Source organism: Physella acuta, unplaced genomic scaffold (genome assembly GCF_028476545.2).
Source record: "Physella acuta isolate Inbredline_101_S28 unplaced genomic scaffold, ASM2847654v3 ptg001351l, whole genome shotgun sequence".
Classification (NCBI taxonomy): domain Eukaryota; kingdom Metazoa; phylum Mollusca; class Gastropoda; family Physidae; genus Physella; species Physella acuta.
Genome location: NW_026732866.1, coordinates 671 through 144,849, shown reverse-complemented (window position 1 = coordinate 144,849; position 144,179 = coordinate 671). Strand labels below are relative to the sequence as shown.

The 144,179-nt window shown below is 36.0% G+C and overlaps 5 protein-coding genes and 1 long non-coding RNA gene across 20 annotated transcripts; 2 read left to right on the top strand and 4 right to left on the bottom strand.

Moving 5' to 3' along the window:
- Positions 1–3,232: 3,232 nt before the first annotated feature.
- On the top strand, positions 3,233–4,517 carry LOC131926930 (uncharacterized). The gene is made up of 3 exons (XR_009383580.1): positions 3,233–3,380; positions 4,113–4,225; positions 4,311–4,517. It is a non-coding gene; the product is annotated as an uncharacterized LOC131926930 (long non-coding RNA).
- A 45,337-nt stretch (positions 4,518–49,854) lies between these two features.
- Positions 49,855–54,394, bottom strand: LOC131926919 (basic phospholipase A2 3-like). The gene is made up of 4 exons (XM_059282513.1): positions 54,313–54,394; positions 53,154–53,322; positions 51,210–51,310; positions 49,855–49,973 (listed from the first exon to the last, which is right to left on the bottom strand). The coding sequence occupies exons 1-4, from the start codon at positions 54,392–54,394 to the stop codon at positions 49,855–49,857; spliced, it is 471 nt and encodes a 156-aa protein (XP_059138496.1).
- A 15,897-nt stretch (positions 54,395–70,291) lies between these two features.
- Positions 70,292–105,754, bottom strand: LOC131926926 (uncharacterized). 10 transcript variants are annotated; one of them, XM_059282522.1, is made up of 52 exons: positions 105,607–105,748; positions 103,588–104,352; positions 103,367–103,486; positions 103,011–103,136; positions 102,595–102,659; positions 102,049–102,303; positions 101,756–101,911; positions 101,347–101,576; positions 101,018–101,107; positions 100,349–100,472; positions 99,930–100,052; positions 99,655–99,825; positions 99,094–99,277; positions 98,596–98,777; positions 97,986–98,117; positions 97,688–97,854; positions 97,387–97,586; positions 96,796–97,056; positions 96,412–96,512; positions 95,446–95,679; positions 94,854–95,040; positions 94,057–94,367; positions 93,336–93,492; positions 92,638–92,742; positions 92,338–92,488; positions 91,685–91,823; positions 91,055–91,186; positions 90,333–90,416; positions 90,145–90,217; positions 89,656–89,768; positions 89,316–89,475; positions 88,712–88,948; positions 88,315–88,414; positions 87,929–88,041; positions 87,586–87,767; positions 86,845–87,046; positions 86,503–86,654; positions 85,997–86,242; positions 85,181–85,408; positions 83,976–84,095; positions 82,487–82,714; positions 82,062–82,266; positions 80,685–80,915; positions 79,918–80,153; positions 78,987–79,177; positions 78,480–78,670; positions 77,978–78,091; positions 77,189–77,671; positions 74,731–74,831; positions 73,746–73,929; positions 71,579–71,868; positions 70,292–70,956 (listed from the first exon to the last, which is right to left on the bottom strand). In XM_059282522.1, exons 2-52 carry the CDS (start codon positions 104,243–104,245, stop codon positions 70,759–70,761), a joined length of 9,423 nt encoding a protein of 3,140 aa, XP_059138505.1. In that variant the 5' UTR covers positions 104,246–104,352; positions 105,607–105,748; the 3' UTR covers positions 70,292–70,758. The 10 variants fall into 10 exon arrangements, with proteins under 10 accessions (XP_059138505.1, XP_059138506.1, XP_059138508.1 ...); XM_059282523.1 differs by having other exon boundaries at positions 73,746–73,932; positions 77,198–77,671; XM_059282518.1 differs by having other exon boundaries at positions 70,293–70,956; positions 73,746–73,932.
- A 4,220-nt stretch (positions 105,755–109,974) lies between these two features.
- Positions 109,975–114,647, bottom strand: LOC131926929 (twisted gastrulation protein homolog 1-B). Of its 5 annotated transcripts, none has more exons than XM_059282532.1 (5): positions 114,564–114,647; positions 113,956–114,190; positions 113,380–113,595; positions 112,862–113,078; positions 109,975–112,550 (listed from the first exon to the last, which is right to left on the bottom strand). In XM_059282532.1, the coding sequence occupies exons 2-5, from the start codon at positions 114,173–114,175 to the stop codon at positions 112,451–112,453; spliced, it is 753 nt and encodes a 250-aa protein (XP_059138515.1). In that variant the 5' UTR covers positions 114,176–114,190; positions 114,564–114,647; the 3' UTR covers positions 109,975–112,450. The 5 variants fall into 5 exon arrangements, with proteins under 5 accessions (XP_059138515.1, XP_059138513.1, XP_059138514.1 ...); XM_059282530.1 differs by having other exon boundaries at positions 114,439–114,641; XM_059282531.1 differs by having other exon boundaries at positions 113,956–114,197; positions 114,509–114,641.
- A 318-nt stretch (positions 114,648–114,965) lies between these two features.
- LOC131926918 (E3 ubiquitin-protein ligase RNF166) lies at positions 114,966–119,386 on the top strand. Of its 2 annotated transcripts, none has more exons than XM_059282511.1 (7): positions 114,966–115,302; positions 116,353–116,498; positions 117,162–117,312; positions 117,504–117,607; positions 117,996–118,110; positions 118,598–118,705; positions 118,967–119,386. In XM_059282511.1, the coding sequence occupies exons 2-7, from the start codon at positions 116,368–116,370 to the stop codon at positions 119,027–119,029; spliced, it is 672 nt and encodes a 223-aa protein (XP_059138494.1). In that variant the 5' UTR covers positions 114,966–115,302; positions 116,353–116,367; the 3' UTR covers positions 119,030–119,386. The 2 variants fall into 2 exon arrangements, with proteins under 2 accessions (XP_059138494.1, XP_059138495.1); XM_059282512.1 differs by lacking the exon at positions 114,966–115,302 and adding an exon at positions 115,471–115,656.
- A 1,809-nt stretch (positions 119,387–121,195) lies between these two features.
- LOC131926928 (uncharacterized) lies at positions 121,196–138,269 on the bottom strand (the record flags this gene model as incomplete). The annotated part of the gene is made up of 21 exons (XM_059282529.1): positions 121,196–121,908; positions 122,443–122,650; positions 122,968–123,080; positions 123,422–123,572; positions 128,148–128,268; positions 128,463–128,557; positions 129,109–129,266; positions 129,497–129,635; positions 129,986–130,221; positions 130,531–130,658; positions 131,176–131,445; positions 131,619–131,714; positions 131,838–132,018; positions 132,100–132,253; positions 132,493–132,651; positions 133,061–133,367; positions 135,313–135,521; positions 136,058–136,299; positions 136,748–136,894; positions 137,724–137,827; positions 138,148–138,269. Coding segments are annotated over 21 exons (3,995 nt in total), but the record flags the coding sequence as incomplete, so codon positions are not given.
- Positions 138,270–144,179: the final 5,910 nt, after the last annotated feature.

The following is a 144,179-nucleotide window of genomic DNA, read 5'->3' as shown; positions in this document are numbered from 1 at the left end:
GATTCGACAACCACAGACGAAGATGACGGGTCAATGCTGTTTTGCGTGACGCATGACATAAACGTATTTCTTAAGCTGCATGAGATGTGGGAACGATGTAACAGTCTGTGTAAGACTGTGAGAGAAAAATTCAACAAGACTAGACATATACACAATCTGATTATAATAGTCTCACATCCCCATGGGAGCCCTAAGCAGGTCTCTGTAGGTCGTTGGTTGCTCCTCGAAGAGATATCTAAATTGAAGACCAGGTACACGTACACAAATAGTACCTGCCCTGGGAGCAGTGGGGCTCAGGTGTACAGACTGGGCTGTACCATGTCTCGTCATAATCATATGGGAGCAATCTCTAACAAGTTAAGTCACAGTGGGGTGAACTTCGAAGGTGACTTTTAATCGTCTGCATATCACTTTTGAAGCAAACGTAAACGCAGGCGAAAACGAAATTTAGCAATATGAATGGATTATTGACTATTTCATTACTTAACAATTAAAATTAAAATAATATTTTCAATGTGTTTAACTTCATTACTTCAACCCATTTTTCTCTCACACTCTCTCTCTCTCTCTCTCTTTATATATATATATATATATATATATATATATAAATTCCAATGGCTTTTTAAGGCACTTCATGGTGCAAAAGAAGGTTGAAGTTCGATGAAGAAAATAATACAAGGTTAAATACAGGTTGGCCTCAAAACGGTCAACGAGTGGTGAAAACTGACCACATTTAATGTAAGCCTCTAATTTAACTTAGATCTGCAATAGTGTACAGGCTAGTGATTAAGGTTAGATTTTACGCATCTATTTTTGAAAACCTGATGAAACCGGTCGACAGTAATTTGTACCAAAACGAATTCCGCTAGATAAAAGGGCCAGCACCCACAAGATTTGACGGCAGCTGCTATTCTATTACCCAGAGTGCGAGACAGTCGCGTCGCTAGGTCGGATGTCACCCAGTGCGGCACGTAATGGTGTCACCCCCCCCCCCCCCCCCCGAAAAAATTATACATATATATATATATATAGTGTGTGTGTATACAGATCTACATAGGAATATATATAGTTGCAATTGGTGTCACCCCACTCCCTTTTGCCTAATAGCGTCAATTTGTACGCACATTATATTAATCCAATTCAAGTGGAAAAATCATCGTTTTTATCGTAAATTATTAGATTTTGGTGTCACCCACTCCCCGGTCGTTGATTGTCTAAACAAAACCTTCAATCCTCTGTAAATTTACTATTATTTACTAAAACGATGTTGTCATTGATAACAGCGCCAAAGTTGTGACTGTATTACGAAGAAAATTCCGTGGGTGAAATCACACTCAATCTCTTATTTACTTGTATGATATCGGAACATAAAAGCATTAAGACAAATTATTATACGTGCTTATCTTTTAAAATAATCTATATACTTATCACTGCTTATTTTTCTTATGAAAACCTCAAAAAGGGTTTGGGGGAGGGGGGGGTCCACTTGTTTTATGTCAAGAGGGTGTTTGGTCATATTCCAGGGGATGTTGATTTTATCTGCATTTTATTTTTGTACTTTTCACCACCGGGTCAATTCTAAATAATTAAATTCAATGTAACTTCCCCCCCCCCCCCACACACACATATATTAATTAAACTAGCTTCTAAAAATATGTGCTTGTTGTTTTGCTGTTTTTTTAAATTTCTATAATTCACATTCAAAATTCTAGCTATTTTAACGTGTAAAATGTGTTGAATTATATTCGTAAATATTGCCGTGCAAAATACTGGCAGGAAAAATATTGCGGGGAAAATACTGAACAAGCGCATAACTAAAGAAGCCCGTATTTTAAAATGTATAGGGTCAACAATGCTGCTATGTAGACAGATGAACATCCTCTGGCTAACCACTCGGCCAACCGAACCCAACCACTGGAGAACCGAACCCAACCACTGGAGAACAGTTGTACGTGCTGTATTGCAGGCAACTTAGATGAAACCCGGGTCGTTTAGAAAAAAAAATCTCTTCCGTCAGCATTTTAACCTGGGACCAGCTGTAAATCTCATCAGCCAGTACCGCTAAATGTGAAAAATATAAATAAAAATAAATTTTAGTTGCTCGTAAAACTCTCATCTCAAGTTGTCGACGTAATTAAAACCAATAATTACAGACGCAGTCTTATTGGCGCAGCAAAATAACCGAACCAGCTGATGCCTCATTTTATGACATGCAACAAGCTAATAAATATCTGAAAGTTTGGTTATCATTTTGATCCTGTGCTACGTATTGTAAGTAGGATCAGCATTACATAACTTGCTCTAAATCTCTATCTTTTTAACTTGATTTACTTACATAACTTGCTCTAAATCTCTAGCTTTTTAACTTGATTTACTTACATAACTTGCTCTAAATCTATAGCTTTTTAACTTGATTTATTTATATTTTAACCTAATTTTCTATTTAAAAAAAATAAATTGTGTAAAGTTCATTAATTATATTATAAATTTCCATTCCAGAATAAAGAAGATAGGTATAGTAATCATCGATTTATGAGGAAGATAAAAATAATAATTAAGATCTCAAATACTATATTTTCAGACTTTTTTCCTTGTAATTGTTAAAATGGCCTGTTGTAATTAACCACAGAAATAATTTTACAAATGAACCTAACACAAAGTTATGGTCGACAATTCGTTAAATTGAAGTTTCCTTTTTCAGCCCACAAAAAAAAAATTCCGGCGTAGTACTTTTTAAAAAAAAATTTTGTTCTAACGAGATGGAGTGCCGATACTTACTTCTGATAAGTGCCGTAGCCGCAATTGGTATGTACATCTACTCAGTGGAAGAAGTGAACTTTATTTCTACATATATATATATATATATATATATATATATATATATATATATATATATATATATATATATATATATATATATATATATATATATATATATCCCAACTTTTTATTAATTTCTTTTCTTACATTCATCAAAATGTGAACACATACATGACTAAGTTGACAGAGAAAGAATACAATATCCTGAGACAACAAGGGTTCATTTATTTTCATTAATATAAAGCTGTGTTATGTGTGATGAGAGCTGTTGGCCATGAAGAATTATTTTTTTTAGCTACGAAAAACCTCAAATGTTATCGAGCTACAGGTAAAATACAACATGTTTTTAAATTGTATTTTAAACATGTTTTGTGGAATACATTTTTAGGAATTGCCGCAATAAGTAGCGAGGATGCCGGTCACAGAGAGAAGCGAAACGCAGCTCAACTGTGTCATGTTATCAATGCCTACACGCAAAGATGGTGCACAGACTACCTAGGGTACGGCTGTTTCTGTGGGCCCAGGAGTCAGGGCAGCAGGCCCGTGGACGGATCAGACCGGTGAGGTTTTAACTGTTGAAATCACACCCCCCCCCACACACACACACACAGAAACACACAGGTAGAACCGGGACGTCGTGGAGACAATGTATCTCGCACACAGTACTGGGCACAGTACTGACCACGCTATCTCATTCATATGATGAGGTCACAGAAACAGGTGAACTCTACTCCATCTGCCACATAGACCATCGGTTTCAAAAGGGTTACCTTAAACTCACTAACCCTGGCCCTAACCTAACATCTACCAACTAATCGCTGAGTTTCTTTTTGGATTTGCTTCCATAGCCTTTGTCCAACCAAGAACAAACTACAAGGCAGCAGTTGTTTAATTTTGGAGTTGTCTCTCTTAGAAGAGTGGCTGTCCGCAGCTAACGAGCCTCATCTGCCCGAGGGCTCGAACTCAGTGTTTCTTCCAGACTTTATTCTCCGGGGGGGCACTTGAAATTTTCGGGGGGGGGGGGCGGTAGACTTTCCTCGGGGGGGGGGGCGGACACTGTTAAAAGTATATATTTTCTATATAAATTATATAAATTTTATTTCGTTCGGGGGGGCGGTAAAAAAATTTCGGGGGGGGGGGCGAAGAGATGCCTGGAAGAAACTCTGCTCGAACTCGAGGCTTTTCGGTCCAGCAACCATGAGCTTTACCGACTTGACCTCACCGACCCCATTTTCTTTCTATTAAATCACGCTTGAAAGTCTGACCTAGGTCAATGTACCTATACTCTGCAGCTGTTGTCGGGCACATGACCAATGTTTCAGTCGTCTGGAGTCCCTGGGATGCAAGAACTTGATTTTCCTGTCATACAAGTACACGTGCGCAGGAGGCAGTTGCACGTGCTTAGGTGAGTAGTCAAACGTATACAGCGATGCTACAAGCACTGTAATTTTACTCACCCTCTGCTTCAATCATTCGCTCCTCTCCTGTAGACGCTGACCGCAACTCGTGTGCATATCGCTCGTGCGCGTGTGACGTCACGCTAGCTGCGTGCCTGCGATCAGCATCGTTCAGTCAACGGTACAGGAACTACAACCTCAGGAACTGTCAGTAGAGAGTAGCCTGCACCTGAGTCGGTGCCAGAGTTTTCACCCTTTGATGCCAATATCTAAAATATTAAGTCTTTAAATAAAAAAAATTAAATTTTGAATATACTGTGTTGTGGTAACGACGAATGAATAAGCGAGGTTTTTTTTTAAACCCGTGCACAACAGGGGGGGGGGGGGGGGCGGACACTGTTAAAAGTATATATTTTCTATATAAATTCCATTTTGTTCGGGGGGGGGGGGGAGGCGGTAGACTTTCTTCGGGGGAGCAACCCCTCCCCCCCCCCCCCCCCAGATGAGATGCCTGGTATAAACTCTGGTGCACAATGAGCTAATATCTGCAAGGGTGCGAAAAATACGATTACATACAATTAATATTTATACAAAAACATCCCTATTCAAAAGCTACTGACAGGAGGGCTCACAACAACAAGCCACATTCAGCATTTTGCTGATATGACTTTTTCATCGTTTCAACAACGCAGACGAGCATTAACCTAGAGCAATATGTCAAGGTCACAGTTCGCTCTGAATTATTAAAGCAACCATTTTAAAAGTGTATAGTTTTAAAAACTAACTTTGTTAAGGTCGAACTGACTAACCCCAACACCAAACTGCACAATGTTTCTCTGTTATACACATTTGATCAACACGCTTCCCCTAGTCCTCTCTAAACAAGATCCTCGTACCCATCATGCACACTCTTTACACAGCTGCGATCAACGCAGGACTGGCCACTACTCGCTGTTACGTCCCTTACATGTCCCCTGCTTGTGTGTGTGTGTGTGTGTTGTGTGCTGGAACGACAGGTACCCTCCCTTTGGTGTATAGTTGTATCCCTTGGTTGAGTGTGTTTACATGGCGCGAGAAGTGTTCACGTGAGGAGTGTCTGGTGTGTGAAGCAGTTAGTTGTAGTGTGGACGTGGCTGTGACTGGGGTTGTGTTAATATCATCATCTGTGTTAAAGCATATAGTATCTTTTATTGTTTTCATATTATTTATTCTTATATATATATATATATATATATATATATATATATATATATATATATATATATATATATATGTATTAAAGTTATTATTATTGCTTAGTATTGTTATCCAGTGAATTTACTGTGGTGTATGTTGTCAGTTGCTATAATATACCCCTAGACTTAGAGTGAAGAACCCAACACTCACACACTCGCTGTCCCAATGCTCCTAAGCTATTTCTAAGTTAGCCCTAAAAATGATACAACAAACATATTTGACCAACAAAATAACTCCTTACTTTAGCTTGTTACTACAGTTTAATTGAAGCAGGTAAAAAGAACGACGTAAGTAGGAGTTTTTATTTGATATGAGGAATTAATACTATTGGGAAATTACACGAAACACCCACACATAAATAAACAAGCTCATTAACAAGATTTGAATCCACGCTAAAGCCCACTTATAATCACATACACAGCAGGGCAAAAAAATGTCGTGCAAAATACACTACATGGATAATTGTCTTTACAACAAACCTTCAATACAAATGTGAATATAAGTGTGAATATATACATAAATACAAATTTGAATACATAATATGAATACAAACTTGAATTTATATGCGAATACAAATGTGAATATATGTGAATACTAATGTGAATACAAATTTAAATCATAATTTGAATACAAATGTGAATACAAATTTGAATACAAATGTAAATACATATGTGAATACTAATGTGAATACAAATTTACATCATAATGTAAATACAAAAGTGAATACTAATGTGTATACAAATGTGAGTACTAATGTGTTTACAAATGTGATTGATTTCATAATGTGAATACATATATGAATACAAATGTGAATACATACATATATATATATATATATGTATATATACATATATATATATATATATATATCTGTGTGTGTGTATGTGTGTAAACTATATCTTATACATAATCGATATCGAACACCACATAACCTATAAATGGATATCCTCCTTACCAGTAGTCTTTTGTTTGTATGCCACTGATTAGATGTGCTATCCGACACAAACTTACTTCAATGGAATAATAGAAAACACCCTCTGCTTTATTTCGAACGCCGTTAACAAAAACACTGCGCCTTGACAACATACATTAACACATTTGAAAAACAATAAGGTTCACATTTTCCTATAACGTTGTACGTTTTTTTAAATGGTTATTCAATGGTAGTGTCAACATTTGTAAAAAATCAGATTTTATTTCCCAAAGCTAGAACAAACATACATCAATCGTTTTAAATATAACATGGGCGGCCTTTGATTATTATGGTACTGCCTTGTATTTTAAAGTAAAATGATCTCTAAAAATTTTATTTTTTGTAGCGAAGAACGTTAAAACTACATTAATTTTTAGAAAGAGAAGTTAATAGACAAAATAATCTGCTATTAGTAAATCTTTAAAGCATTTTTAATACGAGTCTCCACGTTTTCGGAGGATAGGATCAGGCATCAAAAAATGCGATACGCGAGTACGTTTACGTGTGCGCGTATGTGTAAGTTAAGTGTAGTAGAACGCTCCGGCGATCCTTCGCTAAAATTTCATTGTTTCTACCTCGCTAACCAACAACTTTCTTTTTAAAATCGTTTTTCGGCGATTTTTGTTTTTCCTTATCTATATATATAATTCTCTTCTTGGAGACGATAGAAACACCAAGCTGTAAGCGCGCCTCCTAGCAGCCCCTTCTCTTCCTCTCTAGGCATATCGCTACCACACCCACCCCCACATGGTCTGGTGAGCTGTGGTTCACGCTAAATGTTTACAATCGTAGAGCCGGGTTTAGTGACGGCTATAAGGGGCATATAATTTAGTTTGAAACTATTTTAAACTTAGGGGAGGTAGGTAACTAAGAGGAGGCTGCTTTCACGGGGGGGGGAGGAGGGTTTTAGTGTCTTAAGCAAATATTTTCAGTGACAGCATTCAAATTATGAATTACTGAAAAGTAGAAAAGAAAACAACTAAATAGCGGCGTATTCTTACGTATTCAACTTTGACCTATTTCTGATGTCTAGACTTTCAGTGTTTCTTCCAGACTTCTTCCAGGGGGGGGGGGGGGCACTTGATGTTTCCTGGGCTTATCTGGACATGATCCGTAGTTTTTTTTTTTATTCTGGATCAATTTGTTTTCTTGATTCTGACAATGATTAAACTTGTTTTAAATTTTTAGTTCAATAAATTTACAAAAATTTGCTGAAAATAGGCGTAGTGAGAAGGTGCATGCTCGAATGCCCCTCCCCCTTGCTACTCCCATGCCCCCCCCCCCCCTTGCTACTTCGCGCTGTTCATGTAAAACATATTGTTCTATTCACGCTTGGTATCTTTCCTCCATTGCTGGAACTTGCCGTAGGCCGCGGGTAAGGTGTAGGCGATGGGGTTGGTCGCCGAGTTTAGGGGCAGGACTATGATGGCCAGCCAGCCATGGGTGTCAGGACTGAAGGTCTGACCGGCATACGACATGAGTCCCACCACACAGACCGGCAGCCAGCACAGGATGTTGGACACGACAACCAGCGAGAGATTCTGTGCGACCGTGATCTCACGTCTCCGCTGGAGGCTTGTGTTGATGATGGAGCTAGTCGGGAGTAAGATGCTTTTAAAGATCATAATCTGGCCGACAGTGATGAGCAAGATCAACACAAAGTTAACAATGATGTACAGAGTCAAGGAAAAAATGCGACCTAGTTCATTTTTTATACTGATAGGAAGTCCCAGACACACGGAACTTGATGAAAAAAACTGCCATTCTGGGAAGAGGATGGGAGTCATAGAAACAACTGAAGCACATGCCCATGTTGATGCTACTATCAGCTTCAAGACTTTTGGACGGAACCTGAACTGCTTTAAGGGGTTTCTAAAGATCAAATACCTCTCTAGTGTGATGAGCAGAACAAAAAAATTGGAGCTCTCACTTGAAAGAGTTGCGAGAAATCCAGCGATTGTACAAAGAGCACTGCCTCGCCATTTTGAGTCATACAGCACATAATTATCTTGGTAGAAAACATCCACTCCTGCTATGATCATTAAATAAATGCTCATCAATACATCAGAGAAGGCTAAGTTGATCACAAATAGCTTAAACCCATGTTTGAGAATATTTTTCTCAGAGAGCAGCGTATAGAATAGCACAACAACATTGCTCACGAATCCAACGAGCGCAACTCCCCATATCAGTGTACGTTTGAGCACGTCACCGAGAAGATTTTCACACGATGATATACCATCTTTCGGTGCGAAACAGCTGCCCTCTTCGATACCTGGTCCTCTAAACTTCTCGCAACATAGCTTGTAATTATCACCGTACACTTCCCAAAGTATCTCCAATTGTTTGAAATATTGTGAATTTTCAGGATCGAATGTTATCCGCGTATTTCTCAAGTCTAAAGTTGTAATAAACATTTTATCATTAGACCAGTTGGCTTGGTTAATTTTGGTGAAGCTGACATTTAAAAACAACAAGGCTATCTCTGAATCGTGTTTTATCCTAAGTGACTCTAGCGCCGTGAACGAAAAGTCAATATTGCATAAATCTGGCATCATGTACATCAGAAGGTTGATGCGCATTATAGAAGTATGAGATAAATTTATATACACCAAATGCCTTAAATAATGTGAAAATGATTCAAATCTATCAAATTTGATTTTATTGTAACTAAGATCTAGTACAGTTGTGTGGTAGAGGCTGTTTTTTAAAGACATTAATAGTTGCCAAAGAATCTTATCTTTAAGGTTGCATTTTGACAAAACCAGTTCTATTAGCCGTTTGATCTGCGTTTGATTTCTAACGGTCGCTTTTGACAAGTCTAGACCTGAGGCTATAATTACAGCTGTCCGCGCGTCGAAGGATTCGAACAGAACGCTGGTGTTCACTTCCCAGCGGTTGCTGACGTAGGCGACGCCCCACTGGCACGTGAACCCGGATGGACATGTTTCGTGACACACAGACTCGTCCTCTCCCTGCTCACACTGCTGCTGGCCATCGCACACGTGCACGGGGTGTACGTACTCACCATACTTGCGACACGGGACTAGCTCACTCAGGTCGGCTCTTGTGATAGCTAGAATATAATCGATCTCATCGTCGCCTAAAGGGCAGTCCTTTACGCCGTCATTTACCAGGTATACTGGTATACAGTATGAAAAAGTACACTTGTAGAAGCTCTCGTAACATTGAAAATGTTCACAATTTTCTAAGTGCGATAAATCTTCGCAACCTAAACTTTGTTTTGAAACACGCCCCTTTAGATAGACGCAACGAGCGGTCCAAATTGTTCCACCACTCTGGTGTTCACAAAGGGCTAGAGGCTTACCTGGGTCGTTGTCTAAAACATACATCTTGCCATCGAGACATGTCGCGTTGGTTGTAATCAGAGCGGAACGACTTCTGACCAAGGTGAAGTTTCCCTCATTTAGACCGGAACCGTTGAGGAACCAGATGTTGGGCAGGCAGGTCCCGTCTGTCGCCAGGCTCTCCATGCACTCCCGGCAGTTGTCCTCGTCACTGTTGTCCAGACAGTCCTGCACCCCGTCACACACCTGTTCTTCCTGCAAACACCTGTATCTGAGGTCATTAAACCACGGGGAAGCCTGACAGACATGACCTGTTGCACAACGGAACTGGTCTGCAAGTGGCCCTGTCACCTCGTCGCTAGAGTCCCAACAATCATTCACCTCATCAGACACATAGCTGTAAGGGATGAAGCGTGGTGGATTATCTGATGAAAATTGGTGACAGTCAAACAGTATCGCAAATGGTCGGCCACTATTTCGCATCACAAAAGGCTGTGATCTAGAATCATAAAAAAAGCAAATTATTGGCTCGTCGGCCCTGGTGTTCTCTATAAATGGAGGACTAATCCCAAATATCCTGGATTTTAGTGCATACATTTCACAAAGTCGTTAGTTAAATTCAATTTGATAATTAGCATATATTTTACAATAATAAAGTGCTTGAAAACTTTAGGAAGTTAGCTTATGTGTAGTAGTATCGTGGAAAGGGGGGGGGGGGGGGGGTGGACGTTCATAACAGAGCGTCCGTGTAGAAATATCGGGGGAGGGGGGGGGAGAGATAGGCGTTAAACTTACTTTTTATAACGTACTGTTTATGACTTAATGTTTATGCCTTAGTGTTTATAACTTACTGTTTATGACTTAGTGTTTATAACTTACTGTTTATGACTTAGTGTTTATAACTTACTGTTTATAACTTACTGTTTATGCCTTAGTGTTTATAACTTACTGTTTATGACTTAGTGTTTATAACTTACTGTTTATGACTTAGTGTTTATAACTTACTGTTTATAACTTACTGTTTATGACTTAGTGTGTGTGCCTTACCGTTTGCTTGTAAACGCTGTTGACTTAAAAACGTAAGTGACTTACCCTTTATGACTTGATCTTAATGACTTACCCTTTATGACTTGATCTTGATGACTTACCCTTTGAGACTTAACGTAAATGACGTACACTGTGTGAGTAAAAGTTGGGGACTTCTATAGGTGACTCATGGTTTACTATTACTACTTACTCTACCGTTTGTAACTTGGCGTTTATAACGTTCAACCCTGACTTACAGTTAAAGGAGTAATCTTTTTTTCAATACAAATGAAGCAAATAAAAGATCAGAGCTACCTGACTCTCCACTCCATGTCTGAGAACTTCTTGTAATTCGAGATTACAATTGTCATCTGACGCTCGCACAAAAAGAATTTCGGTTTTTCATCATCAAGAATCACCCAAGATGCGTTGTACTCGGATTCTCTGATTTTCTCGAAGCGTAAATTATACCAGCCCTCTTGTTTCGCCCGATCTAGATGCGGCAACTGAAAGATGTTCGGCCGGCCGTTTGTCCATTGGAATACGGAGGGTTCTTTCTGGCCAATGAACATGTTAGTGTAAACAGAAACCTCCTCAGGTTCGGCATAATATTCCAGCAAAAAATTCGAAATGAAGTGTTTCAAAAATTCGAATTCTCGCTCCGTTTGAACCACAGTTAGGGTAGATCGCATCCTTTCGCACGTCCGCTCTTCAATTTCGTGTGAGGTGGAGTTGGTTGTTAGCCCAATTTTGTAACATGAAGCAATATGTTCTTGCTTGAAGATTGTCCATCCCAAGTAACAACTGCCGCAAATCCCAAAGGAAATATAATGATTGTATGAAAGCGTATCTCTATCAGAGACTTCGTGATAAAGACACGACCATGCATCATAATATTCGTCTTTAGATATTTCTATGATGTACAATAAAAGGTAGCGGTATTCATATCTAAGATGTTTTCGTTTCAATCTATTGGTAACTGTTTTGTTTTTTGAAAACACAATAATCAATTTTGCTTTGTCGGCGACAGTTTTGCGATAGAGTTTGAAGTATGTGGCCGAATAATCCATGACAATATTCATGTCGTTTAACCCAGACTCAGAGTAACTGGACAATTGATCCACCAGATCGAACAGTTCCTTTTGGTTGCGGTAATCATTAAAATTGATCAAGTGTGTGAACGTGTTGTTTTTACTCACGCTGAGAATAACGGCGATGTTGGTTTTCATCGGTTCGTGTTTGGACGACGGCACGAAGAGTTGAACGATGTTCCTCAGCCTGTGCCGATCTTCCAAAGTTGATAAAATGGTGAACATGAGGATGTCCCTCTGTGTTGTTTGACACTCACTCATTGGAAACTTATCGATCGTCTTCATGGGGCCCACTAGATGTGTTCAGAAATGATTATTTGTTCACACATGCAGGTATAGAAATAACAAGTAATATATAAAACTATGTATAAATACCCTTAATATGCCGCTAAGTATAATTATTAGTGGTCTAGCGGTAGAGAGCTGGACTGCTAACCCGTAAGTCTCGAGTTCGAATCCGGGTTCGTCAGTAGACCGTCCCTGAGTTAGGGAAAGTAAAGGCGGCTATGTCTTCATATGCCGAGGTCACAGAAACAACTGAACTCTACTTCACTAGCCCCATAGACCATTAGGTTTGTAAGGGAAACTTTTTTTACTATATAGATATATATAGAGAGAGATACATAGCCTATACTTTTGGGGGGGGTGACACCTTGAGGTTCCGCACCGGGTGATACCCGACCTAGCGACGACACGGAGTAGAGCGTATATGTACAGCTGGCAGCCCCACAACTGTGCTGTGGCCAGCCCCGTAGCAATGGTTCCATGCTTTCATTAGGCCCAGCCCCACAACTGTGCTGTGGCCAGCCCCGTAGCAATGGTTCCATGCTTTCATTAGGCCCAGCCCCACAACTGTGCTGTGGCCAGCCCCGTAGCAATGGTTCCATGCTTTCATTAGGCCCAGCCCCACAACTGTGCTGTGGCCAGCCCCGTGGCAATGGTTCCATGCTTTCATTAGGCCCAGCACCACAACTGTGCTGTGGCCAGCCCCTTGGCAAAGGTTCCATACAAATGTTAATGACTCTAAAAATTTGGAAATTTTGTAGATTATGACTTTCGGCCCATCCGTCTCAAAAGGTTGCCGACCCCTGGGCTAGAACAATTTTCATTTCTGTAACTATTTCATAATAAATAACATTCCAAAAATTAGAGAGAGAGAGAGAATTATTTGTCGCTGATTAAATTGTTAGTTAACTTTTTAATTTGTTTGTGCCTTTAATAACATTGTTTTTGCCAAACGTTCTCGTATACCATCATATTTGTAATGAGTTTTCTTCATCCTGTTTGATTTTTACGGAGACAAAAAAATGGTTGTACCTACTTGTACAGCGTAGCCTTAATGGACGTGCATGAACTGAGCAAATCACTCCCACCACGAGTGCCACCCTCAACATCGTAGTTTTCTGTCAAAAACATACATTGTATAGCTAAGCCAAATATAAATTTAAAAAAAACAGGATTTTATTTTTAAATGTAAACCTTTCAGTGCACGACAATGGTGATTTAAAATATGGTAGTTCAATTAGTGGATTTTGTATATTAAATTGACTAATGCAAATAACTTAATGCAATTAAATTAAATTATATTTAAAATTAAAGCTATTCTCACTGATTGATTAATAAGTAGAAGTAATCAATCTTTGTGACATTTGCATATAACGTTGCACTCTTAGACATCCTCGGATAATAATTCTGGACGTGAACTCAACACTTTCACGTACATTTTTTATAATATAAACCGCCAGGTAGTGTGTCATTCCTTCACTCTGTCCTTCCGTCATTGGTATAGCCACTTTGTCTGAAGAAAGTGTTCGTGCATGGGGAGGGTTCTCTCTTAGCGCGGACCCCCGGGTAAGCATTTTTTTGTCAGTTGTTCTCATTAAACCACGGGTAAGGTTCTTGTCAGACCGAAGTTAATTTTTATTTTAAATACTGGGCACAGCATTTAGTCTGGCCCCTACCCACAGGACACAGCATTTAGTCTGGCCCCTACCCACAGGACACAGCATTTAGTCTGGCCCCTACCCCCAGGACACAGCATTTAGTCTGGCCCCTACCCACAGGACACATCATTTAGTCTGGCCCCTACCCCCAGGACACATCATTTAGTCTGGCCCCTACCCACAGGACACATCATTTAGTCTGGCCCCTACCCCCAGGACCAGGGCACAAGTCTGGCCCTTACCCACAGTACACATCATTTAGTCCGGCCCCTACCCCCAGGATACATCATTTAGTCTGGCCCCTACCCACGCATTGGTCAAACCTGACAGGAATACTAGACTCCAGCCCACTTAAATAGGAGGAGGGGGGGCACACAAGCCATCCCCCGACGCCAAGGTTCTTTGCCATTTCGATGTCCGGAGTGAATCCACTCCGATTTCTAGAGTCCAGCTGTCGATACTTACCACCACTAACAGCACCGATTAGAGAAACTATCCAAGTCCGTTCTACCTAATACAGAGGCAGCCCTAATGTAGTTCAACATTCTCTAAGACTCACACTCGGCAAAAAACTTTCCGTCGTCATGCTAGCACTTAGGGTGGGGGGGGGGGGATGTCGACCGACGAGCATTAAAATGGAATAACATAAAGTAAAACACAAGATGACAAGCAGTTTTATGAAGTTCTATAAGATCTAGTTTTCCGTTGAAAACTGTCGTCTGCAATGTACAAAACAAATCAATATTCCACGACACCAACCCCACCTCTTCACTCCTAATCACCCTTTCATCTCAGCCTCAACACATGTCCACGCCCCAGCCCCTCCCCTGGGTCAAACATTAGTGACGTTCAGGATGAAAAGGTGAATTCTAAAAATGTCTGATTTAGAGGATCTTTGGGGCGGTTACGACGCAGGGCTATTCAGGTATGTATACAAATGCCACTGTCTATAGTTTTATTTTACATCACGACTAAAACAAATGTGACGTCTATTTCCTGAGTCATTTTTACTTTCCCGTATATACGAAGTATAGAGAAAATCTTGTAATCGTGCAAAAAAAAAATCGAGATTTTTGCAAATCTCGACGTTTTACAGCTCACTGAGTCGGAAAAGCATAGTTTTGCAATCTTGTCCGTATGTCTGTGTGTCTGTGTGTGTGTGTAAACACGATAACTTGAGTACCGTTACAGCTAGGTTGATGACATTTCATATTCAAGTATAATATCAAATTTGTAGAACCGTATCAACTTTTCAGCGATTTCCGATAACCGGAAGTGGAACTCATTCTACTTTCAATTTTTCAAAAGCCTATAACTTGAGTACTGTTTCAGATAGATTAATGAAATTCCACATTTCTACGAGATTTTATTTTATTTTAAAAAGTTTAAGTATTTAAAATGGATTTAAAATCACGTCGATAGCCCGAGTTGCCATCCCCGGTTGTTTCATATAAGAATATTCGAGAAAGTTTATGGGAGATCACTCCCGGTTTATTATAGAAGTAAAAGCTTAAAAACTCACCATGGTAAAGTGTAATGTGTAGCTGTACTCACTATTTGAAAAATCACGTTACATCAAACTAGCATTGCAGCACCTGTAGTCAACTATCTCTGTCAAGACAAACGTAAACTTTGTCTTTACTCAAACAAGTCTACGCTGAGCATTTCAATTCGTCTATCTGAATCTGAAGTTATTCGTTGGTTATGTTCTTTACGATCATTGGGTAGACATAAATTATCTTAGCTTGCGATCCCTGTTGCCATATATGAGGGCTGACCACATATGACGTCAAGCGCTCAGCGACAGTGCGGACTGTCTTATTGCTTGAGGAATTCAAAGGGTCAACATTCAGTAACTTATCTTTAGTTGTTTGTTTATAATATATTTAATTACTAGATGTTTTGTTAATAATTTCTTTAATCACTAGATATTTGTTTATAATATCTTTAATCACTAGATGTTTTGTTAATAATCTCTTTAATCACTAGATATTTGTTTGTAATATCTTTAATCACTTGATGTTTTGTTTATAATCTCTTTACTCACCGGATGTTTGTTTGTAATCTTTTTAATCACCAGGTCTTTTTTTACTTTCCCGTATATACGAAGTATAGAGAAAGTCTTGTAATCGTGCAAAAAAAAAATCAAGATTTTTGCAAATCTCGACGTTTTACATCTCACTGATACGGAAAAACATAATTTTGCAATCTTGTCCGTATGTCTGTGTGTGTGTGTGTGTGTCCGTGTGTAAACACGATAACTTTAGTACCGTTACAGCTAGGTTGATGAAATTTCATATATAAGTATTTTATCAAAATCGTAGATCCGTATCAACTTTTGAGCGATTTTCGATAACCGGAAGTGGTACTTTTTTTACTTTGAATTTTTCAAAAGCCTATAACTTGAGTACTATTTCAGATAGATAAATGAAATTTGATATGTAAGTAAAAGATCTAATTCTCTACCATCTGTCACATTTTGAGTAATTTCCGTTGACCGGAAGTACTTTTTTACGCTATTTCCGATTTCTCAAAAAACGCATGTAAATTTATAAAGTACTAGCCGTCCCGGCCAGGCCCTGCTCTGGCTTCTATGAAAAACCTTTCTGTTAAAGACCATTACCTGTGTGTTTAGTAATCATCATAAACCCGGCATTGCCTACCCAAACCACAACCAACCAAAACCAAAACAACAAAACGCAAACATAACGCTAACACAATTACAAATACAAACGAAAACAAAAACTTACAACAAACCAACCACAACCACAAACACCAATACGAACACAAAGAAAAAAGCAAACGAAAACAAACCAAATCCAAACACAAAACCAACCACAAACACAAACCCAAAGAAAAAAACAAACGAAAAAGCAAACGAAAACAAACCAAATACAAACGCAAAACCAACCACAAACCCAAAGAAATAAAAACACAAAAGAAAAAACAAACGAAAACAAACCAAATCCAAACGCAAAACCAACCTCAAACACAAATACAAACACAAACCCAATGAAAATAAAACACAAACGAAAACGAAAAAAGAAAGAACAAAAACGAACCAAATCAAAACGCAACCACTAACGCAAACCCAACCTAAACACAAAGAAAACACTAACGCGAATATAAACGCAAAGTGCTCACGGGGCTGAATCGCCTACTTCAACTTAATAAACGACTATAGTACCCCAACTTATTCATAGTCTTTTGCACTCACTTTAATGAACGTAGGCGCGAAACCGAACACGGGAGGCCCGGGACCCCAAATAGCACCCTGTCTGGGCGCCAGAGGACGCACCATGACGTCACCGCCTGATTGAACTTAGTAAACGACTATAGTACATAACTTATTCATAGTCTTTTGAACTCACGCGAACGTATATACCATAGCGTACACCGGAAGGCCCGGGGCGCCAAATAGCACCCTGTCGGGGTGCCGGAGGACGCCCGGATTTGATTCACTTAAAGACTATAGTAACCTTTCTTACCCATAGTCTATCGCACTGTTAAAAACAAAACTATGCAGCATAGCGCTCACATGATAGCCCAGGGTGCCAAATCGAACCGTGCAAGGGCGCCGGCGGACGCGCCTGTTTCAATTTAGAGAACAAAAATGATAATACTCCAAGAAATAAACATATATGATTTGTAGGACCTGGCTTATTAAATGTTATTGATTTAAAAAAAAATATTGAACAGTATGTTCAGTGTATAGAATAAATAAAAGGCAGTGTTAAAAATACCTAACGACATTGCACTTAATCAATCCCCGCTAATTATGTAATTATTTTTTTTTTCTTAACACCAAAAACAAAGTAATAAAATGTAAATTCTTTCTTCTTAAGAATTTTTTTTTATTAAAGGGAAGTAACTGTGCAGTCAATACATTTCCGACACAATTTTAGAAATTTTATAAACGTCGATACACTTTTTAAAAATTTTATGTCGTGTTCATAATTAAAAATTATTCTTCTAAGTAAATAGAATGAAAATTGTTTTTAAAGACTTTCAATGGTAATTTTTTGACTCGTAAATTTAGACTATGAGCACGATAAAAAATCTAACACTTAAATCCATAGAACTGTCAACGACAAACTTTTTTGCCACGCGTTACAGAACTGAGCTTTATATAATAGACTAATAATATTTCGCACTATTATACACATCTTTATTTAGCGTTCACTTGGTGTGCATTTCTTTTTTCTACGAGATTATATTCTATTTTTTAAAATTTGAGCATTTAAAATGGATTAAAAATTATGTCTAGAAGTCTATATCCCGAGTTGCCATCCCCCGTAGTGTTATATTAGAATATTCGAGAAAATTTAGGGGAGATCACTCCCGGTTTATTTTATAATCTCTTTTATCACCAGATCTTTTGATTATAAGCTCCTTAATCACCAGATGCCTTGTTTATAATCTCTTTAATCACCAGGTCTTTGGATTATAATCTCTTTAATCACTAGATGTGTGTTTATACTCTTTTTAATCACCAGATGCTTTGTTTATAATCTCTTTAATCACGAGATATTATACTTTTTTTAGAATCGTATTTTTATTAGTTGCATAATATAATACTTTCATTCATTATTATTTATACTGCACTGGGCTTTAAAACTTATCATAACAAAATGACCATATCAATTTTTTTTTCAATCACTGATTATGTATGCACTAATGGAATAACTATCTTGATTATTTCGTGTATTTACATACATGCAGTTTTTATATTGTGTCAATCTATTAATATGATGGGAAGTGCTTATTTCCGCCAACAATAAAATAAATACGCAAGTTGCTTATATTCTCTCACGTCGTGTCGAGATTTTTTCTATATTTAGCTTTTATTTATGGGCATAAATATTTTTAGAAATCTTTCAAGCGCTATGTGACATCATCGATAGTAGGGCAACTATTAAGAAAAATTTTCGTTGCGCAACCTATCAGAATTATGGTTTTGTTTAGTTTAATAAAAATAATCTTCAGCGCGTTATTTCTTACTTAAGGTAAGCTTCCGGCGTTACGGTTAGGTTTAAGGATTAGGGTCCAGGGTTTGGTTTAGGGTTTTGTTACAACCCCTGCTTCCACCCCTTACCATGTTCAAGGTAAAGGGACAGTCTAAGAAAATAATGTTGTTTTTTTTTATAAGTAAAGATCCCCTTTAGCGATCAATAGTGTAGATAAGTAGAGTTCATGTTTGTTTAACCTCGGCGTATGAAGGGAAGGTGTAACCTTAACTTTCCCCAACGTGAGCCAGGTACCAATGAGACTCATGGACGCCCTGCAGTTTACTGTCGGAATCTAGATTCGAACTAGAACATTGGGCTAGCACTCGGGCACCCTATCTATCGCTCGACCAGGCTATCCCACCTGGGAAGAAGGTGATATAAATCTCGGCATGTGGTATGATGGGGGGTGTTGTCTTAAGTCTTACGGTCATAATAATAATAATGTATGTACTATCGTACCACTAGTTTCCAGGTCCAAAAGAACTTCGCAAGAAAGAAAATCCAAGCGTAACGCTGAGTGCGTGGATTGGGTTTAACACTCGAATTCTCAGTGGGAGAGAGCATGGGATGCTATAGTACCATCCTTCCTACGGCATGCGTGATGATGTTCACTATTTTATCATGTAAGTATTTAACGGATGTAGCACTGTCTTTTTGATAATTATACGGAGATAGCACTACTCCAACGTATGTAGCTCTACAGTACGCGGAGGTAGCACAACGCTATTTGGATGTAGCACTACAGTACACAAATGTAGCACTACTCCAGTAAATGTAGCACTACAGTACACGGAGGTAGCACTACTCCAGTAAATGTAGCACTACAGTACACGGAGGTAGCACAACTCCATTGGATGTAGCACTACAGTACACGGAGGTAGCACAACTCCATTGGATGTAGCACTACAGTACACGGAGGTAGCACAACGCTATTTGGATGTAGCACTACAGTACACGGAGGTAGCACAACTCCATTGGATGTAGCACTACAGTACACGGAGGTAGCACTACGCTATTTGCGTGTAGTACTGTGTTACTACACGGAAGGGGGGGGGGGGGGTAGGATTACGCTACCTACATATACTTAACACCAGTAAAATTACCATATTACAAGCCGCCAATACAGATCCATGAAATAAAACTATTATCTTATTATGTTGGCCCCTATATTTTTTTACTTTCTCGTATACAGTGTATACGTAATCGTGCAAAAAAAATCGTTTTACACCTCCCTGTGTCGGAAAAACATAATTTTGCAATCTTGTCCGTATGTCTGTGTGTGTGTATGAGTGTATGTGTCTGTGTGTCTGTAAACACGATAACTTGAGTACCGTTACAACTAGGTTGATTAAATTTCATATATAAGTATTAAATGAAATGTGCAGATCTGTATAAACTTTTCAGTGATTTCCGATAACCGGAAGTGGAACTTTTTCTACTTTCAATTTTTTCAAAAGCCTATTAAATGTGTACTATTTCAGATAGATAGATGAAAATTCACATGTAAGTAAAAAATATAATTTTCTGCCTTCTGTCGAATTTTGAGTTACTTCTGTTGACCGGAAGTAGTAATTTAAGCTAATTCCGATTTTTCAAAAAATGCATGTAAATTTATAAAGTACTATTAATATTCCGCACTACTATACACATTTTATTTGGTGTTCACTTGGTGTGCAATTCTTTTTTCTACGAGATTTTATTCTATTTTAAAAAGTTTAAGTAATTAATAATAATCATTAAAAAAGTTTTTAAAAACCCACGTTTTCTGATTGAACTAAAAAGTAGAAAATAAATGCTATACATCACAATAATGCAAGCGATCACTCTACTATAAGCGATCAAAAACGTGGGGCGCCGAAGTAAAAGTTATATTACTATTGATTAGATAATACTATTGACTTTTATTAGGGAGCTTGTAGAGAGTCAACAGTATTAGAAACTGTAAGAAAATCACGGCGCCCCACGTTTTTGATCGCTTATAGTAGAGTGATCGCTTGCATTATTGTGATGTATAGCATTTATTTTCTACTTTTTAGTTCAATCAGAAAACGTGGGTTTTTTAAAACTTTTTTAATGATTATTATTTTCTACTTTTTAGTCTTTGTCTGTTTGTTTGCATTCAAATCTTGCTATCGATGTTATCTTTTCACTTTTTTGTTGGGTAAACGAAGACAACTCGTAAAAAGACAACTCGTAAAAAGACAACTCGTAAAAAACACGTTGTGTGAAATTATCTGCCCCTAAGCCTGTCGCTACGTTGGATCGTTCGCTTCACTGCGCGCGAGGTACGCGTCGCTCGTTTTTTTTCTAATGACTCGCAGAGGAGAATTATATATATATAGATTATATAGCGGTCTAAAATGCTCAATAAAATGTTTCCATTGATCAATTTAGTAATAATAACAATTGAATATTCAATGGTCATCCAAAAGAAAGCTTCCCTGAAAAATTCAGCGCGCTAGCTAACTGGGAAGTGCCAGAAATTTCGATCGCAAGATTTGATTGGAAAGACAAACACAGAAACACAGAAACACACAGAGAAAGCAAGTTAAAGAAAACGTGGGAAAAATGGATTAAAAATATTATCTATTTCCCGAGTTGCCATCGCCCGTAGTGTTATAATAGAATATTCGAGAAAGTTTAGGGGAGATCACTCCCGGTTTATTTTTATCGTCCAACATGGTTTCCTGCTTGTAAAAACCAAGATTACGTAATTAATAAAGCTAGTTTTAATAATATTATGAAATTGTTATCTTGATTGAATTCCAGATCTTATGGCTGGTATGGCGTGTTGGGCCGCAGGATGTGAAAATGGTGAGAATTATGTTTTGATTCACGTACCCAACATAGACCCCACCCAAAAACTTCGACTAAAAGCTGTGGTTAGTCTGTTTATACCTGGCAACAACGATACCCAAATGAAGAGTAGAATTGCTCTGTTTCTAACGACTAACTTGAACAAGCCTTTAATTGCTTTTGATAACTACAACAGCTCAAGGGAATTGTTTAACATGATAGACCAACTCAACACATATAAGAAGGACGAAGTTGAAATATTTGATTGGATTCCTGAGACCTCTTTGAGAAACCTGAACCACATCGAGACTGCGGAAAACACGGTTATAATAATATTTTGTGAGTTGTGTATCATCTCCGTAGACCTGGACGCTATTTCTCACGCTAACTCAAGTTCTATGTATACCATGGTCTTCGCTTTCATCGAAGCTCCGGTCAATCATTGGTATAATTTTAAACAGCTTACGTTTTTATCTCCGAATGTGAAGAATATGATTAAGGAGTTATCTTCTCTGGACATTTGTACTGATGGTAAACCTAACTCAAGGTTTAAAATAGACGTGGCTGATGTACTGGCTAATGACGTCACCCCACACTGTGATGACGTAAATTCTCTACTGGACACTAAGGATGACCTGCTTGACTCGGTTCGTAAAAACTCTTATATTTTATTTCAACTATTGGGGAGATCCCGCCTAGCCTTCTACTTCCTTCATTTACAACTTTGCAATATACCATCCAGGCATATTCGAGTTGTCTACTTGCCCCGTTTTACAAGTGATAGTTCGGGTGTATGCACTGGTTTGGAATTAACTCTGACTCGGTCAAACAATACATTTTGGTTTCAACTATTTACATCGCCAAACGTGAAGAAAATAATATTGTGTGAGTTTGACAGTAATTTTCGTTATCTACGTACCCGCGAGGTAAATGAAAATAAAGTAGGAAAATCGAATATCAATAATATATTTCAAAAGATTAATCTGCAAACTAAAAATGTCAGGTCCTATCCTTGTAAGGACTATTTGAACAATAACCCTTACAAGTTTATTTATAGAACTGTTCCAGGTTGCAGTTCTAGAAGTTTCGAAATTGAAAGCACGACCAGACCAGTGTACTGGTGTTGGCCCCACATGATTTGTGTTTTTAACAGCTATGGATATTATAAGGACTTCAGTGACAGGCAGTGTACTCGGACGTTTTACGAGTTGAGTTCAAAAAAAATTTCAAAATATGCTACAGTATACCACTTTAGTAACGATAAAAGATGTGATGGACTGTCTGATTGCCCAAATGGAGAAGACGAATCAGATTGCAATGAATGTATGGAAACATCTCTGTCTGATGGTACGTGTCTACCCAGTCAGTGGTTTTATGACGAGTCGAGACGGAACTTTTCTTTCTCACGTCGCGATAGACCGCTCGACTCTGAGAAGATCGCATTTGTTGATAAAGTCTTGTCTACATGTAATACGATAGAATGTGTTCATGAGAACTTACCGACTATAGAACTTCTAAAGTGCGGCATGAAAGACGAGGTACAAAATGGTAGTGGGGTATCACCAAACCAAGGAGACAAACCCAGTCCCTGGGCAGCACGCTGTATTCACCTACGCGGACAATACAATAAACGTCACTTGGGTTGCGTGGACCATTCTCATTTGAAAGGATGCGGGATGTTTAACTGTGAAGCTGTTGGATTGTTTAAGTGTCCAAAGTCGTACTGCGTTCCATATTACATGGTCAACGACGGGGTCATCGACTGCCCCAGCGGTGGGGATGAAAATTATGAGCATGTAACCCCGATTTTATCGAACTACATTAGCTGCGGTGAACCTCCAAAAATAATTCACCGAGCGCATCTTTGTGATGGCCATGTCCATTGCCCGAGAGGTGAAGATGAGTTGCCCTGTGTTTCTTCCTGTCCCCGAGGGTTCCGCTGTAAGTGGAATGTAGCGGCAGTCACCCAGCCTGGAGAGGTCTCCTTCCAGGATATCTCAGAGAACATCGACGTGAACACCAAAGTCTTAGATCTCTCGGGCACCGATTTTAATAGGTTCACGTTCAGCTGGGAGCTGAAGTTAAATGAACTCTTAGAGCTTCACTTATCAAGCTGCGGCCTAACTTGTGAGATGTTGGTCGAGTTTATGGACACATTAAACATTTACTACAACAAGTTGATTTTAATTGATCTTAGCTACAATTTCTACATGATGTGTCCATTCGAAGAAATAAGTCACTATTTCAGATTTGTAACATTTCTGAATGTATCGTATACCGGCATTACATCGTTCCTACCGCCTAAAGGCCAGATGAGGTTTTTGGTCGTAGATTTATCCTTCTCGAGAGTCACTGACGTTCTTGTCGAGACTGAGTTCCCTTGGCTTAAGCTGAATGTAAGTAACACGCCTTTTTTTGGTGCATTCTGCGATTCGCGTGGGGATATTCTATCTCTAGATGTGAGAAATACCAAGCTGAAATACACCACTGAAGACCTGGAATGTCTAACAAAGTTTAAATCAACTCTTCGCTACGATCATATTTATACCGCGGAGGAAAAGAGAGCCTTATCGAGCTCTTCAAAGATATATGGGGACAGTTATAAGCTATGTTGTGCGTTTAAAGGCAATATTCCCGCTACATGTTTCGCTCCTACTGACCCTATTTCTTCGTGTTATGGACTATTAGGAGATGTAAACAAACGGTTGTATGTACGTGTTTCAATTCTTATGGGACTCACAGGAAATATTCCTGTAATAATATTCAATCTTTGCAAGAAGAGCCCTGAGTATAAATCACATCTTCGTTTTGTTACTGTGAGCCTCGCCTTGTCAGATACGCTAATGAGCTTTTATTTAATTAATGTGGCAGTTGCTGATTATTATTACGGCGACAAATATGCTTGGTACGATACACTATGGCGGCCCAGCGGTTGGTGTCAAATGGCAGGATTTTTGGCAACGCTCTCACACACAACAACAACAATGTTAATCTTTGTCCTGTCCTTACATCACATCCTTCAACTCTACTCCAAACACAGAATCCCCACTGTGATTTTAGTCAGTGTTTCCTGGCTCTTCAGTTACCTTCTCTCAACTCTACCGCTTCTAATGCCTAACTGGCAGATCTATTCGTCAAACTCCCTGTGTCTAGGACTACCTGGCTACGTCACCCACCTCACAGGATGGCTTGTTTCGGTTTTTATCTTTGTTTTCCTTACGATCCTCGACGTCCATTTTCTCGCCGCGGGAATAATTCTCGCGAGAAAGAAACGCACGGAGCCGAGGGAAATGAAAGACGTCAATGCTACACGCGCTGTGGTTCTGCTCCGTCTGCCGTTGCTGCTACCCCTCTGTGTCTCCGGTCTCCTACCAGACGACATGGACCAGTCCGTTAGCAACCACGTGCTTGGTGTCATTTCTGTCTATTTAATTCCATTGAAATGTATCTTAAGTCCTTTATATTTTTTACTGAATTGTGTAGTAAAGTAAAAATGGCACATGATTACGGGAATTAAATAGCAATAGTAGGAAATGTATAAGAATACAAGGATTTTACATTAAAAGTGAGAAATGTATAGAAGTTCTAGAAATAAATAGAAAAAGTTAAAAGACATCTTGATGCAATGGCCTGAGAAAAGATTCCCAAAAAGAATTCACCTAATTTACAACAACCAATCAAAGCTTTTTTTTAAACACATATTACAAGCACAAAGAAAAGTATGTTTAAAAGGTATTGTTTACAAAATGCTTACAAATATGTTTTTGTGATCAAGTTATACTACTTCGTTCTTTATTTTAATATTTGATGTAATTTACCCCATCACACTCAAAGTATTACATGTCAACTTGCTTTGCACCATCAAGACAATTGATTCCCTTTCAGCCTGCTATTCTTTCTAACAACTAAGATCAAAGAAATGAACTACCGACATTGTTCACATTTTATTAAACTTTCGGTAAAACATATATATATATATACAGAAAGAGAGAGTCCGAAAACAAATTGTGCAGAGGGGTTTTTTTTCTAGTTCCGCCACTGGCTTCACCAAGTGTTTGCCATTATGTAAATGTTTATTACCTTATCACCTGTGTGTACATTTTGTTGTAAAATTCCTGATTGCTTCTACACAATAAGACATTCACAAACATGTTGTTGTAATTTGTTATATTGAAAATAGAAGTGTTAAAATTAAAAAAGAAATGCACTCTACATAGCCAATTACCAGTTAATTAATAATTCTAATCTCAAATGTTTTTTTTTTTAAACATAAGCAAAGCTAGGCAGTATGCCTAGTGTACTACATATGTTTCCACAACGAATATACAACAAATGTACTAAGATGCTTTCCATAATAAATGTAGACGTATGTGTACGATTAACAAATATATTCATAAATAAACTTTTTTTAACGAGTGTATATTTGTGTATAGAGAAAATGTATTACCAGTAGTGTTTCTCCTCTGTATTAGGTATTGTTTCGGATATTTTTAATATTACAACTACACTAGTTTTTGGGGCTAACAAAATTTACAGCTAAACAAGTTTAGGGGTCGTCCATAAATGATGTCACACACGTAGGGGGGAGGGGGGTCCGTAATTTTGTGACGGTGTGTGATGAGGGGGAGGGGAGAGGATTCAGATGGTGTGACGTCACACTTTTGCATTATAAAAAAAGCAAAATTAGAAAACGAATTTTAGCCGTTATTTCGCTTTTTAGAAAACTGTTGTAATAAATTGTAATAGGAACTGATTAAAATACTCTATGTTGAGAGAGTTCAGACAAGATTTTGGAACAATATCGATGTTTTAAGAAAAATTCAACTGCAATTTTGAGGGGGGTCGTACGCTGAGGTGAGACATCATTTCAGGGGGGGGGGGTCTGGCTTTTTGTGACGAAATGTGACGGAGGGGAGGGGGGTGGTGAAAATCGTCAAAAGAGAGTGATATCATTTATGGATGACCCTTATGGGGTTAACATAATTTACAGTTAAACCAGTTTATGGGGCTAATAGAATTTTCTTATATATTTTTTTTTATTTACCTTATTAGTTCTATAAACATTTGAATAGACATTTCGTATGGACCCGCTTCAGTTATATATTTGTGTTGTCTGGAATTGGTTCATACAAATTCTTTTTTTTAATGCGTCGGTTCTGTGTATTTTATATGTGACATGTATATGGTTTGGTACAAAAATAATTCACCTGTTTGTCCTACGTAATATATGCATGGTAGTTTATTTGGGTAAGAAAATATATTGTGTAAGATTTCATTTTAATTATTCATTGATCAAGACAAACCTGAAACTGCTATGTCTGAACTGGCTGCATTTATTTGAAAGAGAGTCCTGTTCATGTTACTTAAAGCATAAAGAGAATTTCGAAAAACTGGAATTTCGATTACTTTAGTGAGCTTTAGAGGCTACATTCGGAACGGTAACTACTGAATTTGTATGGGCTAAATGGCAATTGTACTGAATTTGTTTGGGCTAAAAGGTAACTCTACTGAATTAGTATGGGCTAAATGGTAACTGTACTAAATTTGTATAGGCTAATTTATAGCTGTACTTGATTTGTATGGGCTAATTTATAACTGTACTTGATTTGTATGGGCTAATTTATAACTTTACTTGATTTGTATGGGCTAATTTATAACTGTACTTGATTTGTATGGGCTAATTTGTAACACTACTGAATTTGTATGGGTTGATTTGCAACTGTACTAAATTTGTATGGACTAATTTGTAACTACTGAATTTGTATGGGCTAAAAGGTAACTGTACTAAATTTGTATGGGCTAATTTGTAACACTACTGAATTTGTATGGGTTGATTTGCAACTGTACTAAATTTGTATGGACTAATTTGTAACTACTGAATTTGTATGGGCTTAAAGGTAACTGTACTAAATTTGTATGGGCTGATTTGTAACACTACTGAATTTGTATGGGTTGATTTGCAACTGTACTAAATTTGTATGGACTAATTTGGTAACTACTAAATTTGTATGGGCTAAAAGGTAACTGTACTAAATTTGTATGGGCTAATTTGTAACACTACTGAATTTGTATGGGTTGATTTGCAACTGTACTAAATTTGTATGGACTAATTTGTAACTACTAAATGTGTATGGGCTAAATGGTAAGACTAGAACAGATGATTTCTAACTTGCAATCGTCGGCGTATATGTTATTGAATAATTCAAAATTAAAAAAAAGACTTCACTTTCTGACAGAGTTTATTCCAGGCATCTCTTCGGGGGGGGGGGGGGGGCTTGAAATGGAATTTATATAGAAAACATATACTTTTACTAGTGTCCGCCCATCCCCCGGAGAAAAAAAGCTGGAAGAAACACTGCTTTCTGAATACGTATTTCTTTGTTATCATTATTTTCTCTTTGACGTCAAACGATGCATTGTCTCAGCTATCGCTTGCTGATGGTTTTCGCCCTAAATATTTAAGTGTGTCTTTAAGTTCTTGAAGATGATGTTTCAATACAGGACTCTTTACAATTATCTTTTGGCTGCTATGTAAAGTAGAACATAGCTAGAACAGTGTCACGTAGAACATAGCTAGAACTGGGTCAAGTAGAACATAGCTAAAACTGGGTCAAGTAGAACATAGCTAAAACTGGGTCAAGTAGAACATAGCTAGAACTGGGTCAAGTAGAACATAGTTAGAACTGGGTCAAGTAGAACATAGCTAAAACTGGGCCAAGTAGAACATAGCTAAAACTGGGTCAAGTAGAACATAGCTAGAACTGGGTCAAGTAGAACATTGCTAGAACTGGGTCAAGTAGACCATAGCTAGAACTGGATCAACTAGAACATAGCTAAAACTGGGTCAAGTAGAATATAGCTAAAACTGGGTCAAGTAGAACATAGCTAGAACTGGGTCAAGTAGAACATAGCTAAAACTGGGTCAAGTAGAACATAGCTAGAACTGGGTCAAGTAGAACATAGCTAGAATTGGATCAAATAGAACATAGCTATAACAGGGTCAAGTATAACATAGCTAGAACAGTGTCAAGTAGAACATAGCTAGAACTGGGTCAAAAAGAACATAGTTAGAACTGGATCAAGTAGAACATAGCTAGAACTGGGTCAAGTAGAACATAGTTAAAACTGGGTCAAGTAGAACATAGTTAGAACTGGGTCAAGTAGAACATAGCTAGAACTGGATCAACTAGAACATAGCTAAAACTGGGTCAAGTAGAACATAGCTAAAACTGGGTCAAGTAGAACATAGCTAGAACTGGGTCAAGTAGAACATAGCTAAAACTGGGTCAAGTAGAACATAGCTAGAACTGGGTCAAGTAGAACATAGCTAGAATTGGATCAAGTAGAACATAGCTAGAACTGGATCAAGTAGAACATAGCTAGAACTGGATCAAGTAGAACATAGCTAGAACTGGATCAAGTAGAACATAGCTAGAACTGGATCAAGCAGAACATAGCTACAACTGTGTTAAATATGATATCACGAGAATTGTGTGAATTAGAACACCACAAGAATTGTGTAAAATAGAACATCTTTTGAATTTCGTTAACTTTTTTAAAAACACGACAATAAATATATATTACATAACGGTAGTCGTTAAATATTCATGTTTAAAATGTTTGCATTGCATTTTCTTGGCGATATACATTACCCTTTGATAGGGCTGATCGATATCTTGACGATATTTACCTCCCCTCTCCCCTCCATCACACCTCGCCACAAAAAGCCAGACCCCCCCCCCCCTAAAATGACGTTACACTTCAGCCTACAACCCCTCCCCCCCCCCTCAAAATTGCAGTTGAATTTTTCTTAAAACATTGATATTGTTCCAAAATCTTGTCTGAACTCTCTCAACATGGAGTATTTTAATCAGTTCCTACTACAATTTATTAAAACCGTTTTCTAAAACGTAAAATATCGGCTAAAACTCGTTTTTTCTAACTTTTTTATAATGCAAAAAAGTGACGTCACACCATCTGAACACCCCCCTCCCCCCCTCATCACACATCGTCACAAATTAATGAACGACCCCAGAGACCCATGACATAGACTCCAATATAACCCCACGGACAGAGACCCATGACATAGACTCCAATATAACCCCACGGACAGAGACCCATGACATAGACCCCAATATAACCCCACGGACAGAGACCCATGACATAGACTCCAATATAACCCCACGGACAGAGACCCATGACATAGACCCCAATATAACCCCACGGACAGAGACCCATGACATAGACTCCAATATAACCCCACGGACAGAGACCCATGACATAGACTCCAATATAACCCCACGGACAGAGACCCATGACATAGACTCCAATATAACCCCACGGACAGAGACCCATGACATAGAACCCAATATAACCCCACGGACAGAGACCCATGACATAGACTCTAATTAACCCCACTGCATGCGACAGCTTACATCCCCCACCCCTCCCACTCACATCCCCGAACGAAATAAAAAAAATTCATAAAAAACGTTTTAATAACAAGCTTTTATGTAATGATGCACTAAAAAGTAGAAAATAAATTATAGACTACTATGTAAATAACTATAAAGAAAAGCATGGGTCACTTTAGTATCTATTGGATACCTTTACTAATGTTAAGGAAGACACCCACGCTTTTCTTTATAGTTATTTAAATAGTAGTCTATAATTTATTTTCTACTTTTTAGTGCATCATTACATAAAAGCTTGTTATTAAAACGTTTTTTAGGAATTTTTTTTCAGTACTTTACATGTTTTATCTACAATAGAGTTACATGACTAAAAACCATTGCGCGCCTACTGAATATCACGTTCAGTAGGCGCGCAATGGTTTTTGAACGCAGCCATTACGTGGTCGTGATGGCGCAGCTATTGATGACGCGTGTGGTGTGGTTGGCTAGACATGCCTACTAATTCGGTCCAAATTTTAATTAATTCATAAAAAATCAATTAGGCATCCAATTAAGTCAAATTTAGTTTCAGATTGCATTGTCTTCATGTCTTGACCCACGTGCCAACTGTGAATCGTGTCGGTCAAGTAGAACTGTCCGAATTTTCACTCCTGCGTTTCCGTCTAGACAGACTGACGACTGACGAGGAAGTGAGTTAAATAAAAGCTTGTAAAAAATAAACCGGGAGTGATCTCCAATAAACTTTCTTGGATATTCTTATATAAAACAACAAGGGGATTTGAACTCTATTTTAAATACTTAAAGTTTTTAAATAGAACTAGAATACCCGTCATCCGTTGGATAACTGTGGGTTTCGGGGGTCATCCATCAAAAAACATCACGTCTGTCACTCAGAGGCATAGCGACCCTTCCCGGCGCCCGGGGACAAAGTTTTCGATTTGAACCCCCCCCCCCCCCCGCAAGATTTCGATTTGACCCCCCCCCCTCAAACTTTTGATGTGCACCCCCCCCCCCCCCCCCACTCAAACTTTCGATTTGAACCCCCCTCAACCTTTCAATTTATTTTTCCAAAACATTTTGGCGCCCCAACATATGTCCCCCCCCCACCCCCCCCCTTCCCCCATCCACCTCCCCCCGCCTCCCTTTCCCCCCCCCCCCCCCGCCTCCCCTCCCCTACCGTCCCCCCCCCCCCCTCCTCGCTACGCTACTGCAGTGTCACTTATCGTAACAAAAAACAGACCCCACATTCAAAAATATGTTTTTTATCTTTTAAAAACACAGAAAACAACGATTTCGGACTATCCCTTCATATACTGACGTCACATGTGACCTACTCAACTCTACTTCACCTGCCCAGTGTCCCGCCAAGTCTCAGACAACATGTATTTATCGTTTAAAAAAACGATTCCAGCCGAGCATGTCTCTGACCACACTATCCTTTCATATGCTTAGGACAAAAAAACAGATGAACTCTACTTCACCTGCCCTGCATCTTGCCAAGTTCAGATAGGCAACTTTATCATTCACATCTAAAAAAAAAATTGAAAAAAAAAATTTCATCGACATATTGGTCTAGAACCCGTGCCACCTCCATGAGAGCCGACTACACTACCAGCTTAGCTATTTACTCGTGACGTCACAAGTGAATTTTTATACTACACTATGTGTCTCCTTATGCAAATTGATTTACGCTTATAGATTCTAGATCTAGATCTAAGTCTAGTAGTACTAACTTTCAAATTAAATTTTATCTTAAATTAGCCAAACAAAGATTTATATAAAATAATTAAGGCCTGAAATAGATTCTAGATGTAGAATTTACATTAAGTCTAGATCTAGAATTTACATTGAGTCTAGTGACCTACATCTAGGCTAGATCTAGATCTAGATCTAGGCTAGATTCATAACTTTCCTTTGATAGCTAATCTTTAGATCTAGAGAACTTTATCGTAAAACTAAATGAAAAAGACAGTTGAAAATTGATATAAGTGTTGGAACGTAATAAATACAGCAAACGGACGTATTGTTTAAGTTATAGCCGGCAGAAAATTAGCTTTGTAACGCGTTAAACTTTTGAATGGGCCACAAAGTCTATGATGGAGTCCGCCATTTTTATTGTACAAATAAGTTAATACTCCAAGGGACGTCACTATCCCCACAAAGTTTATTCAAAGTATTAACATTTTAAAAAAAAATACGGTTAATTTAACTATGAATAAATCAATAAATTAATTAACGTCTTTAAATAAATTTGTGATTAACAGTCTGTCTGCATTAAAAAATTATTCTCTACCTACATACTATTTTACAGCTCTCCACGATGAGTTCAAGCATGCGCAATAATCAATCAGGCAAACAAACAAACAAACAAAAAAACAAAAAAAATAAATATTCAAACATGTAAACAAACTTGACTTTTAGTAGTATTAAAGATAGATAAAATCTCGTAGAAAAAAGAATTGCACACCAGGTGAACGCCAAATGAAATGTGCATAATAGTGCGCAATATTATTAGTACTTTACTTCTTCTTCTTCGTTCTTAATTATTAGTGTTGAGGCGGATCGAGATTTATCTGTCAGTGGGTTTTAACTCGAGACTTTGTTCGAATTTATCAACCAGGAGCTTTTTGCCGACTCCACCACGCCTCCAACACAATTAATGATTACGTGTCAACTGGTTATGCGCCATTGAAGCCATTGACTCCGATTTCAGCCTGTTTTTCGTTTTGGATTTGCTTCCATAGCCTTTGTCCAACCAAGAACAAACTACAAGGCAGCAGTTGTTTAATTTTGAAGTTGTCTCTCCTAGAAGAGTGGCTGTCCCCAGTTAACGAGCCTCATCTGCCCGAGGGTTCGAACTCGAGACTTTTCGGTTTAGCAACCATGAGCTTTACCGACTCGACCACGCAGAGAAAATAAAAAATAGCGTAAATTACTACTTCCGGTCAACGGAAATTACTCAAAATTTGACAGAAGGTAGAGAATTAGATTTTTTTTACTTACATATGAAATTTCATTTATCTATCTGAAATAGTACTCAAGTTATAGGCTTTTGAAAAATTCAAAGTAGAAAAAGTGCCACTTCCGGTTACCAGAAATCGCTCAAAAGTTAATACGGATCTACGATTTTGATAAAATACTTATAAATGAAATTTCATCAAGTCGTGTTTACACACACACACACAGACAGACACACAGACATACGGACAAGATTGCACAATTATGTTTTTCCGTATCAGTGAGGTGTAAAACGTCGAGATTTTTTATTTTATTTTTTTGCACGATTGCAAGACTTTCTCTATACTTTGTATGTACGAGAAAGTAAAAATGTATAATTTATATAGATAATGATATACTTTACCCAGTGTCCGCTATTCTCCCCCTATACATTTTATTAGCCCGCAGAAGCTTCACCAGCCCCCCCCCCCCCCCCATCCCCCACCCCCTGCCCCGGAGAAAACATTGTATGGTATGAAAGAAACCCTGACGAAGCCGCGAGCTGATAGTTAGACCCGACTACTCACTGACATTGGGGACGATTCTTCAATGAGCAGGTATCGATACCACGGCTAGAATTCATACGACATAATCAACGCACTTTTTTTTTTACCTCCTTACTGAAAACGGTCGTCGTTACTCTCGTAGCAACGCCCACAAAACATATTCTCTACTTTTATTTTTTCACAGCAGAGCTTTTAAGTTTCCGTAGTCAGTATCAGTAGAAGAAATGGTACTGTAATGATTTGAGATAGGACCAGGAATTCGTTTACTATATGAAAACAGTCTGGTTTTTAAGAAGCTAGGCCCTATATGCACAGTATCGAAAGTGTAGGCCTACTCAGCATGCAGATTAGCGGAATAGTGTTTGTTTTTATTCTGGCACCATGTAAGTAATTTAATGTACTCAGTCTTTTATAAAATAAATTACATGCTACGGCAAAACTATTGTTGATTTTGTACATTGGCCAGCCAAGCCAGTTCGCAAACTGGCTTATGGACGACAGCCAAAATCCGAAACCCAACATTATGAGCAGTTGTTGCCTTTACCGTTATAATACTGAAATTAAGCCTGGATTGGTTATTAATGTAAGAATATGTCCAAAAAAACAGTCAAATAATTAACCATATACCACCAGCACAAATAATTAAGTAGAAATACCAGTAGATAGGATATTTTAATAAAACAACACATTCCATTCGAAAAACTCTTGGTATTTAGAAATAAGTTCAACAATAGAAAAGTTAAGACATACCGTGGAGCAAAACTCAGGCCAACTTCAGACTTCCCAAATTCCCACGTATACACGCACGCACACACGCACGCACGCACACACACACACGCACGCACACACGCACGCACACACGCACGTACACACGCGCTTCTCCCTTCGGCACCCACACATTTGTACAAAAATAAAAAGTTGACGGTTTTCTTACCTAGTTAGCACAGAGCAGACATTCACATTCAGTGGTAGGGTCGGTAAAGCTCATGGTTGCTAAGTCCCGAGTTCGAAACCCCGGGCAGATAGCGGCTCAATAGCTATACATCTAGGGGAGACAACTCCAAAATCAAACAACAGCAGCCTTGTAGTTTGTTCCTGAATGGACAAAGGCTATGGTAGCAAATCCAGTGGGAAAAGTAGGCTGAAATCAGTCAACTATCTATCTGGTGCATTGACATGACGTAATACTTAATTGTGTTGGGGGAAATACGTTCGACCATTACAATTAAGAACGATGACGTTGAACTATTTTGTATCGTATACATCAACGAGCTTGTTGTTTTCTTTTCTACTTTTCAGTAATTCATAATTTGTGAATTCAACACTACCAATGTTGCGACTGAAAATATTTTCCTTTACACCACTATCAGTAGCTAGTGAAGGACGATTATCCTCACCCTCCCTTTCAACCTCCCCCCACCCCGTGACTGCAGTTTACAGACAACAATGAAAAGATCAAGCAGAACTTGTTGTTATCTCCCCTTAGTTTCAAATTGCTTAAAAACTAAATTATCTGCCCCTTATATCGTTCACTAATTTGACCCGGCTCCCTGATTGTAAACATTCGGCGTGAACCACAGCTTACCAGATTGGTGGGGGTGGGGTGGTAGCGATATTGTCTGTTGAGCATGCCTGGAGAGCGTGCGTGCGTATACGTCTTGTCCCACATAGTCCCTCCATTAAGAGAATTATATATATATATATATATATATATATATATATATATATATATATATATATATATATATATATATATTCTTCTTTATACACTTTATAAACTTCTGGTGATACATATAAGAGAGCGCTATAAATTACTTTGAAAATTATTAACTTTTTTTCTGTGGTCGTTTGAAAGTTGTAAACATCAATAATTAACAGTGGCCAGTTTGAAATTGAGCTACATTACACCTTTACGCAAGTTTTCAAACGACAAACGGGCATAAGAGTTTAAAACATCACAGGCACTGTAAAAAAATCTTGTTCAAAATAAACCCCATCCCAAAAATAAAAATTAACTTAAGCCACATTTTCCTCTATTCGCGTTACATCACCAAAAAAAAAAACATTTTATAATTGTTTCCAAATTTGAATTTAAATTCATATTTGGTTGAGTCAGACAACCATGATTCAATCTGCTGGTAAATAATGAAAGAGTTAGCAAATAATTAGTTGAAATTAATTTAAAATTTGATTGAAACATACTTTTGCAGACGTGCAAGCCATGGGAACATTCCCGCTCAAAAACTGCACTTCCGGGGATGTTGATGCCGTGCTGCACATTGCAAGCGTCAACCCTCTACAAAAGGCGAGGCTGACGTTTCTGATCAAACTCTTTACCCAGGGCAGTGAATCTCAAAGCATCAACAATAGACTAGCTCTGTTTTTGTCACGAAATCTATCCGAGCCCTACGTTGGTTTCAATATCTTCAAAAACACTAGAGACCTGTTGAATACGTTGGACCATCTACCGGACCTCACTGAAGACAACATACAAGAGACGGACGTCATTTTAGCACGCTCTGCTGATTACTTGAAAACAAACAACTTACAGAACAAGTCTCGAACCCAAGTTGTCGTCATTTTATGTGAATCTTGTATCTTTCCAAAAAACAAACAAGTTCTGCCTCAAAATAATTCAGACGAATTAAATGTTTTTTTCATCGCAATCACAGATTTACAAACTATTCATTTCCAGTTTCAGAGGTACTCCAACTTTATATTTATTTCACAAACAGATGATTTGACAAACAACCAGTTTTTGTCTATGGCTTTATGTGGCCAGTGCAGTCCAGGTTGGGTGCCTGCCTCAGCTGGAGAAGAGACGAGACTACACTCATGCTACAAACTTGATTTGCTTGACCCTAGAGTGAGCCACAGCACCGCCAGCCAGCACTGTAAGACATTAGGTGCTCACATCCTGACCACAGAAACCAAGACTGAGCTAGATTATGTTACGGAACACTTTGCATCTTTTGTGAACCAAAGTTTGACGGATCTAAATGTCGGACCCCACCTGTTGGCAGTTGGCCTTTGCAACGTAAGAAAAAGCTTTCAACCGCTGATGTTTACCCGGATGTTGAAAGGGCAGACAAGGAAACAAGAAACTTGCTACAGTTTAGGAATATTTTTAAACCACACACGCCCACACTCCGCTTGGTATCCTGCTGACGCGGTCAAAGAGGTGACACGTTTAGTTATGTGTGAATTTGATATGACATTTCGTTTTCCAAGGCCATACCAAACATTCCCTCACAATTTAAACAACATTAATGTTGCTGCAGAGAAATACGCCTATGGAAATGGATTTAGAACTGATAATGTAAAATTTAAGTGTGGTGGGGCCTCAGGGGCGGTGGTTCCATACAGTTTTGTTGATGATGGGTACCCTGATTGTAAATTCGACAAAGATGAGCCATCGTTTTCACCTCTCAGCCAATACTTTCCATGTTCCAGTACCTTTTTTTGTTCTGTTAAAGGTTATAATAATGTAAAGCTTAGGGCATGTATTAAAAAGAAACTATGTGACGGCGTTATTGATTGCCCAAATGGAGAAGACGAATCAGATTGCGATGAATGTATGGAAACATCTCTGTCTGATGGGACGTGTCTACCCAGTCAGTGGTTTTATGACGAGTCGAGGCGGAAATTTTCTTTCTCACGTCGTGATAAACCGCTCGACTCTGAGAAGATTGCGTTTGTTGATAAAGTCTTGTCTACATGTAATACGATAGAATGTGTTCATGAGAACTTTCCGACTATAGAACTTCTAAAGTGCGGCATGAAAGACGAGGTACAAAATGGTAGTGGGGTATCACCAAACCAAGGAGACAAACCCAGTCCCTGGGCAGCACGCTGTATTCACCTACGCGGACAATACAATAAACGTCACTTGGGTTGCGTGGACCATTCTCATTTGAAAGGATGCGGGATGTTTAACTGTGAAGCTGTTGGATTGTTAAAGTGTCCAAAGTCGTACTGCGTTCCATATTACATGGTCAACGACGGGGTCATCGACTGTCCGAGTGGTCAGGATGAAACCGACGAAAGCCAAATCCTTAGCCGGAGACTTTTTCAATGTCGTGCCGCCCTAGCAAAAATTCACCCAGTGCATGTTTGTGATGGTAAGGAGCATTGTCCTACTGGTGACGATGAGAGCTTATGTTATGATCATTGCCCAGCTGGTTTTATGTGTGACGCGGGTGTTCTTTCAGTTGCTGATCCCCAAAAAGTTATTTTCACTGACTTCTTTAGTAACATAGATTTTAGCACTAAAGCTATTAATTTGGAAAATTTCGATTGCCGAAAATTTGAAAAAGTACATGAAGCCCTTCAGGCACCCAGAAGTGACGTTTTATTTTTCTGGCTATCCAATAGCAACATAACGAACGCTATATTTGCTAAACTGTCAAATGCTATAAATATGTACAAACCATATCAGGAAGTCGTTGACATAAGTCGCAACCCAATTTCAGATGGTGTTGTCTTTAGATACCCGGTTAAGTTTTTAAATCTATCACACACCCAGGTCAAATCATTTACATTTAGAGGTAAAATTAGATCTCTAGATATATCTTACTCTCCTCTAAAATTATTTAAGATATCTGATCATAAGCATTCTGACATCGTCAACCTCGTCAACTTAAGCAACACAAATCTCAACACCGTCATCCTGGAGCGGGACTTTACTTTATCTACCTTAGATCTACGAAACACCCAGCTAACATACGACCATACACTTTACCAAACGTTTCAGAAACTTACGGTCACATATGAGCTCTATGGAGATTACTTTGCTCTGGGTTGCGGAGTTTTCAGCAGCGATACTGACACCTCTGTCAAATACTTTGTCCCGGATGACCCCATATCATCTTGTTATGGGTTATTCGGTAATGTATACAAACGTGTCGTATTTATACTGTTTACTTTAATGGGAGTTACAGGGAATATTTTTCTTCTTTACTTTAACACATTTTGTGTAGAGGATATACTCCGCCAAACTGGGTTCAGTCTTTGCCACATAAATCTCTTAGTGTCCGACATTTTAATGGGTGTCTATCAGTTCATCCTTGCCGTGGCCGATCTGCACTACGGTCAGGATTACGCTGTGCATGACTTTGAATGGTTCGAGAATCCGTTGTGTCGAACAGCCGGGTATCTCGCCACGCTCTCCTCTGTGACTTCCGCATTCTTCCTGCTGTTGATGGCGTTCAACCAGTTGGTTTTTACACGTCGAACCCACGAAAGTACCGCATCACGTAAGACCTTAGATCACGAAGGTACCGCATCACGCAAGGCCTTAGACCACGAAAGTACCGCATCACGTAAGGCCTTAGACCACGAAAGTACCGCATCACGTAAGGCTTCTGTCCACGAAAGTACCGCATCACGTAAGGCTTCTGTCCACAAAAGTACCGCATCACGTAAGGCCTTAGACCACGAAAGTACCCCATCACGTAAGGCTTCTGTCCACGAAAGTACCGCACCACGTAAGGCTTCTGTCCACGAAAGTACCCCATCACGTAAGGCTTCTGTCCACGAAAGTACCGCATCACGTAAGGCCTTAGACCACGAAAGTACCCCATCACGTAAGGCTTCTGTCCACGAAAGTACCGCATCACGTAAGGCCTTAGACCACGAAAGTACCCCATCACGTAAGGCTTCTGTCCACGAAAGTACCGCACCACGTAAGGCTTCTGTCCACGAAAGTACCCCATCACGTAAGGCTTCTGTCCACGAAAGTACCGCATCACGTAAGGCCTTAGACCACGAAAGTACCCCATCACGTAAGGCTTCTGACCACGAAAGTACCGCATCACATATGACTTTACTCACAGCCAGCACTGCTATTTGGACCTTTGGTCTAATCATAATTTTACCGCCATTGTTCGAACCCAAGTGGAGGATCTACTCCGCCAACTCCATGTGTCTGGGTCTACCTCATTACATCAGCCATCCCTACGGTTGGGTGTATTCTCTCTTGATATTTTTCACGTTCATTTCTTTATCCCTGATAGTTTCAATAGCTTTTTTGATTAAACTGGCCCTATCTGCAGACGTTGGTAAATCATTTGAGAAAGAAAACCACCTGACTAGCGTCCAATGTTTACTTCTGATCACGGTACTGTGTTGGGTGCCGGTCTGTGTCACGTCTTTCCTATCAATCAAACATCGAACAGTCGATCCATCGGTCATTGGCTTTGTGTCAGTTTTTATTGTGCCGATGGCGTCCACGATACATCCGTATATCTTTATCTTCTCACTTGCCTACAACAAATGGATTAAATTTAAAAGCGGTGAAGCAAAATGAAACATTTTTTTAAAACACCTGTATCAGGGGCAGACTTGCTGTGTCCAAGGGGTCAAGTCAGAGAAGCCCCCCCCCCCCCCCTCCTCCCATCCTAAGATAAAACATTTATATTTTGCATTTTCTCCATCAAAACCCGATCATCATCCTCAACTTGATAGAAATTCACGCGAAAATTATTTTTTTTAATCAAAGCACTAAAAGGTTGGGGGAAAAATAACCTTAGAAGAATGCTTTGCATCGGAAGAACTAGTATTGGTTATTATGATTTTTAATGCATAAAAAACGCTTTAATAAGAAGCGTTTAAATAATAATGCACTAAAAAGTAGAATACAAATTATTTTCTTTAAATATATTATAATACAGCACTATTTAAATAACTATGAAGAAAAGCGTGGGTCGCTATAATATGTATTGAATACTTTTACGAGAATTTTAGAAGAGATCCACGCCTTTCTTTATACACTGCTATTTAAATAACTGTAAAGAAAAGTGTGGGTCGCTTCTTAAATTTGAGTAAAGTCATTCAATATTTAATATAGTTACCCACGCTTTTCATTACAGTTATTTAAATAGTAGTGTATTATTATATATTTATATAAAATCTTTTATTATCCCTTTTTAGTACATTAAAAGCTTGTTGTTAAAACGGTTTTATGCACTTTTTTTACACTCAGTTAGCCGTAAGTCTTGATAATAATAAAACCTAAAATAACTCAAGTCAGGCTTATTTGCAAGCCCTGCTAGGGGGGGATACCTTAAAATCTATCTACCCTTCCCTAGGCTTATCTATTACTACTGTCCGGTCAGTGCAAGCCCAGCTAAACCCAGGCTGGTTAATAACCTAACCTTAGTCTAAATTAAAAACAAAAAAACTTTTAACAATTTAATAAAATTTATTGCATGGAACCAAAATTATATAAATAAAAAATAGACTAACAAAATAGAACTTTAACGTAACAAAACACTGTAACAAAACAAACTTTTTACAGCAAAGAAAACATTACGTTTGACCATTTGCTGGTGTTGCACCGACTTATGATGTCTAGGATAGTCCAGGCCCTGACACACAGAAACCTCCCTTTATCCATTCTCGACATCCAAAAGTCCACACCAAACAAAACACTACGTAAAACCACTATGTACAATACGTTACGTACAATACATTACGTAGAAAACAATACGTACACAACAAACTTTTTACACCAAACAAAACAATTCATATATAACAAAACACCCAGCCAAGTTGCCCAAGCAACCTCACTGGAAGGGGGGGGAGGGCAGAGAAAAAGAAAAGGAAAACATAAGAAAAGTGCATGGTAATGGCAGATATATACATAAATATATACACAAGTTCAAAATGCTACCTACTACTTCTATCTAGCTAAAGCCTCGAGTAAAACTAATCCTTACTATACAATTCTAAAAGCAATTCTCAAAAACAACTAACCACTGTCTAAAGAAGAACTAGCAACTTAAAAATAACGTGTAAACAAATTCATTGTAGAACCAATCTTTCCTACACAAGGAAGCCCGAAGCCATTGGTCTACATAAACAATATCCATATTGATAACATTAAAGTTAACACACTCCGCTAGGGCCTCAATGAAGGCAGACACCAAGCAAGCGATACTCAACATGACGTTGCACAAAACAGCACACACATTAGTTTTAAACAACCTAAAACTCGAGGCAACTAAAATATGCTAATCTAATTACTGTCTAAAACAACCGACTATTGACTAAGCCAATCCTAGTCAATAACACATCATAAAACAATCAGGTAAATGCACACACGCATTCACACTAGTTTAGGAAACACTCCTAAACACACTGACCTAAACCACGTGGTCCGAAACACACGCCACGGGTTTAGAAAACACAATAATACATTTTAAAAAATAACAAAATAACACACCACGTGCATACCAGACATGCCGATGTTCACTACCTCGTTTTAGACGAAAATGAAAGAAAACGAGAAACATCGGCAGTCGCATTCATACAAAGCACATAAAGATAAAGTATAAAAAAACAAATACCTCCACGCGTGCGGTGCGCCACGCGCCCACACAGAAACCTGACCCGACCTGCATCTCGCCGCGGGTCAAAAAAAGGAAGAAAATCGTCCAACCGGTCAATTTATACTGACCGCTTCGGACGGAAGGGGACCCCGTGGCTGTTCCCCATTGGACCACCACGCACTCACAGATTCGCAACAAATAAAATAATACAAAATAAATAATCCATTCACCCGCTCACATATTTAAATGTATTCGCTAGCTAGTTATTCTTATAGCACAGATGATTATACATGACGGGTAACCAATAGACAGAGCTTTTCTAATAGAAGAGGCCCTCCAGAAGGTGAGCCACTTTATGCAGATGTACCACACCCCCCAATCCAAACACCACCGCCTCCAGGTCTGTCTTGGGCGCCCTCTCTTCAGCTTTTCCTGGGATTTCCCATGTTTACAACACACTTCTGCCGTCAAATCCTAATTACACTATTTGGCTGTTTTCTATATCGACCCATTGGAGGTTATTTACTTTGTTATATACGTTGTTGAGAAATTAAATATTTTAAATGGTGTACCCCAAATTGTAGATTGTACTTTTTAAATACTTGTTAGTATAAAATTGTTTATTTTTTAATTCTTTGATGTTAGTAACGTGTGCTTAAAAATTAAACTCTTTTATTTTAAAAAAAAACAGTGTTTCTTTCACTAACTTATACTGTGTGTTTTTATCTATTTAAAAAATATTTTTAAAAATTTTCTTGTTATTGTCAAAATAATTTTCTTCTAAAACGCGATAGCAATAGCCACATTTCTCTCAAAGTAGACGAAGAACATGACCAGACTTGGTCTAAAATTTGGCCCAGAATAGTGAATCTTGTCACAGAGGCCAATTTGTTGGTGGCCAGCCTAGTGCATGACAGAGACCTATGGGAATAGGCAAACTACAGGACAGATACATTTTGGGAATTGACTAACTACATGACAGAGACATTTTGGGAACTGACTAACTACATGAATGAAACCTTTGGGAATTGGTAACTACATGATTGAAACCTATGGAAACTGGCTAACTACATGATTAAAATCTTTGGGAACTGGCTAACTATATGTCAGAGACCATCTTTGCTTGTTACATCCACATGTTTACTGGTTAGATCAATACCATAATTTAGCATAATTTAGTACAGCATCATAGATAATCAATATAAAGTATTCATCATTTCGCATTATAACATTGGCGTCTTTCACCTACAACGCACCCATTCGTATTTGTACACCCCATCAACAATAGTATTCATTCATAAACAGCCACGCCCATAAATCAGTAGCTTCATGTTGCATACTTAATCACTTACTAGATAACAATTAACCATTAGTATTGACATCAGGTGCATTTCGCAGGCGGTGGATTAAAAAAAAATGAATATACCACATTATTTTGTTTTTTTTTCCTACTATTACAACCACAGAAAGCACATTGATAGAAGTAATCACAAATCTGCTAGAAAAATTCGAAGAATGAAAACTTTCTGTTCAATGACATACAATGAACAGATCCTTGGTTTGTGCCGCACAGAGTTTCTTCCAGGCATCTCTTGGGGGGGGGGGGGGGTCAGGCCCCGAAGAAAGTCTACCGCCCCCCTCCCCCGAACAAAATGGAATTTATTTAGAAAACATACTTTTACCAGTGTCCGCCCCCCCCCCCCCCATGAAAAAGGCCGACCGCCCCCCCTCCCCTAAAATATCAAGTGCCCCCCCCCCCCCCGGAGAAAAAAAGTCTGGAAGAAAAACTGGTGCCGCACCGGGTGACACCCGTCCTCGCTACGCCACTGATAAAAGTGATAAACTAATATCGTGTAAGATCTTCTATTTCCTTTAATGTGAGTAGATGTGATGTATTGAATAGACGTATGAACTGTACTTTTAATTTTATGACTACCTACCACCCTGGCCCACCAATTGAGCTACTAAATACAATTTAAGTTAACAAAATATATACCACTTTGCTGATTTATTTTCAGTTTCTTCCAGGCATCCCCCCCCCCCCCCCGAAGAAAGTCTACCCCCCCCCCCCCCCGCCTCGAACGATATGAAATTTATATAGAAAATATACACTTTTAACAGTGATACAATGTCCGCCCCCCCCCCCCCCAGAAGTAAGTATACCGCCCCCCCCCCCCCCGAAAATTTCAAGTGCCCCCCCAACCCGGAGTTAAAAGTCTGGAAGAAACACTGCTTAGTATTTAATTAACCCACTCAACTGGTGAATTAATGATTAATTAACCCACTCTACTAGTGAAGTAGTACATGAAAGGAGGACGACGGAATCGGATATTTGACAACTTTTTTTACGTAAGATCGGATTTTCCTGTTCCTTTGTCACATAACATTTAGAGACTAATAATAGAAAAAGCGGGCTTTTTGTGTCTGGAATATTTCAAGTTGTAGCCTAGGCTTTACATTTCATCCCTGCTCTTCTGCTCCATATTTGACGGTAAATGTAATTAAATGTAATTAACAATTAGTTAGAATTTACAACCGTTTTCTAGTGGAAGTAATTACAGATATTAGTAGATCGTACTGGTAGCATATTTTTTCTAAAGTTCAATTTCAACTTTAACATGACTTTAGTCGATAGTTAGCTGGGATATTTAATCTATTATCTTCTCATCAAAGAAATAATGACGTTTGGTTCAGTTTAGAAGTGTTTATTTAATTGCTGAGCTTTTGGAGAATTAAGTTTCATAACCACAGTCATAAGGTTTACAGATCTTATTTTACGGTTTTCTAAAAGGCATGAAAACCTTGGTAATGTTTTGAATTTATTTAACTTTATGAATATAATATAAAGCATGATTATGCAATACTAGTGTTATATATATATATATATATATATATATATATATATATATATATATATATATATATATATATATATATATATATATATATATATATAATATATATAACATATATATATATATATATATATATATATATATATATATATATATATATATATATATATATATATGGTAATCTATCGTTTTGGGTACGTAAAATCGCCCGCGGCTATTTATGTACGAAAACGTTACCTCATTGTCAAGGCTTTAATAGAAGTATTTTGTCATACTTTTGTGTCAAATATTATAGATAAATGAATAATAAACCTAAATCAATGGCCAAATATATCGATATAGGCCAGAAATTAACTTTAAACAGCAGTGTCTGAGAGCAAGATTTGCTATATATTATATAAACAGCAGCCATTTGTAAAATAGAGTGGCTTCCCCCTGAATCTGGCGCTAAAAGCTTATAAAAATAAAACTTAGACAAGATGGCTGCTATAGTAAATGAGCATGTTTGCATCTGTTGGAAACATTGCTAGTCTTCATTTATTACAGAAAAGTTTTAATTCAATTGTTTAAAAACAGGTACATAAATGAATCAAGGAAACATTTTTGAATTTTTTAAAACATAAATCCTCCTCAAAATGTGAAATAATTATTAAAATTTAAGGAGTCACCTGTTTTTCACATTACAAATCGCGGGCGATTTTACGTACCCAAAACGATAGATTACCATATATATATATATATATATATATATATATATATATATATATATATATATATATATTGGCCTACCCTTATATCAGCAGATAGTTACATATTCGGTAACAAACAGAATCTACTGATTTTTGATGATTTCGCTTGCCCCTACTAACAAGTAGAACGCAATCTATTTTGTTTAATATTATCTGGAATTGTTTTCCTTAGTATTAGGTAAAGTTGTATAAATTGTAATATGCAACCACGAACAGCAGTGATGTGTTGCTATAAAAACAATGTGATATAAAAACATGCATTTATCCTATATCGCTAGCATGATAAAAACTTATCGAAAAGAATATTTTGAGATGGATTCATATTTTCTATTATAGTTAAAAAATGTAAAATAAAATAACATAAAATTCTAAAAATGTAAAAAATAAGAAAATAAATAAATTATTGAATGAATTTTAAAAATAGTATTTTGTGTTTATCAGGTTAAAAATAAATAAATAATTCCAACTTTATGATCCTTTTGAAAATCTTTTTTTTAAATGTAATAAAAAGTGATCAACAAATTTAATATTGAGCCGGATTATTTTGATTGTCCTTTTGTTTCCAGTTAAAAATAACCTGGATAGCACTAGCAGTCGCTCATGGGTAACTGAGCAAAGGGAAATAACTCAATTAATATTTTTCACAAACTTGCATTGGCTTGGTTCTTTCCCCTTATGAAAATCGGGGTGGTCGGTAAATGTGTGGAATTATTTTGGTGGAAGTGGATATGATTTTTTGTGACGACAGTGGATGAAAGGAGTGTGGCTAAATAGCGTAACGTCATTTTTACAAGGCCATAAAACCTTTAATAAAAAACTATAAAGTACTATTACAAAACGCTGGTTATAATTTGACGTAAATAAAAATAATGCCTTTAGAATTCCTTTAAAGACTTACTACGTAAAAATTGTCTGCTCTTTAGTAGTCAGTCATGTCAGGGGTCGGCAACCTGCGGCTCGCGAGCCGCATGCGGCTCTTTTGATATCAAGATGCGGCTCTCCAGCTCCTTGAACAAATACTAATAATCTTAATAAAAAAATAGAATATTTGAAACAAAAATAATGTTTGTGGCTCTTTAAACCCAGAGAAATTTTGAAAATTGTAACTTTTGGCTCTTCCGCTTCAAAAGGTTGCCGACCCCTGAGTCATGTGACTGGTCAGAAAATCAAGTAATTGGAAACACGTGGAGATTTTTTTTTTAAACATAGTAACATAAAAATTGAGATGGGGGGGGGGGGGTACAATAGACATGAATTTGAAGAAGGCGTAATTCGCTAGTTAAAAATAAACCGGGAGTGATCTCCGCTAAACTTTCTCGAATATTCTTATATAAAACAACATGGCATGGGAACTCGGGATATAGACATGATTTTTAATCCATTTTAAATACTTAACCTTACATTAGAATAAAAATCTCGTGTAAAAAGAAGTGCATAACAAGTGAACGCCAAATAAATATGTGCATAATAGTGCGCAATATAATACTTTATAAATTTACATGCGTTTTTTTTTTAGAAATTGGAAATAGCGTAAATTACTACTTCCGCTCAACGGAAATTACTCAAAATTTGAAAGAATGTAGAGAATTAGATCATTTACTTACACGTGAAATTTTATTTATCTATCTGAAATAGTACTCAAGTTATAGGCTTTTGAAACATTCAAAGTAAAAAAGTACAACTTCCGGTTATCGGAAATCGCTCAAAAGTTGATACGGATCTACGATTTTGATAAAATACTTATATATAAAATTTCATCAACCTAGCTGTAACGGTACTCAAGTTATCGTGTTTACACACAGACACACACACACACACACACACACACACACATACGGACAAGATTGCAAAATTATGTTTTTCCGTATCAGTGAGGTGTAAAACGTCGAGATTTGTGAAAATTTCGGTTTTTTTTTTGCACGATTACAAGACTTTCTCTATACTTCTTATATACGAGAAAGTAAAAATATCTCAAGCTTTTATTTACTTCACAGATACCAAGATGAGTTCAATTGATGACGCAGATCATTCATCAGATGATGTGTCGGACTTACTTACTGGTATGCAGAGTTTCTTTCAGGCATCTTTTCTGGGGGGGGGGGGGGGCAAATTTTGAAAAGATCTTACATACAGATACATCATATAGTTTTATATATAGGTATACGTTTACATAAACTTAGACATGGGCATAGACAGACTTAGGCATGGACATGGACAAAGGGTACACAGGCATAGGCATATATGAATGCGTATGCGTACACTTCTATGTACACGTACACTCAAGCGCAGACACAGAATTAGTACATATAGATTTATAGATCTACATAAAATATTCTCTCAAGGGGATCTGTAAATTTATGTTTTTCTTTTCTCTAGTCTGTCACATTAGCTTTGATTGTTATCAAAATAGTTTGTTTTCACCTGTACAGGTACACATGAAGTACAAGAATGCCTTGAAGGTCAAAGTGAAGCAGATTTACACTCTCACATGGCTAACTGTAAGAAAAATCCTGGCCACTCTGAGTTTGTACCGATTAATAAGTTTACCATGCAACACATTCCTTCTGGGTACCAAGACAAGGAACTCTTTAATTTCATCCAAATTTTCGCTAAACGAACTGTCCAGATAGCCGTTAAGTTCACCAGTCCAGACAGACCAGAGTTTGTACCAGGAACCAAAAATCCATATCCTTGCTTCCACACCAGGGGAAAGAACTCACTGCATACTGGGACAGGAAGGGTGACGTGTGTGGACACGTACACACAGCTAACATGCAACAGAACTTGTCCATGTCCTGAATGTGAACACTCGGACACACCCAGTAAAAAATGGTGGAAAGTCTGTGTTCTGACCGCCAAACATGTGGTGTTTGATGACAGTGAGGCTAAACACACCAGCTGTCGTCTACATTTTGATGATGATACAAGTCCAGTGGTCAAATTTCATGCGTGGAAGGTGGATCAAACATCAACTGATAACGACAGGTCGATGTTGTTTTGTTTGACCCATGACTTTGATTTATTTAATAAGTTGTATGAGAGCTGGAAAAAGTGCGAACGTCGATGGAAAGAGCTTATGGGTAAATACGCCAGTTGTAGAAATAAGGACAAGGTGGCCATTATAGTCTCCCATCCTCATGGCTGTTCTAAGCAGGTCTCTGTAGGTCACTGGGTGGACAGGCAGGCTGAGCCAAAATATCACACCTGGTATAGGTATACAGCTTGCACCTGCCCAGGTAGCAGCGGAGCTTCAGTCTACAGAGTGGGCTATCCGCTGACAGAACATCCACACAGCAAGGCTAACAGCGCAGACGGGCTAAATCACAGTGGAAAGATTGTCCAAATAGAATTTTCAGATTATACTGAGAATTAAACACGAGTATAATCTTAAAATTCAATGGAAAAAACACTTTACTTTATAAATCTGTACCGAGTTCAGTGACAGTCTCAGAAATGTGTAGTGTTAGTATTTTCTTTTGTTCTTAATGGGAACTGGCTACATACATGACTTACACCTCTGGGAACTGGCTAACTACATGACTAAAATCTTTGGGAACTGGCTAAATACATGACTGAAATCTTTGGGAACTGGCTAACTACATGTCAGAGACCATCTTTGCTTGTTACATCCACATCTTTGCTGGTTCGATCAATACCATAATTTAGCATAATTTAGTACAGCATCATCTATAGTTAATTTAAAATATTCATCATTTCGCCTTATAACATTGGGGTCATTCACCTACAACGCACCCATTCGTATTTTTTGTACAACCCATCAACAGTTACATTCATTCATAAACAGCCACGCCCTTAAATCCATAGCTTCATGATGAATACTTAATCGGTAAAGTCGGTAAAGCTCATGGTTGCTAAACCGAAAAAGTCTCGAGTTCGAACCCTCGGGCAGATGGGGCTCGTTAGCTGGGGACAGCCACTCTTCTAGGAGAGACAACTCCAAAATTAAACAACTGCTGCCTTGTAGTTAGTTTGTTCTTGGTTGGACAAAGGCTATGGAAGCAAATCCAAAAAGAAAAGCAGGCTGAAATCGGAGTCAATGGCCTCAATGGCGCATAACCAGTTGACACGTAACGCTTAATTGTGTTGGAGGCGTGGTCGAGTCGGCAAAAAAAGCTCATGGTTGATAAATTCGAACTAAGTCTCGAGTTCAAACCCACTGGCAGATAAATCTCCGCCCCCTTCAACACTAATAATTAAGAACGAAGAAGAAGAAGAAAGACTTACTAGATAACAATTAACCATTAGTATTGACTTGACAACAGCAGTGTATGTGTTGATTTGAAAATTTATTTTTTAACTTAAGGGCCTGTAGTAGCATTCATTAAAATCCAAACAAAACTGAATGAACTATCATGTGTTGTTATTCTTTTGAAAGGGATTCTGCTAGCACTTGTTCTTTTTGTCATAACTCTTGTAAGCAGGGTTGTATTTTTTGCTGGCCACACATTTAGAAAAGTCAAGGTCACACTGACACGACTTCTTTCCACAGATGGTGTTTTGTCCTGGAATTTAAATTTAAAAAGATTTGTCTCTTCAAACTATGAAATAATATTTAAAAATTGTTAAACAACCATCACTCGTTTTTTACATAATGTTTTTTTATACTTAGAGAAAGTATTGTAATCGTGCAAAAAAAAAAAGAGATTTTTAGAAATCTCGACGTTTTACAACTCCCTGAGTCGGAAAAAAACATAGTTTTGCAATTTTGTCCGAATGTCTGTGTGTATGTGAACACGATAACTTGAGTACCGTTATAGCTAGGTGGATGAAATTTCATATATAAGTATTATATCAAATTTGTAGTTCTGTATCAACTTTTCAGCGATTTCCGATAGCCTGAAGTGGAACTCATTCTACGGTGAATTAAAAAATGAATATACCACATTACGTGTGGGTTTTTTTTATCCTACTATTACAACCACAGAAAGCACAAATCTGCTAGAAAAATTCCGAGAATGAAAACTTTCTGTTCAATGACATACAATGAACCGATCCTTGAATAAGGTCTTATTATCAAAAGATTTGATTTCAACTTATTTCGTGATATTAAAAATAACACGTAGATTTATAGTCTATAGTATTTCTCGATAACAAAAATTTGTTATAGTTCTGACTAAAGAGTGGCTGATTTGGGAAAAAAAACGGACCGATTTTAAAACATTAGCAGCATAGCAGGTTAATATTTCTCACTGATTTGTTTTAATCTTGTTTGTATTTGTATTTTTTGTAAACAATAATGTATCTATTATTTTATAATACGGTGGACAGTTTTCTACGTCTTAACTTCAAACTTTAATTTTCTTTAAATTTATTTAATATGTATGATGAATGGGTATGTTTGTGAAGGGATGAGTGTGTGTGTGGCGTGTGGGTGAGTGAATGTGTGTGTGGTTTTATTATAGCATCTATTATATTCTTTTTTTTATCTCATTTTGTATTATAACTATGTAACATTATTTCTTTATTCCACATTTTTAGTGCTATGTTACTGCTATGTGTTGTTTTTTTTTTAATGCTGTTATTGAATTGTTGTTTTATTTGTTTAAACGGCCATTGTGAAAAAAGGCCTTCATGCCTACAATTGTTACCGTTTTTTGAATAAATTTGAATTTGAATTTGATCTTCGACCACAGCTGATTTGATCATAGATGTGTTGTCCAGAATGGGCCTTTGATGCCGATACATACACATAGTTACTATGGTAACCACAGGACTAGTTAATTGTTAACGTTGCTCACCACATGTGCATGTCGTTCCACTGCAGGAAAAATCGTAGTTGGAGACGTGAGGAAAGCAGTAAGTTATATTGCCGTAGCACTGGTCGTGTATCTGGCAACACCTGGTATTTGACGAGATTTAAAACAGATGAAGTTAAAGGAGAGTGGGTTTTTTTTTTATTTAACGCCAATCAGTTTTCTGTATTAACCAACTTGGTTTACACATATTTCATACTAAATGTTTCAAATCATTATATGGGGTATATATATATATATATATATATATATATATATATATATATATATATATATATATATATATATATATATATATATATATATATGTTGGTGTGTGTGTGTAAACTTAGAGTGTGGATGTCTACATTTTTGTAATGATATGAGGTAATTTTTAAAATTCATGTGACATTTATGGACTATTTTATTTCAATTTGCTATTTCATTTTTTTATTTAATGTTTAAGGGGTTAGGCTCAGAAAGAAACGAACAAAAAATTCTTAATAAATAAGCCTTTTTTTTTACTTACTTGTGTGTATCTAAGTTAGGATACTTCTTGGAAAAAATTTCTGTATCTATGACTCTTCTTAACATATGGTTGCCATGGAAACGCCGGCCATATTGAAAAACTACCTTTTGTGGAGGTCTCAAGGATCACCATACCAAATTTTTAAACCATCGATACACACAAATAAATTAATAAGGCCTATTAATTAAGGAGTGTTTTTCGAGAGCTTTCCCACTTAACTTTTATTGCACAAAACTGCATAAAGCATTTATATGTAACTAGCTGCATACCCGTGCCTCGCCACGGTGAATCTTTTTTTTTAATTTAACAACTTTGGAACTAAACTAAACCAAACACAAAAACAAACACAAAAACAAGCGCAAATGAAAATACAAACGCAGGCGCAACATACAAATGCAAACACAAACGCAAGCACAAACGCAAACCCAAATGCAATCGCTAAAGGAAAAAAAACACAACGCAAACACAAACGCAAATACAAACGCAAAAGCAACACACTAAAGCAAACACAAAACAAAAACGCTTTATCAAATGGCTTGATCAAACAACCGGCCTTGTATTCCAACAAAAATGCTCTCACAAACGTCCTTGCAATTTGCCCATATCTTAATAGCAATATTAAGTGTGAGTTGATTTTTTTTTCATTACCTCCCCTGGCATAATTATTAAACATGTAGCCTGCTACTGTTATTAAAATGTATACATTTTTTAGGAATCTTTGAGGAAATATATTTGACATTGATCCGATTACTATGTAATATGTTTTAGCAATGTCGGTGTATTTAATATTTACCTTACGTTCTTTTGTTAACCAATGCAAAAGAGTAGAAACTTTGCCGAATATCAAGAAAACTCCATAACGTATAATAAGACAATGGGATGCAAGTAAATTCACGGCATGTGATGTTTACCTTTATGCTTCCAGAATCTATATATATATAAATCTCTTCTTGGAGACGCTAGAAAACAAGCTGTAAGCGCGCTCCCTATCACCCCACCCCTACATGGTCTGGTGAGCTGTAGTTCACGCTAAATATTTACATTAATCATAGAGACGGGTTTAGTGACGGCTATTAGGGGCAGATAATTTAGTTTGAAACGATTTTAAACTTAGGGGAGGTGACTAAGAGGAGGCTGCTTTCACGGGGGGAGTGGGTGTTGGGTAGGGGTTGGGGGAAAGGAGGGTGGGGGTAGTATCGTCCTTAACGATCTACTGATAGTGTTTTAAAGCAAATATTTTCAGTGGCAGCATTGGTACTGTCGAATTGACAAATTATGAATTACTGAAAAGTAGAAAATAAAACAACTAAATAGCGGCGTATGTTACGCCTCGGGTCGACTCGTCTATTATAGATGACCTCGCGGGAACGACCAGTTGTATTACACATTCGTGCCTTATGTCACGACGTAGCAAAACTTACTTGTCTACGTCATCTACAGGCGTTCCCGAGCCGCCAAGCCCACAATAACAGCCGTAGCCGTTGTAGTTGATCAGGGTTCCCAAGAGAGATAATTTGGTCATTGATGAAAGCATCATCCCCAGATTTAAAGCACTTCTTTTGTTGGTGTTAATCTCCTCGTTGGATGCACCTGGGCAGAACAAAAGGTCAAGCTAACCTAAGAAATAATTTAAATGTAGTGTAGTTTTCGTTTAGCTATGGACTTTAATCCCCAGGGAAGAAGGAAAGTGTGACGGCCTTAGGGATCGTTGAAAAGAACAGTAGAAGAAGACGCAAGGTCTGCCAGAGTTAATTTTTAGCTTAATTTTTATTTTATTTATTTTATTTCATTCTCTACTATTTTTTTTGGTATAAATATTGTTTTATTCTAATCATTTTATTTATTTTATTTTTATTTTATTTATTGTATTTATTTATTTCATGTATTCGTTTTTTTATTGTAGTAGGCCTAAATATTCGTTTAATTAATTTTACAAACTTTTATTTTAACTTGCTTTCTCTGTCTGTCGTTCGTCGTGCATCGTAATGGATCAGAAATGGCGAGCGAAATTTCGACTTCTTTTAAAAGAACAATTTCTTTTAAACTTGGCACGTGGGTCAGGATTCAATGACAACCCATGTGACATCAAATTTGATGCTTAGGCCCTAATTTGTTTATGAAGCAATTAATGTTTTCTATTTTTAAAAATTATTATTTTCCGCGCTTGTTTGTATTTATTTTGTGCGCAATTGTTTCTAGTAAAGCAAGTTTTGTATTTAAACATTGTAAGAATTGACAAGAAAATAAAAAGTTGACTAAAATCCTCCTAAATTCAATAAATATTTTGCTGTGAGATATTTTGCCTGAGATATTTTGTCTGAGATCATTTGTCCATGGTATCGTTTGTCCTGATATATTTTGTCCTGAGATCTTTTGTCCGTGAGATCATTTGTCCTGGGATCATTTGTCTGTGAGATATTTTATCTGAGATCGTTTGTCCTGGGATCATTTGTCTGTGAGATATTTTGTCTGAGATCATTTGTCCTGTCACCGTATACGTTTATGTATACATATAGGTATAGGTAAACGTAAACGTATAGGTATATGTATACGTATATGTATAAGTATTTGTTTATGTACCTTCCATGATTGGAGCATCTATTTGCTCCCCTGTTGTGTATACCACAAGGAGCAGGACGATTAGTTGCAGTGAGAAAGTCATCTTCTACCTAGTTAAACAACAAAAAAACGCTTTGTGATTAGGACTTAGAAAAAGCACACATGCATATACACAAACACAGGGACGGCACGGGACTAGGCGTAGGTGCAGGCACAGTTTTTCAAACAAACTTTGAAATTTAATTTAAAAAATGTAGGGTCAAATAATATTACTCACCCTCGTAAAAACAGTGGTGGGCCGTATTAGACGAAGTTTTCTTTCTCACGAAGATATTTGAATGAAAGTGGCATAGTGTCTGCTTCCATGGCCTTATGTAAGGTTTTGTACTGAGGCGAAAATGCATTGCATCAGTGCTCATTAATTCAATTGGCACCTTCTTCGCCACTTTCGAAACTCCCGCCATCATGCCTTATCTATCAATGTAAAAATCAACATACATCTACATAAAAATTACCACAACAAACTGAAGGCCACAATTTGAACAATATTGAATTGTTGTGTCATTTATTATCTGTTTGGAGATCTGATTCAGTGATAGGATAAACTCTAGAATTCAACTCAAGCAGCAACAACAGCTGTCTACATAGTACAAAGTGGTGAGACAGCAACATCCTGTCTACATAGTACAAAAGGGTGAGACAGCAACATCCTGTCTACATAGTACAAAGTGGTTAGACAGCAACATCCTGTCTACATAGTACAAAGTGGTGAGACAGCAACATCCTGTCTACATAGTACAAAGTGGTGAGACAGCAACATCCTGTCTACATAGTACAAAGTGGTTAGACAGCAACATCCTGTCTACATAGTACAAAGTGGTGAGACAGCAACATCCTGTCTACATAGTACAAAGTGGTTAGACAGCAACATCCTGTCTACATAGTACAAAGTGGTTAGACAGCAACATCCTGTCTACATAGTACAAAGTGGTGAGACAGCAACATCCTGTCTACATAGTACAAAGTGGTTAGACAGCAACATCCTGTCTACATAGTACAAAGTGGTTAGACAGCAACATCCTGTCTACATAGTACAAAGTGGTGAGACAGCAACATCCTGTCTACATAGTACAAAGTACAAAGAAAACTTATTCCTCTATATAGAGGCTCTAGTAAACAATTTTTTAGAGGTTCTAAATAACAATTTTCTGAGAACTTATTCCTCTATATATAGGCTCTAGTAAACAATTTTCATGGAACGTATTCCTCTATATAGATGTTTCAGTAAGCAATTTTAAGGAAACTGTGTCCTCTATATAGAGGATCAAGTAAACAATTTTCAGGAAAGTTCTTCGTCTTTATATCATAGAGGATCTAGTAAATAATTTTCAGGAATGTTCATTGTCTTTATATCTTAGAGGATCTAGTAAACAATTTTTAGGAAAGTTAATTGTCTATATATCTTAGAGAAGGTTTCTAGTCATCAATGTTCAGAGTACTTCATCCTCTATATCAGGAGTATTGAAAAGGACATAACAATATAAAATTAAAATAAATAAAAAGACTTTGTATATCTTTATTTCAAACAAATAAAGTCACATCATCTTATTATCTTGATATCACCCTCTTACACTGAAATTTACATTGGGATTTAATTATTTTTTTAAATGAAATGATGTATACACATTTTCAAACAGCCACTACTATTTGTATGCATAATGTTTATTTTTTACCTTAACTCAAATTGAAGTTTCACTAATTACCTACAGATATGTTCCCAAAGTGGGTGATATGCCACCTATATCCGGGTGCAGGGGGGGGGGGGGTGATGGTTGGGGGGATAGAAAACTCAGGTGGATAAAAAAAATTACCACACATAATCTTAAGTTATTTTTTTATTCTTCGATTACAACCACAAAATATAGATCTTCCCCAAAACTTCAAAACACATTAATAGAAGTAGTCACAAATCTGGTACAAATCACATTAATAGAAGTAGTCACAAATCTGGTACAAAACACATTAATAGAAGTAGTCACAAATCTGGTACAAAACACATTAATAGAAGTAGTCACAAATCTGGTGTAAAACACATTAATAGAAGTAGTCACAAATCTGGTACAAAACACATTAATAGAAGTAGTCACAAATCTGGTACAAAACACATTAATAGAAGTAGTCACAAATCTGGTACAAAACACATTAATAGAAGTAGTCACAAATCTGGTACAAAACACATTAATAGAAGTAGTCACAAATCTGGTACAAAACACATTAATAGAAGTAGTCACAAATCTGGTGTAAAACACATTAATAGAAGTAGTCACAAATCTGGTACAAAACACATAAATAGAAGTAGTCACAAATCTGGTACAAAACACATAAATAGAAGTAGTCACAAATCTGGTACAAAACACATAAATAGAAGTAGTCACAAATCTGGTACAAAACACATAAATAGAAGTAGTCACAAATCTGGTACAAAACACATAAATAGAAGTTGTAACAAATCTGGTTCAAAACACATCCATTCCTGGGTGTGGACTTAAAACAAAAGATTTGATTTGAATAGCTTTCGTAACATTAAAGTAGTTTTTATGCGTTGTATAGTCTTTATCATTTCTTGACAGCAAAAAATTTTTATGGTTGTGATTAAAATAGCAGTTGATTGGAAACGAAAACGGAACGATAATAATTTTATAACAATAGCAGCATAGCAAGTTAATACTTTTCATTGTTTTGTTTTAATGTTATTCAAATGTATTTTCTTTGTAAACAAAGAATACTTTTTTTCATTTTGCTATACTGTAGACCGTTGGCATTGTCTTAACGTCAAGTTTTAATTTTCTTTAAAGCTATTTAATACTAGCGTGCCCGTCCCCACGCGTTGCTGCGGGGATAGAAGAAAGTATGACGTAATATTTTAAGAGGGTTTCATCATTGCGTTACTAATATTATATTCTTAGAAGTTGACCTTGTTTTCTAAAACTGAGGTATTTAAATGTAAACAATACCTGCGCTTGGATCATATATATCAGGGCACGGGTTTACCTATCGCATGAAAGCCTTGAGAGCACGTTTTATTCTCATTTGCTCCAAAGTTTCATGGCACTTGAATGAACGGTGTCGAACCGCATCTGATTTTTATTGTGTGTATACCTTATATATATAAAAAAACGCACCCTCCCGGGGTGCCTCCTTGCGGAATTAAACTTTTTTTTTGCAGAAATCTCCCCAGGAGTATTCTCAACAACTTCCCAAAGTTTCATGGCGATCGAATGAAAGGTGTAATAATTCATAAAAGACACACACACTCACACACATACATACACACACATAAATTGCTCTTTATAGAAAAGATGTATGATGAGTCGGTTTGTGTGTTAACTGGGGTGTGTGTTTGGCGTGTGTGGGTGAGTGAGTGTGTGTGTATGGTTTTTAGGAGCTTTGACCACAGCTTCTTTGGCCATATATGTGTTGTCCAGTGTGGGGCTTTGACCCCACCCCCATGCAACAAAAAGCAGCTGGTTTGTTAACTGCATACTTATCAATGTGAAAATTAACATAAATTTATTTAAAATAATTGAAGGCCACCATTTGAAAATGAATAAATTGTGCTTCTTATTATCTGCTCGGGGATCTGATTCGATAAAAGGGAAAACTCTGTGCAGGCGTCGAGAATTAAACAGAAGCAGCCTATAAATTTATTATATAGCGTGGGAGACACCAAACAAGCTGTCTACATAGTGGGGAGACACTAAACAAGCTGTCTATGGAGACACTAAATAGGCTGTCTATGGAGACACTAAACAAGCTGTCTATGGAGACACTAAACAGGCTGTCTATGGAGACACTAAACAGGCTGTCTATGGAGACACTAAATAGGCTGTCTATGGAGACACTAAACAAGCTGTCTATGGAGACACTAAATAGGCTGTCTATGGAGACACTAAACAAGCTGTCTATGGAGACACTAAACAGGCTGTCTATGGAGACACTAAATAGGCTGTCTATGGAGACACTAAACAAGCTGTCTATGGAGACACTAAACAGGCTGTCTATGGAGACACTAAACAGGCTGTCTATGAAGACACTAAACAAGCTGTCTACATAGTGGGGAGACACTAAACAAGCTGTCTACATAGTGGGGAGGCACTAAACAGGCTGTCTATGGAGACACTAAACAAGCAGTCTATGGAGACACTAAACAAGCTGTCTATGGAGACACTAAACAGGCTGTCTACATAGTGGGGAGACACTAAACAAGCTGTCTACATAGTGGGGAGACACTAAACAAGCTGTCAATGGAGACACTAAACAGGCTGTCTATGGAGACACTAAACAGGCTGTCTATGGAGACACTAAACAGGCTGTCTACATAGTGGGGAGACACTAAACAAGCTGTCTACATAGTGGGGAGACACTAAACAAGCTGTCTACATAGTGGGGAGACACTAAACAAGCTGTCAATGGAGACACTAAACAAGCTGTCTACATAGTGGGGAGACACTAAACAAGCTGTCTACATAGTGGGGAGACACTTAACAAGCTGTCTATGGAGACACTAAACAAGCTGTCTATGAAGACACTAAACAAGCTGTCTATGGAGACACTAAACAGGCTGTCTATGGAGACACTAAACAAGCTGTCTACATAGTGGGGAGATACTTAACAGGCTGTCTACATAGTGGGGAGACACTAAACAAGCTGTCAATGGAGACACTAAACAAGCTGTCTATGGAGACACTAAACAGGCTGTCTATGGAGACACTAAACAGGCTGTCTACATAGTGGGGAGACACTAAACAAGCTGTCTATGGAGACACTAAACAGGCTGTCTATGGAGACACTAAACAAGCTGTCTACATAGTGGGGAGACACTAAACAAGCTGTCTACATAGTGGGGAGATACTAAACAAGCTGTCTATGGAGACACTAAACAGGCTGTCTACATAGTGGGGAGACACTAAACAAGCTGTCTACATAGTGGGGAGATACTTAACAGGCTGTCTGTGGAGACACTAAACAAGCTGTCTGTGGAGACACTAAATAGGCTGTCAATAGAGACACTAAACAAGCTGTCTACATAGTGGGGAGATACTTAACAGGCTGTCTATGAAGACACTAAACAGGCTGTCTATATAGTGGGGAGACACTAAACAAGCTGTCTATGGAGACACTAAACAAGCTGTCAATGGAGACACTAAACAAGCTGTCTATATAGTGGTGAGACACTAAACATGCTGTCTACATAGTGGGGAGAAACTAAACAGGCTGTCTATGGAGACCATTAACAGGCTGTCTATGGAGACACTAAACAGGCTGTCTATGGAGACACTAAACAGGCTGTCTACATAGCGGGGAGACACTATAGTCAGGTTGTGTAATGCTTCTCTGGCTAACAATGTATATCATGTGATTACACGTGTATGTCTATGTGTGTTATTTATTTTCTGTGTATTGTATCAATTGATGATGGACCTTCATCCTCTATATATCTTATATGTCCTAGACAACAATCTTCCTAAAATAAAAATCATCATTCTTATGTTGGCTATTGGAAATAAAAACAATTAAAGACACTTTGGATATCTTTATTAACAACATTAAAATTCACATCATAGGTCTATGATCTAACAAATATTTTATTTAATTTTCTGAAAGTTAAAAAAAAAACATGATGATAGTTCAAACTAGGTAAGTTAAAATATTTTAGTGAACAGAGTATGTTAGCTTCAGCACAGTTTAAACAGGTCCACCAAATAACAAGCAAGAAAATTGATAATATAGGCATGTGTTTTAATGATACAACTACATAAAACTTTCACCTCACATAACAAGGTAATGATAGAATAATCATGATTAACAATGTACAGAATAAAAACACTTTGTATTTAGTCAAATTGGATTCTCAACCACAGGGACTGGTGAGAACAAAAATAACTCATTCTATATCAACATCTTCGATGAGAGTCTCAACAAGACTGTTGTTGAGGCCAACACTGTCGATGAGCAACTCAACGACAGTGTCGTTAAGAAAAGTGTAGGATCGGCTGTTTATAGTAACACAGTCAACAAGAATGTGAACATAACATGAGAGGATTCAAACCAGCACAGTTACATTTACTTCAAAAACATTTTGTTCATAAATACATTGGTTTTAAGTTTAAGGGCCATGATAAATTCAGAATTAAATTTAGTTTGTATAAAATTTGAACAAAACAATTGAGGCTAGGAAACTGCTTACATATAACATAAAAAAACAACTTTCCCTAATTTTAGTTTGAATAAAATTTGAATACAACAATTGATTCTAGAAAACTGCTTACATATAACATTAAAAACTATACTTAAATTTAGTTTGTATAACACAACAATTGATTCTTCTCATTTCAACCAACTAAACAAACTGGTTTAAGATCTGAAAATGTCCAGGTATTAGTAGGGCTAGTAGTATTTCATTTTTTGAGATATAAAGATATGATGTCTTCAAGAGAATGATTTGATGTCAAGACAAAAGGATGTCATGCCTTAGAAGCATTTGATGTCTTGACATATAAAGATTTGATGTCTTGAGATAGAAAGATTTGATGTCTTGACATAGAAAGATTTGATGTCTTGACATATAAAGATTTGATGTCTTGAGATAGAAAGATTTGATGTCTTGACATAGAAAGATTTGATGTCTTGACATAGAAAGATTTGATGTCTTGAGATAGAAAGATTTGATGTTTATAAACAAGAGGATTAAGTGTTTTCAGAGATTGTTCACAACGTGTATATGTCCAGGTAGTAGTAGAGCTAGTGTCTACACATATCCCATAATAGGGTTAGTGTCTAAAGACATTATAATAAAGTTAACACTTAATGTGGTTAAGAAATTAAAGATTTCTAATCTTTGAAGGATTTTTCTTTAGACATAATTATTATTGTTATAAGATATTTTACACAACGTGTATATGTCCAGGTAGTAGTAGAGCTAGTGTCTACACATATCCCATTATAGGGTTAGTGTCTAAAGACATTATAACAATTTTAATCTTTAATTGTAATGGAGAAGTGAAAAATTTTATATTTTTATTTAGACAGAATTATTATTGTAATAAGATATTTTACACAACTTGTATATGTCCAGGTAGTAGTAGAGCTAGTGTCTACACATATCCCATTATAGGGTTAGTGTCTAAATAAATTATATCAATTTTAATCTTTAATTGTAATGAAGAAGTGAAAATTTTTATATTTTTCTTTAGACAGAATTATTATTGTAATAAGATATTTTACACAATGTGTATATGCCCAGGTAGTAGTAGAGCTAATGTCTACACATATCCCATAATAGGGTTAGGGTACAGACATTATAACAATTTTGAGACTTAATTGTAATGAAGAAGTGAAAGATTTTTAAATTTTCTTTAGACAGAATTATTATTGTAATGAGAGATTATTATAATAGGCATATAATTTAAATATATGCCCCATACATATGCTTTTATCAATTTATGCCTTGGTGTCAACTCCCTAAATGGTGTCACCCAGTGCGGTCCGCACCCCCCGCCCCGCCCTCACTACATCTCTGATTTAAGATCAGAAAATTCAGATTTTATTACTGTTGAGATTAGTTTAAGGGAATGTAGAACCAGCTATGATATCTTAAGACAAGATTTTTGCCTTAAGACAGACATCTTAAGAAAGAATGATAATATGATGTCTTTAGACAAAAGGATTTGATGTCCAAAGATAGTAAAATTAAATTTCTTAAAAGATTTTACACAACGTGCATCTGCCCAGGTAGTAGTAGGTCTAGTGTCTACACTCTCAGGATGTAAAATATGTATTTAAACATCCCATAATAGGCTTTGATGATAGATAGGGAATATTTTTTCAGTCCATTTTTTTCATCACTTGAATGAAATGTTTAGGATATGTGGTGGTCATTATAACAACATTACCACCAAATACACTTAATTAATTAAGGAAGGTTGTTTTTTTATATGTTAACATCATGTTGTCTAAGTTATTCAAAAAGGATGTGTTGATTTTAGACAGATGACTTTGTTAATGTAGAATTAGTGATTTACACAACGTGTATATGTCCAGGTAGTAGTAGAGCTAGTGTCTACACATATCCCATAATAGGGTTAGTGTCTAAAGACATTATAATAAAGTTAACATTTAATTCTGGTTAAAAAGTGAAAGATTTCTGATCATAGAAGGATTTTTCTTTAATAAGGGATTGTTCACAACGTGTATATGTCCAGGTAGTAGTAGAGCTAGAGTCTACACATATCCCATAATAGGGTTAGTGTCTAAAGATATAACAATTTTAACACTTAATTGTAATGAAGAAGTGAAAGATTTTATATTTTTCTTTAGACAGAATTATTATTGTAATAAGAGATTTTACACAACGTGTACATGTCCAGGTAGTAGTAGAGCTAGTGTCTACACACTAGGTAGAAAAGAAATTATTTAAATATCCCATAATAGGGATAGTCTTTTCGCTAAAGGATAAAGGATTAGATGACTAAAGGCTAATATATTTGTTCAATAAGGATTGTGATTTACACAATACACAACATGTACATTTCCAGGCAGTAGGGTTAATGTCTACACACTAGAGGGTGAAGATATTATTTAAACATCCCATAATAGGGAGAATAATTGTCAGGAGGAAGTTAAAGATTTTATTTCTGATGTGATGTAACAAGGGAGTGAGTAAAATTATACTTCTATCATAATGTTTCTATCTCCAGAACGATTTGATATTTTAAGACAGGGTGGTGTGTCTTTTTAAGCAGAAGGATTTGATGTCTTAAGACAGGGTTGTGTGTCTTAAGACAGAAGGATTTGATGCCTTAAGACAGGGTTGTGTGTCTTAAGACAGAAGGATTTGATGTCTTAAGACAGGGTTGTGTGTCTTAAGACAGAAGATTTGATGTCTTAAGACAGGGTTGTGTGTCTTAAGACAGAAGGATTTTATGTCTTAAGACAGGGTTGTGTGTCTTAAGACAAAAGGATTTGATGTCTTAAGACAGGGTTGTGTGCCTTAAGACAGAAGGATTTGATGCCTTAAGACAGGGTTGAGTGTCTTAAGACAGAAGGATTTGATGTCTTAAGACAGGGTTGTGTGTCTTAAGACAGAAGATTTGATGTCTTAAGACAGGGTTGTGTGTCTTAAGACAGAAGGATTTTATGTCTTAAGACAGGGTTGTGTGTCTTAAGACAAAAGGATTTGATGTCTTAAGACAGGGTTGTGTGCCTTAAGACAGAAGGATTTGATGTCTTAAGACAGGGTTGTGTGCCTTAAGACAGAAGGATTTGATATGTTAAGACAGGGTTGTGTCTTAAGACAGAAGTATTTGATATCTTAAGACAGGATTGTGTGTCTTAAGACAGGGTTGTGTGTCTTAAGACAGAAGGATTTGATGTCTTAAGACAGGGTTGTGAGTCTTAAGACAGAAGGATTTGATATTTTAAGACAGGTTTTGTGTCTTTTTAAGCAGAAGGATTTGATGTCTTAAGACAGGGTTGTGTGTCTTAAGACAGAAGGATTTGATGTCTTAAGACAGGGTTGTGTGTCTTAAGACAGAAGGATTTGATGTCTTAAGACAGGGTTGTGTGTCTTAAGACAGAAGGATTTGATGTCTTAAGATAGAAGAATTAAATGTTTTGAGCAATGTTCACAACGTGTATATGCCCAGGTAGTAGTAGAGCTAATGTCTACACACTAGGAAGTAAAGTCGTTAAACATTAACATCCCATGGTAGGGATAGAAGATAGAGGAGTGAAGATTTTTCACATCACTGTCTCCATCAGTTGAATGAAAAGATGATTAAGAGACATAGCGGTTGTTACCACGACTGGTGGTGCCACTACATCACCACCACAAACACACCAAAGGTGTTCAACAAAACTACACCTTATGAAACCAGGTGAATGAGTAAAATAATTTTTTTATACCTGTGACACAACGATTCATTTTGTTATTAAAAAATTAAACCAGTCTAGTATGAGATCTTAAATAGAGAATAATTTTACATCATGATAGTATGACTTTAGATCAACAGACAAAAGGATTCACTGAATTAATATAATGTGCTGTCACATTTCAAAATTAAGAAAATATTGTCCTCAAAATACATTTTTTGGAGTTGTTTGTTATCACTTTTAAAATGATATCACGTTTAAAATATAGAACAAATGCAACAAGCATTACGTCCATATATATTAGCTACACTAGACTAATATGCTGAAATTACACAAAAATAATATACTAAGAATTAAAACTGCTTGTGACTAACACAAATTATGCAGTATAATTAAGTAGCTGCTTGTATACATTTGTAGTTAGCATCTTGAATTTATAAAAAATGTATAATGAAACTGTTGAAAGAGAAGAAGAAACAAAAGCTTCACCAGGCTGCTATAAAATAAAAGCAAGGTGACTGGTAGCATGTGATGCTCTTGAAATCAGCTGTTACCATGGTCGTCATCTGGGCTATGTGTACTGGATGGACATCAGCTCACCATTGGCTCACCATCCGCTCACCATTAGCTCACCATTGGCTCACCATCAGTAGGTAAACAGTTGTTTGTTATTTTTACACCCAACACTTTGCACAACTTTGTTCCATGGTTTAAACTATTTTACTGGGGAAAAGAAACAAAAAAAAACTTGAAAATGCTTTATACAAAAGAAGGGGGAAAAAATTGTATGAGTTCAGCTAAACATTTTTTACATGATAAAATTTTTTTACCACAGCTGTCAATCTAATGACTGAATAAAACTGTATTAAAACTCATGGACTATTTAAAAATATAGAATTTCTGCTTATAATGTCAAACAGTTGAATAATTATAAAAAGAATACAACAGCAGATATAATAATCTTTGAGATAAATAGTAGACCGTACATCAAAACTGTCAGAGATTTATCTGATATTTAAATACCTGCCACTGTTTCTGTTCCTATGCTAACACCTTTGTTAATGTGATTTTGTCTATAGCCCAACATTGTAAGACAAAGGGCTGTTTCGATGCACTGAAGTGGTGTGGGCTGTTGTATACCAGGTGGAGGAATGTTGCATTAGCTGTGTTTGTGGGGACGACTGTGTTTCCAATTCTGGTTCTGAAATAGCATTGTGCATCTATTAAAGTTTTTAAACTAAGCTTTTAAATGAACTAAAAACATGGCTACATTTTGATTTTGCTAAATTAAAAATGGTATTTTCAAAACGGGTTATTGACTTATGCTCTTGTGATTATTTATACAAAAATGTCATCTCACTTCTTTTAGAACATTAAAAGTTTGGGGAGAATTTTTACACTGGTGTCCAATAATAGAATCTTCTTTAAACAGGGGTGTTACTGGTAGTTATTAGTTAACTAAATACAACACACATGCTGGCTAATGACATGTCAATGCAAACCCTGTCCCTAACCCCAACCCTGGTCCTACCATACTGTCCATATACCTAACCATAATTTCTAACCATAAAATTAGTCGAGATTACAATACTACTAACAACCCAACACACTTTTTTATTTTTTATTTTATGGAAGTCCCAAGAGTCTATTCACTATTCTATTGGACAGGCCTAATAAAAATAATTTTTTTTTATATAATATAGGCCTAAATCTATTAACCTGATAAAATTTATTTTAGACTGGGCCTCAACTCCTTATAAACTTCTCCCACACAAAAATCGTTTTAACTGAGCAAAAAAGACTAACTAGAATCTAGTAGATCTAGATCTAGATCTAAAATCTAGATTCTAGACCTAGAATAGTAATAATAGTAACTACGACGCTAGATTTACAACTAGTCCAGGCAAAGCTTGGCAACACCAATTCCAAAGCCAAGTATTTTAATAGCATTTTTAAATTCATAATGCTACATTTCTGTTAGGTTTTTAACTATAGATCTAGCTTTAGTTAGGTTAGTAGACTAAAAATTAGTTAATTAATAGGCCTACATTATTTTCTAAATATGGATGCCCCTATTTAACGTTACTTACTTGTAGAGCTGAATGTTGGGTAAAATAGATCATTCTATCTAGATCTAGATCTAGATATCTTTTTGGCATACGCCTCGACTATTTTTAGAAACCGGTTGAAATACACGATAACAGAAACGTCCTAAATATCTATTTTATTTGTTTTTAGCCTAATAATAAATTGACTAACAGATTGTTTTATGTTTCCATGGCCTTTTTAAAGAAAACTTTGGTTTTTTCAATATATTTAGAGCTAATACACCTAGATTTCTAGATCTAACTCAAAACTATACCTGCCAACGCCACGCCATGTGCTTGTCTTTGTCGCGACAGATCAAATCTTGTTACAACGTGTATTAAAAAAATTAGGCCCAAGAATGAGATTCTAATATTCCTAACAGTGGCGTATACACAGAGGCGTAGCGACCAATTCTGGCAACCGCGGGCGAACTGTTAATTTTGCCCCCCCCCCCCCCCCACACACACACACACTTTTTACCAGTCACTGTATTTAAACATTTTTTTTATTTAGTGACACATAATCGATTTAGGAAAGTTTAATATGTCTGTTAACCCAAGTAGTAGTCTTAAAGTTAACAATGTATAATAAAATAATGCATCTCAAAATTAGCAGTTTATTTATATTTCTACCCCTTTTGGCGCCCATTTAACGTCAGCGCCCGGGGCGGCCGCCCCACCCGCCCTCCTCTGGCTACGCTACTGCGTATACACGCAATAGGAGGGCAAATTGTTACAAATAACTAAAACAATCGTATCGCAATAACCAATGTTTATAGAATTAATATTTTCAACAATAAAAAAAAACCCAGAGGGATTTTCCAGAAAAGACACCAGCATTTCTTTACCACCCCACCCTCAGACATTGCTCTCCCCCCACCCCCACCCCCTGAACGAAATAGAAAAATTATATCATTTATCTAGAAAAAAAAAGTATCAGTATCGTCCACCCCTCCCCCCTATCCTATCAACTCCTATCCGCGACTACTGTTAGGCTTCAGGCTAGGGTTAGAGTCAGAGTTTCTCCCAGGCATCTCTTCGGGGGGGCGAAGCCCCCCCGAAAAATTTTTACCGCCCCCCCGAACGAAATGAAATTTATATAATTTATATAGAAAATATATACTTTTAACAGTGTCCGCCCCCCCGAAGAAAGTTTACCGCCCCCCCGAAGATTTCAAGTGCCCCCCCGGAGAAAAAAGTCTGGAAGAAACACTGGTTAGAGTCATGGTTGGGTTAGGGCTAAAAATTAAAGTGCAAGTTTCATATCCTCATTTTTATACTTAGTGTGTGTGTGTGTGTGTGTGGTAAGACCCGGGTTTACTTCGCTTTGTTATTAGTGTTATTGTTTGTGTATTAACATCGACGAATAAGAGTTTTAAAAAAAGAATTAGGGGTCATCCATAAACGACGTCACTCACATACAAAAGGTGATATTCGGACTTTGGTAAAGGGGGCGGGGCTTGTGGCATCATATATTAGCATTTTGAAAAGCAATGTCTGAAACACAATTTTAGCCGATAGTTCGTATTTTAGAAAGATTTTTTTTTCTCTTTTTTTTTCTTTCCGTGGGCCTAGACGCTACCCAGTGAGAGTTTAGTAAAAAAAAATGTATTAAAAATCGCTGTTTAAAAACAAAAATTTGTCTTTGAGGGGGTGGGGGGGGTGGGTGATTAGCTGAGAATGGCGTCATTTGATGGGAATGAAGCTCTTTCCAAATAGGCCTGATGTAACCTATATTATTGGTAAAAGGCGCATTCTAAAATATAAATTTTATACTGGCTAACCTCACCCCCAGCCGCGAAAATCTATCTACGCCTCTGCCCTTATTCAGTTCATAATATTTTTTATTTGCTTGGATACAATCTAAGTAATTTCTAAGGGCTTTTGTGTACCCTTTATATTAATTTATATGGTTATTGATCCGGTTCCGTGCGATTTCGAGTTTGGTTCTAATTTGTATAGGCCTACACGATTTCGGTGTTGGTCAACGGCTTTAAACAAAATAATCACGAATATTTTTTTTTTAACCTTTGCAGTAAAAAAAATATATACAGGGTAGGCCTATACAGCATAGAGCGTCATCCGACCAGTGTTTCTTCCAGACTTTTTTCTCCGGAAATTTTCGGGGGGGGGGGGGGGGCGGTAGACTTTCTTCGGGGGGGGGGGGGGGGCGGACACTGTTAAAATTATATATTGTCTATATAAATTATATAAATTTCATTTCGTTAGGGGGCGGTAAAAAAAATATACCTGGAAGAAACTCTGTATCCGACTTAGTGAAGCCACTATGGGGGGGGGGGGGGGGATACCATTCAAATACGCGTTTTTTCTTCTAATTCGACTTATTTCAATTTCAAAGTAATGGGACAGTAAGCATTTACTTTACACTACGTTAACTTTTCATATCAGCGGAGAGATATAGCAATTAGATATAAGTTGACGTTGTTGAATGTATCAAAGTACAGTTTGATAAAAACCTCTTGTCCGATACATTATCTGGGCCAGTGATTCTTAACCTGGGTCCGATCGATCTCCAGGGGTTCGGTGAGTCAGTCTCAGGGGTTTGGCGGAGGCCAAGACACACCCCCCCACTCAAATGATTAGCGATCGGATTTTCTAAGGGCAAACGATACAACTATTAAGAAGGGTTCGTTGAATGCGCATCAGCAACTGATGGAGTTTACTGAGTCCAAAAAGTTTAGAACCACTGATCTAGGGTATCACATCAGACGTGACTTCTGCATTGTGTCTGGTGATGAAGTAGATCTAGATTCAAGCATCTTCAACACTTGGTCCTATCAGAAGGATCAGACCAGTGGCATAGGCAAGGGGGGGGGGGGGGGGTAATAACCCCTCCCATTAACTCACACCCCTATATATATATATATATATATATATATATATATATATATATATATATATATATATATATATATATATATATATATATATATATATGGGGCGGAGCCCACCCCCCGAAGAGATGCTTGGAAGAAACTCTGGCTACACAATGGCGTCTCTAGGTAGGGTGTCACCCCCCCCCCCCCCCCCCAATTTACTTTTTTTGTTTGTTCATGTCACCCCTATCATATTGTTATTTTAGCAGTACAATTTTTTATTTTTTGTCGTGGTATCACCCATTAAATGGTGTCACCCGGCACCCACCCCCCTGTTACAGCAGTGAACCTACAATAAATGAAGTAGAGTTCATGTATATATTTTTACATAAAATCTATTTTTCGCTAGGGAGCAGTGGACTCGGTTCTTGATTTCTAAGTAAGTAGTAACTGTAGTAAAGACACACAAATAGTAAAAATTGTGTTTAAAAACTAACAGTTTCTACAAACGTGCAGAATAATTCAGTTTTCCTTAATAAAGCTTTTTATGAAATAGTTGCCTTACCTTTAACTTAAAACATACTTAAAACATACTTCATATAATCTGACAAAATTAATGACAATCAACACAAAGAAAAACAAAACAAATATTTTTATTCAGTTTCATAATACAAAATAAAACATTTTTTTATAAACATATTTAAGCAAAGCTGATGCTAAAAATGATTTATTTTTATTTTAAACAAGCAATCATGTTACAAAATAAAAAACATTTATTAAAGTATAAAATAATTTACCACATAATACTGCAATGAAAGACTTTGAATGCAATATTTTGTGATTTCAAGTTTTCATTGCACTTAAAATCTCATCAATATGGAACAGGGGGAATGTGGCCTCCACAGATAGACTTTTTTTATTTTAATCCAATTAAATTCTATATTAAATTTTATTTTTACTCAGATGGTTCTGATATTTCTAGAAAATATTTCTATAGCATAAAGAAATGTATTCTTTTTATTCAATGAAGAAATGTTCATGTAAAATAAATTTTCCAGATTTTTTATTATAAACTATCTTAACTAAATATATGAAATTTTTTAAGTTAACATGGAGTGGTATTTTTTTTTAACTTTAATCATTGAAGAAATTTACATGTAAAATTAATTTTCCAGATTTTTTTAATTATAAAACATCTTAAATGAATTTAAAATGAAATTTCTTTAACTTAGCATTTTTGCATTTTAAAAGAACATCATTCAAAAATTTACTACAATCTCTTTCATGGAATTAAAATTGATAACAATATTAATAATTCCCTGGAAAACTTTCCAAGTTTTAATAAGTGTAATAAACAATAATCAAATAAAAGAGTTAAAATAAAATAATAAAAATGTTGACTTGTATTTTTTTTACAAACCAATAATTAATTATAGCATGATAAAAATGTAGAAATTTTTTACAAAACAATTTCAAAAATTTTTTACATTGCTGCATTTGTAATTTAAAATCTTATTTCAACAGAAATATACAAGTAAAAATGTTAATTACAAAAGAAATATTTTAGTACAACCATGATGATAAAAACTATAGTAATACAACCATAAGCTACACTACAGCACCATAAATAGATTGACTTGCTTAACTCGCATCCGTTCAGCCACATTCTCCACCCGCACCAACTTGGAGTTTGTATTGCCAGCCCCGTACACTCTGAAGATCTCGTACTTGTCTTTCATGGCTAGAGCAAACTCGATCTGCTTGGATGAGACATGGAACACCTCTTTGTCCCAGCTCAGCGTTGCTTTCACCTAGGGGAATTAAGTTACCATTGCTTTACATGCCTGTTTGTTATGGCTTTACTTAGAGAACATGAAGAAGATTAAAAGAAAACTAACTCAGAGAATTGTTTAGACCTAATGTCACTGTATAAAAGAGACCAGACAACACATAGGAAAGTTTTACTAGTATACCCTTTGTAGTAAACTACCTGGATATGAAGATTTATAGGTTAACAGTTCTGCTTAGGGGTTTTTGATAGAGTAAAGGGGGAAATTGATCTGAGGTAATGACATAGTTGGGGGTTAATTATCAGAGGATGGGGATGTCTTAGACCCAAGCCAAACATTGCCAAATGAAAATAAACTATATAACTATCACACAGCAAATATTGAACAAAAATAGGACAAAGAATTTTTCCCTAGGAAAAGTCCATTGACAATTAAAATTGTTTGTTTTTTTCCTAAATTGCGAATGGGAACCAATGTGTTAAACACGATTAAACTGGTCATTACTTCAACATAGAGTGAAATAAATCCAATTAAAATGGTCATTATCTCAAGACATACGCAGTGAAATGTATTATGTAAAATGGTCATTACCTTAATTAACATATAGACAGTGAGTGAAACATACAATTAAACAGGTCATTACCTCAACAAAGACAGAGTGAAATGTATCAGGCTCCCCACTCTTGAACACAATCTCAAAGTCATACGGTAGACCTTTTTCCCCGTCAACATTGGTCCACAGTACAGCCTCTATGTCGCTGTTGGATTCCTTGTGGCGAACCAAATAGTCTAGCACAAGCATCTCCCCCCACAGGCCAATGTCCTTGTCGAGGGCCTCTGGCTCAAGTACTTTGGGTGGCAGGGTCAGTGTGTCCGCCCTGGCCAGCTCTGTGTAGGCCAGGTCTTCATTGGTTTCATTCCATCGTGGTATGCCTGGGGAGTGTAGGGACATGCATGAGACAGTGGTATGCCTGGGGAGTGTACGGACATGCATGAGACACTGGTATGCCTGGGGAGTGTACGGACATGCATGAGACAGTGGTATGCCTGGGGAGTGTACAGACATGCATGAGACACTGGTATGCCTGGGGAGTGTACGGACATGCATGAGACAGTGGTATACCTGGGGAGTGTAGGGACATGCATGAGACAGTGGTATATCTGGGGAGTGTACAGACATGCATGAGACAAAGGTATATCTGGGGAGTGTAGGGACATGCATGAGACAGTGGTATGCCTGGGGAGTGTAGGGACATGCATGAGACAGTGGTATATCTGGGGAGTGTACAGACATGCATGAGACAGTGGTATGCCTGGGGAGTGTACGGACATGTATGAGACAGTGGTAAGCCTGGGGAGTGTAGGGACATGCATGAGACAGTGGTATGCCTGGGGAGTGTAGAGACATGCATGAGACAGCGGTATGCCTGGGGAGTGTATGGACATGCATGAGACAGTGGTATGCCTGGGGAGTGTACGGACATGCATGAGACAGTGGTATGCCTGGGGAGTGTACGGACATGCATGAGACAGTGGTATGCCTGGGGAGTGTACGGACATGCATGAGACAGTGGTATGCCTGGGGAGTGTACGGACATGCATGAGACAGTGGTATGCCTGGGGAGTGTAGGGACATGCATGAGACAGTGGTAAGCCTGGGGAGTGTACAGACATGCATGAGACAGTGGTATGCCTGGGGAGTGTAGAGACATGCATGAGACAGCGGTATGCCTGGGGAGTGTATGGACATGCATGAGACAGTGGTATGCCTGGGGAGTGTACGGACATGCATGAGACAGTGGTATGCCTGGGGAGTGTACGGACATGCATGAGACAGTGGTATGCCTGGGGAGTGTACGGACATGCATGAGACAGTGGTATGCCTGGGGAGTGTACAGACATGCATGAGACAGTGGTATGCCTGGGGAGTGTACAGACATGCATGAGACAGTGGTATGCCTGGGGAGTGTACGGACATGCATGAGACAGTGGTATGCCTGGGGAGTGTAGGGACATGCATGAGACAGTGGTAAGCCTGGGGAGTGTACAGACATGCATGAGACAGTGGTATGCCTGGGGAGTGTACGGACATGCATGAGACAGTGGTATGCCTGGGGAGTGTAGAGACATGCATGAGACAGTGGTATGCCTGGGGAGTGTACGGACATGCATGAGACAGTGGTATGCCTGGGGAGTGTAGAGACATGCATGAGACAGTGGTAAGCCTGGGGAGTGTACAGACATGCATGAGACAGCGGTATGCCTGGGGAGTGTACGGACATGCATGAGACAGTGGTATGCCTGGGGAGTGTAGAGACATGCATGATACAGTGGTATGCCTGGGGAGTGTAGAGACATGCATGAGACAGTGGTATGCCTGGGGAGTGTACGGACATGCATGAGACAGTCGTATGCCTGGGGAGTGTACAGACATGCATGAGACAGTGGTATGCCTGGGGAGTGTACGGACATGCATGAGACAGTGGTATGCCTGGGGAGTGTACAGACATGAGACAGTGGTGTGAGAAATTCCTGTAAAATGGATACCATTACTTATATTCTAAATTAAAGAAATAATATTTTTAAATAATTTTATAATTATCATTACATGAGATGATAACTGCATTAAAAGCATATAATATTTTGTGCTAATTACAGACACTATATAGGACTATCTGAATTAAAAATATTTAATGTTTTTGTGGGTAAAGGGGAACTACACTATTTTTTTACCAAATAGTTTTAATACAATGTGGCTTAAATAAACCAAATCATTTTAAAATGTTAGACAAGTTTCAAATAAAACCTACTGAAGTGAATCATGTCTTTATTTCTAGCTTTTCTCATCTCCTGGTTGGCACTAAAAGACAAGGGGGTTGTTTCCCTGCTCAAGGAAGATGGAGTTATCTCCCTGCTAGAGGCAGCAGATCTTGGAAGTGGTTCACCCCAGGCTACAATATGGCGCTGTGTGTCTGCTACAGGTCCACTGTTGGCCTGCTACAAGAACACAGAATCATTTACAAACATTGTAATTTAATGTTATACAATCTTAGTTAACTTTAGTCAGAAAAACATTAAAAATGCTAGCCTGATATGTTAAGATAAATTGGCATTACACTTCGATTGAGGTGTCCTTTTGAAAAACCTGCTTAGTCCAATTTTTGAAAGAAAAAAAAAGAGATATTCTAAACAGCCTTCTCAATTAAGTGGCAATTTAAATTGTATACTAATTTGTCTTCTAAATGGTATAATATAAAATAAATTTCTTAACAGTAAATAATTATAAGGTTAGTTAACAAGAAAAAAAGTTTTAAAGTCAATTTCCTCAAAATCAGTCAGAAGTGACTAAGCAGGTTTTGCAAATGAACTCCTCACTTTGTGTTTGTTGTAGCATATAAATGTTAACTTCAAAACTGGCATCTATGTGGTCACCCCCCCCCCCCCCCTCCACACACACACCCACTCCCGTTCACCTTTCCCTTTTTATGTTGACATAAATGGATACACCCCTTACAAAATAGAGTTAAGAAGTCCGTACTGACTCACCTCAGTTTCAGTTTCCCTTTTTATGTTGACATAAATGGATACACCCCTTACAAAATAGAGTTAAGAAGTCCGTACTGACTCACCTCAGTTTCAGTTTCCCTTTTTATGTTGACATAAATGGATACACCCCTTACAAAATAGAGTTAAGAAGTCTGTACTGACTCACCTCAGTTTCAGTTTCCCTTTTTATGTTGACATAAATGGATACACCCCTTACAAAATAGAGTTAAGAAGTCTGTACTGACTCACCTCAGTTTCAGTGATCATATCAGGGGATTCCTCCATTGAGTTTGGCCTCTTCATGGCTATGGTCTCCTCCGACCTAGAACCTTCCGTAAGCTTCCTTTTACCTGCAGTAGACATTGTAAACATTGAGTCATTTTGTACCAGGGCCTGAACAACAAACCAATGGACTCTTCTAAACCAAGGGGGATCATGCTATATTACTAGCAGTGTATTGTTGGGTAATGTTAACATGTTAACACAACAAAATGAACTGATACTTTTTTACTAGTAACAGCCTAACACCCCTACATTATACAAGAGTCTGTTTTCAGAGATTGGTAAGAAGAATTATTTCAAAAAAAATTTTCAGGAAATAGGTTTAAGTGGGGTAGAGTTGGTCAAACATAAGAGCACACATTGGAAGATCAAAGGTTCAAATCTATGACCCTAAGTTTGTGCCTGATCCATAAATAAGTTTATTTGAGTCCTCCCATCTTTAACTGTGCAGGTAAATAGCTAAAGAACATTTTAACCACACAACCCATCTATATGCTGAGGAAACAGAAATAGCTGAAAATGACTTTAACAACTTTTTAACAGGTTTCCAAAAAAATGTTTAGCATATCAAAGCAATAAGAAATTTGGGTAGAAGTAAAAAAAAAAATAATTCACTTTGTAAAAATTGCTAACTAAAATGTTTTATGAAATACATGCAGTAAGACAACAGAGTCACCTATCAGGCTGTCAAAACAAAGTCATGGTGTCAGAATCAGGTAGTTTTGGTCGTACTAGTGTCAGTAAAATAATTTTAGTAAACATTCAAATGTAAAAATGTGCACTGAGAAAACATATTGAATTTTTGTTACAGAGCATAGTTTTGGGTTGGGTGATGAGTTTTATTATCATTATCAGTGTCATATTTGTAAGGTTTGAAAAATATATATCACAATAAGCAGTTTCAAAATAGTAATAATAAAAAAAATTGTTAAAAAATATAAAAAGTTATAAAGATAAAAGTATATTAAAATAGTTTTTTAAAAAGGAATACAATGGGTGCATTTACTGTCAAAACAGAAAGTGCTAGATTAGGGTCCCAAGTTGAAAATATTAAACAGATCTAGACACATTTCAAGATTTATTTTTAAAAACATAATATTATAAATCTTTTACATATTAGAAAAAAAAAAATCTCAGTTAATTTTGACAGCACAGATTATTTTAACATTATGTAGAGAATAAATATATCTTTGAATGGCTGGTGTATGGTAGTTATGATTTTAAAAATAAAAACTACTACCTACAGTTAAATAAATGATCAGGACATGACTATTTAGAAATTAAAATATTTTAAAAACTCAAAAAAAAAATTATAAAGAGTATAAAATGACAAACAACAGAAATGTAACATCTACTATGATTAAAAAAGCCAAGCATAAAGCACTGAAGCCACACAGACAAACCCACTATTATCACTCAGCCACTTACTACCAGCCACGAAGAGAATGGTGGGTCCCAGCTAGAGACAAACAGGATGGGACGAACTTATTACAGTTCAATAACAAAGTACACAGAGGGCATACCAGTAGTGAAAACCCATTTGTTAGAAAGGATACCATAAAAGGGTATATTTAAATTTAAGTTAATTAACTTTAAATACTTCAGACATATAAATGTATTTACTGATCAAGCCAATTTACAAATATTTAGTCATATGTGGAGTCAAACAATTTTCAGGTGTACAGTAGAATATAAATAACAAAAAAAATTACTGATAGAAATGCAAAGTACTTTACTGTGCACATACTTACTGTTACTGCACAAAGTAAAAGATAAAATATCAGAAGGAAATTTGGATATCCAACAATCAATTTTTAGGGACTTATTTTGAAAGGTACATTTTTATCATATAATTTTTGTTTAAAACTACTAAAAAAAATTCTACAACTTTTTAAAAATTGAAATACAGCAAAACCCTTTTTACAAATTACAAAGTGGAATTTGAAGTAAATTTTGATAAACATATTTTGGGTTACAATGATTCTTCCTGAGTTCTTTACCTTAAAATTGACAAAATGAAGAAAACTCAGAATTAAACTTCCATGAAAAAATATTTTATTATATACACATTATCTATTAGCAAAATATTGAATAAACTGGAATAATAATCGAATTTCCAATTGGAGAAAAAAAACAGATTACAAAATTGACACCAAAAGATATTTTTTTGCTATGCATACCTTCAGGAATTGTCAAAATAGCCAAAATATAAGATTAAGAAATATGATATTAAAATTTAAAAATTTTGATCATTAAGGACTGTTGGCTATTGGGACCCCTTTATTTGACTGGGCAACTGACCATCCTAGCCACACTTAAGTGCAATTCCTAAACAAAAAAAGCTGTTTGAGAAACAGCCTTGAGTTAGTGGGTTCTGACTGGATGGTAACAGTGCTAAGAAACAGCAGAAAGCAGGAACACCTACGTTTTTCACCTGTCAACACGCCCTCGCCCTCCTCGGCGCTGTCACGTCGAGACAAGACCTGGGCCGGGCCATCTAGTGGGGCGGGATCCTTGTTGCCAGGGTGGGGGTGAGGTGGGCCATCACCATGCCTGTACACACGGACTGAACCATCACCGTGGGGGTGACCTTGACCTTCAGACTGTCTTGGAGTTGGGTTAGAGTTCTCTCCCCTGTCTGACACCTGCCTCTGTAAGGCATGGCCTTCACTATCTCTCCCCTCCCCTGTATGGGGCATATGCCTATGAACTGTTTGACCTTCTGCCCCCCTCCCTTCTCCTGTGTGGGGCACTTGCTGACTGGCAGCCCTGGCTGAGGGATCTTGGTCACCTTCGCCCTCTGACCTCTCAAACTTGATATTGCTGGGCAGCTTGGACACACTGGCGGCCCCCTGTGGGGCTTTAGGGGGCGGCCAGATCCCCGAGGGGGCTTTATTCTGGTCTGTAGCTGGACAGTAATTTTAACAAATCAACAGTTTTTTTACCTGAGAAATTCTCAAACCAAACATCGAAAAGAAAACAAACAGAAAGTCTTGTTAATGAAAAAATGTAGGCTTATATCAAGCAGGACTTTAAAATTTTACACGAAATTGGCAAGAAATTTTTTTACGGCATTTTTAACCTGTGAAATTTTTCAAAAAAAAAAAAAATTGCATTATTTAAACAGATTTTTAACAAAAGGAACAGGCTCTCAATGACTAACTTTTTAAAATAAATTTTAAAAAAAAAGCAAAATGCGTCGAGTTGGGATTACCTCTCCTTGGTTTGGGAACTTGATCAATTGAACTTCTTGGAGGCCAGGACTTTAACTGAGAGGTTTCTTCACTTCCATTATTGGCAATGGCCTCTGGGTCAGGGATTGACAAGGCTGTTGATGTCAAATAAGAGAGAAGTGTTAAGACGAGAGAGATCAGCTATGGTTACAATTTTAGATTCAAGTCATAACTAGGAGTATGCATGACTGCTAACTCCAAAAGTTCCAAGTTGGCAGATGAAACGCTAGCAGACAACCATCTAGCAGATAAAACTACAAATCAAATAACCGTTGTCTTGATAGTTCTTGGGTGGTTATAGGCTACAGAACCAAATCCAGAAAGAAAAGCAGCTTAATTCAGCATCAAAGGGCCAAAAGATGCATAACAAATTGACATATAATGCTTAATTGTGTTGGAGGGAATTCTCTATGATATTACAATTAAGAACGAAAAAGAAGAAAGAAGAGTAGAATTGATGTGAAGAGTTTCAAGGGCATTCACCTCTGCCATAGTACATCATCTCAGGAACTGGTTCTGGTTCAGGAGCCACAGGAATTATGGGAAGTGGGATTTCCCATATTGTTTCCCCTGGTGGCAGAGGGCCTATAGTTTTTGTCTGACGAGCCAGCAGGCTTTCAATGGATTCCTCCGATGTTCCTTCCAGGATAGGCACGGCTTGAGACAAAAAACTCCTAAAAAAAAATTTAATTTAAAAAAAGTGATTGAACATGAACTAACAAGTGTATTTTTATTTTTAAATACACACAGAATATCTTTAAACCTGCAAGGGTTTTGATCTAGTTATACACAACAGCAAAACTCAAAAAGCTAACTTTAATGTCTAAAAATATTTTTTAAGGACACAAAAATACAATTAACCCAACTATTTAACAAACATTATTTCAAACGTTTAATATTAATGTATTGGCTTTTGAATAATTAGGTTAAATATTCAATGGTGAAAAATTTAAGTAACTAAAATTCATAAATTGCATTTTTGTTTCTTACCTCAGTTCTCTGAAACATTTTTCATTTCCTTCAGAAAAATACTTGGCTATTTCTTTGTTGATTTCAACCTGACTAGAGACGTACTTCTCATGGAAATAAAAGCACTTGTCTTTGACGATACATTTTTCTTCTCTGATCTCAAAGACATCAGTCCTGCCAGTTAATTCATATCTGACTTCCAAGTGTTCAACCTGGCAAGTTAAAAATATAAACTCATTTTTTAAAGATTCAATTACAAGTTTTTAGTTAAAAATATAAACTCATTTTTTAAAGATTTAATTACAAGTTTTTTTGTTAAAAATATAAACTCATTTTTTAAAGATTTAATTACAAGTTTTTGTTAAAAATATAAACTCATTTTTTAAAGATTTAAATATAAGTGTTTTAACCACTCTGCTCCTCATGCAAGTAGGTTTGATTCTAAAAACTCCAATCTAGTAAACAGATAATTAAGTATGTCATTCAAATTTTCACCCCAAAAGCAGATCACGAGAATGAATTGTGATAACTATAGCTGTATTACATTGGCTAGAATAGATGCTTCATGCATGTATATAACTACTATTTGGATCATCAAACACTAAGCTTATATAAAATATATAAAAAAACAAAAATAAGCTTTCTTAGAATTTATGTTATAATTGGTACATCATTTTGACATTCAACTCCCTATAAATATGAAGTGACTGAATTCTTTTTGTTTGATGCTTGAATAAGACTTACTAAACTACTAGTTAGAGAAATAAATAAATAGGAGAATAATGGCAGTGTGTGAATTAGAATAAAGGAATGTCCAGTCCTGAATGGCAGTCAAAAAGGTTAAATTTTTGTCAATTAGTTTAAAGCAGTTCTATTTTAGAGTGTATAGAAAATTGACAATAATTGAGAACAACAAATGATGCACAAGGGTCTTAAAAAATACTTCTCATACCTGACTAAAGAGAAACTCTTTCAATGTGTTTCCTTTCCTTTCTTTGACCAGCTGGTAGACCTTGGGGAATGTGAAATAGAGGAACCTCTGCAGCAGGCCGATAATGTTGTGCAGATACAGCTGGCCCTTGTTGCACTGTTGGAAGCCTGGTGTGATCTCTTGCAAATCCACACACTCACTCAGTGGCTTGATCTCCTCAAACAGGTGGATAAAATGGTTCAGAGATTCTTTCATTCCTGCGGGGATTTGACATTTTCAAACATAATTTATAGGTTTTATTCAAATATGTACATAATTATGGGGTGAGTGGTCAAAGGACTGAGTGTGTTGTTGCAAAGCCCAACATCAGTTTTGATTTTCAGTCTGTTGCATCAATGAGTTCATCTAGCTCTAATGTGACCCACCATCTTCGTTTCACAATGTCTGGACATGTATGTGTCCACTATCTTATGTCAAGTTATATGATAACAAAATGTTAAAACAAATCGTATTTGTGATTTTATGCTTTCACTTGTTACACCATTTAATTTTGTAATTATTTACTAGTGAGTTTGACAAGTTTGCTTTTAATTTATACCTTGGTGGTTGTATGAAAAAAAACTGCTTTTAATAAGAACTTTTAGCTTGCTTTAGATATTTTCTTTAAAATTGTTTTTCAGTAACAACTTTTGATGTAATGTACATTTATATTATGCAAGTAATACACGACACAAGTAATAAAGTAATACCAGTTTCTATATGTTAGCTAAATATAATCTGAAACCTACCCGAATTGTCATTATGGAATTTTCCAGCCTGTTTAGTCTTCAGCTGAAGAAAGTGGACTCCTGGTTTATTGAAAAACATTTCCTCCAACTCTGTGGAGTCTGCAATCATGGGACGGTCACTCAGACTGACCCACTGGTCTAGTTTTGTGGGGAAGATGGCCGCCTTTTTCAACAGGTCCAAAACTTTGGGGAGGTTGACTTCAGCCTTCAGGGCATCGTTTGTTTTCTGACCTGAAATTTGGAAAATATTTTGTACAGTAAACCATGTGAAAAAAAAATAAGTGGTGTGCTTTAAAGCTTTCTATGCAATTCTCTACCTTTTGTAGATTGCTAAAATTGAGATTTTTATAAAATAAATTAATTCCCTCTTCAAAGTACACACAATGACATTATTTAAGTATCTAAAAATGTATTATTAAGTGTAATATGTTTGCTCAAATATAATCTATATATATAATTCTCTTCTGGGTGACGCTAGAAAAAAAGATGTAAACGCATTCCCTACCACCACCACCCCTACATAGTCTGGTGAACTGTGGTTCACGCTAAATGTTTACAAACAGAGCCGGGTTTAGTGACGACTATTAGGGGCAGATAATTTAGTTTGTAACGATTTTAAACGTAAGGGGGGAGGGGGTTAACTAAGTGGAGTTTACTTTAACAGAGGGGGGGGAGGGGAGGAGGGGGGGTTATCGTCCTTAACGAGCTACTTATAGTGTTTTAAAGAAATATTTTCAGTGGCAGCGTTGGTAGTGTCGAATTCACAAATTATGAATAACTGAAAAGTAGAAAAAAACAACAACTAAATAGCATCCTATGATATGCCGCGGGTCGGCTCGTTATTATTAATTTTGTGAGTAAACAAATAAAAAAATTTCAATAATTTTTTTCTAATTAGTGTACACAAATTATTTTTTAATCATTGTTTTAACATTAATTTTATACACAATAAAAAAAATTATTAAATAGTTAAGTAGTTGAATATTGGAAATTCTGTATTCAACTACTTAACTATTTAATAATTTTTTTTATTGTGTATAAAATTAATGTTAAAACAATGATTAAAAAATAATTTGTGTACACTAATTAGAAAAAAATTATTGAAATTTTTTTATTTGTTTACTCACAAAATTAATAATAACGAGCCGACCCGCGGCATATCATAGGCCGCTATTTAGTTGTTGTTTCTGTAGTATATTCAATAACTAACAAATGTTTGTATATTTTAAAATTAGAAAAAATAATAACATCAATAAAACTGAATGTATAACTTTAAAGATCTATAAAAAAAACTAATTTTACAATTTTTAGTAAAACACTTTTTACCAATTGTTATCATCTGTCATTAAAAACTACGTAAACCCAACTTTCACACACCTGCAACAATTTCTGTCCTCGAACTCAGGTCCTTGCCAATCTTAGAGAACAAAAGCAAAATGTCCTCAAGGACACCATCCTCTGTCAGTGTGTGGACAGTGGCTATCTGTTTCAACAGCTGAGCAAACTGGACGGAGGTGGGCTCAGCTTCCACTCTAATTTTGCTAGTAAACATTTCTTCCAGGTCTGAGTATATATGCCTGATCTAGGAACAAAAATTGTAAAATATTGTAAAGCAAACAATTTTTGTTTCTTTCACCTTTCAAGTTTAAATTTTAGATGACAAATTTTGATAATGAAATAATTTCTTATCTTAAAATGTTGTGTCACTACATGATTCCTTACAAAATACTGTTTCACTTACAATAATGATTTTTTTCAACGGTGATTGGTATATGTGTAGTGTATTTACTTATTCCACTTACAATCTTAAATTTGTTTAAGGGAGACTTGTACATGTGTAGTGTGTTGCTGTATTTGAGAAAGAGACCAGTAGAGTCTGACCACCAGACTTCCTCTCTCCTCATCATCAAGCCAGGGTAGATGTCCGTGCTGGTGCCCCGCTCTGTGTTTGGTACAAATATGATGGGGTGATTGTGGAAAAGATCTTGAGTATCTTTACCTCTCAGTTCTTCATTAAGGTAGAGGTACAGCTAAAAATAAATTTAACATTTGTCAGAAAGATGGAATAACTTATTGTAAGTCATAATTTTATATGAAGCAAGTGTGGAATCATTTAAACAATTTATAATTAATTTTTTAATACAAGCCAAGAAAGAAGAACAAAATAGTGTTGTAGATGTAGGCTGCATACACTTTATCCACGTTTTGTGCTAAAAATGGCATAACAAAATTTTAACAATTAAAGTGATATGTGCAATAATGAAATAAGATTGCACTATTCTAATATTTTGTAAATATATAAATATCTGTCAAATTAAGAAAACTTCAATACTTTAGTTAAACAATTTTAATTAATACTTTGTTAAAAAAAACAGTGAAAAACCTGATTTATCAAGCAACTTACATTTTTAATATGTGTGAGCGTGGTACTTTGTGTTTGAAAAAAACATAAACAGTGAAAAACCTAATTTATCAACAACTTACATTTTTAATATGTGTGAGTGTGGTACTTTGTGTTGAAAAAAAAACATAAACAGTAAAAAACCTAATTTATCAACAACTTACATTTTTAATATGTGTGAGCGTTGTACTTTGTGTAGAAAAAAAACATAAACAGTGAAAAACCTAATTTATCAACAACTTACATTTTTAATATGTGTGAGCGTGGTACTTTGTGTTGAAAAAAAAACATAAACAGTGAAAAACCTGATTTATCAACAACTTACATTTTTAATATGTGTGAGCGTGGTACTTTGTGTTGAAAAAAAAAACATAAACAGTAAAAAACCTAATTTATCAACAACTTACATTTTTAATATGTGTGAGCGTGGTACTTTGTGTTTGAAAAAAACATAAACAGTGAAAAACCAAATTTATCAACAACTTACATTTTTAATATGTGTGAGTGTGGTACTTTGTGTAGAAAAAAAACATAAACAGTGAAAAACCTAATTTATCAAGCAACTTACATTTTTAATATGTGTGAGCGTGGTACTTTGTGTTGAAAAAAAACATAAACAGTGAAAAACCTGATTTATCAAGCAACTTACATTTTTAATATGTGTGAGGGTGGTACTTTGTGTTGAAAAAAAACATAAACAGTGAAAAACCTGATTTATCAACAACTTACATTTTTAATATGTGTGAGCGTGGAACTTTGTGTAGAAAAAAAACATAAACAGTGAAAAACCTAATTTATCAACAACTTACATTTTTAATATGTGTGAGCGTGGTACTTTGTGTTGAAAAAAAAACATAAACAGTGAAAAACCTAATTTATCAACAACTTACATTTTTAATATGTGTGAGTGTGGAACAGAATACTTTAGGCACGTCTGGGTGATCCACCTCCCTCTCCCCCCACGAGATCAAGGCATTCTTGGCAGTCTCCAAATTTATTTGGGTCTTTATCTTTTTGAGAGCAATAAAACAAAATAATAATACAAAATAGTAGTAACCTTATATCATAAATTATTGCAATATGACAAACAGCATTTTAAAAGCTGCAAATTTATTGTAAGAACTGAAAGCTCATCATTTTGCTTCTGTTTTGAGCAGTCTCCCCTAATATTAAAAAAAAAGCAAACAGATCAATGTTAAGGTAACTTTTAAGGATGTTTCCATTCAGTGTTAAATGGTCATTTTAAAATGTAGACATTGGTTTTTTAAATATTCAGAATGGCTTCCATTATTGTCATTTAAAGAGAGAAGGTATTTTTAAAAATATACCTACACTTTTGTATGCTTACTACAGATTTTAACTCTTAAGTGAGTATAACACAATGAAACTAATAGGGAGACATATTGAACATGGGACGAGGTGGCCGGGTGGTAGAGAGCACGACCTCTAACCATAACAGTTCCTTGAGTTTTGACATGTGTCTGTGAGACATCACAGAGTCAACCTATCTCTGGATGACATCTGAGCTTATGGATGCCCACACTATCCTTCATATGCTGTTTCCAGCCTATCTATGCAACCTATCCCTATTAAAAAAAACCTGGTGACATTTCTCTCTACTTTAAAAAAACTATTCATGGACTGTTTCAGCTCCTCAAACTTCTTCTGTTCTGATCAGAGTGTCTTTTGACATTTGACTTCTCACTGAGCGGTTCAATAAGACCTATCTATAGTTACTGGGTATCTACATTGGCATCACAGAACAAGGGGATGGGGAGGGGCTAGCTTTCCTAATCAATGGAAATCACATCAGGAAGACAACTAGCTGAACAATCTAACAGGACATTTGGCTGACCAAGCTAGAAAGACGACTGACCAACCTAGCAAGACAACTGACCAACCTAGCAGGACAACTGACCAACCTAGCAAGACAACTGACCAACCAAGTAAGACAACTAACCAACCTAGCAGGACAACTGACCAACCTAGCAAGACAACTGACCAACCTAGCAAGACAACTAACCAACCTAGCAAGACAACTGACCAACCTAGCAAGACAACTAACCAACCTAGCAAGACAACTGTCTGAACCAACCTGTAAGAACGTTGTGAAGGAGCTGTTTTTCTGAGGGTCCACATCCAAGTACGGGACTGTATGTGCCAGGAGCTGTTGTATATGTGGGTCCCTCGCGTACAGGTCAGCAGGAAGCTGTAAGAGACGGGTCTCCTGCACATCCACTGATTTAGAGTCATCAGAGGCCTTGACCTTCATGGCAAAGGTCGGCACCCAGCACAGAGTTTTCAAGTACACAGCAAAAGATGTCTGAAATTTTTTTTCACATCAATTTTTTGTTACAGAATTCTTCAAATGATCTTTGAAATTAATTACACAAATTCATTACATAAGGTTGCCATTTTATCCATTTATTGAACAAATTTATATTTCGGATACTACGAGACAGCTCTATTTAACTCAAGACTAAAATTTCATAGCTAGAAAGTTTCCAGAGACAGTAATTTTAATATCTGTGGCAAAATAACAACAGCTACTCATTAATACTTCATTCAGTAAGAATAGAAAAATTTCCCGTAAACTTTTAATATATAAGAATTATTATTAGTGCATTAATTGGGATTATGCAGAAATGATTTTAAAATTTTGATAATTTAACACTTCAAAAACAACTAGTGGTTAAAAAAATTTGTTCAAAACTTAGCATAACTAAATAATGTGGTTTAAATAGGAGCAGAGCACATGAACTGCTAATAATTGTGCATGTGGCCAAAAACAACAACAGAAAATTGATTGAACAGCTCCAACTTAAACAAGGTTACACTTTTAAGCCAATTTTTTAAAAATATACACAGCGTAACAAGAGAATCTTTTTTAAAGGAGGATAAAAAAGAATACCTGAATATCATCCTTCAGGACATGCCCTGCCCGTGACTTGAGCTGTGTGTGTTCGTAGCGCCTGTAATTAGAGCTCCACTCAGCGTCCAGCAGTTCAAACACTGCTATCATCTGATGGTACAAGCTGTCAGGCTTCTGATTGGCTGTAACCAGGCGGTGGAACTCTTCACACTGGAAGTCCACAATGGTGTAGCCATCTGGTGAGTCGGGCCAGACATCTTTGTATGTTGACCAAGGAGTTTCATGCTGCACATCATCAACAGAAAATAGAAATTTAACATTAATTAACTCAACTCACATAAATAGTAAGTAAATGTTCTTATTTGATTTTTTACAAGTGTAAGATGAAGTGAGTATGTCGTAGTGGCAGCGATATAAAGCAATCAAATGGACCTCAGATCTCAAAAGAACACTTTACTATTTTTTTTAGTACAATAGAACAGAATTTATACATGGAGGAAAATCTTAATACATGCAACTATTGGAGTTGGAAAAGTATTTCTTACAATGGTGCTCTTGTCAAAGTTCAGCTCCACTCTCCTGACTTTGAAGGTATCAACCACGCCCAGGTCAGACAGGAAGTTGTGCCAGTTTTGCTTGTCTTGTTGTGTAGAAAAACTGGGCAAATATGCTGAGTCCACCAGTGTCCAATCAAATCCTGCCAAAGTCATGAGTAGAAATAATGGCTAAAAAGACTTAAAAAACAAAAAAGCACATGATTCCTAGCCTAAGCGTCTTCAGTTCAGATCAGTATGAACCAACTCTACATGCAGTTATTTGGTAAAATATCCTAAACAATTTTAGCAATTAGTAAGTTAAAATTTTTAAAATGCCTCTGCTGTATATACCTGGTAAAATTTTGCACAGGTCAATCTTGTTCCCAAAGGCTGTAGAGAAGTGGACGTCATCTTCTGAGGGGGATTTGATCCCATGGTTAGTGACCAGTCTAGCAACTGACCGCAACTCTGCCATGTCCACCACAGATGGGTTTTTCTCCATTTCAGCTTTCACATAGGCCAAGAAACTGATCAGCACATTCCTTGGTTTCTCCTTGGTAAAAAACACAAACCACAAAAAAATTATCAAATTAGTTATAGTTACTTTATTTTTTTAATTTTTCTTGAAAACAATGGTGGTTTTAATATCTACCTGTTATTTTTAAATCTTTTTATTTATTTAAATTTAGAAGTGATAATAAAGCTACTTAAGAATGTTTTGTGGCTCTTAAAACATTACTATATTAAACCGTGATGATTTGGTCGGACAGCTAACCTAAAAGTCTCAAGTTTGAATCCTGGGTTTGAGCCTACAAAACATCTCGGAGTCAACCCAACTCTGATGGGTACCCGACTGACGTTAGGGAAAGTAAAAGTGGCTAGACATAGAGCTGATCACACTATCCCTTCATATGCCAGGGTCACTAAAACACCTGCCCCATCGACCTTCAGGTTTGAAAGGGTAACTTAAACCTTCCAAGCATTTGTTAAGGTCACTAAAGAAACAACAGCACACCAACAATGACTTCATGTACCAACAGCAACAATGACACCAACCACCAACACCAACAATGTCTTCAGACATCAACTGACCTTCCAGGCATCTGTTTTTAAAACTGGCATGATGTGGCTGTGGATCAGGTCATGAGGGGTCATCTGTTTGACCCCCATCTTAATGAGGAGCTTGACCACCTGGGAGTTGACCTCGTTGTCAGGTGTGTTGGTCAAGTCTGTGTGCACCAGGTTCAAGTCTTTTTTCAACGGGAGGAAGGGATCTGCAGGCAGAAATGTTAACACACATGAGTCATTCCAACACAGCACACTTTTCATGGTTAAATTTGTTACCAAAAATCATCACATTTAACCAAATGATTCATTATGATTCAACACTTTTATAGTAAGGTTGCAATGAGATGTTTGAAAAGTGACCTCTGACCTATGGCATTGCCTCCTTTTTTCTTCTTCTCAGCAGCAGATTTCTCATCAGCTAACAAAAACACAGTGACGTCTGCCAGTGCAACCAAACGACCACATGACAAGGGGATAATTCTAAAACAAACAATTAATTTATCAAAATCATTAACCCCTCAAATTAATGTATCATTGATCTAAAATTATTAAAAATATAATAAGAAGAATAAATTGAAGCCCTATTTTATGCCAAAAATTAGTTTTTTGACTGTCCATACTTATATTTGTATGCAGATCACTTTAAAACAAGCAGTAAAAAATTATTACACTATTTTTCAAACTATTTAAATTGAAAAATACTTATTTATCAAACAATTTATGTGGAAGTAGATATATAGAGGCTTTCATTACCTCATCTTGTCCAGTGCCTCAACTGTTTGTGTGTTGTCCTGAAAGTCATCCAAGCTACGATAAACACAAGCCAGCCATTTGGCTATTTCAGTCACATGATCTGCACAATGGACAATCTCATTAAATTTTCAATCAAAACTGGAACTATACACAAACTTTGCTTTTAACAAAGTTATTTTTTTTTCTTAGTTGTTATTTGTTATCTTGATTCATATTTCAGTTCAAGTTTGAAATTAAGGAGGTTACATTTAAAATTTTCTAAGCATACTTATTTTTAAAACTATCATTAATGTTAAAAAATCCAAGAAAAAAATCTGGAAACTAACAAAATTTAAAATGAAAATAACTGGGAATAAACTTAATTAAGGTGATTTTTAAGAAAGACAAATAAAACTACCAGAGTTCTCTGCACTGTCCCAGCCTTGACCTATTGACCTCCCAATGTGCAGCAGGTGTTCTGTGGTGATGGACTCAATGCCCAGAGCTTTGGTCAGTGGCTCGTCCAGCGCTTCAGTTACTTCTGGGTGCAGGTAATGGAGGTCTAGGTGGCGCTGCAACAACTCAGGGGACACAACTTCCATCACAAGGGAATCACGAGTCATGACTGTCTTGGATGGCATCTTCCACTGTATACCTGTGTGTATTTCAAACATTTTACTTTGATATGTGGGCAACCAAAGGCTCAGGAGCTGACTGCAGCTCACCAGAAAAAATAAAAGCTAATTCTATATAATAAATATTAACAGCCTGCTGAAAAAGAGTGGAGAAAATGTACTTAGAAATTTTTTTAAAATATAATTTCTATAACATAAATAAAGTATATAATAAATATTAAATATTCTCTTAGCAAAAGTAATTTATAAAATGGTTATTTATACAAAAACAAATGAAAACTTTTAAACATTAATTATAATTAACAGATCAAACAAAAACAAAAAAAACTTACTAAAACACTGGTAAAAATTTTCATAACACCTAAAGTACTTTACAATTTATCTTACTCTTTTTGTCTTTAGTCAGAACAGGCATGCACTCCTTGGCTCTCAGTTGAGCCAAAATATGGGAGGCTACTGGCTTGAAGAATCCCATTACCTCCCCTTCCAAGGGAATGAACTGTAGGAATGATTTCAGTGCTTCCAATGGTGTGAGATCAGGTCTTGCCTGCAAAAAAATCAAAAATTATAAGAAGCTGTAAAATGTGAATAATTATTTTATGGACACAAGTAGTAAAAAAAGCATTCTGGTAAAGCAATGAAAAGTAATTGGATAGATCAACAAAATGCATATAATCCATGTTTAACTATTTAGATATTTAGATTTTGGAAGTTATGCAGGACTCACCTTGAAAGCATCCAATGCGTCAATAAACAAATGATGGATCTCATTTCTCAGCCACTGGTTCCATGAGCTGTCCCTGTCCACATCCTCCCTGCTGGATGGGACATCAAAGTCACCTGAAATACACAAGTTGTGCTGGATAGTTTATTCATGTAAGAGAGATGTTAGTAATATATCAACACAAAGTTTAATTTTATTTCACTGCAGTTTTTTTTTTTTTTTTATGAATTTTTTTTGTCAGTATGCAGTTTGTGATTTTGTCAAAGAAGTCACAGTTAATTTTTTTAAATTTTCTATATTACTACCTATGTTCATTTTCCAATTTTTAAAAAAATAAAATTCGACACAAAATATGGTTGATAAATACGAATAAAAGTCTCGAGTTCAAACCCTCTGGCAGATAAGGCTCGATCACTTCCAACACTAAAAATTAAGAACGAAGAAGAAAGAAGACACAAAATAATGAAACAAAAGATGTTTCTCATGACAAACCTTGAACAATGAACCTGAATCCATAAGATCTTAGGGGCAGGAAAGCAAAAACTGGCAGCTTTTCAAGTTTCACCTAGGATGGAGGAACAAGAAAATATAAATTATATTTTAAAAAAAAAGATAATTTCCTCACTGTAAGTAAGTGTAAAGTGTAAGAAAGTTGGTACAAGACTGATTGTTTAACACACCTGAGAATGAAGAAAAACTGATTTGTCTTTGAGTGGAAATGCCAGGGCAATCTCTGTTGATTCGACCTCCACTCCCGATTTAGCCTAAACATTAAAATTTTATGATTGGAATACTTGTTACACTAAAATTATGTAAAATTATTTAGTAATTGAAATGCAATAGATACATTATATAATTTAAAAGATTTTAAAAGTCTGGAGCAAACAAAACACAATGAAAAGTTAACATATATAGGCCGTGGCTACAGGACATTACCCCCCCCCCCCCCCCCAGATATTTACCCCTTGTATTTACTCCTGGAGCAATTACCCCCCTGTCAATTACCCCCCCCCCCCCTCAAGTTAGAATCCTAACTCTAACTAGAATTCTATACCTATATATTACCTTAATCCTAAACTTAAGAAAAATCTCAAAACCTAAGCATCCACATCAGCTTAAAACTTAACACAAAACCAAAACCAACGCTAGACATTGGTTTAAGCCTAACCCTAACCTTAGCCATAGCCCTAACCCAAACCATAACCCTAGCCCTAACCCTAAACCTAGCCTTAACCCTGTCGGGGGGGGGGGGGGGGGGGGGGGGGGGGGGAGAATGTCCTACTGGACGGGGGGGTAATTGAACAGGGGGTAATTACTCGGGTGGGGGGGGGGGTAATGATGAAAATTGATGAAGCATGTTCTAATCCATGGCATTCAGATCTGACTCAAACCTCCCCATTACCTGTAAAGAGATGGCAGAGGCATCTAGAATCTTCCTGAGGACCAGCCACTTGTCTCTGCCGTGACTGTGAGAAATCTGAATCTCGCCGTCAGGGAAATCTTTCCGTCTCATGAACATGTCTGAGCCTTCCACCTAGTTAAGAAACATGAAAGAACAGACCGAATTACATCAATGTGTCCATCATTGGTTTTTTTATGCAAAAATATTACTTTAAAATTGTCACTTGCTTGGCTAAAACACTGTTGCTAAAGGTAAAGCAATTTTTAACATTTAAGAACTTTTGATATCTATTATAACATTTACCTGTGTGCCATCATTTGACAATACCTGCAGCCATCTCAATGTGGCAATAGTGCAGATATGTCTGATGGAAATTAGCAATTTACAATGTCTTACGGCAACATGAGCTCATGTTAAGTGTTTTGTGTTTCATTGGCAAGATTGTACCATACTTATCTGGCAAGCTGGCAAAGTTGTCATACTTAACTGGCAAGCTAGCAAAATTGTCATACTTATCTGGCAAGCTGGCAAAGTTATCATAATAACTGGCAAGCTAACAAGATTGTGTCATACTTATCTGGCAACATTAATAAAAATGTCCTACTGGCACTCAACAAAAGCTGGTCTTACCTTGTTTTCTATATGGATCTCCTTCAGCCTGTGCAGGAAGAGCAACAAAGATGGCTGGATGTCATTGAACCTTGCGGCATGGGTCTGGATGTGTTGTTTGATTTCTTCAGTCCACGGCAGCAGGATTCTTGTCTGCCATCTGCTCATTTAGTTCAATGAAAAATGTTTTAATAAATATATAGCAATAAACATTTAACTGTCAACGCAGTTATTACAATTAATATGATATGTTAGGTACTGTAAAAATGGGTTAAGAAAAAGAACTATTCTCCTGCATGACCACTTAAAATATAAAAAATAATGTTGCAAAAAAGTACTCTAGCAAGTTTTTTAAAACACACTCCTAAAACATACTCTACTTTAACTAATAGGAAATAATTATTGACACCAAAGCAAAATGTGTCACACATGCACTAGCCAAAGACTTCTTAAGTTATACGGACCAACCAACAGACCCCACCCATCTTGTATAATTAGACCCCACCCACCCTGTATAATTAGACCCCACCCACCCTTATAATTAGACCCCACCCACCCTGTATAATTAGACCCCACCCACCCTTATAATTAGACCCCACCCACCCTGTATAATTAGACCCCACCCACCCTTATAATTAGACCCCACCCACCCTGTATAATTAGACCCCACCCACCCTGTATTGTCCCCTGGCTCATCAGACCAGTGAGGCAGGATGTAGCCCATTGGTCCACTGTTGACATCAAAGAAAATGTGAAAGCCATTGGAGTGGACCTCGGGTCGACTAGTCACCCTAAACACAGACTTGAAGCCAATGCCTTTCTGACCTAATGGACCAAAAGTAAACAGAATGAAATTTTTAAAATATCAACGATAAATTAACTTTAAATAATTCACATCTTTAATCATCAACAAAGCAGAAAATATATATTTTATCCTTATTGGTGAATAAGATGTGTTCTATTTGTCAACGTACCTATATACCCATATTTGTGTTTGGACTTTGTGCTCTTGCCCACATCACAGATGGCTCGAATGTTTTGCTCTTCAAACCCTGTCTCATTGTTCAGCACAGTCACACCTGGTGGAAATTATGACAGGAAAATTTGTAAACAAAAACATGTTCACCCAACATTGGAATCCATAAGGCAAAAAAGAGAGACCAATCAAGAAAGACCTGGAGACAGAATCTAAAAGATGATTAGATACACCTAGGGACAGTTGGAGAGACTAGCTCAGAGTAGAGATGCCTGGAAATCTCTTGTTGACATCCTAATGCTACATGTTTTTTATAACTGCACTTAAACTGTTAACATGAATTTCAACAATATCCACAAATTTTTTTTTTTTTTTAATCTTTTTGATTGACTAAATGCCATATGACAAAGATTCTATCCATTACATTTTTCTAAATGCCATATGACAAACATTCTATCCATTACATTTTTCTAAATGCCATATGACAAAGATTCTATCCATTACATTTCTCTAAATGCCATATGGCAAATCTTTAATCCATTACTTTTTTCTACCCTTAGTACCAAGCCTTACATCAAGTCAATGACAACTTACCATCCATTACATTTGTCTACCCTTAGTTCAGAGCCTTACCTGAAGCATCAATGACAAACTTACCATCCATTACATTTTTCTACCATTAGTACCGAGCCTTACCTGAAGCATCAATGACAAACTTGACAGATGGAGTGACCTCCCCCTGGTAATTGTTGTCATCAGCATTCTGGATCAGCTCCAGCACAAAGTGGGTCTCCTTGCTGTACAGGTCCTTAGACAGTCTCTGTAGGCTGCGGCCCTGGCGCTCCTGTTGTTTCTGGATTTTTGTTGAAAGGACCATTACTCCAGGCAATTTTTAAAGAGTTTTATTAGAGTTAATTCCCTTAAATTATACTAATTTTGGTTGATATTTTCAAAACTGCAGGAAGATGGACCAAGGAGAATTTTAAAATTACCTACACTAGTCAAACACCGGAAAAACATGTTACTTATTAAAAATTAAATTTAAAGGCTCTTTATGCTTGTGTGCATGGTATTGTTATAGTTTAGGTAAAAAGCTTGAGTTAAATTAGCATTGAATATGAAGTTAAATAAGCGCCTTATTTATTGTTTGTAATTACAATGTATTATTTAAAGTTACCTTTATATGACTAATCTCAGAAACAAATAAACCATGCATATTAAAGCAACTTATATGGCCAAGCGCAATCAAAACACTGGTCCCTATACACCCCACTCAAGGTAAAACTATATGGGGCACCCGCGTATCTGGGGCCCACAGTCCAGTTCATATACGAAGTTGGACTTGTTTAAATCCTCCACCATAAACTAAATTAAGAACGCAGAAGAAGAAAGCAACTCAAAAAATGTGGCCACCCACCAGCATAAGTTTCTGGCCAGTCTCGTCCAGCTTGATGCCCACACCAAACTCCTCACGCCTGATGTCCTCTACAACCAGCTTACATTTCTCCTCATGGGTCAGCTCTCTCTGCTCCACTATCTCAACATCAGCACTGACCTGGTCAGCTTGACCCACATCAGCTGGGTCGGCCTGACCCTCATCATTTATAAGGTCGGCTTGACCCTCAACGTCAACAGATTTATTTGCTTCTTTGGCAATGTCAGGTTGCTCTTGCGCCTTGATCTCTTCTTTGTCTTCTCCTTCTTCTTTATTTTCATCTTTATCATCATCTATAAATTATAATTTTTTAACATTTTATAAGATGAATAAGGACTATGTTTTGATGAATGAGAAATGGTAAGGTTAATTCAGACATGGGAAATGGTTGTCAACTATTAAGTAATGTTAAGGACATGACGCAGGTATAGAGAGTGGCCCAAGGCCTGTGTCCTTATGTGAATATATGCCCCACATCTGAGGATAAAACAGCTGTATTCAATAGAAAGAAATGGTATACATCTCGTGTAGGAAACCCATAACAGATGCTAAGTCAGCAGATGGAGAAATTGTATTTCAAATATTCTCTAACTACCAGCCATGGAGTTTGTAAATTTCTCAGGCCTAATCAAGTGTATTACGTTCTACCACTAGCTACATTCTCTATACACAGGTAAATGTCTAAATTCATCCTACATACATAAACCATTGTTTAAAAAAAAAAATCAAAATTCATCTCATGGCAAAATAAAAAATTTTAATAAAATAAAAAACATTACCATCATCCTCCTCCTCCTCATCATCATCAATCTGATTGATCTCCTCAACACCATCATCTGTCTTGTCCACACTCTCACCCTCCCTACCTTGGTTACCTCCCCCTACAGTTTCCTCTACCTCCTGTGACAGAATGTCATCTAGCTCAGACTCATCCGAGTCAGACTCTTCATCTTCATCCTCTTCAACCTGGTGATAAAACAATTTTATTCTTTCAAGTTTTTTAGTAACTATCAGTAACTTTACTTAATCTACTGAAGTATTAACAAAAAGGGAGGCTACTGTGCCATTTTTAACCCTTAATGAACTGTTAAATGAATATTTTTGTTAAGGAAATAAGGCTAAAACCTGGTAATTAGACGATGAATTCATGGAATTTGCATTTATTTTTTGTAGTAACTACCAATGACTATACTTTATTTACTTTAGTATTAATAAAAAATGTTTTTTTAATGACATTTATTGTTTTAACCCTTTCTGAACTGTTTAATCCAATATTCTTATCAAGGGAAGTAAATCTAAAATAGTACAAAGACCCATTCTCATGAGCAATCAAGGTAAATGGCCAGACAAGCAAAAAAGAAATTAGTGTACCTCTTCCTCGACCACTTCTTCAGGCTGACCAAGCAACTCATCTGGAAGGTTCTCTTCAACGTTTTCAGCAGGGAATTCAAACCTGGCATGGTGTGACACTGTCCACTCTGGCAACCCCAGCAAGCTGCCAAGTAACTCAAGCCTCAGGCGCTGCCAGGGAGTTCTGCAGGCTTGGATGATCAAATTCTTAGATTTGGCTGACCCAACAACTTGGCTCAAAGGTTCTAACAGCACCTGAAAGTTCAATTAGAGGTATGAGTAGTGAGCAAGGAAACAATGACAGCACAAACTTTGTTGACAATTTTAATTTTTAACTTATATATTTAATTTTAATTGTGCAAAGCCTTAAAAAATATACGCTTAGTCTAATTTTCCCCCAAAAAAATCTGGGCCTTTTCCAGTGGAAATTAAAAGTTTCAAGAAAATATTAAGATTATAATAATAATTGAACCACAAGTTTAAAAGCTATTGGGACATGACCAATTGTGATGACAACATCAAATAGTATTGGTTTAATTTTATTTATAACGTTGAATTATTTCCTAAGTGTCCCTTTGCCTTCATAAATGTCACTGACGGTGTTGACATTAAGACAAACTAGTTCTTTTATCAAGCAATAGTTAAATCGAATCAACAAAAAGTGGATCTTCTAGTAATGTAAAGTACACTTTTGGGACAGTCCATGGGGCAAGTGAAGTAGAGTTCACTGGTTTCTGTGACCTTGGCATATGAAGGGATGATGTGTTCAGCACTATGCACAACTGCCTTTCTTTTCCTACCAAGAGTTAGGTACCCCTTAGAGCTGGGTGGAATCAGGTATGTTCTACTGACTTGAACCCAGATTCGAACTTGCGACTTTCAGGTTAGCAGTCTAGGGCCCTAACACTAGACTACACCTAATAGAGGCTTATTGATGCAGGTGTTCAAAAACTCTATACCAGGTGTACTTGACATATAAATGGTTACCTGGTTGGCGACAGCTACACAAATTCTGACAGGCAGTCGCAGCAAGATCTCAGTGACAAATTGGACAGCAAGATCCAGAGATTCCAGGGATGGGGGACCTCCTGCAAATTTTCGGTTTAAAATTTTTTTAAATATTAATTACCATTTTTTTAAATTTAGAATCTAGGTCCAAATCGCTATCTTCACTTATGAAGTGCAGCAAAAAAATTTAGTACAAAAACAATGGCAGACTTTTGAATTATTTAGGTATGGCAAAATCTTAAGTTTGGTAAAATTAAAAAAGACTAGTTTTTTTTTAATTTAGGAAAAAAGAAAGCTATCCAATTATCAAGCCTGATAACATTAACTGAAACCTACACCAGTCAACACTGGGCTAAAAATTACCTGGTGTTCCCATGACTGGGTGATGAGCATGCAAGGAAATAAGTTTTGTTTTCAAGTGGTTGGAGAGTAACGCCAGGGGTGTACTCTCTAAACCTTTGTTGGCCACTATCATGGAGACCAGGTGCCCAGCTGAAGCATTGGGGTCTCCGGCATCCAGAGCCCTACAGAACTGGTCTGAGTTGCTGCGCGAGCTGATCTTCAGAAGTTTGCCTGGCTCCACCTCTAGAGCCATGAAGTCAGATATGACAGTCTTACGCCCACCTAGTGAAAACAAAGATTGAATGTCAAGAACACATCAACTTAACATGGACAATGTCTGAGAATATGGAGCCATCACTGAAAGGATAGCTTGAGCCACACTGATAGCTTTGAATTTCGCAGTCAAAAAAACAGAGCATGTTTTTCAATAAAAGTTACACAAATAAATTAAATACTTAGTAAGTATATGATAAATTTTACTGTGACAAATCAGTCGTTTTTTGTCAGCCTATAACATATTGAAAATACAACAATAAATTTAAAATGTATATTCCATTACAATCTAAAAAGTGATTACTCATCATAATTTTATTTAAATTTAAATCAACCAACCTTCCAGTGTAAAAATTTTCTGTCCGCCATGTTTTTCTATGAAGTCACGCAGACGGCCATGTTGGGGCTGAAACACCAATGACCAGTGGCTCCACTCAGCCAGGTCTTCCAACAGAGGGCAGGCTGTCAGACAAGCCATTGCCACCTCTTTAGTTAGGCTGCCATGAATGCCTACCTGGCCACGACTGCGAGTTGTTGGACTACACAGACATCAATAAATTAGTTACATATAAATCATAAATACTTTAGTAAAACTAAGATTTTTAGTTACAATTTTGTAGGGGAAAAAACAATGACTTGCCAGGATTTTCCGCACAAAGCTGCCTCAAAAAGTACACTGTATTCTTTTGAAGAATGTTTGCCAGATTTTTCTGCTGCGCTGACCAATCTAGAAATATTGCCATGTCCCAGGTGCCTAATGTCACTGACGTGATATTGTTCACATAAACAATTATCAACTTGCTGAACCTGGGAAACACAATTTGATTGAACTCTTGAACAGAATGGTTTATTGGTATATGAGAAGACATTGGCCAATCAATGACTAATCCACATAAATAATCTACTTACACCAGCACCGCAGATGATGAATGACCTACCTGCACCAGCCCAGCTGACTTGGCCTGACAGACAAACTCCAGTAGCTCCACCTGGCCAGGCTTGAACAAAGACTCGCTCTCATGACCACCGGAGGCTGAGCCTAGAGCCGTCCCACCACATTCTTCTAGCACCTGCAAAACACAGTCAATCAACACCAACATCACGTTATAAAAGTTTAGTGACTAACAACCTTGTATTTCCTCATTTAAAACATGAACCATTTGCATTTTTTGTAGGGGTGGAGTGGCCAAGATATACAGCATTATATTTCTAACCCAAACAACTTGGGTTTGATTCCAAAGTCAGGAGCCATTTGGCTTGTAAAGGACATCCTAGTGCTCAACAACCAAGATGTCTGTGTTTATACAGACAAGGTCAATGTTCTGAGAGTATGATATACAACAACCCTTTCATAGACCATATCCCCATATATAGAGAGATTCATACCATTAACAACAATCAGATCTCATAAAAGCACATCTTACTTTGATAATTTTATGCCATGTATGAAATTTTTACTTTTATATTTTTATTTTTGAAAATTCAGTGTGATGTCAAGGCAACTTACTTGATTTTTTTTTAATTCTATGTGATGCCTAAACAACTTACTTTCTTGATTTTCCCTTCAGAGTGTATGAAGTCTAAAAATGTTCCGTAGCCAAGGTCATGGAATGTCTTGAAGTCCAAGTCCTCTAGAATTTTAGTCTCTATTCTCTGGAGGTGTGACAGTTTTAAGGCACTCTGCTCAAGGCACTTGTTTAAGTACAGTAAGACTTTATCAGCCAGTCCAACTTTAATAAACAAGATATTACAAAGTTATGAGTATGGATTTCAACAAAAAATTAATACAATCATTTCACAATAAAATCATTTAGATCAAGTTAAATTAATTTAAAATTTAATTTAAAAACAAGTTTGCACTGCAGCACACAAGAGCAACATACAACACAACATACAAATAAATTTCTTTAGGCTTTTTTATTTACAAAGTAAAGAAAGTTTCCATTTTCAGACATAACAATCCATAGGGAAGATGAAGTAGAGTTCATATGTTTCTTGACCTCGACATATGAAGGGATGGTGTAGTCAGCACTAAGACAAACTGACCTTTGGTTGGGGGCACTTTTTTGTCTGCCTGCTGTGTATGCATCTGTAAGGCCATTTCCTGTTTCTTCTGCTGCAGCTTGGCTTCCTCTTCCAGGAACTCTGTGGCACTTTCCTGCACCTCCAAGTTGGACATGCACACTGCCAGGTGGAACAGGTTCCGGGGTATGGGAACTTCCAGCACACTCTGACAGCGATGGAAACAACTTTATATATAAATTCACGCACAAAAAATATCTTGACTTAGTTTGGATTTTACTAAAACCGTATCATTTTGAATTTTAAATTTCAAAATAAAGACAATTCTTTTTTTTTAAATTCTAGCATGAAGTAACTAAATGCAATATATTGCTATGGTTTATGGATTTAAAACTTTCTTTGAAAATAATTTTTTTACAGATGTTCGAATTGTATATTCTTTTTAATGTTTAATATTTTTAACATGTTTGAATTACATACCTTTAAATGTGCAATTAAAATGATTTAAAGATTTTTGCTTTGCATATTGTTTAAGTGCCAGGGTGTCTTACAAACAAAATATTGTTTTAAAAAAAAGTAGCTTACCGTTACAAAATGATTAAAGTGTTTCAACAATTTTTCAATTTTACGGAAAAAGGTTGGATTTGACACAAAAATCTGGGCAAGCAGTTCAAATTTCATGAAGATTTCACGGAGAGCAACCTCTGGAGGCAGATTCATGTAATGTTGTCTCAATTCTAGTCCACTTGCACCCGACTATAAAAAAAATGTTAGGTAGTTATTTTTAACACAAAAAAAAGTAATTAAATATAGCAACTCTTCAAGTAAAACATATTTAAGCAAAGAGATGCAACTATTACTTGTAGAATGTTAGCTCTAAATTTTTTGAACGCCTCCTCAATATCTTTGTTTAAAAGATCCTTCAAACTCTCAACGACAGTTCTTCGAGTGGTAGCAGCATCTCGTTTTGACTTTTTCAGCATCTACATTGAAGTATGGAAAATGGTGTTGATTATGATGAAATAAAAGCTTTGACGATTATGGACAACTAACATAATAAATGGTTTCATTTTAGCCTATTTCTTTTCATTTCTTAATGTTAGAGTTGCAAAGTAGCAAAAGGGAAGTCAACTGTTGTTTTTTTTTTTAAAGTTTTCAATAAATTTGTTTTAAGTTTGTCAATAACTCTATTAAGTCACTCAATGTATTGACAGTTAAGACGGCTAACAGACAATCACTTATTACATTAATATGTTTAAAAGGTCAAGCGAAAACTCACCTGAATAGCTAAGGGGAGACTACGCAGTCTTATGCCAAGAGAATACGCACTGGTGACATTGTAAACAGACAAGAGATAGGTCACGAACTCTTCAATGTTTGTGTGCTGTTTCCATTTGTCAGTCCTACAAAATAAAACTCATTCATGTTTTTCTCCTAACATTTTGGTTAATCATTCTTTGACAGAAACATTATAAACAATAGCAGTGGAATAAAGGGAAATGATCATAAATTAAATTATTTGTAAAAAAAATATAAGTCAAGTTGTGATCAAAATGTTTCCCAAGCTTAAAGTTGGATTTAACAGAATTTGAAAGAAGTATGCTGGGTGTGAATGGATGCTATAAAACACTGAGAAATGACTACAGTGAGAGTTCTGGGTATAAATGGATGTTAAGTGCTATAAAACACTGAGAAATGACTACAGTGAGAGTTCTGGGTATGAATGGATGTTAAGTGCTATAAATCACTGAGAAATTACTACAGTGAGAGATATGGGTATGAATGGATGTTAAGTGCTATAAAACACTGAGAAATTACTACAGTGAGAGATATGGGTATGAATGGATGTTAAGTGCTATAAAACAATGAGAAATGACTACACTGAGAGATCTGGGTATGAATGGATGTTAAATGTTAGGAGAGATACTGAGAAACAGAGTGATCTTACTTGTCTAGGAAGTTGTTGAGCTGTTCCATCAGGTCGATGGATGTGATCTCTGGGATGTACTCATCATAAGGGAATTTGAAAGTCTCATACCTAACCCCATTGGATAAAAGTCATATGGGAATGTATAAATATCATACATAGTCAATGTACAGTCAGTGAATGGATTTTATTTTTTATTAAATATTCATAGGAAAATTATACACAACATAAAAATGTAACACTTTTAAAAAAAAAAAAACAGATCATTAATTTTATTTAGAGTAAAAAAATGGCCATAATGCTGAACTTTGGATCTGTGATGCCATTGAATAAAGGTCTGGTTTACTTACACTACAGGCATTTTTTGAAGTGGTCCCAATTTAAGGTGGTCAAAGTCTTTTCTCTTAGGGTGGAACTCCCTGCAGCATTCTTTCAGCTCAAACAGCGTGCAGAGTGACCTGCTCCTGACAAAGTTCTGCACGTACACATTCACCTTACCCAGCAGAAGAGAGTGCTCTTTGGCTGCTGGCATTGATGTGAACATTTTCTCTGGCAAGTTGAGATCACGAAAATTTCTAACCTGGTAAACCAAACAAGAAAACAATTTGTTTTTATATTATTAATAATCATCCAAATATGTAAGCAAAAAAAAATGGAATAATTATAAATTTGTGTGATATGTCAAAGGAAATACTTAAGTTATATTGGGGGAAAAAATTATTATTTTACTTATTACATTGTAATTAGAACATCACTAACCTGGTATTTCTGTGTTATCATCAACTCTAAACGTTCAATTGAAACATGTTCCATGTTGCCACTGAGTAGGTCTATACACTCCAAAATCTGTTGGTTGACTTGGTCCATTGAAAGACGAGTGCCTCTTTGCATCATTATTGGTCTAATTATTATCTCCTAATTGTCCACAACAAAATTTAAAAAATTATCAACGTCTTTCATAAAATTAGGACTTATAAATTTATGTATTTGTCTGAATACGTTTATGTTTAAAATGATAAAGTTCCATGTTTGAAAAAAAAATGAAAATATACTCTGGCTTCCTCTGTGATCTTGGTGCCAGGCGGTGGGCCAGATTTCACTGGTGGTTTAGGCCATTCAGATCCTCTTGGTTGCTGTTGTACAACTGGCATGTGGACTTCGTCCTCACTTTGGTCTGAGGATTGGGATCTGGCATACTTCAAGGTTTGGTTGCTCATGGTGGGAAGGGCTGGGGCGTACATCAGAGGCAGGGGGGGTCTCACCTGGGGAGCCATAAGTGCTGGAGAAGCAACGGCCATTTGGGGTTGCTTTTGTGGGGTAGGGGGATAAAGGAATAGTTACACATTATCTTATCTTCTAGGTCTGTGTACTCATTGCAGTAAATTTGACAAAATAAATCTTTATGAGTTTTAGTAATTCAACTTTTTCTAATAAGTATTTTAGATTTAATAAGTAAAATTCAGACTTGGCATGTCTAAGTAAAAAATACCATCCATTTTACTAATATATTTACAACACTTTGAGCTGCACTGAATTTTCTTGAGTCAAAATATTAAATAATACAAACTTTCAGTTGAATAATTTAGAAACATAATTACCTGGCCAATGAACCGTGGCATATAAGGTGGTGCTAAGCTTGGAGGCATTGGCATACGAAACATTGCTGAAATATAACAGGTTTCAAACATACCACACCTCATCCAATACTCAAACAATCAATATGAACATTTATCTGAACTTAACTTGTGTGTATAATAATCATTAATATATACATATTTACAAAATAGTTTTCTCTGTATGAAGTCTATGATTATGGTAAATCAAATGCATTCACACTAACAGAAATATAATGAAATTAAACTGTTAGATAAGCAGCCTAGTATTTTAAAAGTAATTTAGCAGTGAGTATAGAGAACTGGTCATTTATTAAATATAAAAAGATAAAACTTATTGAATCAGTCCAATGCTGAAGTTTAAAAAAATTCCAGGCCAAGAGGATAAATAAAATTATTACCCTGCAAGTTTGACATCTGTCCCTGGGGGTTGCTGGCCATAGGACCTGAGGGAGGCTGAGGTAATAGCCCATACCTCTGGTGGGAAAACTGCCCTGAAGACATTGCTGGATTCATGGACGTCGACCCTAACCACAAAATGTTAACATGTGAAAATGTTTTTTAATTTGGATTCTTTTTAAACTGCAGAGTGAACAGTGAATGGGTTGCAATACCAGAAAATATAGGGTAAGCATCTTAGGTGGATTAAGGAAAAAAACAGTATATGAAAGCTATGTTGTGTTGTTTTTTTCACAATGTCAAAGTAATGTGAATAATTGGAAATTTGCCAGCTTGTGTTTAAAAAATTCAATTCTACCTGTAAAGGGAATAAATCCAGAGGAATTTGACATTGAAGACTTGTGGCTGCTGTGACTATCGTTGTCTGAGTCCATTTCATCATCGTCGTCTTCATCAGAATCCAGATTTATTACAAATCCTGTGGGGGCAAATGGTGGTTTGTCATGTATAAAATATGAACAGAAATTCATTTCATAAACCTGATGCAGAAAAGGGAAATGTCAAAACAAAAAGGCCTACCCTGTTGTACACCAGAGCCCCATGAAGATTTGGCAGTTGGTGTAAATGTTAGCGATGTCTCAAGTGTTTTTTTGGGTGGTGCAGTGCTAACCGGCTCCTTTTGGGGTAATAAATAGATCACATCTTTCTTAACACAAACAACATCACTATGAAGTTTCAGCATCTTTTCCAGATTTTCTTTAAGAGATCCATAAGCAGCCTCATAATTCACTATAAACCTCCACACCTCACACTGGCCATTCTGTGCACGCAACACAGCGAGCAGTTTATCTCTAAAGCTCAGATTTGAATGAGGGCTAGAAACTTGTTTCCCTTTAGCTTTAGTATTGGCTGCTTCCCTACTAGAAGAAGCTTTGGGTTTGGCTTCTTCTTCCTCTTCATCTGAATCTGAGATGACAACACGATTGTGCAAAGCTTGTGTCTGGGCATCAATTTGTTTAATGACAACATAGTCCCCTTTGACTGTGAGAATATCATTGAAAATATCCAGCAGAGCATGCATCTTTGACACTCCATACTGCCTATGTGAAACAGATTTTTTCTGAAACTTGGCAACCTCATTCCAAAATTCATCTTTGTGACACTTGTTCCCATTACATGTTTTCAGAAATCTGATAATAGTTTGCTTAAGAACTGCACGGTTTGTCTCAGTATTCATTCTCAAGAAACTTTGTTTTATTAAGTCTTACTCGTGTAATCTTCCATTATATTTGTAGTCATAATTGTTTTTGGTTCATTAAGTACTCACTCCTATTTTTGTTAAGACTATTATTAGAAAACATTAAAAAACTGAATAGCCAAGATTGATATATTCAATTTAATTACTACATAAAGCAATTAAGTTCAATGCAAATAAAGAAATATAGTAGCTTATACTAAAAACATGTTGAAGTACTTAATAGTTTATGCATAACCACTCATAAAATTTATTAGGTTTGTGTAGGGTAATTAAAAAAAACAACACATTGCTGAGTTTGAGTTCTAAAAACCTGCTATACTGTAAACATGAATTACATACAATAATTGAATTTTTTTAATAAGTAACCAATGTATTTAAAAACAGTGCTTCAGCTTTTATATTTAGCAAGACATATTATTTTAATCTATTCTAAGTGAGGACCTCCTTACAGAAACAAGTTATCCAGAAACCAAAAATACTCATTATTTTGTCTAAGATGATACCGCCAGTGTCCTGAGATAGACTAATGCTCCACTGTTCATGGGGCAAGTGAAGTAAACTTCACCTATTTCTCATTTTCTGTGAAGGAATAGTGTGGTCAGAACTGTACCCAGCTGCTTTTACTTTCCCAAACGTGAGTTAGGAACCCATCAGAGCTGGATGGACTCAGGAAGGTTCTACTGACTTGAACCTGGATTTGAACTTAAGACTTTTAGGTTAGCAGTCTAACAACCTGCCGCTAGGCCACAAAATTCAACCTCAGCATATGTTCTAGCATGTGTAAAGGCCTGCGTCAATTAATTAGTGTAACTAAATAATACTAAATATTTAATAATTTAATATAGATTCTAATATTTTACAGAATGTCTACAACAAACGCAACTGAACTACACTATTATATTTAGGCCTATAGAAAAGTTATAGTAGGCCTATACTTTTTCTATTTCAACACTACTAACTAAAGTATTAAAATGCTAAACTAAAACTAGATCTAGAGTCTGGTAGCCTGTTAATGCCTGTTACTGCTATTAATAACAAATTACCAGCCTTAACTAATGACTAACTACTAACTTTAATAATATGGTCAAGCCAGCTTTAAAAATGCGACAATGTGAATCATGATTATCACTGAACTAGATCTAGATCTAGACTAGATTCTATGTGATGTCGATGATGTGCTATGGCATGGTGATGAAGTAGTGAACAAAAAATTAAATTTTAAACTTCAACAAAACCATTAAATGAAATGAACTTTTCAAATCATGTAAAATGCCAAATGGTCAAATTCACAGTAAATTCGTTTCTTGTGAATTTGTAAAGAAATAAAAATAGCATTTTACGCAACGCTGCATCGATCAGCAATTCCAAGAAAATACACTACACACATTAATTTAGCACAAAAGTGATGCTGACTTTTAACTTCAGTTTCAACATTACTTGTTCGTTTTGTGTCTGGTAGCCTATGAAAAATTAGTTCTACTTTCACTTCAGTTTCCAATGCCGCGATAATGGTTCGACTAAGAAACTGAAACTGCAGAAAATAAGAAGCCAGAAGCTAATCACATTGTCGTTGTCACATTTTTTTTTCTCTATATTTAGATCTATCTAGATTCTAGATCTAGAATCTATATCTAGTATTCACTGGTGCTTTTAAAATATAGACGCAAATTTAAAATATGTACAGAGGCGTAGCGAGGGGGGCGGGGGTGCGGACCGCACCGGGTGACACCATTTAGGGGGGGGGTGACACCAAGGCAAAAAAATAGTAAAATATATAGAGAAAAATTTGACGGGGGGGTGCAAATCGAAAGTTTGAGGGGGGTGTCGCTACGCCTCTGAGGGGGTGACACCATTCAGTGCCGCACCGGGTGACACCCGACCTCGCCACGCCACTGAATATGTAGATCTAGACCTACATCTAGATCTATAAGCTAGGTCTATTTGCTCAAAAGTACTCAAAACGAATGCTGATTTTTTTTTATTATTTTTTTTTTTTTTTTGTATTGGCATGATGATGTTACTTGTTAATTATATGTTAATCCAATTATAAAAATAATAATCAATATTCTGACATTTTCTTTTATAACTTTTAGATCTTATTATACTCAGAGACCTATAATTAGTAACTTATGTCCATATTTTATTGTTAAATAGACCTAATAAATATTAGATATATAGATCTAGGCCTAAGTATAGAAACTGGTAATCTTAAGCTACACTCCACAGTCAAGAGATGACGGCCTATTTAACGGTAAACGGAAAAAAAGTCACAGGAAAAAAAAACACAGAAAAAAAGTCACAGTTTTTGCTAGGAAAATAAGTCACAGAAAAAAAGTCACAGGGGAAAAATTTTATCGGAAAAAAAGTCACAGAAATAAAGTCACAGAAAAAAAGTCACAAAAATCTTTTTAGAAATATTTTTATTAATTTGTTAAGAATTGTAAAATTTTGTATGTTTATTGTTGTGGGTTGTATTTTTTGATAGCATAAATTATTTATAGACGTTAAAAGCATTATGATTTATAACAATTGTAAGTAAAAATACTCTAAGATAATTAACACAACAATCTCAACTTTTGTTACGTATTTAGTTGAATACGCGGTAGAAAAGTTAATTATAAAAGAAATTTAGGCACATTTTGCCTTAGGCTATTCTCTGGTCGGCCTCTCCTCAGTAGGCATTGTCCAAACATATTTTGTGTTGTTGACGTTATGCGTCAATGACAGCTTTTGAACCTTGTCGGCTTTCTGTTTTGATCCTAAGTTTTGTTATGTAATGAGCGTGATACATGTAGGCAGTAAAGGTGGTTGAACTAAACATAACTATTATTGCCATGAGTTGAGGGCAGCAAGTCAGATGAACTTACCATTTCACGGTAATTTAATATTGGTATTTAAAAAAAACACGATGAAAACCGTGGACTTTGGAGCATTCTATTAAATGCTACTAATCTTAAGTTTAAAATAATTACAATCTACATACTTCATAATAAATAATTTTAGATGAATTATAAAAATTCCTATGCATATACAGCCTACACACATTACATTACATTTAATTAATCCTAAGTTAATTTGCACTCTCTAAATATTTAATACATACAAGTATTAACAAGTATCATGCAAATATATATTTGTGACTTTTTTTCCTGTGACTTTTTTTCCTGTGACTTTTTTTCCTGTGACTTTTTTTCTGTGTTTTTTTTTCCTGTGTTTTTTTTTTTCCTGTGACTTTTTTTCCTACAATCCTATTTAACAGGTTTAAATCAGTAAATGGGCACAACAATATAGATCTAGAATCTGTTATAACTTATGATCTATAGTTTATCTCTGACCTAGGCCTAACTTTTTAATTATTTCAACAAGTGAACAGTGACCACGTGGGACCCTCGCGCTCTTGTTGGAGTTTAGTCTGCTTAGGTGTGGACAGCTTTGCCATTAGAACGTATAATAAATAATGGCACTGAAATTATATTGACACCGGCTGTCTGCGGCGTAAAATTGAAAACATGTGCCTAAATATAGAGAATGAGATCCTGAAAATTTGAAACCTTAAGCCTTCGGCTCTACTAGGCAACCTAAAATGGCAATATAGATCTAGTAGGCCAATTAGGGGTTGTCCATAAATGAATTCACACTCGTAGGGGGGAGCAGGGTCCGTAATTTTGTGACTTTTTGAGATGAGGGAGGGGGGGGGGGGGTTCAGATGGTGTGACATCACACTTTTGCATTATAAAAAAAAAGCAATGTTAGAAAACGAATTTTAGCCGTTATATCGCGTTTTAGATAACTGTTTTGATAAATCGGAATTGATTAAAGAACTCAATGTTGACCGAGTTCAGACAAGATTTTGGAAATTTAATAAATTGTAATAGGAATTGATTAAAATACACTATTTTGACAGATTTCAAACATGGTTTTGGAAAAATATCGATGCTTAAAAAAAATTCAACTGCAATTTTGAGGGGGGGGGGGGGGTTGTAGGCTGAGTTGTGACGTCGTTTGGGGGGGGGTTGTCTTTTTGTGACGACGTGTGACGGAGGGGGGGGGGGGAGGTAAAAATCGTCAAAAAAAGCATGACGTCATTTATGGATTGTGTGTTAGGTCTGAAGGCAGAGTTTCATCAAGGCATCTCTTCGGAGGTTATTTTAGGGTTGAGGGATTTGTGACGTTATGGAGAGAGGGGTGTGTGAAATCTCGATATAAACATATAACAAATATGACTATGACGTAGATTTAGGAAATTAACTGTCAAAGACAGCCTCTTTTAAAATAGCCTGCTCATTGAAGTATCAGTGGTCTAAAAGTTAAGGCAAGTTGAACTATTTACCCACAGTTCTTACAATGTGTTGGCTTTCGACACCTCAGCGGTCATATATGCTTATATTCTATTTTTAGAAGACATTTGCTGACTCAATATTTTTCTTTTTAAGTTTATCTTCTTTTGAACTAGTGCAGTAGTTCTTAACATTTTGGAGGCACCGAACCCCATCACGTTCTTATGCACATTCAACGAACCCTTCTTAATAGTTTTACTTTTATAGTTCTATCGTCCGCACTGACAAAATCGTGAATTATATGAGTCGGGTGTGTGTCTTGACCACCTCCGCCAAACCCCTGGCGTTCGATCCAACCCAAGTGTAAAACTACTGAACTAGTGTATTAAATCCTGAATGTAGACCTCTAAAACGTTTTAACTATATTAGAAAAGTAAACATTTCCAATTACATGTAAGTTAAATGCAAGTCGATAAAAATCACTGGTATAATGACTGAAGTGCAGTTGGGGGGGGGGTATCCTTTATTTAGGCTTATTGATCTCGTTTTTTCACGGACAAAAATATCGCTTACACCGTGAAGTAGTTTCCAGGAAATTGTAACCGCTGGTATCTAAATTGGGTAGGCCCCTGGCCCAACTATTTGCCTAAAACTAAAACTATATCAAATATTTGCTAAAAATGCTCGTATCTGCCAAAACCAATATGGCGGATTGAAGTTTATGAATTTAAAAATTCTGATGACGTTGGCAGCTGCCGAAAACGTACATCAAACCAAACTAGTTTATAGACAAATAGGCCGAGATCTAGATCTACATCTGAAGTTAAAGAGACACTCCAGAAAACTGTTCCAACTCGCATTTTAATACAAGGGACAAACATATTACTATTACCCCATTATTACGCTAATATAAAATCAGAAATAAACCTTCACATTAAAACGATTGCTTTAAAACTACTAGATCTACTTTATGCTTTAAAGTCCAAACTAATTATTTTTTCACTTTTTAGGTAAAACAAGATAAAATAGATGAAAGTCCCAAAAATGTATAGTGTATCATGCATAATTGTTTTTATATAGATCTAAGTGCAATTATAGGCTATAGCTGTTCCTGATGTGTTTGTACTTGATTAAATTAGTATGAATAATGCCTTGTTTTTGACATATCTTTGCAAATAAACTTGTACTGTAGATTATCCCACCCTACCAAGATAATTTAAGGAAACAAATGTGGCTGGGAATCAGTGTTTTTCCAGACTTTTTTCTCCAGTCTGGGGGGGGGGGGGGGGGGGGGGGGGGGGGGCACTTGATATTTTCAGGGGGGGGGGGGGGGGGGGGGACAAATGTAAAAGTATGTTTACTATATAAATTCCAGTTTACCTAATAAATGTGACCCTAGATCATTAACGTGATCAACAAATGAATGTTTCTCTAGGGAATTTATTGCATATTTCAAAACTTAAGGCACAAAGGACTCTAGCTAAGGTACATTGAAACAGTAACTAAGTACATGAATAAGCAACAAAGTTTAAGTACAAAGGATCAAATTAAATCAACATTGAAATACATTACTTTATAAATACCTGAAGCCAAAGTCATTGTTTCTTCTAAACTTAAGTTAATTAAAACATTTTAATAAAAAATTTAATCAGTATATACCCAAACAATATAGTCCACCGTATAATGTCCAACTATGAAGCTGCTACTGTAGACATTAGGATTAACTTTTACCAGAGGCAGCAAATTTTGCTACTTTTCTAAAGAATTAAACTGTTAGAGAAATTTAGCCTAAGTTCTAAAGAACACCACTGTCAGAGAAATTTAGCCACTGTTCTAAAGAACACAATTGTCAGAGAAATTTAGCCACTGTTCTAAAGAACCAAACTGTCAGAGAAATTTGACCACTGTCTAAAGAACGCAACTGTCAGAGAAATTTAGCCACTGTCTAAAGAACGCAACTACCATAACTTGAACTAATGGCATGCTACACTTTGACAAGCAGCAGATCATACTATTGCTTTTTATATTCATTGATATGTTTGATTTTTATAAACAAGTTTTCACAACCACAAATAAGGTGAAATGTATGTACAAAAGTAGTATTAATAGTGTAAGTTTTATAAAACTTGATTGATCAAGCTCTTTACAAATAGCATAGTTTAGAATGACAGCGGAGGCAGTCATTTTTTGATTCTTAAGTGTAAAAACATCAAAAGTGACTATAAATTGAATTTTAAATAAATAAAATAAGTAGTAGTAAAATATTTTCAGAAAAAAATACAATAAAGATATACATGTAGCGGATTACATAAACACCACTACTATAGAATTAGTCTCAAAAACAGATCATTATTGAAGGCAGCCACACAAAAAATATGGTACATAATTTTATAATTCAACATATTTTATCAATCACAAATAAAGTACTTCAGTATTATAGAGTCTATGTGCAAATGGAAAAGTTAAGAATCTTAGACCTCAACCAATAGAAAAATGAACTACATTACAAATAATTAGTAAAAACATTCTTAACCATTTTCTAATTGTCTAAAGAAAAAACCATTCCCAAGAGAAAAACATTAACACAAAGGCTAGATTAACACAATATCCGTAAAATTATAAGATTATTGATTCTAAATAATAATAATCACACTCTTTGGTTTCAGTTTGCAACAAAATATTTCATGTTACACAGTTACGTACATAGCAGTTTGAGGTGGATAGCTATAGAAAATGAGTGTTAGTTATGGAAAATTGTCCATATTCATAGTGTTAGCACTGTATTCCTGACACTGAAAATCGTGTCCTTACACATTTTCTGACCAAGCAATTATTAAGTATTGTAAGGTGGTTTTTCTACCAGGAAGGCTGTCAGGATTCGGGTAATGACTAAATCAGATAAAAAATTCTCTAAATCCCTGGCAGATAAGATACAAGTTCAAACTATTCAATACTAAATTAACTATAAAAAAAAAAGGTAATAAGAAATATCCACCAACAAGCATCTAAATTAAAAAAAAAAAACCATTTCCTATAATGCCATGAGTTATATACAATGAAACAGGTGTAATGTCATCTAGGTATAGTAATCCTATAAACACTGGCCACATAATTTGTCTAAAAACAAAAACATAATGTGTTACAAAAAAACATTAAGTTTATGTGTGTGCTTCTACAGCTACAACATAATGTATACGTCCTATATGTTTAATGTGGGTCTGATGTATACTTTAATACTGATTGTTTATAACCTTTTTACTTCTTTAACTATGTGGCTTAAAAAATGAGTTCATTTTCATTCAACTTACAGACCTAATTGGTTTTCCATAAATCAATAAAATAAAATTTCAATTTAAATGAAACAAGAACTACAAATTGTTCAATTTAAAAATGAGAAAAGCAGGAAAACAATTTAGATCATTCAAGATCTGTTCATTTGAAGTTTCTCACATACGATGACTATTTAGTTGTTTAGTTAATATATCCCTTAAGATGTAACATTATAATTATAAATATAAATTTTACATTGAGATTTTACATTTTTAGATTTAATTATACATGGAGAAAGTGTAAAAACACACAAGTTTATATTTTGAGAAAGTAACAACTATGCATTATAAATTTTTTATTAGGCACTTAAGTAATTAAGCATTGATGAAAAAGTAATTTGATTCTTAGCTAGGTTTTAGGTATAAATATTTAGTAAGAATAACAATAAATGCAAACTCAAGTTTATGAAAAAAAATATAAATACCAGTAAAATATAAGCTCAATTAGTTTCATAGATCATAAATACATTTGTGTCAATCATTTGCCTTTACAAAAAAACCCAACAATACTGGTTACAATAATCCACGGGCTGAATGTTTGTTTCTACTATCACTGTGTTAGCCACCAACCAGTGGCTTTACAACCTGTCTGACATAGGATCTGCGTTATTCAAGCTGTCAGTTCTCTCCCCTGCGAATGAGGCCTCTGCATCAGAAGCATCCGAGCACTTTAAACACCTGATTTCAAAATAAAAATTTACACGATAAGAAATTAATTATACACTACTGTTACCAACTGATAAATAAAGGCAAGTGAATTTACTTTATAAACTCACACCACCAAACTATGTTAAACAACCAAAGAAATTAAAATGTTAGCAGCAATGAGGTCTATGTAACAAATATTTTTTAAAAAAAGAACAGCTTTGAGTGACCTTACACTTTAGGACTATTACAATGGACATTTTACCCAAGATCATCAATTCGACAAAACAACCAAATGTAACTGAATCATCCTAGTCATAAACACAAACACACAGCCAACTTACTTGGGTTCACTGAGGCCATAATCAAAGCATGTGCTCCCAATGCATTCACAACAGCCATGAGAATGAAACCACCTGTATTTGGAGGCCCCCATTGATTTGCAGGAAGCTTTACATTTAGGCATGGGTAAACAGCTAGAGAAGAAGGCTACAGTGCAGTTCTGTATGCCAAGAATTGGCGTTTTTTCAGGTGTTTCCTTAAGAGTGTTGTCTTCTTTTCCTTGATTAAAAAGACAATAGAGACAAAACGTTAACACTATAATTGTAATATAGTGTAATAAAACTATATTTTAAAAGTACCATCGCACACATTGTATCATGGGATAGATAAAATAGATATTATCATTTCTCTGGCCTCTGCATGCAGAGACATTATGTACCCAGCACCATTTCTAACTAAAGTCAGCAATAACAACTGGGTTCATTCTAGGGAGTAACATGTAATGGAGGAGAGGAACATAACACAAGGATATTGAGTCCCATTTTGTAAACACTATAGTCTGCCTTGAACCAGGACTTACCAACAGAGATAATTTGAAGATCCATTGGTGAGAGCTTAGTCCCAGGCTGGCGTACCAACTTGTCCAGGTCAACAGCATATGTGAAGGTGGTCCAGCGCTGCTGCCTGTCCTCTTCCTCAGTCAGAACATTGAAGAGGTCAGGGATTGGGTCCTGGAGATCTTCAACTGAGCTTGATTTTCCCATGTCATCATTGGAATCAGGAAGTGGACAAAGACCTACAGAAAAGAACATCACTCCAAACTTAAAATAATACAACAGGAGGTATTTTGTAGTTTATGCATAATTCAAATTTACAACATTCTCAAAACCCTAATTAAATTAAGTAGGCCTATAATATTAAAATATGCATTGATTTTACTAGTAATCTACATTTGATTGATTAAAATAATATTAATAGTTATAATGAAGTTTTAATTTTAAAGATGGTTGTAGTTAAAATTATTTACAAAACAGAACATAAAAGTATGGAGTATCCTACATTACAATAATAAAATATGTAGATCTATATCTAAATTGTTCAATGTTAAATTATAATTAGGTCCCTTAAGTGAAAAATAATAACAAAGAGTACTTACCCACACAAGAGCAGCACTCAGTGTATAATTTTGATAAGCAAATTTGACAGTCTTTGCAACAGGTGCAGTTTTTAATATCTGTCATTTCACATTCACAGCACTTGATCAGCATACATTTGCTCACAAGAGGGGCACAAATTGCCTCATTGCAGGCCTCTAAAACAATGATGCTGCCAAATATAGCCCCACAGAAAACTGCAGCTTTCAACAGTATCCTCATTTTTGTTGATGATTTCTGTAAAGTAAAAGGTTTAAAACTATAACAATCAATCAGTAGATGCACAATCTAAAGTTAAGTTAATTGCTGGCCTATATTGATATATTTAGCCATTGATTTTGGTTTATTATTCAGTTATCTATAGGCCTAATATTTGACACAAATATATCACAATATACTTCTATTATAAAGCCTTAACAAAATAATAACAATGAGGCAACTTTTTCGCACATTACTCGCCACTATTCTCGGCCGATTTTACGCACCTAAAAGTGACAGTACGAGTAAGATGATAGATCTACACCGCTGATACAATTCAATACAAGAATCTTTAAGATTGAGTCGAAATGTTCGTAATAGATCTCGATTTTAATAGTTCCACTATTATTACAGTTGGTAGATCTGATTCAGATCTTGCCAGTTATTTATGACTTTTATTTTGGGATCAGTATAAATAGGTTTATCAATATTAGAGACACCGGAAACATGTTCGTTTATAATTTAACAGTTTATAAATTTACACATTTAGTTTTAGCGAGACAAACTAACAATACTATTTAATTCAGGCAGACAATAAAAGTTTAGTGATTAAACATTATATATATATATATATATATATATATATATATATATATATATATATATATATATATAATTAAAATTATAAAATGTGTGTAATAAACTGTTTATCATTTTAACCAAGACAATTGAGTCGTTAGAATATTTTTTAGTGTCATAGGAAAAGTAATCGATATTTCTACTATACTTATTTTTAAAAAGTTTCCGTAAGACTAAGACTTTAAAAAGAAACAAATAATGCAGTGAAACGGTTATGAATTACTTTAAAGAATTTGTTTTAAGAACATGAAAATGAAACTTGTGTAGATGTATTTATTTTGCTAGTTAATTTCTTTAAGCCTAAGGCTAAAGGCAGTTGTTTAATATTGTAGATCTAATTCTAATAGGATCTGCATTAGTAATCTAGTTTCTTCACCTAGGCCGTCCTAGGCTGCCTAGGCTACAATCGGCTACATAAAAAAATATTTTGACTTGAAATAATCATCAAAATCAGTAGATAAGATAGTCTACCACTCACGTCAAGAATTATTAGGTCTCTAGTGTTAGTTTTAGTAAGTAATCAAAATAATTAATAATATCAATCAATCATAATCAGCTAGAGATCTGACTGATAAGTAAGATCAGTCTGGAGTCTTAAGAACTTAAGACTCTTAGTCTTAACATTAGCCTAACTCTTTAAGCCCGGAATTATTTTCATGTTTACCCGGAATTTTTTTCCACCCAATTCTTTAAAATACAAAATCAACCCATGGAGAAAACTACAAAAAAATAGTCAGTCTAGTGTTATCATGACCTTGATTTACGATTTGGGAAAAACAACAAATTAAACAGAAAATTTCATCGGACGCTGGTGATTACGGTACCCGGCCTGTCGACCGCTTGGAGCGTCGTTACAGTCTTAAAGAGTTAATAACTTAAAAAATAATTAACTGAACTAGATCTAGAAACTATTATTATAATAAACTATAATAACTATAAAATATTAATTAGATCAGTATTATAACTAATAACCAGAGCTGGCGTTAGGTTATTTTGATGGCAATGGTTTGATGCCATAAAGACTGATTTACACACATCAGTAAGGCTTAAGCAGTTTTATAAAATAGAAAGTGAATTTAGTGCTTTAATTGATTGTGACCGGTTTTTTTATGTGCGACAAGCCTCACCTTTAGCCTTATTTGATTGACCCCTCTGGTCCCTTTCTATCTTCTCAATTTTTCACATGTGGTCCCATTGCCAAACCCAGGCAAACCACCTCAGCTAGCAGACCGAACCATGTAATAGGGCATCACTGGATGTAGGGCCTCTGTGTTGAAGGTCACTGGCCAGGACGGAGGAGTTCCTAGGTCAACTACAACGACCTGGCCAATGCAAGTCACAGAGACGGATGCATCCAGCCGGAATCATGGATAGAGAGGGATTGGCAAAACCAGGCCTTTTACACCAGAAGAAAAATAATAATTCTGTATTGTGAAAAAACTTCAAATATTTGGCTGCAATAGTCTCCGAAGAAGAATTTAACGCCGGCTCTCCCTAAAACTATAAACAAGTTAGTGACGTAACTAAACTATAAATAATGTGTTTAACAAAAAATATTTCAGCTCTGTTGACATAGAATGGCAAATAGAATGGATGTAGAAGCCTGTCATGCTACCCCTGTGGTAACCACCACTGAAGATGAATTTGAGTGTGCCATTTGTATGGAGTGTTTCACCAACCCTTGTACTGTTTACCCATGTAATCACATGTAAGTCTAAAATAGAACAGATTTAAATATAAATTTTTTCATAACTTTTTATTATTATTGAAAGTTAAACCATTTCTTAGTTGTATTTACCCTGATCACAACTATTTAGCTGTGTTGCTAGATTCGTGTAGGGGTGGGGGCGCTGCAGAACAGCATATTTTTAGAACACAAGCTTAAGAGAGGGGACTCACAATAAAGATAACAACTATAGTTTCATTAGGTATTTTTATGATCACTGATATCAGTTAAGCTGTCGTTCATTACTCTTTTTACCCCACACAAAATTAAACATACTGATATTCAGTACATTTTTAAAAATTGTATTGTTTTTATTTGTAGGCTTACTTCATTTATAATTAAAACCTGGAAATTTAAAAAACTACTCAAAATGTGAGACTATATTCAAGTTACAATTCTGTGAAAAAATGTAATAATTTATAATAATTTCTTTCAAAAGCGTAAACATTAAAATTGAGTTCTCTATCTAATAGAGAATTCAACATTGATTCATTAAGCATAAAATTTTTTTTTTTCGAAAACATCCCAAAAAAAGTTGTTTTTTAAAAAAAAAAAGTATGTATGATCTACATATGTGGTTAACCTCAGTATTAATTCCATTACTTAGCATTTAATATAAAATGTTACCAATCCAATGCTGTGCAGATATTGCATGGAGTGCCTTCAGGCTTTGCAGGCTTCTACTGCACCACGTTGTCCCCAGTGCCGGGCTGCAATAGAGGACTTCCTGGTAGCAGATGAGATTGAAAAGAGGATGGCGGCTTGCTATATTATTTGTACATATTGTAATGCTATGGTAAGTCAATACTGCCTATCATCTTATAAACAACTGCTTTAGACATTTTCATCTTTTAAATATAATAATATAAGTTTCATGTTGACTTCAGGTGAATAGAGGGGTGGGGATCCTGTGGCCTCAAAATTTTATTTAAATATATTTAAATATTTTTAAAAAAAATTTCAATTATTGTAATTTTGTTTATGTAGGTTCTGGCAAAAGAAATGAAGGGACACAAATTTACTTGTCCTAATGCTGCGAGTTTCTTAGATGATGTGAAACAAGCTTCCCACACTGAAGGTGGCTCACCAGGGTAAGTGTTGTATTGGACTTATATTCTCGCTGTTAATTTAGTCAAGTACTGGATGTTTATTATTACGGCTCTTGATGGGTTCAGTCATCTTCTAGCTATCAGTTTATTTAACTTACTAGGCTTTTTTTTATATAAGGATAGGTTTTAGTTAGTTAATCATATTGGGAAATAGCGTATTATTTGCTTTGCTTATTTGAATTGATGGTGGTTTTTCATTAAGTTCGAAGATGAAAATATTTAGTCAGATTAAGTCACTCATTCTCAGTGAGCTGGCTGCTGCCAGACTGCCACATTTCTTCAGTTAGCTACTTGATGAATTAGAAATAAAGTTTATAAAGGACATCATTAAAATAAATTGAGAATGGTTTGAACTTTTTGTTTCCTATAGTCAGATACAGAATAGATCTACTTTCCGATGTCCCTACTGCATGGAGGCCAATTTATTGTCATCACAACTTATTGATCATTGTAACCAACATCATGCTGGCAACAAAACTAAAGTGGTAAGTTTTGGTTTGTTTAGTGGTAACATAACTAGAGTGGTAAGTTTTGGTTTGTTTAGTGGTAACATAACTAAAGTGGTAAGTTTTGGTTAATTTAGCACAGTGGTAACATAACTGAAGTGGTAAGTTTTGGTTGATTTAACACAGTGGTAACATAACTTTAGTGGTAAGTTTTGGTTTGTTTAGTGGTAACATAACTAAAGTGGTAAGTTTTGGTTAATTTAGCACAGTGGTAACATAACTGAAGTGGTAAGTTTTGGTTGATTTAACACAGTGGTAACATAACTTTAGTGGTAAGTTTTGGTTTGTTTAGTGGTAACATAACTAAAGTGGTAAGTTTTGGTTAATTTAGCACAGTGGTAACATAACTTCTTCTTAACATGATAGTAACTCAACAGAAGTGATATGTTTTTATTTAACACTAACAATAAAATTACTTCTTTCCCTATAATGGTAATTAAAGAATAATTCGTTGTTTGTTGCCCAGGTTTGTCCAATTTGTGCTGCCATGCCCTGGGGTGACCCAAACCTTCAAAGTTCAAATTTTCTTCAGCATTTAAATATTAGACACAAGTTTGAATATGATACCTACGTGGTGAGTATCAAAATAATATTTTAATGATCAGTTGCATAGCTTGTAGTTATCTGTAGTTTTCTGTATAGGATTTAAATAGAAATACTTTATCTGCATAAGATTTAATTTAAATAGAAATAAAAATATGTTATCTGTATTGTATTAAAAAGACATAATTACTGTATTGAATTTAAATAGAAATACAATTACTGATTCTAGGTATGGGATTTAAATAGAATAGGGTAGGATTTAAATAGAAATAAAATTCCTGTATCTGAATAGGATTTTGAGCAGGATGATGATGCCATGCTGCAGTTAGCACTTCATGCTTCCTTAGATGGTTAGTGAAGGATGGAATACCAGGCAGTTCTCAAAGACAATTTACCTCCATTGTGACCTACAGAAAACTGAAGTGGACCTTCAGCTGGCATTAGTCTGGGTCATTTGTGTGGGCTACATTCAGTACACAAATCAAGCAATGCAAGAATGTTGAACTTGATTCCTTATCCTCTGATTAAACCAAAACTAAAGGTTTCATGAAACATTCCTATTTCTGTGTGTAATATAACATGAAATGGATGACTTGTTTTAAAGTCATTCCTTTTTAATTAATTTAATAACCTCAATGATTGCTACTCATTTGATATCATTTACGTTTTTTAAAATTAAATTATAGATTCAACAAGAAATAAATATTGGCAAGTTGCTTACTTTTTGTTATTTTGAGTGTTTTTAAATTTAATGCAGTTTTGTATTATTTTAATTTTATGGTCACTTGTAAAACTATCCAAAATATCTATCCAAAAACTTTAAAAAAGTGTCATCTGGTGTTGTAAAAATTATAATTACTACCGGGTGGATAAAAAGCAACACTCTGCAGCCCCACATGTAAAGATTAGCAGTGGGATTGTTGGGCAATTACCAATAGAAGGGTACTTTAGTGGTGTCTATAAGCTTAGGCTTAACTGTTGAGTGACAAGTATGTTTGCTTGAAGGATTTTAAAATTTCCATGCTATATTGGATGACAGATGAGATGCATTATTACATACGCTACCGGTGACATATCACCTATAACATCTTGTATCATATTCTGACCTTATTAAAACAATCTGCAAATATTTCTTCTTTTAACAACAGTCAAGGTGTGATCAGTTATTTTAAAACTTACGGTTTATGACATTGGTAAACTGGTTATTTGATGTAATAATTTTAAGATGCTGGCAAACTAACAAACTTTTTAAAACATTTCAAATAGATGGCTTTATTGTTTGGCACAATGTACTTTTTAAAGTATTTATACACACATTTTTTTTTGTTCTAAATATTTTGCACAAAATTAAAACAATCAGCATAAAGTGTGTATACATTATATAGGCTGATCGTCCTATTAACCAGGCACATTGCAGTAAGATTTACAATACAAGTTAATGTAGGCAGTCAAATATCTCAAAATAAATTTTAAAAGTATCATAAATTAGCATGATTTAACAATATATCACTCAAATTAATTATGTCAATTCAAAAATAGAGTGAAAATCTGCTTTGATTAATGAAGTATTAATATTTTACTCAATTTGAAACATACATCTTTTTATTTATCTATAGTAAACTAACAAAATAAATCTATTTTTAACAATGGCATATCCTAAATACAATATTCTTTTTAAAATACTAAATTCCTAGTGTTTAAAAAATAAATATTAATGTATAATAATTCCAAAATAAAAATTTTAGATTGGAAATTTAAACAAATCTTTTTTTTTCCTAATGACTAGAAGACTATTAAATAAAAACTATAGTACATTCTTTAAATGGATTTTTGCAAACTTTTAATATATACACACATACATGTATCCTAATGATTATATCATAACAAGCTTTTGATATTTACAGTTATTTACAAGTATCTTATCTAGGAAGTCTGGTGAGGATTCAGATTCTTGTGCAGCCACTAATAACATGGTAACAATACTAAATCATAAGAATGATTGATAGATAATCAATGTGCTTAATCATATTACAATTGAAATTTTCCAGAATCATAGCAAATGAAATTTGCAATTATTTTGTGATAGTTACATTAGTGCTGAAAAGTGATTCATTTTTTTCTAAAAGTTGAAGGAAGATATTTTTTTTGTTTATATAACTATGACTTAACAAACACATCACCAGTTTTTCTTTCAATACAGTTCTCATAAAGTAATAGTTTTCTCTGCAACTGAGACTTCTATCCAGGGACAGTGAACAAAGTATTGTTGTAGTATCACAGAAAACAGTAGCAAAAATAATGGAATGTTATTCATACAAGAAATTTCAACGTTAGTTACTCAAACCATTTTTATGAACACAATTTCAATACCAAAAAATTGTCTACTATGTATCTGATTATCATGGAAATCAAATGAATTAAAAATCCAACTTGACTGGGTGGCTGAATTTACTGTCAAGATACAGAAGTCACAACAGCTGATTGGGTCATCACAATACAGGTTGTTCACACACCACTTGATTTCTGAAGATTTTTTTTTGTATTAATGTTTTTTTTATCTCCAATATTTGAGACTATTATTAAAGGGAGGTAACTGTTTCACAAATTTGCTTATATTCACTGCTAGAAGTCTGACTGACGTAGCCACTGCTGCTTTCACCTTTATCACAGCTGTACTCTATGCTAACACTAACCCTATTGTTCTCAAGAGTGGCCTCCCTTTGTTTATGTTTTGGTGCACCGCCCTGCACTGAAGTCTCCCCAGCAGCCTCATCCTCCTTCTCCTCCTCATTACCCCACGTCAGCCCCGCAACACTGCAGGAGTTGAGACCACACACACTGCTGCTGTTCATTATCCCTGAGTACATGGACAGGGATCTTGCAGATGATACAGGGGAACGCGTCTGCAATGATTTGGCGGACTTTCCAACTAAATTTAATCCAGGGACTGAAGACGTTTTCTTTTTGTCTTTAAGTTTCTCTGGCCAGTGCCGGTGGTTTGAGAGGGCGCTGGAGGCAGGGACAGAAGAGGACAGGCTATGGCTGGTGGATAGAGCTTTGTGCGGGTTGGCCTGCATTTCTAGAGAGTCGGTGTCCTCGTGGACAATGCTGGTGGTGGGCGCGTCCAGGCAGGGCGCCAGGAAGGCGGGGCTGAAGTTTAGGTAACTGAGAATGTCCTCGAGGCCGGGTCGATAACCTGGGTCAGGTGACATACACCAACGGATGAAAGACTTACTGAAGATGTAAAAAATGTAGTTTTTAAAAATTGTTTCTCCTTTTTAATTTTACAATAAAAACATGATTAAGGATGTAACAAATAAAGACATTTAAAAAAAAAGTAATCTGCTTCAAATTCCATATGGCAATTACAGTATCATTTGGGGTCGCTTTTAGCATTAGGAATATGTATAGCAATTTATATAATAAACAAATCAATTTGTAAATTAAATCATAAATTATGCTAACACTACCATGGTGAGGGCCTACAGTGAAACAAAAATTATTCAAAGACTATCGTGGAAAGAGCTTACAGTGACTAAAAAATTGTTCCTACACTATCATGGTAAGGACTTACAGTGAAACAAATTATTCTAACACTATCGCGATAATGGCCTACAGTAAAACAAAAATATTCTAACACTATGGTAAGGGCCTACTGTGAATAAACAATTATTCAAACACTATTGCAATAAGGGCCTATAAGGAAATAAAAATTATTCGAACACTATCGTGATAAGGGTTTATAGTGAAACAAAAAAAATTTCTTACAGGTTGTCAGGACATTTGTCAGGCAGCATTAGCAGGCTCCCTCTGCCAACGTAGTCCAAGACTTCCTTGTTGGACAAACCCTGGTAAGGGAAACTACCAAAGGTGACAATTTCAAACACCAAGACACCAAAGGACCAGATGTCTGACTTGGAAGAATAAATGCCATCTTTTAATGCCTCGGGTGCCGTCCAACGTACGGGTAACATAGCTGAAATAAAAGTCACAGGTAACATAGCTGTAATAAAGGTCAATTATCTTAGATCAATTTCTAATTTAGCCCAATTTTTAAATTTTTTAACTATTTCAATAATATGAATTACTCAAAAAGACAGAATTAGTTGGTTCAAATTTTTTATAAGTAATGGAATAATTTAATTTTAATGTAAATAGTTTTCATATAAGCTGTTTAATTTAAATTAAATTTAAAGAAAACAGCTGAATATCAGAAGCCTAGGGTTTCAAATGCCATTGCTTTTTATTGTGTGTTGCAAAGTGATATTAGAACTGAAAGCAAACTATGCATACCTTTACGGCTGAAACGATAATAATCAGTACTAGAAATGTGTCTCGTCATTCCAAAGTCACTAATTTTGACAGTTTTATTGGCATGAACAAGACAATTCCGGCAGGCAATATCTCTGAAATATAAATTTAGAAGCATAACAAGTTATAAACAGTAAAATAATTTGTATTGCTGTAGAATGTAAATAATTTTGAAAAATATTTCTAGATTTATTTTTAGTAAGCTGATTTAGAAAAAAAAAATCATAAATGAGAAGGGACTGTTCCTTATATAGCCAGGCACGATCCAGACACTGGCCCCTATACACCCCACTCAAGGAAAAACTATATGGGGGACCCTTGGATCTGGAGACCACAGTCCAGTTCATACATGTAGTTGGACTTATTGTTCAAATCCTCCACCATAAACTAAATTAAGAATGCAGTAGAAGTTATAACTATAAAATAACCAACAAACCTATGGACATATTTGAGGGAATGAAGGAAGTTGAGCCCATTGGCCACATCCACAGCCATCTGGGTCAAGTTCTCAGCCTTGACATCTTCTGCTTCTTTCACACCTTGACCAACCAAATTTCGTCTGGACAACAGGTAGGTCTTCAAGTCACCTGGCCATACAAACATTTTATCACATCACTTTAACAATACAGGTAGGTCTTCAAGTCACCTGGCCATACAAACATTTTATCACATCACTTTAACAATACAGGTAAGTCTTCAAGTCACCTGGCCATACAAACATTTTATCACATCACTTTAACAATACAGGTAAGTCTTCAAGTCACCTGGCCATGCCATACAAACATTTTATCACATCACTTTAACAATACAGGTAAGTCTTCAAGTCACCTGGCCATACAAACATTTTATCACATCACTTTAACAATACAGGTAAGTCTTCAAGTCACCTGGCCATACAAACATTTTATCACATCACTTTAACAATACAGGTAAGTCTTCAAGTCACCTGGTCATACAAACATTTTATCACATCACTTTAACAATACAGGTAAGTCTTCAAGTCACCTGGCCATACAAACATTTTATCACATCACTTTAACAATACAGGTAAGTCTTCAAGTCACCTGGCCATACAAACATTTTATCACATCACTTTAACAATACAGGTAAGTCTTCAAGTCACCTGGCCATACAAACATTTTATCACATCACTTTAACAATACAGGTAAGTCTTCAAGTCACCTGGCCATACAAACATTTTATCACATCACTTTAACAATACAGGTAAGTCTTCAAGTCACTTGGCCATACAAACATTTTATCACATCACTTTAACAATACAGGTAAGTCTTCAAATCACCTGGCCATACAAACATTTTATCACATCACTTTAACAATACAGGTAAGTCTTCAAGTCACCTGGCCATACAAACATTTTATCACATCCCTTTAACAATACAGGTAAGTCTTCAAGTCACCTGGCCATACAAACATTTTATCACATCACTTTAACAATACAGGTAAGTCTTCAAATCACCTGGCCATACAAACATTTTATCACATCACTTTAACAATACAGGTAGGTCTTCAAGTCACCTGGCCATACAAACATTTTATCACATCACTTTAACTATACAGGTAGGTTTTCAAGTCACCTGGCAATACAAACATTGTATCACATCACTTTAACAATACAGGTAGGTCTTCAAGTCACCTGGCAATACAAACATTGTATCACATCACTTTAACAATACAGGTAGGTCTTCAAGTCATCTGGCCATACAAACATTTTATCACATCACTTTAACAATACAGGTAAGTCTTCAAGTCACCTGGCCATACAAACATTTTATCACATCACTTTAACAATACAGGTAGGTCTTCAAGTCACCTGGCCATACAAACATTTTATCACATCACTTTAACAATACAGGTAGGTCTTCAAGTCACCTGGCCATACAAACATTTTATCACATCACTTTAACAATACAGGTAAGTCTTCAAGTCACCTGGCCATACAAACATTTTATCACATCACTTTAACAATACAGGTAAGTCTTCAAGTCACCTGGCCATACAAACATTTTATCACATCACTTTAACAATACAGGTAAGTCTTCAAGTCACCTGGCCATACAAATATTTTATCACATCACTTTAACAATACAGGTAGGTCTTCAAGTCACCTGGCCATACAAACATTTTATCACATCACTTTAACAATACAGGTAAGTCTTCAAGTCACCTGGTCATACAAACATTTTATCACATCACTTTAACAATACAGGTAAGTCTTCAAGTCACCTGGCCATACAAACATTTTATCACATCACTTTAACAATACAGGTAAGTCTTCAATCACCTGGCCATACAAACATTTTATCACATCACTTTAACAATACAGGTAAGTCTTCAAGTCACCTGGCCATACAAACATTTTATCACATCACTTTAACAATACAGGTAGGTCTTCAAGTCACCTGGCCATACAAACATTTTATCACATCACTTTAACAATACAGGTAAGTCTTCAAGTCACCTGGCCATACAAACATTTTATCACATCACTTTAACAATACAGGTAAGTCTTCAAGTCACCTGGCCATACAAACATTTTATCATATCAATTTAACAATACAGGTAAGTCTTTAAGTCACCTGGCCATACAAACATTTAACTATACTTGAGTGAATTAATTACACTTAGACATTAATTGATACACACCATGCCTGTACACACCTGGCCATACAAACATTTTATCACATCACTTTAACAATACAGGTAAGTCTTCAAGTCACCTGGCCATACAAACATTTTATCACATCACTTTAACAATACAGGTAGGTCTTCAAGTCACCTGGCCATACAAACATTTTATCACATCACTTTAACAATACAGGTAAGTCTTCAAGTCACATGGCCATACAAACATTTTATCACATCACTTTAACAATACAGGTAAGTCTTCAAGTCACTGGGCCATACAAACATTTTATCACATCACTTTAACAATACAGGTAAGTCTTCAAGTCACCTGGCCATACAAACATTTTATCACATCACTTTAACAATACAGGTAAGTCTTCAAGTCACCTGGCCAAACAAACATTTTATCACATCACTTTAACAATACAGGTAGGTCTTCAAGTCACATGGCCATACAAACATTTATCACATCACTTTAACTATACAGGTAAGTCTTCAAGTCACCTGGCCATACAAACATTTTATCACATCACTTTAACAATACAGGTAAGTCTTCAAGTCACCTGGCCATACAAACATTTTATCACATCAATTTAACAATACAGGTAGGTCTTCAAGTCACCTGGCCATACAAACATTTTATCACATCACTTTAACAATACAGGTAAGTCTTCAAGTCACCTGGCCATACAAACATTTTATCACATCACTTTAACAATACAGGTAAGTCTTCAAGTCACCTGGCCATACAAACATTTTATCACATCACTTTAACAATACAGGTAAGTCTTCAAGTCACCTGGCCATACAAACATTTTATCACATCACTTTAACAATACAGGTAAGTCTTCAAGTCACCTGGTCATACAAACAATTTATCACATCACTTTAACAATACAGGTAAGTCTTCAATCACCTGGCCATACAAACATTTTATCACATCACTTTAACAATACAGGTAAGTCTTCAAGTCACCTGGCCATACAAACATTTTATCACATCACTTTAACAATACAGGTAAGTCTTCAAGTCACCTGGCCATACAAACATTTTATCACATCACTTTAACAATACAGGTAAGTCTTCAAGTCACCTGGTCATACAAACAATTTATCACATCACTTTAACAATACAGGTAAGTCTTCAATCACCTGGCCATACAAACATTTTATCACATCACTTTAACAATACAGGTAAGTCTTCAAGTCACCTGGCCATACAAACATTTTATCACATCACTTTAACAATACAGGTAAGTTTTCAAGTCACCTGGCAATACAAACATTTTATCACATCATTTTAACAATACAGGTAAGTTTTGAGGTAAGTCTTCAAGTCACCTGGCCATACAAACATTTTATCACATCACTTTAACAATACAGGTAAGTCTTCAAGTCACCTGGCCATACAAACATTTTATCACATCACTTTAACAATACAGGTAAGTTTTCAAGTCATTAACAATACAGGTAAGTCTTTAAGTCACCTGGCCATACAAACATTTTATCACATCACTTTAACAATACAGGTAGGTCTTCAAGTCATTAACAATACAGGTAAGTCTTTAAGTCACCTGGCCATACAAACATTTTATCACATCACTTTAACAATACAGGTAGGTCTTCAAGTCACCTGGCCATACAAACATTTTATCACATCACTTTAACTATACAGGTAAGTCTTCAAGTCACCTGGCCATACAAACATTTTATCACATCACTTTAACAATACAGGTAAGTCTTCAAGTCACCTGGCCATACAAACATTTTATCATATCACTTTAACAATACAGGTAAGTCTTCAAGTCACCTGGCCATACAAACATTTTATCACATCACTTTAACAATACAGGTAAGTCTTCAAGTCACCTGGCCATACAAACATTTTATCACATCACTTTAACAATACAGGTAAGTCTTCAAGTCACCTGGCCGTACAAACATTTTATCACATCACTTTAACTATACAGGTAAGTCTTCAAGTCACCTGGCCATACAAACATTGTATCACATCACTTTAACAATACAGGTAAGTCTTTAAGTCACCTGGCCATACAAACATTTTATCACATCACTTTAACAATACAGGTAGGTCTTCAAGTCACCTGGCCATACAAACATTTTATCATATCACTTTAACTATACAGGTAAGTCTTCAAGTCACCTGGCCATACAAACATTTTATCACATCACTTTAACTATACAGGTAAGTCTTCAAGTCACCTGGCCATACAAACATTTTATCACATCACTTTAACAATACAGGTAGGTCTTCAAGTCACCTGGCCATACAAACATTTTATCACATCACTTTAACAATACAGGTAAGTCTTCAAGTCACCTGGCCATACAAACATTTTATCACATCACTTTAACAATACAGGTAAGTCTTCAAGTCACCTGGCCATACAAACATTTTATCACATCACTTTAACAATATTTGAGTGAATTAATTTTTGCTATGTATACATAACATTTAAGTTTTATAAAAATTAATTTTTTTTTGTTTGAACTCACCGTGAAGACAAAATTCCATAACAGCGTACATTGGCTCTTTGCGTGTGCAGACTCCCCAGAGTTGCACAATGTTTTCATGCTTGAAACTCTTCATCATTTCTACCTCCCGAAAAAAGTCCAGCTGGTAGATGAATTTTTAAAATTTATTAAAGCAAATTCATTTTTTAAAAATCCGAGTAGTATTTAGAACATTGCTTGCTATTAACTTTGGTATAAATAATTGAAATATAAACTTTCTTCATATATAAATATGACAGACATTACTTAAAATGAATCCAAATGATAATTTAGGCCTACAATACTTCTTTCACCAACCTTTTCTTCCAGCTTGTGATCCAGTTTTAATGTTTTTACAGCCACAGCCACCCAGCCTTCTCTTTCTTTGTACATTTCACCTCCCATCACAGTTCCTGTACACAATTACACTTAGACATTAACTGATATACACAGTAATACTTTAGAAATTGATTATTACATGTAACTCCCATCAGTAACACTTAGACATAAATTATTTTAACAAGAGAATCTTTAACTTAAGTATTCATTAAATAGTTTATGTTTTGAGTCAAAGCGTAAAAGGTATTTTTAAAATGATAAGGCTCTGGACATGGCCTTGTGTGAACAAGGAGAAATGTTGAGGAAGGAGGTGGTTGTACGGTAGGGCACAAGATTGTTAAAAGAAGTCTCAAATTTTTCTAGGATTTGATATGTAGAATGTTCCAGGGTCTACACAGGTCTGATAAGTAGATTCAAGTCCAATAAGAGTAAATACAACAAGCATACTTCCAACCATACAATCCTGTTGTAGACTTCTTCAGTGGGTATCTTACTGAATTTTATTACCTTGTTGAAATTAAAATAGCTAATACAAAACAGTTGATTTCTGTTGAGTCCACTGAGCCCTATCAGCCTAGTTCTATAGTAGTGACTAAAATTAAAAAAAAAAATGTCTATAATTTACCAAAAGCTCCCTCCCCTAGAACTCTGTTAAGGACTACATCTTTGCGTGGAATTTCCCAGTCATCCACTGTGAGAATGGGAGAGAATTCATCTTTGAGTAGACCCAGCTCTTTTATTCTTTCATGGGTGGCTTTAAACTTCTTCATCTTAGCATCACACCTGAAACAGTTTCATTTATTGTTTTGTTAATTTAAAACATTCATGTTCTTCAGGTTAAGATACATCTTTGGAACTTAATGGAGGTTATGGAAATCTACATCATACCAGTCTATTGAGAATCAGAAAATTCCTAAATTTTTTATTAAAACATACTAAACTGATGTATTTTTATTTTAAGCAGGAAACAATGATAAACATAATGGTACGTCAGAAAGTCAGAGACTAATTACCTGTACTTCATTATGATAGGTACAATAATGGCAATGATAACAAAACCAAAGAATACAAAAACTGTGACAATCACATTGGCTATGGTGCAGGTCACACCCAACTGTGCTCGAAAGTTTTCAATCAAGCACTCTTCAAAAGCTGAAAATAGAAGTGTTTAATCAAGCACACTTCATTTGCTAAAATATATGTTTATTGTAAAGGCTGTTTACTAGAAGACTGACCAGAAGCTCTAACTGTTCCTATTTTTAAATATTGATAGACCATAATAAAAGCTATCTAAAATTTCCAAATTCTTAATTAAATTTGCGGTTAAAATCTTAGCTATCTGTTTTATATTCTTTTTTTCAATTAATCTTTTAAAACACAGAGATCTAAAAATTAATGACAATAAGACACTTTATTTTAATAATTTTAGTGCCTCAAGATAGCGAAGTCTTATCAATTTTTGCTTGTAATTAACTGATTACACAAGCCGCGCCACTACTTACTGTTGCCTAAGCTATCTTTTGTCTCAGTTGCAGGAGAGTACCATCTATTTTTGAATTTATCAATCTTGAGTGTGGGCTTCTTGGTGCCATCACCAACAATGTACAGGCCCATATCTACTGTCTCATTCACAAAAACCTGCTGGATGAGCAGGTCTGAATGGCGGTCACTCCCAGTAAATTTGATCCAGCCGGACACTCCGCTAAAACTGACATTGGAGATTTGGGCCCTGAATGCACTGCAAAGATTTATTACGAAGTAATTTTTAAATTTCATGAAACAGGTTAATGAAGAGATCTAGAAGATTTATTAGCTATAAATTGTAGGTAAAAGACAAGTTTTAATTTGTTATATCAGTTGGGTTTGGATCTGGGTTTTTAAAATATAAGTTACAAGAAATTGAATAAGTTCACATTTAATCTTGCAATATCTTAAATTGTAAGAAGGTTTGTAATGAGTTTACTAACATCATCAAACTTAAGCGCTAAACAATCCTCTATCCAAAAAATAAAAAAAAACAATATTGTTTACAAATTTTTAAAATTACCTGGCAGTTTTAGGAGTATGTATGGTTTCAAGAGCGCCATGATTTGATTTCAGCAGTGCATCCAGACCTTTAGCCAAAACCCAAACAGCATCGTACACATAGCTGGCATATTTACTTTTATCATATAACTGGATGTAAGATAAAATTTATTATAAAATGGTATAATTTTTTAATGCAAATTTTTACTTACAAGTTCATTTGATATATATAAAAAAAGCTTAGAGCCTATTTTATTTCATTATGTCATAGGTTAGTACATTTTATGATCAGGATTTCTTTCAAGTATTTTGACATTGGGATGGGGCATTTGTAACTCATGAGCACAATTACAAGAATACATAAAACGTATTTCCAATTAAAATTTAATGTATTTTTCTATTTTAGTTCAGGGGTGGGGAGTATGGAGGAGATGCCTGAAAGAAACATTGATTACAGTTAAAGAAAAGCCAGGTATTTTGTTTCAACTTGACTTATTACTTTGTGTGACGTGGTGAGCAAAGGGCTGCAGCCACACCTCTCCACTAGATTCGGGTTTTAGCATTTCTCTTAGCAGTAGTTGCCTTATCTTCCACTGTCCTTATCCTATTTGTTTAATATTTATTAATACAATAAAGCCATTTCTTTTCTTTCAAGTTTTTAACTTACTGTGCCAAATCTCTTTTCATACAGCTGGTTGTATTCATCAAGAGTGATATTCCCTACCACCATGGTCTGTGGTGGTGCTAAATTTGTCTTGTGAAGTACAAAATAACCTGCTGTGGCATATTCCATCTCTGCTGTGGTACAGGGCACATTCTCCTTCAGAGTATCAGCTTCTCTGGAACTTGATGGGTGATTATAAAAATCTACATCGTACCAGTCTTTTGTGTACCAGGAAGGTAGGAACCAAACATAACCATCATACGCTGTCATTTTCTGTGTGATAAATTGATTTATAACTATTTTCATTCCATTTAAAATTCCATTAACTGCCATTATTATTTGTGGTCGCTATATACAACCCTTTCATATTAAATGGATATTATTTAAAAATACTATTTCTATACATGAAAGTAAATAGACTGGACTTATAATTTTAAAAACCTTACTTGTTTATAAGCCTCGCAAAGAATTTCTCTAGCGACATAACTAAATACATCTGCAATTATTACACGAACATTTTGAACCTTAAATTCTTTTAAAATCTGCAGAAGACATTTTAAAACATATTTTAGACATTGATTTTAAGAAATGCGTGAGCAGTTTAAAAACTGTAAACACAATTTCCAAACAATACCTAAAGAAACAAAGCTTCAAAAATGAATTACCTGAGCTATGTCTGGTGTATTTGAACTGTTAGAAAATTTACGTCTGACAGTTAAAGATATGTCCTCGTATTGGAGCTTTTTCTGTAAAATCAGGTGATACTCAGGTAGCTTCTGCCCATCTTCTGCTATTGCCCCAATCATTTTCCAACCCATTCGTTTGAAGAGCTCAACATATACCTCACTGAAAACAGAAAAAAAAGGATAAATATAAAAATAGTCATGCGAAAATAACAGCGAGAAAAATTTTAATAAAAATTCTTACATGTAATGATGTACAGGAGGGACAGTACGGAAAAAGTACGGATATTTGTCCTGGTCTGATAAGACGTGCGCCTCAGCCCCAAAGCTGACCATCAGGATGTTGAAATGTTTTGAAAGGGCAGCTATTCTCTCTGCTGGGTCTGAGCAGCCAGTGCCTATAAATTTTTAAATTTGGTCACAACTCTTTAAAAATTTGTTAAGGCAGAAATATACTAATATTGGATATTTAATTAATTTATTGATCAGCTATACACACATATGTACCATTAATACAGGGAACCATTTAAAAGGAACAACGCTTTAAAATTATACACAATTTATAATTTAGCATCTATTCATAATTCTTGAAAATAATTTGTACTGATATAAATACAGCTAAAAAAATAAATAGTACCTAATATGGCCGCAATGGGTGGTGACCTCTGGGTCAAGGAAATGAACTCGCTCATAGCTAGATCATAGTCACATTTGGTATCCTCAATGATTAAAGTAAGATTGTAATCAGAAAGTGTGGATTTATCTTTGTTTACCAATTCAACAGCCAAACTGGCACCTGAAATAATGTAATAATATATAAGAGTATTTATTTAATTTCTATTATTCTGTTAACCAAGATTTATACCTTAATGCTAAAAATAGGCCTACTTAAATCACATTTTGTTAAAATCCAAAAAACTTCGGTCGCTCCTATTCCTATTGGTTTAAATTTAACAAGTAAAACTTTTAAAACAATAAGAAATTTTAAAGTAAGGAATGATAACATAGTGTATCTGAATTAAGTATCTTTAACGCTAGAGTTTCTGCACTACCTTTGCAACAAAATAATTTGTGAATTAATTAAGAAATTTAAAAGACTTAATTAAAAAATTAATTAAGAAATTTAAAAGACTTAATTAAGAAATTTAAAAGACTTGATTAAGAAATTTAAAAGACTTAATTAAGAAATGTATAACTATCTGCACCTTCTTTAAGTCCTGGCTGAGCCCAAGATTTCCCACTCAAGGGAAACAACCCACCAATGTAGATTTTAGTTTTCTCTTTCAAAGTCTCAGGCAGCCATCTGTCCCACTTCTCCTTATTAGCATTTACCCAATCACAGGCGATTTCATCCTCGCTGTAGGTTGGATGCTGTGCTATGAGGGCGTCGTACTCCAGGTCTGAGAAGCTGAGCTTGGAGATGATGTGATAGGCCTCTGGTGCCCCAGACTTGATTGGTTCCCACAGAACTTTAGTCAGCTGGTTGACAGGAAAGTCGCAGTCACTTGGGCTCTGTCCACAAAAAGTTAACAAGAAATGTTTTTATAAACGCAAATATTTGAGGAGTGGAAATCAATTAAAATTAATTAAAAAGTTTATTTCAACATAAAGTCAGAATTAAAAAATTTATTTAGATGAAAAGAAGACAAAAGATGTTTTTATAGAGGCAAATATTTGAGGAATGGAAATCAAAAGTCAGAATTAAAAAATTTATTTAGACAAAAAGTAGATGAAAGATGTTTTTATAGAGGCAAATATTTGAGGAGTGGAAATCAAAAGTCAGACTTAATTAATACATTTCTTTCGACAAAAAGTAGACAAAAGATGGTTTTGTAGAGGCAAATATTTGAGGAGTGGAAATCAGAAGTCAGAATTAAACATTTATTTAGACAAAAAGTTAAAAAATATGTTTTTGTAGAGGCAAATATTTGAGGAGTGGAAATCAAAAGTCAGAATTTTAAAATTTATTTAGACAAAAAGTAGACAAAATATGTTTTTATAGAGGCAAATATTTGAGGAGTGGAAATCAAAAGTCAGAATTAAAAAATTTAGACAAAAAGTAGACAAAAGATGTTTTTATAGAGGCAAATATTTGAGGAATGGAAATCAAAAGTCAGAATCAATTAAAACATTTATTTTGACAAAAAATGGACAAAAGATGTTTTTGCAGCACCAAATGTTCCAGAAATGGTGATCAAAAGTCAGACTTGATCAAAACATTTCTGTCAATGAAGACATTTTTATGGGACCAAATATTTGAGGAATATAGATCATGTAACAAAAGTCAGCCTTAGTTAAAAGATTTCATTGAGTTCACTCAGCTTTAAAAAGAACCCGGCATTATTCAGGAAAATAAACCAACAGCTGGGCTTGGTGTCACATAGATTACAACATGACAACCCAGGATTCTGATTGCAAAATGTTTCTGCTGCGCACACCAAGAAACCACCCCCCATCAAACAGAGTTTCTTCCAGGCATCTCTTCGGGGGAGCAAAGCCCCCTTGAAAATTTTTTACCCCCCCCCCAAACGAAATGAAATTTATATATTTATATATAGAAAATATATACTTTTAACAGTGTCCGCCCCCCCCCCCCCCAATGAAAATCTACCGCCCCCCCCCCCCCCCCCCCAAAAAATTTCAAGTGCCCCCCCCCCGGAGAAAAAAGGCTGGAAGAAACACTGCCATCAAATCCAACACCCCCCCCCCCCCCCCCACATTGCCTTGTGTCGCAACCTTGATCCTGTGCCTTTTTTTTTCTAAATGAAAGTAAAGTACCATCAAACTAAGTGTCACCCTCCAGACTGAAGTCTGAACACCCAGCTCAATTTTTTTCAAGTTAGAAGTAGTGTAGTTTACTATGCAACTACACCACCCAATAGATTTTAGTCATAACCAAAAGTAAATATAAAAACAACAACTCACATCCTTATGTGGAGAGTGAGTCTCTGGTAAGTGAACTCTGGTGTAGTTACCGATGCTAGCAAAAGTAAATATAAAAACAACAACTCACATCCTTATGTGGTGAGTGAGTCTCTGGTAAGTGAACTCTGGTGTAGTTAACGGATGCTAACAAAAGTAAATATAAAAACAACAACTCACATCCTTATGTGGTGAGTGAGTCTCTGGTAAGTGAACTCTGGTTTAGTTACCGGATGCTAACAAAAGTAAATATAAAAACAACAACTCACATCCTTATGTGGTGAGTGAGTCTCTGGTAAGTGAACTCTGGTGTAGTTACCGATGCTAGCAAAAGTAAATATAAAAACAACAACTCACATCCTTATGTGGTGAGTGAGTCTCTGGTAAGTGAACTCTGGTGTAGTTACCGAATGCTAACAAAAGTAAATATAAAAACAAAAACTCACATCCTTATGTGGTGAGTGAGTCTCTGGTAAGTGAACTCTGGTTTAGTTACCGAATGCTAACAAAAGTAAATATAAAAACAAAAACTCACATCCTTATGTGGTGAGTGAGTCTCTGGTAAGTGAACTCTGGTGTAGTTACCGGATGCTAACAAACTACTGGGATGCCAGGTGAAGAAAAGGACTGGTAGAGTGGGATCCAGTTCTTTGATAAAAGTGTGGTGCTTGTTTTCCAGCCAGACAATATCAACTCGGAGATTCAGTGCCTCTATTTGTGACCGCAGCACGCCAGCATCTACACCTGTAACCATTTCAAATTTTTATGCTAATTAAAAAAAAATTGATTAGATATATTAATTAAAGATAATTAGTAATGTATTCTCTGGCAGATGAGGCTCGTTAGCTGAGGACAGCCATTCTTCTAGGAGAGACAACTCCAAAAAAACAACTGCAGCCTTGTAGTTTGTTCTTCGTTGGACAAAAGCTATGAAAGCAAATCCAAAAAAAAAAGCAGGCTGAAATCGGAGTTAATGGCCCCAATGGGGCATAACCAGTTGACATGTATACTTAATTGTGCTGGAGGGGTTCCCTTCCAACACTAAAATTTAGAACGAAGAAGAAAGAAGAACAATTTCAAAACATTTATGGTACATGCTGTTGGATGTCTTAGCCATTTAGAACGAAGAAGAACATAGAAGTAATGTATTCAAATATTTTTAATTGCGAATTCAGTTTTACAATACTTCTTTTAAATGACAAAAATAATTTTTCTTTTTAATTAAGTTAAATTTCATTTTAAATCAACAACACTATAAGACAATGTGCTAAATAATTTACCTAGATAAGATGCGAACAGCGTGGCACAGTTTCTTTGCTTTTGATTAGGATTTATCTGACAAATCTTGTTGAGATAGGCATGAGACTGGTAGTCAGGTTTGGTTTCCTGTAGCTTCTCCTTCCCCCACCAAGAGAACTTTCTGGCTATGTTCTGTTTTTCAAAAGCTTTCCAATGGTCAACAACAATTTTGTTCTTCTTCCACATCGAGTCCACAACAGAAGTTGGAACAAACCAGCCCATTCTTCAGAACGAGAAATAAAAAATGTATCAATGCAGCATCCACATTATATCTACTCAGGAATTGTAACTCTAATGACTCAATTACCCAAGTACAATAACTCCAATTTCCTAAATTTTTATACATAACTTGTAACATTGCATATTTATTTATATTTTTTCTAATGATAATGTATAGATAAAATCAAAACCTTGAGACGAGTACATTTTTATAAGCTGTTAGTCATAACAGATACTGTTAAGCTTATGAAATTCTGTTGTTTCAAAGCTTGTGGATTTGTGAATTACTTAGTAATAACAAACTTTTAATGGAATTTATTTTATTTATAAAAGCATCTGCATGGTTTAGAGATGTTTTTCTTGTGTCAGTATCTCTACCAGAATTAAATTATAAAATATGAGTACTCTCGTTTCTACAAACAAATTTTGTTGACAGCCATGTTGTTGTGTACCTTCCCTGAGGCCCCAGTGGCCCAGCGTCCAGCAGCTTTCCTGTGTCCAGCCAAGGTCCTTTATTAAATCCAGCCACCATCCACGTCTCCAGGTTGACCATAGTGTCCGGCACACCATTGTTGTTGGGTCTGGGGCGTTCACAGTGACTGACAGACAGAACAAAACACAACTTTCTTAAATCAACGAATGGCCAAAAAAAAGTCTAATTCAGAGACTGACCAACAAATAACAGCTTTCTTAAATCAGTGGATAACTTACTTCTCTCTTATATGATAATCTTCAATTTGTTTTGTGAGTTTTAAGTAGTTTATTTACTCTAAAGACAGCTTTCAAAATTTCAAGTTTTAATTCAACTAAAGGGAAATAATTATAAGTTACTTTCTGAGTAAAAAAAAATACTAGTGGAAACTAGAACCTACAGTGACTGACAGAAAGAACGAAACACAGCTTTCTTAAATCAACGAATGGCCAAAAAAAAGTCTAATTCAGAGACTGACCAACAAATAACAGCTTTCTTAAATCAGTGGATAACTTACTTCTCTCTTATATGATAATCTTCAATTTGTTTTGTGAGTTTTAAGTAGTTTATTTACTCTAAAGACAGCTTTCAAAATTTCAAGTTTTAATTCAACTAAAGGGAAATAATTATAAGTTACTTTCTGAGTAAAAAAAAATACTAGTGGAAACTAGAACCTACAGTGACTGACAGAAAGAACGAAACACAGCTTTCTTAAATCAACGAATGGCCAAAAAAAAGTCTAATTCAGAGACTGACCAACAAATAACAGCTTCCTTAAATCAGTGGATAACTTACTTCTCTCTTATATGATAATCTTCAATTTGTTTTGTGAGTTTTAAGTAGTTTATTTACTCTAAAGACAGCTTTCAAAATTTCAAGTTTTAATTCAACTAAAGGGAAATAATTATAAGTTACTTTCTGAGTAAAAAAAAATACTAGTGGAAACTAGAACCTACTTTGATTTGGTTATTCCTGCCACCCTATCCAAGATGGCTGTAATATTCTGGTTGTCATATACATCACAGCGATACAACTTTACACTTTGATATCCTGCTACTTTCTGAAATGTAAAATGGATTTTTTCATTTTAGGTCTATTTGTTTGTGTGTATAAAAATAAACAAATATATAAGTGTATAAGAAAAAGTACACATTTATTTTGTGTCTGATATATATATATATATATATATATATATATATATATATATATATATATATATATATATATATATAATTATTAATATATATAATAATTATTAATATATATATATATATATAATAAATTCTTCAAATATACAAATGCAAGTAAACCAAATTCATCCCTTAACCTAGATCTAGTGTTAACCAACAAATAAATTAACCTGGATTAGAACAAAATTACCTCTAAAAGTATTTTAAGTATTCTGTTTGTAATGCGATGAGAAATACGACTGCTGTCCTCTATGATAATTGGCAGGTCAAGGTCTTTGTGGAAAAAATAATGTTTTTGTTGTTGATACCCATCTGCAAAATAAAAGTCAACTTGTTTGCATATATTTCTACCTTAGGCATATATTATATATATATATATATATATATATATATATATATATATATATATATATATATATATATATATATATATATATATAGGTTTTTTAGAGGTTTTTTTTAACCTCCCAACCATCTAACATCATCAACATAGACAGATACCCCACAAATGACGTCATAGCTCAGCCTACAACACCCCCCCCCCCAGGTAATCTATCGTTTTAATTACGTAAAATCGCCCACTGCTAGTAATGTACGAAAAAGTTAGCTCAATGTCAAGGCTTTAATTATACTTTAATAGAAGTATATTGTGATATATTTGTGTCAAATATTATAGTAAATGAATAATAAACCTAAATCAATGGCTAAATATATCAATATAGGCAAGAAATTAACTTTAAACAGCAGTGTTTGCGAGCAGGAATTGCTATATAAAAAGCGGCCATCTGTAAGTTAGAGTGGCTTCCCCTGAATCTCGCTCTATAAGTTTATAAAAAAGACTTCAACAAGATGGCTGCTACAGTAAATGAGAAATGTTGCATCTGTTGAAAACATGGCTAGTTTTCATTTATTACTGAAAAGTTTTAATTCAATAGTTTAAAAACAGGTACATAAATGAAACAAGGAAACATTTTTGTATTTTTAAAAACATAAATCCTACTCAAAACGTGAAATTATTATTAAAATTTAAGGAGTCACCTTTTATTCACATTACTAGTCGCGGGCAATTTTACGTACCTAAAACGATAGTTTACCCCCCCCCCCCCACCCACCCTTTCAAAACAGGGTAGATCTAGATCTATATTCAAGTATATTGATAGATTTCTGAAACAATTTGCAAAAACCTCTTAAAGTTAAAAGTAACTTAAAGAAATGGAAAATAGAACCCAATTTACTATCAATTTAGCTTTTAACAACACTTTTTAATTTTAAAAAATGCAAATGTGTGAAGTCACACACACACACATCCACCCCCCCCCCCCCCCCCACACACACACATATATATAATGTAGATCTATATATAATATATTGCTTTAAACTTTTAATTTCCTTACTTGGTACTTGCACCACACAGTCAGCTGCGCCGGCTTTACCGAGTAGCGCCACTAGAGGGGAGAGCACCATCAACACCAACAATGGCAGAACTGGCCAGATTTGGCACAAATAGGATGTTACGCCGTGCGAAACATGTATGTTCATATTGGCTGCTCATTGAAGAACACATCTATAAATATGGCAGGAGGTTGTGGAGCCTGAAATAATTTATGGAGAAGTTGTTAGAATTGTTGTATGTAGTGGGATGGGGGTGGGGGTAATTCGTAAACGGTGTCACGCGCTTAGGTGGAGTGAGAGATTTAGAAGAAAGTGGGACTGGAAAGTCAAACTTGTGCATTTTAAAATTTATTTTCAAAATAATATTTTTGCAACATGTAATGACATTTTATCAATACACCTAATAATGGCCTATATTAGCAAATATTGTCGATGTTTTCCGTAAAATCAACCTTGCCAACATTTAGCTATAGCTATGTTATTGTTTTTTTTGTTTTGTTTTCAGTGTAAGGGAAACAACACAATTAATATTTTCAGCAAAATCTACCTAACAGGGTTACTTCCCTTTATCAACAGGAGATCTAAAAATGGGAATTGTGTGGGGCGCTGAAACGTTAATGCATTTGTGGCAGAGGCGTAGCGAGGGGGGGGGGGGGGGGGGCGGGGGACATATGCGGAACGGGGACATATGTCCCCGGGCGCCGACCTTAGGGGGCGCCAAAATGGGTTGGAAAAATAAATTGAAAGCTTGAGGGGGGTGCAAATCGAAATCCTGAGGGGGGGGGGGTGCAAATCGATATGATGAGAGGGGGGGTGCAAATCGAAAGTTTGAGGGGGTGCAAATCGAAAGTTTGTCCCCGGGCGCCGGGAAGGGTCGCTACGCCTCTGATTTGTGGATTGGCTTCCTTTATGATTTACTCATGTGCACAATGAAATTTTCAACGAATGCGTCAACCAAAACATTAGTTCATCTGATTTTTTTTTCTTGATTAATTTAATTTGACGGGTTATCTTAATGAAACAGGAATTATTAACGCTACTTCTAATTTTGGAAAATGACATGGTAATCATAAAGATATACAAGTTTTTATAACAACAAGCTTTTATTACATCATCTTTTCCCGTTCGTGCCTTTACTTATTATAATTACAATTAATTTTATAATAAGTTCCAAACAATAGAATTCCAAATTATAACAGAAATATAAGGGATCGCACGTTCACCGTAGGTTATTTTTAGCCAACTTTGGCCTGATTTCTCTTTGGATAGTTCCTGCCCAACACCTAATCTTTGGGTTTTTTCTTAGCCGGAATAAAAAAAAATTCCTGTTAAACTTTTCAAATAATTCTCTTCATCACACAAGTCATTTTATCTTCATCTAGCCTTTTGTATCATCATACAGGCTTTTTAAACAAATTTCATAAAGGCTATTATATCTTAACCTTGGATATTTTATCTTCATAAGACATGCAGACTGTTTTGTTTCCATAGCTGGTATATTTTATCGATGGGACAATTTAGCTGAAGATTTTTCTAACCTTCTTAACACGGCAAGGGGAAATGGGCGTAGCAGTGAAGCGGCTGCTCAGCAGACTACATCAGTGGTCCTTAAACTGGGTCCGATCGAACCCCAGGGGTTCGGTGAGTCAGTCTCAGGGGAGACACCCCTCAGGGAGGTCCAGACACCCCCCTTCCCCCCGACTCATATGATGTTTTTCAGTGCGGACGCTAGAGCTTTATAAGAGGCTCGGTAAATGCGCATATATGAAACTGGTGGGGTTCAGCACCTCCAAAAGGTTAAGAACCACTGGACTAGATACAGTCCATGATGGACCTTTTACGGTCGTTTAATCTGACGCGAGGGTAATGTGATCTGTGTTGCAGATTGACGATAAAAGGTCGCAGCTGAAACAGACGACTCGTCAAGACAGCGAGACTCGTCAAGACAGTGAGACTTGTCAAAAAAACTGAATCAAGCCCTGTGGATATGTTAAGATTTCCTAGCGAGAATTTCATTTACATTTAAAAGCGATTAGTCTATCTACGATAATATAACATAGATGGTAGCTTCTTAAAATGAAGGAGTTTTTTTAATAGTTTTTTTTAAAATGTGACTTACCCTGGCAAAAAATAAAACACCTTTCGTGTGCCCTTACCCCCCCCCCCTCCCCCGGCCGGACAAAATAGAAATTATGTCTTTTTACTAACTATCCCCCCCCCCCCGGAAGTTTCAAGAGCCCCCCACCCCCACCCCCGCCAACAAAAGTACATCATTAAGCACGGGGTGAAGACAAACAGCTGACAAGGTAAAGTCCACGATGACACACACAAAACGTCAACAACACACAACGTACACATACGCGTCCGATTATACATTACATTTTTACGTGGATGTAATGGTTCTGTGGTTACAGCTTACATTTCTACGTCCATGTAATTATTGTTTTATTACACGTTACATTTCTACGTCCATGTATTGATTGTATGATTACACCAACCTAGCCGTGCTTTGTTTAAGTCTAGTATGGTAAGAAAGGATTAGCTGGTGACAGAACTTAATCCCTTTCACTTACAGCGTTAGCTCGGGGCAACAAGAGAAAAGGAACAGATAGCATACGTTTGTAATGACTGTACAGTTCAATAAATTCTTTGTTAGTTCCCACGTCAAATACTGCCAACTAGTAGACTATATCCAGGAAAGGCTGCACATGCACAAACACACTCAAATATATATATATATATATATATATATATATATATATATATATATATATATATATATATATATATATATATATATATATATATATATATATAGTATATATATATATATATATTAGCGCCTCAAAGTCAACAACATGTAGAGCAAGAAAACCTAAAACAAGAAACACGTTGACTAGCTAGCAGAAACATCACAGGCGTTGATTGATAGAGTTCAACCTAACGACTCCCTTCATACTGACCCCGACTGGCCAGTGGTCAGCTTACGGGGGGAGCCCTAGGGTCAGTTGATTAATTGCCCGGCCTACGGGGCACAACTTCACCTGTTGGGGGAGGGAGGGGAACTAGGTCCAGGTACGTGTGGCCTACAACCACCAACGTGAAATGACATCAACACGTTTTCTCAATGGCCGGGGTCTGACTGTACCTTGTCCTGCGGGGTATTAGTCACCCGTTTCCGGTCTGTAGTAAGTGGCGGGGGGGGGGGGGGGGGGAAGGGGATTATCGTGTGAATAAAAGAGATAAGCCCCTATAATAAAAACTCAATGTTTGAGCCTTTATGCTCAAACTTTGGGTTATACACAGTTCTTAGGCAAGATTATTTTATTTAGCAAACAGCTGCGAATAAAAGAGTTGAGGTAGAGTGGGTTGGGGGGGATACTGGTAAGGTGTGGTGGGCTTTGTTCATTACCACTTCGGTGGACTGATAACAGAGAAGCATGTAACATGTCTTTAATATACATTGAGGTGTTCTCAGCCTTCATTGTTTTGTTTTATGCAACTGGTCTTGCTAATGCTATTAGTTTCAAATGTTAGTTGTTCTAAGCCATCCTTGTTAAAGTCTTTTATTTAACTTGAAAGTAGATTGTGCGTGCTATTAATTTCAACCCCCCCCCCCATCTTCTATTGTTGGGGTACTGAAATTCAGTTTGTTGTCGCCAAGACTCTCACTCCCATAGTTGCCCCTCCCCCACTGCTGCCCCTAACTCCCCTCTTTACATTTTCCCCTAATCCCCAATTGCTGCCCCACTCCCCCTCTCCTGTTATGACCCACACTGCCTTCCACCTCCTATATATGGCCCTCTGTTGCCCCCACTCCCCACTAAAGATAACCCCCAATTGTTGCCCCAACTCCACTCCACTCCCCCATTGTTACCTCTACTCACTCCCATTTACCCCCCCCCCCCTCCCCTCTCCCACATTATTTCCTCCACCACCCATAGTTGCCATCTGTTGCCCCACTTCTCACGCCCTCCTAAAGATACCTTTCAAATTGTTGTCCCCCACTCCACTCCCCCATTGTTGCCTCTACTCCCTCCCATTTACCCCACCCTCCCATATTGTTCCCTACACCTCCCATTCTTGCCCTCCCCTGATGCAGATGTACCACGTGACTAACCCTATATCAGAAACAGCTCCACGCTTGTGGTGGCCCTGGGGGTGGAGAAATAAAATGGGCAGTTAGTTTTGTCTGCATCTAATACTTAGAACCTCACATAGGCGCCGCACTCACTAGCTGCACCGTGCTTCTGGGGGCCCCTAGCTGCAAGCCGAATCTGCCCCATCTGGATCCGCCCCAGCCGGCTGTAGATAGTTGACAAGCTCGTCAAGTCAAGCCTGAAGACACAAAGTACTTCAGTCGAAACCAGCAGCCGACAGGAATTTGACAACGGCAACTTCCGGTTGTCGGAGAAACAAAAGGCGTTCTATGCGGCCACACGTAAAACGGTTGACCTTTCACCTCGGTGGTCTAAGATCAAAGTGAACTAAAAACAAGCGTATGTGTAGTTATTTACAGCTATAGCACTGTAGAAAATAAAAATCTAAAACTCGGAGTGCTTATTTCGGTCAACGGTGATCTATATTTAGCTTCTGTTAATAAGCAACCATACATTTTTGAATTTTTTAACGGAAGTTTGACTTAATATAATTCAATTTTTTGAGAAAGCTTAGGAGTATCAGCGTGGCAGAATGGAATATACGGCAGCTAGTAAGAAGGTTTTGTGTTCGGAACCGAGTATAGTTATCAATGTTTTGCCATGCTTTATCTTGTAGTAAGTCCTACAAAAATAGAGAATTCAGAGAGACTGTTGGCAAACGGAAATCTGC

Bases quoted from the DNA above. Each gene is read 5' to 3' on its own strand.
- LOC131926919 (XM_059282513.1), bottom strand. From the start codon at position 54,394: ATGACTTTCTCACTGCAACTAATCGTCCTGCTCCTTGTGGTATACACA. The intron at 53,323-54,312 runs GTACATAAACAA...TGTTCTGCCCAG, and splicing joins AGATGCTCCAATCATGGAAG to GTGCATCCAACGAGGAGATT. The intron at 49,974-51,209 runs GTGAGCAACGTT...TTTAAATTCCAG, and splicing joins TGGAACGACATGCACATGTG to GACAAAACACCATCTGTGGA.
- LOC131926926 (XM_059282518.1), bottom strand. From the start codon at position 104,245: ATGAATACTGAGACAAACCGTGCAGTTCTTAAGCAAACTATTATCAGA. The intron at 99,278-99,654 runs GTAAGCTACTTT...CATCGCTGTCAG, and splicing joins ACTTTAATCATTTTGTAACG to AGTGTGCTGGAAGTTCCCAT. The intron at 70,957-71,578 runs GTAATGACCTGT...TAATTCCCCTAG, and splicing joins TTCACTCTGTCTTTGTTGAG to GTGAAAGCAACGCTGAGCTG.
- LOC131926929 (XM_059282532.1), bottom strand. From the start codon at position 114,175: ATGAGGATACTGTTGAAAGCTGCAGTTTTCTGTGGGGCTATATTTGGC. The intron at 113,596-113,955 runs GTAAGTACTCTT...TCTTTTCTGTAG, and splicing joins TGAGTGCTGCTCTTGTGTGG to GTCTTTGTCCACTTCCTGAT. The intron at 113,079-113,379 runs GTAAGTCCTGGT...TTTTTAATCAAG, and splicing joins TCTTCAAATTATCTCTGTTG to GAAAAGAAGACAACACTCTT.
- LOC131926918 (XM_059282511.1), top strand. From the start codon at position 116,368: ATGGCAAATAGAATGGATGTAGAAGCCTGTCATGCTACCCCTGTGGTA. The intron at 116,499-117,161 runs GTAAGTCTAAAA...AATGCTGTGCAG, and splicing joins GTTTACCCATGTAATCACAT to ATATTGCATGGAGTGCCTTC. The intron at 117,313-117,503 runs GTAAGTCAATAC...TTGTTTATGTAG, and splicing joins GTACATATTGTAATGCTATG to GTTCTGGCAAAAGAAATGAA.